The sequence below is a fragment of the Eleutherodactylus coqui genome, chromosome 2, assembly GCF_035609145.1.
Source record: "Eleutherodactylus coqui strain aEleCoq1 chromosome 2, aEleCoq1.hap1, whole genome shotgun sequence".
Classification (NCBI taxonomy): domain Eukaryota; kingdom Metazoa; phylum Chordata; class Amphibia; order Anura; family Eleutherodactylidae; genus Eleutherodactylus; species Eleutherodactylus coqui.
In genome coordinates this window covers 164,214,917-164,337,636 of record NC_089838.1, presented here as the reverse complement: position 1 = coordinate 164,337,636, position 122,720 = coordinate 164,214,917, and the positions used below count along the sequence as shown (strand labels likewise).

Below are 122,720 nucleotides of genomic sequence, written 5' to 3'. Positions count from 1 at the left end.
GACACAGTTCATGATGCGGAAATGCTATGGATTTTCCACTGAAGAAAATCCGCAGCATTTCCATTACGTGTGAGCATACCCTTAGGGTGGCTTCACACGAGCATGTTTTTGTGCGTACATAGGTGCGTACCTCTGTACGAGCAAAAACACACGTGTATGTAGCTGCGTGCATTGTTTTCAATGGAGCCGCAGCTGCTGCCAGTGGCTCATTTGAAGACAATGGTCTGATGGCACCCCTGAATGGTTTTTCATGGAAGGGCTTTACATATAAGCCCTTCCCTGAAAAACAAGAATTTTAGTGTAAAAAAAAAACCACATGTCCCCCGCGGGGATGAAGAACACATCTGTTGCATGCGGCAGATGTTTCCTTCATCCCCGCTAGTAAAAAGAATTCCCTGCTGTACCTGCCACATCTGTGACAGATGCAGCAAAGGAATTCTTCAATTCCCTACCGCAGCTGTCACACATGACAGCTGCGGTAGAGGATCCTGCTGCTGGCACCCTGTCATTGGATTTCAGCAAAGGGCTTTAAATATGCTGATTGCTGATTGCTGGGGGCGGGGGAGGAGCAGGGAGCAGAGCAGCCGCACAACAGCTAATTGCTGGGGGCGGGGGAGGAGCAGGGAGCAGAGTGGCTGCACAACAGCTGATTGCTGGGGGCGGGGGAGGAGCAGGGAGCAGAGCGGCTGCACAACAGCTGATTGCTGGGGGCGGGGGAGGAGCAGGGAGCAGAGCAGCCGCACAACAGCTAATTGCTGGGGGCGGGGGAGGAGCAGGGAGCAGAGTGGCTGCACAACAGCTGATTGCTGGGGGCGGGGGAGAAGCAGGGAGCAGAGCTGCCTGTACAACAGCTGATTGCTGGGGGCGGGGGGAGGAGCAGAGAGCAGAGCACCCGTACAACAGCTGATTGCTGGGGGCGGGGGAGGAGCAGGAAGCTATTGTACAGACAGGTGGCTCCTGCTATATTGCTGGCAGTGTGATAAAGATAGGAGGTCCGCTCCACACCAGCACCCATACAACAGCTGATTAGTGAGAGGGAGCTGCTGCTCCCCCCTGCCTCAGCAGTCAGCTGTATGCACAGACACTCTCATATCTGCCAGCTACATAGGAGAGGGAGGGGCAGAGGGAGAAAGCGCTGCCTGTATTTATTTGTGCCTAGTTATACATAACCATAATGATACATGCCATGCAGGGTTCCTGGAAAGTTGGGTGACAACTAATGGAATCATTACATTGTCACTCAGCTCTTCCAAGATCCTGAATACCAACTGCAGAGTTATGCAAGCATGCATACCACATGCATTTCCATAACTATTCAACGTGGGATTCAGGGCTCCTGGAAAGCTGGATGACAAGTAATGAGATCACCATTACATTTATACTCAGCTTTCCTAGATCCTGAATGACAGGTTGACCTAGTGGTATATATACCTCCCTCACTGCCTGGTCTGGGGAGTTCAAAATATTTTTCTTCTGTTGTTAAGGACCGCTAAGGTCACATTAACCTTTTAAGCCTTGGGTTCCAAATCAATTCGTATCCGGTGCACCACGGAGGCCAAGAACCACACAAAGAGTCGGTTTCTAGTTCTCCTCAGATACGTAGAGAGAGCCCCAGCAAGTATATAGCTCACTCTGCTTAAGGCGTACGTACTCTGAGCGTTTATTGACTTGGTATAGTTCTAATACAGGAAAGGAATACGTCATTAGTCATGGGTTAATCTTATTGGCTTAGAAAAACATCAAGAATCGTGCATTGTTCAGCAATCAGCGTAGTGAGAATATATCTGTAATCGTCCTCCCTTGTATCCACTCTGTGATTCAGGTGGCTGTAGTACAGTCAGTTCCTTTGTCCAAGTCTGCGAATGGAGGTGTGGGAGGCCTTTTTCTGATAACAACTGTGTCCAGACTTGGTTCTCATGAAAAAGAAAAGAGACACATCATTAGACATTGCACCGAATCTCATGCTCTAAAGCTATTTCTGCTTGAATTATTGATTCACTACACACAAGCTTATTTACATCTTAAAATGCTCCTATTTTGTATCTAGCGGCCATTTTGAGACAGATTCTTCCATTTTATGGACCTGTACCTTCTCAAACCCCCCTAGAAACTGTCTCAAAATAAACAATACCTTATAACTTCTACTGGGCGGGGTAAGGTTTGCTTTCCCTATCTCTAGTTTATGATCTATGCCCTACCTATCATTGTTGGTCAGCTGTCCAAGGGCTAATCCCTTCCCCGACAACTAATCCTAACTAACTAAACGCGAAGACCTGATGGACACAGAAGGGATCTACAACACACATGCTATTCTATACTAATGGCTGGGAAACTAGAGTGGTCGCCCCTGCTTCTGCTGAGACAGATCCATAAGGGGACAAATCGCTCTGTTGTATTATAGGCATATAGCCATCACCTGGGGTTTCCGCATCAACATATACGGGAGCAACAGGCACCATCTGATCTGTAAGCTTAGCACAGGAGCGTCTTATGCAGGGTACAATACAGACAGAAAGTAGCAGGAGTATGATAAGAGTAACCAGAATACCTATTCCTATCTGCATCAAGAATTGTTTCCATTGTCCGGTCCATGCAAACCACTCATCCCAGGGGTTAGTTATCCCAGAATTACGCTTCAGCTCTTCTGACAATGTGGCCAATTTCTTTATTGCAATAGTCACTTTACCTGTGGGGCCTGTATTATCTGGAATATTCGTACAGAAAGTTTCACCAATCATTTTACAAACACCACCTTTCTCGGCTAGTATCATATCCAGAGCCATTCGGTTCTGGAAAGTCATGGTGGCTGTGGGGCCTAATTGATCAGCAAGCCCTTGAAGTGCATCTCTTGTATAGTTCACGAACCTTTGTTGGTTGTAATATATATCAACATTCTTATTGATGGTTACTATTCCAAACAGGGACTCAAATCCGGCCTTAACTTGATCCCTGGCTTTAAACTCATCTGGCACCCCCCCTTGGCACTCTGATTGCATCTATATATATACATATGTGGATCAAACCTGCCACCTGGTTTCAGATTGTGACGCTCGTCTGTAGGACCTGAGAGAGAAGCAGAGACCACAGAATGCGTTATTGACAATTCCTTGGAGAGACCTATGACAAAATTAACAAGAGAATCATTTCCCAAACTTGGCTACTGTGGCATGTACCCTCCTGGGAAAGAACTAATGGAAGACACTCAATTCAAGATTTGCCCGTTTCCTTCATTGCCCATGGATCTACTTTCCCACTACTCCGTGGATGGTAGGGTGTGTGAAAAGCCTGGAATATACCCAAAGCAGACATGATGTGTTGCATTATTTCACCTGTGAAGTTTGTACCTTTGTTTGACTCAATCACTTCCGGTGCCCCATATCTGCGGATTACCTCATTCATGAGCTTCTGTACGGTTACCTGCTTATTTACTTTGGTAACAGGGTAGGTCTCCAACCTGAAAAGAAATCAACAACAAGCACATATTCATACTTCCCAACAAGTGGGAGCTGAATGTAGCCAATTTGCAATCCCTGAAATGGGTAGAGTGGTCTAGGCAAGCGTTATGTGGCAAATTTACTTCTGCCCTGTTGTTTACGGCAAAGATCATGCAAAATTGGACAAATGATGCAGCAGCTACAGAAAACCCAGGAGCCACCCATCCTTGTTCAAGCGTCGACATCATTGCTGCTTTGGGAGGTGCGTCTTTCCGTGCGTCAGCTGGGCCATCATGGGGCACAGGGACCGTGGTAGGCAAGTTCTGTTTACTGTTCGCCATACACTGTCCTGTTTCTGCTGCTCCCATATTTAGTCCATTTGTCTTTTTCTTCCTTGCTGGCTTGTGACTGTAAAGTCTTTAGCATATCAAAGTCCAAGTTTTTATCAATATCCAAAGTTTAGTCAATGTCCAAAGTTTAGTCAATGTCCAAAGTTTAGTCAAATTCTTCTTTTCTTCCACGGCTTGAGGGCCGCTGCCTTTGCTGTGTGGTCTGTGATGGCGTTGCCTCTTGCTTCTCCGGTATAGGAATTGGTGTGAGCTTTCCACTTTGTTAGGTAGAAGTAGGGTCTCTGTGAGACTCTGCACCGCTGCACCATTCTTAATTGGCTGTCCTGCTGAGGTAAAAAACTGTCTGGCCTTCCATGTTGGGCCGTAATCATGAGCTATGCCAAATGCATACCGGGAGTCAGTGTAAATGTTTGCCGTCTTACCTTCTACCACTCTACACGCCTCAGTGAGGGCCTTCAGTTAAGCTTCTTGTCCTGAAACATGCGGAGGCAGAGCTTCTGCTTTTAGGACATCTTGTTGTGTGACCACTGCATATCCAGTGTGGAGTCGTCCATCCTCACCCTGGGACCATCTATAAAAAACAACTCAAAATATGCATTGTTAAGAGGGGCTTCAGTAACCTCTTAAAACTTACATTTTTTTGTTGCATCACTGCTAAACAATCAGGCTGATATTCTATTTCAAATAGATCAGAACCTTGTTGCAAACAATTTAAAAATAGCTGACCTGCAATACCTAGATCACCTATGCCTTCTCCTCCCCCCTGTGAACCAGGATACTCAATGAAAAGAAGAGTAGCCAGGTTCAAAAGAGCACATTGTAGCCGGATCTGACAGGCCAGAGATAAGTGCTTGGGTTGCACTTGCGTGAGTATGCTCCGAATGACATGAGGGGTGAGGACCACTAAGGAATGGGGGGGGGGGGGTGTAGTCCAATACCAACTCAGAAGGTTTGTCAACCATTGGCTGTACTGTTGCCACCGCACAAACACATGAGGGAGCTCCTCGAGCCACTGGATCCAGCCTCATGGAGTAGTATCCAAGTGGCCGTGGTTGTCCTCCGTGCTTTTGTGTCAACACTGCCGTCACATGGCTAGAAAGTTCAGTACAGAAAAGGGTAAAGTGTAGTTGGGAATACCCAAGACTAGAGAGTTGCTTCAGAGGTGAGAGAGAAAAGAATAATTGAAAGACAGTCATAGAGTGGTTGCATAAGAGAGAAAACTGAGTAGAACCATGGGTGGCAATATGAAACAAGGCCCAGAAAGGTGCGGAGTTTGGCAACAGATGTAGGTACAGGAATGGCCTGGGCAGCAGCCTTTTGTTCCTCTGTCAGATGTCCAGTTCCTTGGCCTAAACAATGACCCAGGAGAACAACCTTTATTTTGCAGAACTGGAGTTTGTCCTTAGAGGCTTTACAGACATTTTCTGCAAGAAAAATTAACAGTGAAATTGTGGCCTGTTGGCAGGCTTCCAAATTATCAGCACACAGCACCTACATCACACAGCGCCGACAGCACACAGCGCCTACATGTGGTAGGCGCCTGGCTGACCCTTCAGCATCTTTTCTGGACTGGAAAAAGAGGGGTGTTTGTTGGAGCAGTTAGTTTACAAGACTCTTCTGAACTGGCACCTGAGGTCTCAACCCGTACTGATCAATCTGGTGAGAATTTGATGGATGCAGATAACGCCTGTAAGATATCAGTACCAAAAACAGATACATGAATTACATCAGGGCAGAATATTCTACAAACATCTATCCACATTGGAAATTTACAGTCTGCATATGCAGAAGGGGGGGAGAAAAACTTGTATCCCCAGTCAATATCTGCATCACACATCTTACATTCATCATAGTCTGAACACGGGTCATTAACTCTCATCCATCCATGCGGTCAAGTCTAGCTCTCTCATTCAAATGCCTATGATTCACCACACACACAATGTTTGCGCCGTTACAGAGTTCAGGAAATTGTGGATACATTGCACTAGGATGCACACCGTTCACACCAGGAGATAACGCGTATGATGCAACTGTCCTCATCTTGCAAACAAATGCATTCAATCACTACCACCTCTCCCTGGAATCAGTCAAACTTTAACTGTCTGTAATACTAGAGATGTACAACAGATTCCACAACACTAATATTTCCCATAAAAGGAACACACATTTAGCAATTATGTACATGTCCAACCAATCACAGAACTGACATTTACGCAAAGAACAGCAAAAACAGTAAGATTCACTGGATTCATTACGGGTTCTATTCTATTCAAGCAAACTTAATTACTGTCCAGGGTTCGCTCTAATCTTTGGCCTTGAGAAGCACACATTCCTTCTCTGCAAGTCTCACTAAACTCTGTTCCTCCTCACTATACCTCCCCCCCTTTCGGAGACAAGGGGGGCCACTTGCAGCTGCAGCTTTTCGCAAATCAAGCATTAACTCTCTATCTATTCCTATATATATATTATTACATATTGACCCTCTCCTTCCTTCTGTAAGCTTTTCTACTGCCGTCTGCGATCCTAGCGACCTTTCTTCTCAGCAGTATCTGACTTATGAGGAATGGACAACACGTACAGCAATGACACAATGTTAGGACATTAAGACATACAGGACAGACAGCACGGTGGTTAATTGTCACATAATTGTCTGCAGACTCTGCATGAACTTGCTTTATGTCATAGGGGGACACAGACTAGAGGATTCCCTTTCTCCTCCATTTTTTCCCCTTGCAAAGTGGAAAAGATTTTTCCAGCAACAACTACATTTATGGGAAATTTTAAGCACAGACCTACTTGGGATGGGGGTGCTAAACACAGACTGTAGAACAGATAATCGGGAGGAGGCTATTTGCAGGTGGGATGAGGGGACTTGAACGTTTCTATGCAAAATTCAGAAAAGGCACTCGTCATTGCAGTGCGCAGAATTGGTATGCCAGGTAAAAACATACATAGATGGGAGGTCAGAAGCCAGCTCATCTCTGCTGTGGAGCTAAGATGACGTCTGAGCGGTAACTGAAGGTATTGTTACAGCAGATGCTAAAATGGCCGCTTGGCCATGGCTGGCACTGAAATGGCCACCGAAGGTGTGGCCTGACTGGGCGATGGTGACGGGAGGGTCCAGGAATACTACATACTAGACACGTATCAAGATATACCGACTGGTATTGGCCCCAATAACAACACGGCCATCTAGGGGCAGGGCAAAGGGAGAAAAACATCGTCCATGACACGGCCGGGGCGGTGCCCTCAGATGGTGAAGAAGGGCTGCCTTCCTTTGTCTTCAATTCAAAGCATATGAATAATCGCCATCTTGAAATTGCAACTTTCTTACTTCAACTTTACGTCACTTACTGAAACATTTTTCTCTGCAAACTTGAGCAATCGTCTATCAACAAAAATTCCTTCATTATCAGCTAACACACTTTCCAAGCCTTCTCCGACAGCCCCCACCTTTGCAAAACAACTGTCAGCTCTCTGTGAATGTGAACTATTCCCTGCATTTAGACTCATAGATAACACATATGCTGGCACCTTCTGATAACGCCACATGTTCTGCATTTTCAACTCCTCTCTACATACTACCAACTGGACAGGATCCAAAAGACCATCATCTACAGTCTTCTTCTTAACAATTTAAACATTGTATATTACGACGGCCTAATTATAAGTATATATAACTGCCTGAGACCCTTTTCTCACTGGTATGCCTGTAGCCTTATGCTCAATCATGTAATGTAAGAACTCTAACGTCTGACGCCCTTTCACATAACTTCTTAACTTTTTGCCTGCTCTACATGACACCAAGTGGACAGGATCCAGGAGACCCTGATCAGTAGTCTTCTTCTTAAAGAACTTCAACATGTTATTACGTACAATACAACAAGACGTAGTGTTCAAAGACTTCCACGTCTAAATGCCCTGTCCTCGATGACGTAGTGTTCACAGACTTCTACGTTCGATACAGTTAAACAGCCAAAACGCCCGATACAGTTAAACAGCCAAAATGCCCGATACAGTTAAACAGCCAAAATGCCCTGTACCGTTAAACAGCCAAAATGCCCTGTACCGTTAAACAGCCAGTCCTAATGGACCCACAATGAAAACACATATATATGCATATAGTCAAATTACAGATTCTGTCCCTCGGTGTCACTTAAGAGTACCCAAGACCTGAGGTAAACTTCTTTACCGATGACAACTATGATGTCAAACATCAAACATCCGACTGACCTAGGAGTCTGTCAATCAACTGAGCCAAAACAGACCAACGGCAGACATCATATAATAAATATGACACTTACCGGGCTGTGTGTGAGGTTGATCAGTCCTCTGGTTTGGCACAGTGGATATATGTCCTCCCAGTCTGATGTCGTCGTCTGATGAGTGACACAAGAGTCAATCAGTAAATCCTGCCGACTACGCCAGTTGTTAAGGACCGCTAAGGTCACATTAACCTTTCAAGCCTTGGGTTCCAAATCAATTCGTATCCGGTACACCACGGAGGCCAAGAACCACACAAAGAGTCAGTTTCTAGTTCTCCTCAGATACGTAGAGAGAGCCCCGGCAAGTATATAGCTCACTCTGCTTAAGGCGTACGTACTCTGAGCGTTTATTGACTTGGTATAGTTCTAATACAGGAAAGGAATACGTCATTAGTCATGGGGTTAATCTTATTGGCTTAGAAAAACATCAAGAATCGTGCATTGTTCAGCAATCAGCGTAGTGAGAATATATCTGTAATCGTCCTCCCTTGTATCCACTCTGTGATTCAGGTGGCTGTAGTACAGTCAGTTCCTTTGTCCAAGTCTGCGAATGGAGCTGTGGGAGACCTTTTTCTGATAACAACTGTGTCCAGACTTGGTTCTCATGAAAAAGAAAAGAGACACATCATTAGACATTGCACCGAATCTCATGCTCTAAAGCTATTTCTGCTTGAATTATTGTTTCACTACACACAAGCTTATTTACATCTTATAATGCTCCATTTTGTATCTAGCGGCCATTTTGAGACAGATTCTTCCATTTTATGGACCTGTACCTTCTTACTATTTTCCTCCTCTAAAACCCAGGTGCGTCTTATCATCCGATGCGTCTTATAAAGCAAAAAATATGGTAGATACTCATCTCCCTTCAGCTGCCGAGGCTCAGCCACGTCTTCTCTGTGCTGTCTCCGGCCCTGTAGTGCTGTTCTTTGAGCATGCTCAAATTATGTGCCCCAGAGAAAAAAAACCCAAAACATTATACTAATCTTATGCCCTATCAGTGCAGCATCTTCTTTCCTCCATGCATTGTCACTGTCCCAGCGCATTAGGCATGATGATGTCACTACAGTGCCTCCTGCACTGGCCAGGCAACAGCACAGGGAGGAAAAAAGATGCTGCGCTGATCGGGGATAGGTGATTACAATGTTTATTTTCTTTAACTTATACTCTGTAGCTCTGGCACTGGAGAAAGGTAGATCAGGGAGCCTCTGACTCCTGGCTCTACCATAGTTATCCATTGTTTCGGTGCCCTGCAGAAGCTGATACAGTTGAAAGCTGCACTTGCCCAGGAAATCACGGCACAGAGCTAGAGGTCCGGGGCAGGTGCCTCTTATCTCCAGTGCAGGAGCGTAACTATAGGGGATGCGGTTGCACCCGGGCCCAGGAGCCTTAGGGGGCCCATAAGGCCTCTCTTCTCCATATAGGGATCCCAGTACTATAAATAAAGCATTATAGTTGGGGGCCCTGTTACAGGTTTTGCATTGGGGCCAAGAAGCTTCTGCTCCAGTGCTACCTACGCCCCTGCTCCATACACCTAATGGCATTTCTAGCTGTACATTTTTGCATATCTGTACATGCACAGAGACTAGCTAGTGACTGGCTCATGGAGAAGTCGACGGCTGCATCATTATACAAGACAGGCACTTTTATCTTTTGTGTCAACGCTGTTTCCTCATAGATTATAAGCTCTTGTGAGCAGGGCCCTTAGGCTGGGTTCACACAGGGCAGATTTGCCGCGGTTTTTCCGTTGCGGTTTTGCTGCAGAAGAACTGCTTCTGCGGCAAAACCGCTTCAAAGGTTAATTTGGGCTTGCGGATTTTCGTGCATTTTTTTCCGTAGCGCTTTTTTACTTTTTGCCGCGTATTTGGTGCAGTTTTGGCTGCGTCCATAGAGGTCTATGGACAAAAAAGCGCTGCGGAAAAGACCGAAGAATGAACATGCTGCATCTTTTAAAACCGTGCAGCAGTTGCATTTCCGCACTGCGGCTGTGCGGAAAAATTCCGGCCTGTGAGAACAGCTTTTTGGCAAATCTCATTTGTGCTGCATTGCACTGCAAATGCAGCGATTTTGCCACAGTGCGGATACGCAACGGCAATCCGCGGCAAATCTGCCCTGTGTGAACCCAGCCTTACTCCTTTTCTTCAAAATATTTTGTTTATATTGTTTGGTTATATTGTGTGTAATGTCTGATTTTGTATCTACATGTATCCTGTGATTAAAATATGTTGGCTCTATATAAAGATAATAATTTTATTATTATTTCTATTATTCATAACATCTGTATATTTTCTAGACTTCTGAACCTACATAAGACTTCAGAATATTCAAGCTGTAAATACTGATGTTTTGTAATATAGCTTAGTCAACAGGGTATTTTTTTAGCTCATCTCATACATAGTAGGTAGCCAACCTGAGTGTCAAGTGTCAGCTGGCTGAAGACGAAAAATTCTTATTTATTCTTGCACTCACTGGTTTGTTAAAATAGAACATTCAAACTGTCACCAAACTATCGCACTGACAGATGCAAGAAATACCCATTACAGCAGATCTTACAGAGTTTTAGTTGTAAATCTCTATATTCACTTAGGTTGTTTCAAATAATATCAGGCCATAAAATAAAAGTATTGCCTACTTGTGTAACACGAAACATACAATATTCTAAGATGACATGTTACCTGTTTCCATGTTAGCTTTTTTATGGTTTGTACACTGTATAATGGTGTTATTAGAGCCTGTTCATATCTTGTTTCGTACTCCATCTCAAGGGCTCTGTCGACTATGCTATTCTCTTTGGAAAAAAAGCTGAACAGAGATGGAAACCTGCTTAAATTGAGACCTTATTGGTCTCCATTTGAGCAATGAAAGCCTATGGTTCCATCCAAGTTCCCATCTGGATCCCCAATTTTTAGTGATTCATACAGTAGCAAGTGATTGAACCCAGGGAAAGAACCTGAAACAAAATGTGAGCAAGTCTTTACATTGAAATGTATTTTATGATATATACTTTCTTGTCTACTAATCTATTATAGACACATGTGAAAGAAAATACCAGAAAGGGAGAATAAAGAAAAACCACAATGGAAAAAAACACCACGTCTTGGGTTTTTCTCTATACGAGTTTGGCAAAATGTACAGGTCTTCCCATGACTATGAACAATGACATTTTTACTCATACATGATGTAATCTCTAATTATCATTGTTGTTTGCTTATCCATCCCGTTGTTGATAGCCATTTAGTCATTCATGACCCTCGGTGACCCTAAGGTCTAATGCCCAGACTGCAAAATCTGGCAGCGGAATCAGACCCTGTTCCCCCGGAATTGACTCCCGCGTACCTGTGTTCTCTACTCTGCGAATGTGCTGGCTGCCACACATGCGCAGTGCAGAGAGCGGCACCAGCAAAGATGCACATCTGCTGTGACCCTCCACGGGAAGGACGGCGAGCGAGAAATCACAGTTCATTTCCGCTCATGGGCATGGAAAAACGTTTTTCATAGCATGTCCTATGGACAGTATTTGCTGCAGAATCAGGAGGTGAATGCTCACTCTGAATCCCGTAGTGCAAATACGGACGTGGGCATTGGGCCTTAAGGCTAACTGCCTCCATGCTTTTTTGTTTTGCACTGCTTCTTTCAGTTGGTTGATATCCATGCCAGTATCAGCTTTGACAGTATCAAGCTTTGATGTGCTTCTCCATCCCATGAAAACCGAAACAACAATTGATTGATGACAAAGAATAAAGTATGTGTGTGTATATATCATCAGTCAATTAATGCTTTTTTGGGGGGGTGTGGTGAAGGTACACCATTTTGCTATTTGCCTCAGGCAGCAGAAGGGCTAAGGGCACCCATGTAGAACAGCTGGCTTTTTCTACATATTCTGCATTATTTGATGTTTCTTTTTGCATTAATACTGTTAATTAAATGTTGTATGGTCTGATTAAAATGACCAGCAACCTCTAGCCAGGGGAGCTAGTATTTATGTGCAGCAGACCTGGGCGATTGTCTGGCTGGAGAACCCCACACCCAGCCAGCTTGATTAGCACCTGTAACACTGGGCTTTACATACAGCATTATACTTTTTAATATATGAAGAATAAAGAAAGATTCTTACGGAAACTGAAGTTGTTCTACATATTTTTTCATGATGTCTATAAGAGTTGTTTGAATTCAACTTGGCCAAAGTGATAAATAAAATTACCCATAACCCCTGTAGAAATCTCTTAAATCCGGAAGTGTTCTTCTATTGTAATATGTATTTTTTTATTCCGGTCTGATACAAAGGATATGTGTAGTAGAGAATAGGAAACTATTTTAAAAGGTGGCAGTGCCATCCCCATAACTGTGCAACTTTCTCTTATGGTATATTTGCCCCTGCACTTGTTACTATACATAATAGTTGAAATTGCATGATAGATCTTGTGAACACTTGAACAATACTAACTGCTTGGTTAACTATAATAGCTAGCATATAATAGAATAATTTTAATGTTAGAAACAATGTAAATGATGCCACAAAACTTACAGTACATTCTAAGTAACGGTCCCCATTTGTTAGCATCCGTAGTAAATAACATAAAGAAATGACACTACCTTAGCTCACACTTAATCTACATAACTTGGATCTATTACAATGGGCAGTCATATGACTGAACACAAAAACGTAGGTAACACCAAGCCTGAACATCCAGCTGGGACTGAAATCAAGTTGTTTACAGATCTACAGTATGTGGCACTCGTAACCCCAGTTTAATTCATGAGATAGTGCTGTTTATATTAATGCTGCCAAGCTTAAAAGAGATTTGTTGCAGTGCCAGAGGACTTTACATAAAACCTTTCATTGCTGTAAATTGAGTAAGTGGTGAGCCAGAATGTATCACTGCCTCAGGTTTTCTGACATTTAGCTACTGTCTTGGAGAAGTTATCAAGATGCATAGAAGAAAAAAGCTTAGCTTCCTAAAGAGCATGTTTTGTTTGCTAAATGCATTGCCGATAGCTAAGACTTACATGAGAATGGTTTTGACTAGTTGTGCTGGAGGCAATGCATATTTTATATTTTAGCTGCAGTATATGACATAATACTGCTGCTTTTAAAGCACTTCACAAAGTGCATTGTGGATCAGTGTAATGATACAATCTACTCATTTTTAGACCTGACTCATGCTTTCTAAAAATGCATTGTTACTAATAATATTATCATGCTATGATATACAACAATTATGTAGAACATTAAAACCACTTGCCAGTGTAGGTTTCAATTGTGCAGCTAAAAAAGTTCTGACCCATCAAGGCATACACTCCACAAGACCTCTGAAGGTATCCTGTGGTGTTGCAATTTGGGGAAATTGGAGGCCAAATCTACACTTTGTACATGTTAAGTTTTTCAATCCATTCCTGAACAATTTTTGCAATGTGGCTGGTATATTATCCTGCTGAAACAGGTCAGTGATATTAGGGAATACAGTTGGCATGAAGGAGTGTACTTGGTCTGCAACAATGTTTAGGTATGCTATGTGTTAACGTAAGATCCAAATGAATGACAGGAAACTGTTACGTGCGCTGGGGCGCTAATGCACCGTGCCTCAACATGGATGCAGGGTGGTGTCCTAGTAAAACTTCAAACACACTCACAGTATCTGCAAAGACAAATTACACCACTCCAGGCAAAGATAGAAGGATACCTGTCCCTTCCTAGTCAGAGGAAGTGGGGAGACCCCTGCCTAAAAGTGGGGTAGGCGCCCTAATAAGGACAGCCCCAATGTCTTCATCTAGGACCTGGCTATCCCTGATTAGAAACCTGGAAAGATGCACAAAACATGTCACTGTTCACTCCTACACACAGAATAGGACGGTTCACACTTCTGGCCTCCTGCACAGACTCAATGAAATTGTCGCTGCTCACACCAACACTCCAGGTAATGCATACCACACAGAACAGTAACCCTATGCAGAACTCACATACATACAGCTAGTAAACAATAGCTAGTCCTCACATCTGGGGGAAAGAGAATCAGCCACCATGCTGACATAAAGGGAACAGTGTCAGGAATCACCCATCTGACCATACATGACATCAGATGTCTAGAGGCTGCACCTGTCAAAGTGGAAGGAAGATAGGATCTGCATAAGATGCAGACAGGGACAAACAGGTGTCCAGACCATCCTCAGGGAGGGTGAGAGAAACACTTCAGACTAACAAGCATAACACCCATTTCTGAGTGGGAATAACACAGTGTGAGTAAAATGACCAGCAGCCTCTAACCAGGGTCAAATAACAGGTCACAGCAGCACAACCTAACAGAAGCAATATTTCCCAGCAGAATATTGGCCAGAGTATTAAACTGCCTTCTCCGGCTTGCATTCTTGCCACAGTGCATCCAGGTGTGATTCATCTCTTCCCTAGGGAAGCAATACCCACCCTTCTTCCATTGCTCTGTAATGTTCACTTGCCATTGTAGGGGCTTTTGGCAATGTACTCTGACTGGTCTGTGACTGTGATGTACTCTGTGTTCTGCACTAAAATTTTCTGCAATTTATTCTAGAGTATGTAGCTCTAGTTGGAATCAGACAAGACGGACTAGCCTTCCCTCTCTTCCGTTACACTTGCCCATTTTTTCTGCTTCCAACATATCAACTTTAAGAGCCGATTATTAATTTGCTACCTAATACCGTGTTTCTCCGAAAATAAGACAGTGTCTTATATTAATTTTTGTTCAAAAAGGTTTAACTTTTTTACATGTATAGCTGTCTGGACACTATTTAAATTGACTTTTTTAATTAACTGCTAGCAGGGCTTAATTTTGGAGTAGGGCTTATATTTCAAGCATTCTCAAAAATCATTTTGCATCCTCAAAAATTCTGGAAAATCATGCTATGTCTTATTTTCAGGGTATGCCTTATTTTCAGGGAAACAGGGTATATCCCACCCGTTGACAGGTGCCATTGTTAAGCGATAACCAACGTTCTTCACTTCATTGGCTTTCATTTTTTAGAAAAAAAATCCTGACAATTTACTGAAATAGGCAAAGTTTAGTCCATTTTTTTTTTGCAGTCACGACCAACATCAATATAGAATTGTGCAATTCTGCTAGCTCATTAGTTAGTTAAACAACCGATAATCCAATTTTTATAGAGTTCCCTCCGACACCACATTAAAGGATGTTTACTGTTTATATTAACAATATATTATTAGCTTTTTTTTTACAGTAAAAGTGTTTTTTTACTTCTATTATGTGTTAAAATAATGCTTTTATTGAAAAAAAAATCATCCATTATTTTGTTAACCTGCACAATGAAATCTTACATTTAGGCTTTCTTTCCTTTCAATTATTTTCCTTTCATTTTTATCAAGAAAAATTGGAAATGAATTTGTAATCATAATTAAAATACAATGAAATGTAGGACTTGAGAGGCCATCACCACAAATAATATGCCACAGTGATAAGAGATAAGCAAGATGAAAATTAGATTGATTGGGTAATGAGATGCACAATACAAACTAATACGGCTTGGACATTTTTTGTGAGTGAACATCAGAATCAATGAGAGTTGGCATTTGGACAAGTGACCCCAAACTGCAAAGAAAAATGTGCTGTCAACAATGTATGAAATGAATCACTTAATGGTTTCTAAGGAAACTAAATGGAGCCGCAGTCACATGGGCCAGCTGCGCTTACTTGTGCTGTAGGGAGTACTACTGTATGTTGTCACATGGAATTGTGTTTCCATGCCCTGTGTCTGTCACAAGGATTATTTATACATGACTAGCTCTCCCCTCCATCCTGTGATGTGCTCCCAATTCACTGGCTGGCAGATAAAGTTGATTGATAGAAATCATTATGTAAATGTTTGTAGCGAGTTTCTCTCAATCGCAATTGTTACAAGTGTGCCAATATTAATTTAGTGTGCATTCCATAATATACTGTTACTGTATCTGCACAAATATCCATATTGCGCTTCTTCCGGTTTGATTTGCCGGACACTCCTTTTTCTTCTGCAGGTTGATTCTCCTTTCCTGCAACAAATACACTGTTGCGCACCCAAAAGAGAGTTTTATGGATATGACTGATGCAGATAGTGAGGGAGAATAAGTAAATTATACCAATTTGATCATAGAGAATCTGTTTTTCTAATGACAAAGACAAAATAGGATACTGGAGAGGATGCACTTGTGTCAATCATTTCCTAAGCCAGGGCATTGGTTGTGTCCTGTATATGTCCAATAGAGGATTACCCCCCCCCCCCCCCCCCCCATTCCTCCCCAGACAGTTATACACTGAGTGGTTTGTCACTCCCCTCCCCTGTTAATAGCCATAAAATAATCTGCCTGCTCTTTGGTGGATTCTACAACATGTCATTAAAGGAAATAGAGATGTACTCTGGACAGAATATTCCACATAGCAGCTGGTTTATTGTCAGTATGAGAATTTGTAGATTAGCCAAGCAAAGCTTAACATTCAAGGCAACCATAATTTCTAACCTAATAATCTGCTTCTTCAGCTAAAACCTTTTAGCACATTATAATAAATTAATCCCTTAAGGATTCAGCCTTTTTTTCCATCTTCGGTTTTTCCTAACCACATTTTAAAAAAATCTTTTATTTATCCATCAACATAGCTGTCTGAGGGTTTGTTTTTTGAGGGACAAGTTGTATTTTTAAATGATACTATGTAAAGTGCCATATAATGTACTAAAAACTTTAAAAAAATTCCAAGTGGAGTGAAATGGGAAAAAAAACATTTTTGGGGGCGGTGTCTTGTTTCTACATTGTACACGGTGCAGCAAAATTGATATGATAACTTTATTCTAGGGCTCAGTATGATTACTATGATACCACATTTGTATAGTTTTTATTGCTGCACTACTTTTATCTTATTCAGATATTTTTTTTTTAATAATTTTTTGCTACCATCTTTTAACAGCCAGAAATTCTTTTATTTTTCTATCTATATAGAGGTGCAAGGGCTCACTTTTTGAAGAACATCCTCTAGGTTTTGTTGGTACCATTTTGGAGTATATATTACTTTATGATCAACTTTTATTACATTTTTCTTGAAGACAGGGTGACCCAAAAAAAGGGCAATTCTGGCATTTTTTTCTGCTGACGTTCACAATGAGGGACAAATAATGTGTTACTTTGATAAATCAGACTTTTATGGACGCAGCAATGCAAAATATATTTTGTTTTTATTATAAGTATAGCAAGTGTGTTTTTTTTAACTTTTTTAATAATTAATAAAACTTTTTAAAACTAACTTTTACATTTTTTTTAGTCCCCATAGGGGACAAGAACTTGCGAAGGTTGGATTGCTCCTGCAGTATGATGTAATACCATTGCATTACATTATACTGCAATCTGACAGGCAATCTATCAAGCCCCATCACAGGCATGGCAGTCCTGCGGGCTTTTAGAAGGTCCCCAGCTTCCATAGCAACCGCATGGCACCCTGCAATATCATCATGGGGGCTATTCGGGACCCTCGAACATCGATGAGGGCATTTAAATGCCACTGTTAGAATTCACAGCTCTGATTACTAGTGCGGCTGTTGCCAGTGATTGGAGCAGTTGCAGGTGGATGTCAGCTGTAAGAAACAGCCGGTGCCCACATTGTATGAAGCAGAGTTGACCCCTGATCCTACTTCATACGAACCCTAAACCTCCAGGACGCAACTGGACACATTGGAGCGTTAAGGGGTTAAGGACAGTCAAGCATTGTGCTACATGCATGTTATAGCAATAACCCTGGAAAGCATTTTATAGCTAATTTCATTAGTGAGAATGTGAATGTGATTTTATATAATGGCTGCAACAGAATACTTGAAATTTACACCATCAGTGTTTCTTCATGATTTGTCTACAAATATCAAGCAGGTAAAACCAAAAGAGAGAGAGGTGTAACCCCACTTTGTCAGATGGATGATTTACCTGATGAAGAGTTCAGTACAAACTTGAAATGTGTTGTCTGTCTTCAACTCAAAATAAAACCCAGTTTTCAACTTGCATATCTGGGTCCCCAGTTTGCACCAATCAGAGCTCTTGGAGTGTTCCCTCGAAATATCAAGTAGCTCACATTGAACTTGTTAGTAAGCTTTTCGGGAGGTATCTTAAAAGGGTTCACCCATCAGGGCAAGCCATGCCCATATTTTCTTCTAGGGCATATGGATGTCCAGAACCCTCCAGGTGCCAGATAGGAGAGCTTCTCTATAAGAGAAGTACGGCTCCAGTGCCCTGTTGTACTGCTTCTGGCTTGGATACAAAATGTGATACAGTTGAGCATGGAGGCTCTAGTAACCTGTTGTACCGCTTCTAGCTTGGATACAAAATGTGATCTAGTTGAGCATGGAGGCTCTACTACCTTGTTGTACCGCCTCTAGCTTGGATACAAGATGTGATACAGTTGGGCATGGAGGTATACAGATTGCGTCTGGTATCCGGCCACATATTGCTTCACATGCTGTTACTGAAGCTCTAGATCATCCAAACTCATTGTTAAAGTTGGCGTTCCAGATGGTCCCACATATTAATCTGGTGACCGGGCAGCCACAGAAGTATGGCCATGTTGTGAAGGCATTCCTGTGACTCCCTTGTGTGTGCAGTTGAGTATTATCTTCCTGGAAAATATACAGGAAATGTATAACTTATACCAGCTATACATATCTAATTACATACAGGAGATATGAGGTCTCTGCAGCCCTATCTTCTGTCATGCCCTTGCATAACATCTCCCATTGATTTCAATGGAGCCGGTGGCATCATCATCCCATGTGCTAGGTGCATGCGGTGCGATGCAAGGTTTCCCCATTGAAAACAATGGGAGAAACTCTGTGATCCAGTTGACAGCTGCAGCAGACGATCGCTACTTCCCCAGAGTGATGTGAGACGTTTTTGATTCAAAAATGCCTCGCATCCGCGGTGAATTAGCATATTGGTGAGAAAGATATAGGGCCGTGATTCGGAATTTGATGTGGAAGTACCCTAAAGGAGTTATATAGAATTGCCTAGGAGCAACACCCCTTTTAGGCCACTCTCCCACATGCGCTTTTTACTGCAGCGTTTTGAATGCTGTGGTAATCGCGGTACAAGGCTCTCATTGATTTCAATGGGGCTTCGCAGACCTGTGTTCGAATGCAGCATTTTCTAACGCCACAATTTTCAAGCGCGGTCTGCTCTATTTTGCCTGTGTTTGAAAACAGCGGTAAAAATATTGCGATCAAAATCGCTGTGTTTTGCTGACACTGGGTGTGATAGTGGCCTTATACTTGTACGTGGAAAAAAGGGTTGAGCTACAATATCTGACGCAGCCCACATCAGCCTGTCCAATCAATAGCAAAGTGACAGTTTAACAGCCATTGTCGAAAAGCTAATTGAAAAATGACAACCAATATTCGTGTACCTTCACCTTTTAAAAATAGCCACCTCAAGTAAACGAAAACGGCAATATCTAAAACGGGTTTAATAAAGTCTGCCTTTACCGCTCATGTTGTATTTAGAAATGATGCATCTTTAGGTGTAATGTTGATGTAGGAGGAAGCTGTTCAGCCACTGTGCAAATAAAGCCAGGTAGATCCGGGTACATAATTGTTATTATCAACAAATTGCTTTTTGTTAAAAAGTAATTTATCTGTCAAAGCCGTAGTTCCAGCGAAACAGGCTGCATAGAAAACATTTCTGGAGAATAGGAACTTCTCCTTTCCAGTGAAGAGCACTACAAATATGCCTTTGTTTTCACTTACTAGTGAGTCATGTCATATTGACATAATACAATTATTGCAGCCTATAGTTATTATACTTTAGTACACAAACCTGTTCAGTATCATACAAGGGTAATCCAAGATACGGGATACAATGCTCTCCTTATGTCAAAATGAGAGGAATTTAACAAAGAAATGAAAATCATATGTCTGCTATGAAATCTAGAATGCTTAAAGCAATATATCCACTGAACTATCAGATTATTCTATAGCGGAATGAAAATAAGACACAATGGAGGTTATTTACTTAGACTACTCAGAAACTCAGAAAATCGCGACCATCTGAAGCATTGTATTCCAATGCAGTTATTTCGATGGCCGATATTTTGGGGCGTAAAATCGGCCTGGCCGGAAAAAAATAGCACACACGGTGTGCATTCCTATGAGAGCCTATGGGAGCTGCCAGAAAAAGGAAGGTAGGAGGGAGTTTAGCAGCGGCTCTTCTCTCCTCCTCTCTGCCCTCTGCCGACTGGTGGCAAGGGGAGGGGGCAGGATGGGGCAGGAGTTTAACACCTTCCAGCCCCCTTCTTTTGCCAATAATCGGCAAGGGGCGGAGAGGTGGCAGGAAGGGGGGAGAGTTTAGCACAGCTGACGGTATTCTGAGCTGCGGCATGTACACGCCGCAACCGACCGTCTGCATGGGCGTTTAAACAGGAGATGCAGCCATGACGTGTGCAGCCTAAAATCGCATTGCCCATGTGAAGGAGCCCTTATTGCAAGGGTTTGTGATCAACTATTTCAGCCTGGGAAAGTGCTAGTTATTTGAGCATTACTATAAAACGTATGGGTACTTTGGGGAAAATAGCCTGGGATAACCCAGGATATACATAACATGACACGCTTCTAATACAAACAGTCTGAACACGGGTCTTCCAAACTCCAATCACGTTTCAGGGAAAAATTACAAATAAAGGTCTGCCTGTCTGGCTCATTTTTTCAATCAGATCATTTGTTTTGGAGTTTTATTACCCCACCCAAACAATGAAATTAAAGATAGCTATATTTAAATAAAGCACAATCTCCCTCATCATCAACAAAAAATATATACAGACACATACAAAGAGAAAAAGAATACCCCAACTCTTCTCAACCTTCTCACCTCCTCCCCTCACCATCTCTAAATCCCATCAACTTTTCTACACTACCTCTATCCAACCAGCAATTGATATGAACTATCCATTACATATATCAGACCATCTTCCACAAATTTCCTCAAACGTAGTCAAACAGTCTCATTTTTTCGTATATTTCCCTTTCCAAAGGTATAACCTCTCTTATCTTTGTGACAAAATCTCCTAATGTTGATGAGGCAAGCTACATCCCATGGCCAGTAATCAGCTTCTGCACCTGATACAATGCTCCCTGAATTCCCCAAAGACTATGCTTATCAAGCATATTAATAATACTAAGTTTACAAATTCTGTTATTAAGACCAATATTGACAAGATATACACTCATTATAAAAAAATCAAGCATTTAGAATGAGTGGCCAGAATCAAATGAAACTTTCTATGTGTGATTGCAACATTGACAACATTGACATAAGCAAGCAATTATAATATCAGAGCAAAAGGATCATTTGTTGCAGAAAACTGAACACTTTCATTTTGCATATCCACACCACTAGCGTGGTGGTTCGCACAGTAGTATTTGCAGAGCAAGATGGAGCATTTAAAACAAAGCCATGCTTACCCTCCTCAATTGGGATAACGTATTAAAATTCCCACCAGAGGCGGCAAATACAACTATAGATGTTTATGAGCCTTTCTAACCGGAGTTGCAAATTCCACCAACATGTTCATTACATCGTGGCATTTCTCATTAAAGCATTTAGAATGGTGAAAGTGTTGGTCATCATATTTCTGTTAAACAACAGACAAGCCTCACAACGAACCAGCCTCAGCTATCACTGCTCCTCCACTTCTCTGCTTTCATAACAAGAACTGTGGTGCGGCACAACCAAAAGCCCAGGGACCAGCAAGGCACCCAGCACACTAGAGTTTAAAACATTGCCTCTGGAAATAAAACCAAGTTAGCAAGCTGCTCAAATCACGCTCTAGGTCCCACCTCCAATGCCCAGCCTGTCTGGGTCTAGTTTAATGTAAATATACCTCACTACTGACTGGTAGGCTAGTCCTTCCAGCCTAAAAATCTATGAAGCACAAGTCCAGGTAGGTGTGTGCATCTCCAGCAGACAGCCACTGTACATTTGCTCTGCCCTTTTACATCCACCCACTGCAGCAAATAATTAATTATCTAGCGGGTGAGCCTGTGACCTGCTTTCTCACGGAATGATAGGAGTCTGGGGGACATATACCTCCCATCCACTATGACCCGTGCCATTCTGTTACAGTATACTCACACCTGTCAAATTTTGCTGAAATTTCATCTACTGTCCCATTAATCTGAATGGCGTTTGCAGAATTTCAAGCGCTTTTCATTTAAAAAATGCTCTATTTAGATCAATGAAAATGATTTGTCATAATACATTTCTGCAAAAAATTTACAGTGTGTGAATGTATCCATGCAAGGCATTTACTAAATGTAATTATGCAATGCACTGAAGAGCTTGGTGTCCAAGTGAGAAAGGTCATGAGTGGTGTGCCCAGTTGACATACTCATATAGTGCTGTATAGTGCCAATTCCTGATTTCTTCTACTTTTTTATTTATCAGACTGAATTGTTTCCAATCTTCAAGCAAAAAAGAAAAATGACAGTCAGAATAAGCACAAAATCCTGTTTTTAAAACAGTCCAGGAACACAAAGTGCAAAGCACAACATATAAACAAACTTCAGCCATACAAGTGATCACGGGACGCCAACTCCCAACGTTTCAACAAGATTGCCTTTCTCAAGTGTAATGATACACAAAGTGTGCGATATACTGTATATAGCCCTCCCCCTATTTTCATTGGTTGTAAATCATTAACAATCAAGTGTCCAGGTAACCTGGTGTATACAATGTTTCAAGCAATAGTACAAATCTGGCCCATAAACATTCCACTCACTGAAAAGAATCTAAAATGTAACATTTATTAAACTTGATTAAAAAGAATTATCAGAAGCTAGTTTCAACCAAAAATCAACATTGCAACACTTTGGAAATAATGTCCCTAACTCAAATATCCATTTTAGCTCATTTTGCTTCGTTAGTCGTTCCCTGTCATCCCCGCACTGTAGGGGAGGTACCCGATCTATAGTCCTGAAATGTAACTCCCTGACATTATGCCTCATATCAGCTAAGTGTTTAGGAATAGAAAGATCCAACTTAGCAGTTCTGCTAGAGGACATATGTGCTTTCAATCATACACAACCTGCCTTTTTTGTCTCCCCCACGTAACAGAGCCCATTGTGTAATTTACATGCACGAGTTCCGTTCATATCGCTATCGGGCAGAACTTGGACATGAAACCCGCCCATGTGAATGCACCCTAAAGCAGAAATACTTTAATACAGTGTTCCCCAACTCCAGTCCTCAGGGACCGCCAACAGATCATGTTTTCAAGTGTTTCCTCAGTGTTACACAAGTGCTGTAATTATTGTCAGTGCATCAGACATTGCCACAGGTGTTATTACCATAGGTTATCCTGAAAACATGACCTGTTGGTGGTCCCTGAGGACTGGAGTTGGGGACCCCTGCTTTAATAGACCTCTTCTATGATGCAGTGAGCTTTGCACATGCTTATTAATGGACGACTGATCAACAGCTGCCTAAAAGCAATGTAGATTATTTGCGTTTGGCACGATCAATCATTCATGGCTGTGTTTCACTGTGGATCAGCCCATTTTGTGCTTTTACAACTTTTTTAAAACTTCAGTTCAGTCCAGCATGTTGATAGTCATATTGTTTGTATGAACAATTTGATTTATCATTATCTTCACTGTGACCAATCTTAATCAAATGTGCATGGTCAAATGAAGCCATATAGCCTTTTAATACCTGCTTTTACTACCTTAGTATACATGCTGCAAGTGAAGATTCATCTTTTACAATGATGTGCGCCAACTTTGTTCCAATAAACTTAAAAAAGTGTTTTAATCAAAGCAAGCAGAAAGAACCCATGTTTCCCAAATTCTACTACAAAGACAAAGTATTCCCACATTAGTTTTATAAAATAGTTACCTAGTATTTAAGCAAATAAACAACAAACTTCATTTTTTAAGACTATTTGCTATTTAATTGATACTAATGATGTTGCATTCAATGAATGTGCCTGATAATGACATGTGGGTTTCTCATAAGTCATTTCCTTCATCTGATATTTGTGATTACCATAAAAATATATGGGTCACTAGACAACAGTGCAACATATATCTTATTTATACAATGTAAAGAGCAATGGTCCTTAAGGAAAGCTTGAGGCAAACATCTGAAATGAAAGTTCAGTTACATGCCCTCTTCATCAGTAAGGACTTTTAATGCTTCTGGCCAATTGTGGCAAAGCCATGAACTTCTCTGCAGTGCTTCTTGCGTGGCTTGTAAAGACATACACAGAGTACAAAATATCTATTAGCGTTTTTACAATCCGAGTCAAATAACAGACAGAACATTTATAAATCAGTGGAGGTAAAAACGAAAAAGGATCATAATGAATCACGGTAACTCTGTCAAAGGGATCATAATAGATCTGTCATAGATCATTTAAAAATGGAAACCTTGGAGCTATGATAACACAGATTTAAAGGAGTTTTCCAATCTCGGGAAACCTACCTGAAATGTGATCTAAATCGTAAAAAAATGCATTCACATATAAGATGTTTATTTCCAAAATGCTCTGTTCTTTAGATAGTGCAGCTATTGATTCCTCTGTCCTCTGGTGGTTTACTGCTTGTAGCCAGGGAAACACACCACCCCTTCTATGGTAAGAAATAGCAGAAGAGAGGAGGACACTGGGGCTTGCACACTTCTTTCATCTAAATCTGACGGCCAGGATCTCAGGAGCGCATGCGCACTAGCTTTTCACCACCAGTTACCCTTGTACTCTGCTATTTCTTTGCATAGAAGAGGTGGTCTGTTTCCCTTTCAACATGCAGTAAACAACCAGAGGGCAGCGGAATCAATAGCTGCTATATCTGGAGAATGGAGCATTTTGGAAATAGACATCTTATGGGTGAGTGCATTGTTTTGTGATTTCAAACACATTGAAATAGGATTCCCATGATAGGAATACCCTTTTAAGCTCTCCTGACATTTATATAGGTGATAAGTGTCTGATCGCTGATTTGTCTTCATTGTAAATGGCAATCTATGGAAGACACATACAACTATATAGACATACAGCTGCAAACATTTGGACATGTTCAGCAGTACCACTTTAAATTGTTCTGTGGAACATGAGCTTTGAATTTGGGAATTTAGCCTTATTATAACCTATAAGAATTTGGTACAAATTTTCTGTATTAGGGCCTATTCATATTAACGCATTTGCGCAGCATATTACACATGTAATATGCTGCGCAATGGAACCGGTCACATGTTCTTTCCTCCGGCGCTGCAGAGAGACGGCCGTCTTCAGGTACGTCCGTCTCCTTCCTGCAGTAACGCGGGCGCCGATGCACCCGTGTGACTGAGGCCTCAGATGGGATAGTTGCAGGTTCATACTCTTCTGCATTCCAACTGGCATCACCCCAGCAAAAATTGTGCAGAACCACACAGGCTGTAATTACCGCACACTTATTGTCAGGTGTGCGCTGAGGGGTGCTCTGGAAAACTTTCCATTTGCTGGTGAGAATGCCCAATGCACACTGGACATGTATGAGTTAATTAAAGACCAGCCTTCAAGTGTCCTTGGCTCGCAGAACATGAGTGGTCAGACCAATAGAACAAGTGGGGCAGGTGGACATGAAGAGCCAGGAATAGTTCAGTGGTTCTGGCAGGGACAACTGTTCGGCAAGAAGTCACTGACCAATTCTGGAAGCCTTGAAAATGCGAACATCTGCAGTGCTTCCACAGGGCTCAATATCCACGATTATAAATGGATAGTTACTATCAGCAAGAGCTAACAGCACCACCGAGAAGTACTGATTAGAATTGTAATACTGGGACCCTGAGTTTGGCAACTTTTTAACACAGATGTGTTTGCTGTCCAGCACCCCAATGTAGTTCAGAAACTGCACTGCAGCGTGGAATCCCTTGGCGATGTCCTTCCAGTCTTCACGAGAGGACGAAAGCATCACCACAGTCACCAGATGCTGCCAAAGGGCATAACAGGTCTTCCTGATAATCCCAGAAATCATAGATTTCCAAATGAAAAAAACTTGAAAGGCAGCAAAGCAGTGGTCAGGAACCTAGATATAGAAACCAAGAGAAAGAAATGTTAACTTTGATCAAGCAGAATGCAATAAACAATACTATGGAAGACATTTCTGAAACAGAACGATTACATCATAGAACAGACCATGTACCTACCTCAGGGTGACGAGGAGTCTTTCTTCAAGAGATATACACTGATGCATGTTGGTATTGGTGTATGTAAGTCCTCCTCTAAATGTTTATCAAGCAGCTGGACCGACAAATGACAGAAGGCGCTGAATTCTCTAGATGGCACCTCAAGTCATTGTAAAGGGTATATAAGTGCCCCTTACACGCACGCTGCAACACCTCCTTCTAAGCCCATTCTCCAGCATCTCACATGATTCTCTAAATTGGCGAGATGGCAACGAAGTGAAAGGAACATCATCTTCATCAGAAGACATGTCTCCAAGCTCAGCAACTCTCTCACAAACCCAGAAAGAAGAAGAAGCGCCTGTCCGCACATGGGGTCCATTTATAGTTAGTTACAGTGGACAGGGACAATTATGACAGCTTCTGGTCTTGATTGAATGATATTTTGCATGTGCAAATATGCAGGGGATATGCGTGCAAACAACACAAAAAATACGCACAGACACATGCAAAAATGCAACACCCATTCTTAAAATACACAGCGCAAATATGCATCTATATGAGCCTCGTGTGGCGCAGAGTGTAAGCTCTCGCCTACGACCTGGAGGTTGCAAGTTTGATCCCCACATGCGTCAGGTAGCCGGCTCAAGGTTGACTCAGCCTTCCATCCTTCTGAGGTCGGTAAAATGAGAACCCAGCTTGGTGGGGGGTAATTAAGTAATAATTACCTGAAAGCGCTGCGTAATAAGTTGGCGCTATACAAATACCAAGATTTTATTTATATACGCTTACTCCCATGTGAAGCCGGCCTTACCTTGGTATCTTTTTAATGTTTACTATAGAAATAAAAAAATATATATCAAACAGTGCAATGTGTACGAAATCCTGGAATCAATTGCCATGTGTGAAAAGTGCCTTTTGGGAAACAGAATGAATGTTTCAGCAGAGACACATTGGGTACAGCAACATTATAATCAGCATGTGTTCTGTTCAGATGGCAGTTGCTGAGCAACTGTGGCATTGTCAATGCAATAGCTTTTGTACTTAACAAAAAAACATTAGCTGTACATTTGTAAAAAATACAATTATTTTTAACTTTTCTCTTGGCACAGATGGTCCCAAAAGAACATCATGCTCCGCGGTGAAGCATTTTAATTTCCTGTTTTGTTTGCTGCATCTACAAGAATCCTTCATTTGAGTGTTTTCCAACTATCCAATGAGTTTGCAATGGGCCAAAGACCCTTATACCACAGCCACTGTAATAGAGGAAATATGACACTGACATTCAAGTTTCTTGTTAGACGGTTACGACCGTTCACACTATCCATTTTTGCAGTATGTTGAAACTAAAATGAAAAATGATGTAGTTAAAATACCTGACCGTGACAGATCAGTCCGCTAATCGTAATCATTCTGATGGAACCACATGCTGCCAAAGTACATCAGTTTGCAGTAATTACTGCAATAAAAAACACTGATGTGGACAAGCTCTATGTTTAAGGGCAAAAATTAAAAGTGATGAACCATTCAGCGTTACTGACATTCGGCTTATACTAACATGTATAACAAATATTGACACGCAAGTATCTCTCCTATTCCATCGGCTGTTAGTATGAAAAAAGGTTTGGTAACGTGCTAGCCAGTAGAGTAAAGTGTGATTGTTCTCAGTAAGAGAAACCAAGTAATCTTGTAGATATGATAGCTTTTAATAGCTAACAAAAATACATGATGTTACAGCAAGCTTTTGGGATATTGCCCCCGTCCTTAGGCTTATGAATGAAACTAATTCATTAGCCTGACGAAGGGGGCGTTATCCTGAAAGCTTGCTGTAACATTATGTATTTTTGTTAGCCATTAAAAGGTATCATATCTACAAGAATACTTGGTTTCTCTTACTGAGAACAATCACAATTGGCTGTTAGGGCCCAGCACAACTGTATTACAGCTTTTTATGATCTCCTATGGTACAAAGCCGTTTTCTGCAATCTTGGCATGCTTCATCAGTATTACTGTAGTATTTTCTGAGGAAGAGTATCTCTGGAGTAAGACACTGTACAGGAGGCACTATACGCCAGCAGACATAATACAACATATTCCACCTACCATCATCCTGCATCCATGCGCACTACGCTAATAGAGGAAAGGGGGAGCACACACTCTTCTTGCACAGGGTTCCTGAGTCGTCTATGTCTGCTCTGCCACTGACCAGGTGTGAACAATCCTGTGCACAAATAGGGAATCTATCAATACAAGTGGATACGTTTTTGGCGTAACTAACAGTTTGCTGCAATTGAACTGCATCTGTGCCATTTTATAACAATGACTCCCCCGCATCATGCTACACACTTTACATTTAGGAAAACTGCCACCCATCCACCACCTTACAATGCATAGGCGGAGTGTGGATCCCTGGAGTGATGTGCTGTGCCAGAGGAAAGCCCATCCCCAGCGGTGCCAAAATCCTGGAGGTCATTATAGTCTAACCTTTATATCTATTCCAGGATAGATGAGCCCTGTTTCCAATATCCATATATTCACATATGCTGGGACTTGTAGTACTTTGGTGTTGCAGTGTGCATTTTTTTACTTCTAGACTACATTGGGGTATTTGGCACTTCTGGGGAGGTATTTTACATTGCACTTCTGGGGAGGTAATTGTGCTGCACTGTGTACTTGTTTTCCACTGCTACACAGGTACTACGTGTGCTGCATACTATTGCTTGTTCACTGGTGACACCCCAGCGTCCCCATGGATTGGCTGGTAATGTACAGAAAAATGTGAAAATCAATCTACAAGACAGTAGGAAGCTGTTTTCTAGGTGTTGGTGGGCTCTCTAATCTTCTGGGTACCTGTGCAGCTGTAAAGGTTGCACATGTGATACTAAATATCCACACCTGCCTTTCATTAACATTTTAGATTTGATGACAGATTTGACATTCAGAAAAAGTATCAATAAGTTAAAAAATGTATTAAATACTGTAAAGAAATCCAGGTGCACAGAAACCAAAACCTAGATTTGTGTGAAATGGAACCGAAGTTGTCATTTATATTTTATCTACAGTATGATGAGATATTTTTAATAAAGTCTGAGGATGGAGGAGTGCAGATGGTGAAAAGAAACAAAGAAATAGTGTCCCTTAGTATAATAAAAGTTAACTATGTGCAATCTTTTCAATCTGACCCTGCAGTATAAGGTTTTGTTTTTGCTAGAAAACAGGACAAAATAGCGCTGCAAGCAGTGCTATTTCATCATGTAAATTCCAGTAAAATTGCAAATTTCTGGGCAGAAATTGAATGGACTCCCATTGTAGTTAATGAGGGGGGGCACTCACCACCGTTCAGTTCTGTCATAAGCCAGTGTTATGTCTGTGCAGGCCATGTGAACAATGACCTACATGGACACAACCCAAATAAGGACTGGAGTGAAAGGGGAGAAAGTGCGTGCATACAAACAAGAACAGGCAACTGACGCCAAAATACTTATTACTGTACCACAACACTCAGACTGATGGAAATAAATAATAAGTTAGTATGCACAATGTATTGGTTAGTATTTTGGCCAGAACACATAAGCTCACAACCCCATATCAAGGGTCCTCATTGTCTTGTGACAAGACAACTAAAGCCCAAAAAGCAAGTCCTAAGGGCCTACAAGTGGGGCAATTGGCGTAATAGGGATGTAATCATACTGGAACCTAGGGGCCTGGCTCACCCTAGATGGTAAAGGTCAGGAACACCAGACAAGGGAAATTCAACATACACACTGAACAGGGCAGTTCACACCTAATGTCTGGTTATCTACAATAGACATTGAACAGGTCGCTGTTCACACCAACAAACAAATGAGGGAATCCCAACCAGAACCGCATGCATGCACGGAACACCAAAGCAGAACATGCATGATGCCAAGCACCAGAGTTCTGAGAGATAATGAATAATGAATAAATGACCAGCACCCTCTAGTAGGAGCAACTAGTATTTACATGTACAGACCGGTGGTGATTGGTTGGCTGTAGAGCTCCACACCATCAGCCAGACAAATCAACTACACCTGCAGCAGTGTCCTCCTGGAAACCCACAGAACCACAGGTCCCAAGAGCCCAAAATGGAGCAGAAAAATGGAATCCCCTAACACTAATGTGAACAAAACCTTACATAGAGACAGTCAAACTTAACCTCTGTGAATGATATGAGTTTTTACTATGCTACTGTGTGTATATATACAGAATTATAGGTACATATAACTAATTAGTTAAACTAATTATATTCTCCTCTGATGGGACAGATATGGACACCCATGAGAGAAATGAATAAAACTGTATCAAGTCTAGACAATGTTCAGTAAAATAGAGCTTAACGGGGTTCTTCTGGAATTCAACAAAATGGCCGCCGTACGTGCAGTCTGTGAGAAAGCCGTCCTAGGATGGGTTGAATGCATCTCCAGATTGGAGGGGTAAGGGGGCATGCCAGGGGTGTGGCTATGGGCAGAGTCTAACACCACCCTATTCATTCCTGTTAGGCTGAATGGTAAGCCTGACAGGAATGAATAGTGTGGCATTAAAGGGGTTATACAGGGATTGTTAAAGCACCCAGAATAGTGGAGTCAGAACAGCCACTTCCATCTGAGCTCTGACGAATGGTCATGTAGTATTGCGGCCCTGCCATTGTCAGTGACGTCATTGCTGAGGTATTGGCTGTTGGCTCATCATAATAACTAAGCCAGCAGGTTTCTATCATTGTAAAAACAGAGACAGAAAGAGAGGCTGGCTTAGTTATTATAATGAGCCAACAGCGAGTACCTCAGTAATGACGTCACTGACAATGGCATGGCCGCCGTACTGTGTAACTGCTCATTAGAGCTCAGCCAGAACTTGTTGTTCCAACCCCACTACTCTGGGTGAGTTTTACAAATCCCAGGATAACAACTTTAAGCTCCGACTGCCTGTGGCCACAGCCCACCCTTACCAGCTCTGTTCTAGAAATTCATTCAACTTGTCCTAGGACAGCTTGCTTGCAGTCTACATGGATGGCAACCATTTTATTGAGTAACTAGAAAACCCCCAATGAATATACTGTCAATACCTCTGTGCAGCAGTGCATTAAAGGGGTTGTCCCGCGAAATCAAGTGGGGTTATACACTTCTGTATGGCCATATTAATGCACTTTGTAATATACATCGCGCATTAAATATGAGCCATACAGAAGTTATTCACTTACCTGCTCCGTTGCTAGCGTCCTCGTCTCCATGGTTCCGTCTAAATTCGCTGGCGGCTTGCTTTTTTAGACGCGCTTGCGCAGTCCGGTCTTCTGCTCTGAGCACGAGCCGCTTCAGTGTGCTCGCCGCTACAGCTCTTCTGCGGATGCGCAGACGAGCTGTATCTTCTCGGGAGCGCGCTGGAGCGGCCATTCTGCTACCATCCTCTGTTAGAGGAAGGTGCAGAAACTTCAGCCGCCCAGCAGAGCCGCCCAGCCCAGCTGCCCAGGTAAGTGATGGGTGACGGACTGACGGGGGTGACGGACTGCCACTGTGGCCCCGGAGCCTACGGCTGTGGCCCCGGGGTCTACCGCTGTGGCCCCCGGGGCCTACCGCTGGGCCCCGGGGCCTACCGCTGTGGCCCCGGAGCCTACCGCTGGGCCCTGGAGCCTACCGCTGGGCCCCGGGGCCTACCGCTGTGGCCCCGGAGCCTACCGCTGTGGCCCCGGAGCCTACCGCTGGGCCCAGGAGCCTACCGCTGGGCCCCGGGGCCTACCGCTGTGGCCCCGGAGCCTACCGCTGGGCCCTGGAGCCTACCGCTGTGGCCCCGGGGCCTACTGCTGTGGCCCCGGGCCCTACCGCTGGGCCCCGGGGCCGACCGCTGTGGCCCCGGAGCCTACCGCTGGGCCCTGGAGCCTACCGCTGTGGCCCCGGGCCCTACCGCTGGGGAGCCGGGGCCTACCGCTGGGGAGCCAGGGCCTACCGCTGGGGAGCCGGGGCGTAGCGCGGGGGAGCCAGGGCCTAGCGCTGGGGAGCCGGGGCCTAGCGCCGGTTACCTGCTGCCTGGCGGTGGGTGACTGGTCGGCCGCGTTCAATCCCGGGGTCCGGTCGGCGGCTGCGGGGCGTCTGGTTGTCAGGGAGACACAGCTGGTAGCGTCTCGGGAGCGCGCACGTCGAGCTACAGCAAGCGACGGGAAAAGAGCCGGCGGCCATCTTGGGGAAACTTTTTATAAGTTGCTGAAACGCTGGAACTGTAAGTAGAAAAGCTAGAAAAGTCATTTACAGGGGGGCTTAGTAATGTATGCTTAATAAGGGGGACTGGGCAAAAAAAAATTTCACTGCTTCCTCGAGACAACCCCTTTAAGCCTATATCATTGCTTTAGTTTGAGGCTATGCATAAAGCCCCATTTACACTGAAAGATAACCACTCAAATATCGCTCAAATGACAGTCTGAGTGACAGTTTTGAGCGATCATCTTTGCATAGTCTAAAGTAGCTAATTAGCTACTATAGAGCTATGCAGGCGAAGCAGGACACCACCGCAATCACTCCCAGAACAATACAGCTGTTTTGAATAATCAAACAGCTGCATTGTTCTGCATGCTTACAGCTCGTGTCCCGCTGTGAACCACCAGTAGGACACTTGCTGAAAGAATCTTATCAGCGCTGCCGACTGTGATAACAGCCTGCACCGCTGATAAGAGTTCATCGCTCAGTTCTAGAAAACTAGAATTGAGCAAGGAACGAATCGTGCATGAAAACTGCACGATGTCCATGCATTTAAACGCAACGGTTATCGCTCAAAATATGGCTTTGAGCGAATTTTGAATGATAATCGTTGTGTCTAAATGGGCCTTACGGTGAACGGTTAAAACAAATAAGCCACTGAGGTTGGTAGTCCTTGTACTGAGAGTTTTTTTCCTTTCTAAGGGCTCCTACCCACTTGCATTTTTTTGATGCTGCGTTATCGCTGCGGTTTTTTTTTAACGTGAATGTCAATGAAAATTTCTAATGTTAAAAACACATCGCACAAAAATTGCAAAGCACAAGCTTACGATGCGTTTTTAACATTAGAAAGTCCCATTGACAATAGTGTTAAAAAATGCAGCGATATCGCAGCGTTAAAAAAACACAAGTGGGTAAAAGCCCTAATAAAGCCATTTTTTTGAGAATGTACCGTGACACTGGACTTTTTTTTCTTTGATGCCTGTGCTGGACCTTGCTCCTTGGGTTCGTCCGTGTGCAGGTGGAGTGTGGATCCCTGGAGGCCTCGAGCTGACCTGTAGTTTTCTTTGTTTGTATATTGCTCCTTTAGTACAAAGGGCTCCATCACTGGTGTAACTATAGGGGGTTGCGGTGCCTTAGGGGGTCCATAAGGCCCATATTCTCCATATAGGGAGCCCAGTACTATGAATAAAGCATTATAGTTGACCCCATTACAGATTTTGCATTGGGGCCCAGAAACTTCAAGTTACGCCTCTGGCTCCATGCACTGTTGTACAGGCTCCGTTAAACCTGGTGTGTACAGAGGTATTCTCCTCAAGAATTATTACCTTGCATGTAATCCTCCTATACTTTCATATGAACTCATTAGCATAGGGAGGTAATGTAGAGTACAGATACATCCTTATGTATCCCTTTTTATGTTTCAGTACAAAACAGTCATGATATTGCCATGTGCTCAGGGTACAGACATAGTGTGCCATGCCATCCTTCCTCCAATCAGCTTAAAGCAATCCTCCGTTCCTGGGACAAAATTTGTCCTGGCAATAACAGGGTGGCAATAGGACTCTACATTTAATATTTGAATTAAAATTGTGTAACTGTTAGGGACCTTTCACACGGGACAGAATTACCCCGCAACTCACAGACAAATCCACAGCTGCAGAATTTCACACCAAAATCTGTAGGTCTAACTGCAGATTTTGATACAGAATTGTAAGCAGGTTTTAAGCCATTTTCAAGTCTGCATTAAAATCTACAGGTAGCCTGCGGATTTTGGTGAAGAACATACGGCAGATTGTGTCATGCGACTTATTCCATCCCGTGTGTTAGGTTCCTTATAGTTACTAAGCACAGAAACATGCAAAGTTCTTAGCATTCATTTCGATCAAAATATGTGAGTCCATCTGCCACGTCAAACCAACCTTTATGTAGATTAGACCCTACACTGACAGATTCATCATTCTATATGGCAGGCATAGGCCTCCAAATGTATTAAGAGAGATGGAATCCAGCTCTATAATCTAATTAAAAGGCTTGAAACAGATGGGAAAATATGGTGTATTAGAGATATGGAGACAGCCACTCCTCTACAAATGCAAATGCAACAAAAAACTAATTCAGGCAGCATATCCTACAAGTATTCAAGATGCACAAGTACCTGTATACCACGCTTTAACAATACAAGCAAAAATACATGTCATCAGCACGCATACACACATATAATATCTGATCTACGATTTGTCTTGGGAGCAAATGGAGATAATAATCCTAACCTCAACCCAATGAGATATCTATGAAATAGAACTGTAAGCAGGGCCATGTCACCCATATACAGAAGATACCTAATACTTTTCAAATAATATTCAAAAGCCTTCTCTACAGGGTTAAAGTAGAAGTAAAAAGGTGATGATGCCCTTAGTAAGCCTCATGATTTATAATATGTTGGATATGCAACAAGGGTATATATTTTGCAATATGCTCATTTGAAGTCGCCCTTAGATTCAGATGTCTGTACATGCTTGACTACACTCTAATATTTAACTGAAGTACATTATATTAGCCAATGGATATTTGAAATGGTTACAAAACAATAGCATGAATGGCACAGCTGTTGCTGTCAGGGGATTACATGTGTTGGATGCTAATCTTTTGGCTATATATGACTAGCTGATATACCCGGCTTCGCCCGAGTTCATTTGGTACTGGTGTTTATCTGGTGTTCACACGGAAAAGCTTATGAAGTCGTGGTTACTTTAGAGATACTGAGGAAAAACCTATGTTCACCATTTTGCATAGTTCTCTGCGTTACCCAGGAAACACCACGTGGAGGTAACCATGCGACGTTTCCTTCATATAAAATGACATCAGGAAGTGAGAGAATTAGATTACGTACATAAAATTTGTACACTAATCCTTTTGCGCTTAGAATTGAATAATCGAGTTGGGACCCATTAACTTTTCATATTTATGACACAATCAATGCTTGTGCCAAATTTCATGTTTCTATGACATTGGGAAGTGAGAGATTTAGATTATGTACGTAAAATTTGGATGCTAATTCTTTTGCGCATAGAATTGAATAATGGAGTTGGGACCCATTAGCTTTTCCTATTTATGACATAATCAATGCTCGTGCCAAATTTCCCGTTTCTATGACACCGGAAAGTGAGAAAATTAGATTCCGTACGTAAAATTTGGACGCTAATTCTTTTGCGCATAGAATTGAATAATGGAGTTGGGACCCATTAGCTTTTATTATTTATGACATAATCAATGCTCGTGCCAAATTTCATGTTTCTATGACACCGGAAAGTGAAAAAATTACATTCCGCACGTAAAATTTGGACGGTAATTCTTTTGTGCATAGAATTGAATAATCGAGTTGGGACCCATTAGCTTTTCCTATTTATGACATAATCAATGCTCGTGCCAAATTTCCCGTTTCTATGACACCGGAAAGTGAGAAAATTAGATTCCGTACGTAAAATTTGGACGCTAATTTTTTGCGCATAGAATTGAATAATGGAGTTGGAACCCATTAGCTTTTACTATTTATGACATAATCAATGCTCGTGCCAAATTTCCTGTTTCTATGACACCGGAAAGTGAAAAAATTACATTCCGCACGTAAAATTTCGACGCCAATTCTTTTGCGCTAGAATTGAATAATGGAGTTGGGACCTATTAACTTTTCCTATTTATGACATAATCAATGCTCGTGCCAAATTTCCCGTTTCTATGACACCGGAAAGTGAGAAAATTACATTCCGCACGTAAAATTTGGACGGTAATTCTTTTGCGCATAGAATTGAATAATCGAGTTGGGACCCATTAGCTTTTCCTATTTATGACATAATCAATGCTCGTGCCAAATTTCCCATTTCTATGACACCGGAAAGTGGGAAAATTACATTCCGCACGTAAAATTTGGACGCTAAATCTTTTGCGCATAGAATTGAATAATCGAGTTGGGACCCATTAGCTTTTCCGATTTATGACATAATCAATGCTCGTGCCAAATTTCCCATTTCTATGACACCGGAAAGTGGGAAAATTACATTCCGTACGTAAAATTTGCACGCTAATTCTTTTGCGCTAGAATTGAATAATCAAGTTGGGACCTATTAACTTTTCCTATTTATGACATAATCAATGCTCGTGCCAAATTTCCCGTTTCTATGACACCGGAAAGTAAGAAAATTACATTCCGCACGTAAAATTTCGACGCCAATTCTTTTGCGCTAGAATTGAATAATCGAGCTCGGACCCATTCGTTTTTCCTATTTATGACATAATCAATGCTCGTGCCAAATTTTCCGTTTCTATGACACCGGAAAGTGAGAAAATTACATTCTGCACGTAAAATTTGGACGCTAATTCTTTTGCACATAGAATTGAATAATCGTGTTGGGACCCATTAGCTTTTCCTATTTATGACATAATCAATGCTCGTGCCAAATTTTCCGTTTCTATGACACCGGAAAGTGAGAAAATTAGATTACGTACGTAAAATTTGGACGCTAATTCTTTTGCACATAGAATTGAATAATGGAGTTGGGACCTATTAGCTTTTACTATTTATGACATAATCAATGCTCGTGCCAAATTTCCTGTTTCTATGACACCGGAAAGTGAAAAAATTACATTCCGCACGTAAAATTTGGACGCTAATTCTTTTGTGCATAGAATTGAATAATCGAGTTGGGACCCATTAGCTTTTCCTATTTATGACATAATCAATGCTTGTGTCAAATTTCCTGTTTCTATGACACCGGAAAGTGAAAAAATTACATTCCGCACGTAAAATTTCGACGCCAATTCTTTTGCGCTAGAATTGAATAATGGAGTTGGGACCTATTAACTTTTCCTATTTATGACATAATCAATGCTCGTGCGAAATTTCCCGTTTCTATGACACCGAAAAGTGAGAAAATTACATTCCGCACGTAAAATTTGGACGGTAATTCTTTTGCGCATAGAATTGAATAATCGAGTTGGGACCCATTCGCTTTTCCTATTTATGACATAATCAATGCTTGTGCCAAATTTCCCATTTCTATGACACCGGAAAGTGGGAAAATTACATTCCGTACGTAAAATTTGGACTCTAATTCTTTTGCTCTTAGAATTGAATAATCGAGTTGGGACCCATTAACTTTTCCTATTTATGACATAATCAATGCTCGTGCCAAATTTCCCGTTTCTATAACATTGGGAAGTGAGTGATTTAGATTATGTACGTCAAATTTCGACGCCAATTCTTTTGCGCTAGAATTGAATAATCGAGTTGGGACCCAATTTCTTTTCCTATTTTGGAGATAATCTATGCTTGCGCCAAATTTCATGTTTTTATGACATTGGGAAGTTGGAGAACTTTTGGCGAGTCAGTCAGTCAGTGAGTCAGTGAGTCAGTCAGTCAGTGAGTCAGTCAGTCAGTGAGTCAGTGAAGGCTTTCAGCTTTATATATATAGATAGAGCTCGACTGCACACCCATAGCTTGCTCCTCTTAGTTTACAGAAGACATTGTATACAGGACTACATTGGATTGTGCCGGCTTGCTACACTCTTCTTTTATTGATATGTGCAATAGGATGGACAAAGAACTACAAAAGATTTTGAAAGCCAAAAAACATTCATAGAACGGTAGAGTTGGAAGGGACCTCTAGGGTCATCGGGTCCGACCCCCTGCTCAGTGCAGGATCACTGAATCATCCCACACAGATATTTGTCCAATGTCGAGCCTTTGTTTGAAGACTTCTATTGAAGGAGAACTCACCACCTTCCGTGGTAACCTGTTCCACTCATTGATCACCCTCATACAGGTGGTTATTATATAAGGTTTCTTTTCTATTAAAAAGATGCAGTCTTTGGAATTTGTGAATCCAATTGCATATCAATTTAATATAATTGTGATAGTACTGATCACAACATTTTATACTTTTGCCATTTGACAGCTTGCCTCCAAATTATTGTCATAATTTAATATTTTCTTTATGAGTACTGATTTCCCAATCACATTACTGCCTGTAAGAAATAATAATTACATAACATTACTGCTAGACAATTAACATAAATATCATTGCTCCATTACATTGGGTAAAATGCAAATGATGTATGGTATATCCATTTATCAGCTCAAATTATTATGCAACTATTAAAAATACCAATCTAATTATGTTTGTTCTCTTCTTGACTGCCGCTACATAGAAAGAACTAAATGTTTCCTGAAACTGGGTTTAAGAGACCTCCATACTTTGACATGGGATGCAGGAGACTTGATCATGTTTTCTCTTCCATCCTATTATTATGCTAACACAATGTTTTTCCTGCTTCTTTGTGTGGAGGTGTGGAAAGTGAGAAGACCACACTAAACCAAATGTGAAAATCTTGGTCTCCTCGATCATAAAAGCAATTATGTTTATGTGATTCTCCCCTGCTGCCTAGTTGTCGGTGAGTATCTGAATAGTTGTTTTTTTTCTTTTTTGCCTACTTTTGCACCTGTCACTTCCTAGCAGTACACTTTGTTGGATGGATACTATAGGCTATACTACTTCAGTAGCCTTCAATGCACATTTCTCTATATTAGGGCTCTTTCACACGAGCATCGCGTTTTCATGCCAGTCGCATCGCAGTCGAAATATGTGTGAGAAGGAATAAGCCGAGATCAAGTCATGACCCACATTAGCGTTTTCTCATCCATTCAGACGGCCGGGTATGATGTATTAGTGAAAAAATACGCCACAGCCTGGAAACCCCTTGGTCGCCATTAAAGAGGTTGTCCCGCGAAAGCAAGTGGGGTTATACACTTCTGTATGGCCATATTAATGCACTTTGTAATGTACATTGTGCATTAATTATGAGCCATACAGAAGTTATTCACTTACCTGTTCCGTTGCTAGCGTCCTCGTCTCCATGGTGCCGTCTAATTTCAGCGTCTAATCGCCCGATTAGACGCGCTTGCGCAGTCCGGTCTTCTTTCTTCTGAATGGGGCCGCTCGTGCCGGAGAGCGGCTCCTCGTAGCTCCGCCCCGTCACGTGTGCCGATTCCAGCCAATCAGGAGGCTGGAATCGGCAATGGACCGCACAGAAGACCTGCGGTCCACCGAGGGTGAAGATCCCGGCGGCCATCTTAGCAAGGTAAGTACGAAGTCGCAGCAGCGCCGGGATTCGGGTAAGTACCGGACGTTTTTTTTTTTTTACCCCTGCATCGGGTTTGTCTCGCGCCGAACGGGGGGGCTATTGAAAAAAAGAAAAACCCGTTTCGGCGCAGGACAACCCCTTTAATTCTCAGAATGACTTCTAATGCCTCAATAGAGGCTCTGTAAGCTATTTGCAGTGCTGGATGCTGCTGAACTCCCTTTTTTTGCGGCTCCCATAGGATTCTATAGGAGCTGCCAGTGTATATTGGCTGAACGAATACTTTGGAGAGCAATGCTTCACATGGTCGCAATTTTCAGCCAACTTATTTACGCAACTAAACAGCCACGTAAAAAGGCTCATGGGAATAAGACCTTAGAGAGGAAATCTCCAATTTACATACATTTTCTTTCCAAGGGTCATTGCAGAAGTTAAGCTGCTGACAGTTAGTAGCTCTGCTCTGGCTAAGGGACCTTTCACACAAGACGGAATATTCCTCAGCAGTGTAAAGATATGAAAAGGAGTCCAGCAACTGGAAAAAATAGGTAATCAAAAATAGACATTTGTTTTCAAACCGTTGAAATTTTAGACCACCACACATGAAGTAATAAAATGGTTCAATTACATGTCTTGGAAAAGTTCCAAGAATGAATGAATAGCTAAGGGCTATGTGTGATTGGCTGAGCGCTCAGCCAATAGCTAAGCAGTAGCTGCTATTGGCTGAGCCCTCAGCCAATCTGCACAGCCCTTTCAGGAGGCGGGGATTTTTAAATCCCCGACTGCTGAAAGAGCTTCATAGCAGTGACGGGGAGCCAGCAGGAGGACACGGCTGAGCGCAGAAGAGGTGAGTATGATTTTTAAAAAAAATTTTTCACACTTTTGGCAGATTATCGGGGAAGGGCTTATATTTCAAGCCCTTCCCCGATAATCATTCCGCATGGCTTGCAGAAAGCAGTGCTTTCAATGGGATCGGCAGCAGTGCCGATCCCATTAAAAGCAATGGAATAAAATGCCGGGGACTTCTGCCACAGCTGTGACACCTGTCACAGCTGTGACAGCTGTGGCAGAAGTCCCCGGCATTCTCCATCTCTTTTCAATGGGGCTAGCGCTGCTGCCGCTGGCCCCATTGAAAAGACTGGCAATATGTCAGCGTGATGCCGATTTGTTTCTCGCACTGCGATGCGAGACTTTAACTTTAGAATCGCATCACAGTGGGGAAAATATCGCTAGTGGGTGGGAGCCCTAATGCCTTTCTATCTGAAACTTCCTGAAGTCCACAGCATAGTTCCTGTGTGATGATATTACATGGACTCTACCACACAAGCTCTTCATGGGGGAAAGGAGGTGGGGGGAACTTCTATCACAATTATTGCTGATAATTAGAGGATTCTGTCATACAGTTATAAATAAGGAGATACATAACTGTATAGTTATAGTCTGTAGTTTATTTAGGTAAACACAGAATACAGAAGGTAATTGTAGTGTCCTCCCAGCAGGCAGAGATGCTACTGGCTTTAGTTAGTCATATGATGGTATGCTGATGCATCATGGGTAGAGATTATTAAAATTTTTGTTCTGTGCGAACCTAACCCACTTGCCGTTTATCTCAATAAAACCAACTAAGATGGTATCCGCCACATGGCAGATAGGAGAAGGAAGAAGTAGCACATGACCTCAGGGTAGCCCATAATGCCTTGCAAATGGCTCTGCCAGACAATCAGGAGTCCGTTCAGGAATGTTTCACAGCCATTCTAAAATTCTGATTTGCACACAATCTATTCTAGCACAATTTATAGTAGACTGGCCAAGTGTCTTTTTTTTTACAAACAATTTTCTTTTTCTCTCCAAAGCAGTGTGCGATACTGGTGCAGTTAAAAACAGTGCACAGTGTTGTGTGTGTGTTGTAATCACTGCACACAATCTATTCCAGCAAAATGTACAGCGGACTGGGCAAGTAATTTTTTTCAGATATTATTTTCTCTTGAAAGTATTGTGTAGTACTGGAGCAGTTAAGGCCCATTTACACACACAGATATCTTTCAAAGATTGAAATATCAGCAATCATTTTGCAAAAAGTACTAATAGGCACTAATTGCTATCAGTACTTTATTAGCTTCATTTGCATGCAAATGAGCTTCTGGGAGCTGTTGCAGAACTCAGCAGGAAGTCTGAGCTCTGTAATTAGCTCCATTGTTCAGCCATGGGCTCCCCATGGGGAATTTAGCACCATGGACAGCAGACACAGCATGCAGTCCTGCTTATCAGCTGTTGTGCCAGCAAGGCTGAGAGCTGAGAACAGCTGTAACAATGTTATCACAGCTTGCAGTCCTCCTTATTAGCTGTTCTGCGGCCAAACTGTGAAAGATGGGCACATTTAGGCACAACAATTATCGCTTAAAAGACGGCTTTTGAGCGAATTTTGAGTGATAATTAGAGATGAGCAAACCTACTCGGCCACGCTCATTTTTCGCCCGAGCGCCGCGATTTTCGAGTACTTCCGTACTCAGGCGAAAAGATTCGGGGGGCGCCGTGGGTGAGTGGGGGGTTGCAGTGGGGAGTGGGGGGGAGAGGGAGAGAGAGAGGGCTCCCCCCTGTTCCCCGCTGCTACCCCCGCTCCGCCACGCCTTCCCCGGCCCCAGCGCCCCCCAAATCTTTTCACCCGAGTACAGAAGTACTCGAAAATCACGGTGCTCGATCGAGTACTTACTCGAAACGAGTATATTCGCTCATCTCTAGTGATAATCGTTGTGTCTAAATGGCCCTTTAGAAGCAGTGCACATAGCGGTGTATGTTTGCAAAATTAGAAATAAAAATGTCCAGTAAAAGAAAAGGTTGAAAAGGACAGGGTAAAAGAAAAAACAGCTGTTCCATGTCCTCAGTCAGTAAGGATGTTGGTGCCAGTACCAACATTGACGGCACCAGCAATATGCCCATGCCTAGTACTAGTAGTAAAAGAGAATGTGATAAAATACTGGTGGTGAAGGCACAACACTCTAAGCTAGTTGAAAACTAAAGGTGCAAGATGCAATAGTGAAAGCACTTCTTTTTTATCTAACCACAAAGAGAACCAGCGTCGGGCCCCTTTGTCAGTTTAGCTGGATTAAACGCGACAGGATCCCTGGGGGTGACACAATTCCAGAAGTCCTGTATGTGGCAGGTAGACGGGGAGGAAAGAGCATAACTGACGAAGGGGCTTGACCCCTGAATGCATATTCATTTGCTGGTTCTTTATGTTGTTAGATAAAAAATATGTCCTTTCACTATCGCATCTTGGACCTGTAGCTTTCAACTCGCTTAGAGTGTTGCTCCTTCACCACCAGTATTTTACCACATTCTCTTTCACTATTCTCACGCCCACCTTGGTGGAGTGTTATCTGGTTCTCAGCACCTCCTTCATTCAAAACACTTTTTACTCCAAAATCATTTCAGCACTCTCACTGGGGCTTGCTCCACCCTCCTTTTTATCTTTGTTACTCACAGTACTAGTAGTAGCAGCCATGTGCCTGGTAGTAGTTGAATCATCAGCAAGCCAGGGTTGTCCATCTCCTCCAGTGGGCGTGTTATTTTGGAGGGTACTACAGCCATTATTCACTGGTTGGTTTGATCTCAGTCATCTCAGGAGGAAGACTCCAACGTTAAGCCAGGAATCAGCAGATTCCTACTCTTCTACAGTTATTTGGCACACTGGTAGATGCATTAGCCTTTTCCCTCCTAGTGAGGTGCCACCTTTGCTCCTAATAGACAGTACCCTGCGTGCTAAGAATAAGGAAGATACTTAATAACAACATAGTGATGATGAGAAGTTGTATGAGGATAATCAGCTTTGGGAGTGTGTTGTGGAGGTGAGAGTGGGGGTGGTGATAACTGTGGAGGTAGTTATGAAGGTGGATATGGTAAGGAATGCCGACAAGACATCAGAAGACACTGAGAGAAGTGCTGGTGATGATGAAGACCATGATGATGCTGTGGTTTAGGGTAGGACATGGGAACCAGGTGATGAGGAGGTGATAACGTTTATGTCGTCAGAGGAGGAGGGTAATGGAGGCATTGGCAGTGATAAAGAGATGAGATGTGGGGAGGTTCAAGACTACTGGTCGGAATTGATAACTTTCCTTAGCTAAGTGATTGGGCATCCCATCCTGAAAACCCTGAAGACTGTTTACTGGGCCTATTAGCTGTTGAGCAATGGCAATACCATGTCTGATCTTTACTACTCAAAGTGATCTTTATGGCATGTAAGGCAGTGGCAATGAGGTGGATGGACAAGAGACCTCCAACTGTAAATCAATTGTGTAATATGGTTATTACAATCATACCCTATGAGAGAATTGTTTATAAAAATAGGAAATGTCCTGAAAATTTTCATAAGGTATGGGATGTATGCTGCAATTCCTCGAATACCGTTTTTATTTTAAAAAATGCTTTTCATAGATTATTATATCAAAAGCAACCCACCATTTATGATAGATATGATAGGCTATATAGCCCTTTATATTTTATATATCAATATATTTATATTTTGGTCTCTCTCTCTCTCTCTGCTTGCCAACACTCTAACCTTCTCCTTTCACTTTTTTTTTTCTTATTTGGGGAATAACAATATGCATACTTATTTTACTGCAATTTTAGAATGTAATGATACACTCTTTAACCCCTTAAGGACATGGCCTAGTTTGGGCTTAAAGGGGTTGTCCTGCGAAACAAAGTGGGGGTATACACTTCTGTATGGCCATATTAATGCACTTTGTAATGTACATTGTGCATTAATTATGAGCCATACAGAAGTTATTCACTTACCTGTTCCGTTGCTGGCGTCCCCGTCGCCATGGTGCCGTCTAATCTTCAGCGTCTAATCGCCCGATTAGACGCGCTTGCACAGTCTGGTCTTCTCCCTTCTGAATGGGGCCGCTCGTGCCAGAGAGCGGCTCCTCGTAGCTCCGCCCCGTCACGTGTACCAATTCCAGCCAATCAGGAGGCTGGAATCGGCAATGGACCGCACAGAAGACCTGCGGTAGACCGAGGGTGAAGATCCCGGCGGCCATCTTCACAAGGTAAGTCAGAAGTCGCCGGAGCGCGGGGATTCGGGTAAGTACTGGACGGTTTGGTTTTTTTATGCCTGCATCGGGTTTGTCTCGCGCCGAACGGGGGGCTATTGAAAAAAAAAAAACCCGTTTCGGCGCGGGACAACCCCTTTAAGAACGCAATGATTTTTGGCGGATTTTTATCTCCATTTTTCAAAAGCCATAACTTTTTACTTTTCCGTCGACGCGGCCGTATAAGGGCTTGTTTTTTGTGTGGTGAACTGTAGTTTTTATCGGTGCCACTTTTGGGTACATTGACTATATTGTAAAACTTTTATTATTTTTTTTATGATAGCAGGGAGAGAAAACGCATCAATTCTGCCATAGATTTTTTGTTTGTTTTTTTACAGCGTTATTCATGCAGCATAAATGACACAATCCATTTTTTCTGCGGGTCAGTAGAGTTACCACGATACCAAAATTCTTATTTTTTTTCCACTTTTCTGCAATAAAAACCCTTTTTTTGGAAATCTTTTTTTTTTCTAAATCGCTGCATTCAAAGTCCTGTCACTTTTTTATTTTTCTATGTGCGGAGGGCTTATTTTTTGCAAGACGAGCTGTAGTTTTTATTGGTGCCATTTTGGGGAATATACGGCTTTTTTGATCACTTTTATTGCATTTTTTGGGAGGCAAAATGCTAAATATCAGCATTTTGCCTCTGTTTTTTTTGCGTTTTTTTATGCTTTTTGTCACACAAAATAAAAAGCATATTCAACTTATTGTACACGTCATTATGGACGCGTCAATACCAAATATGTGCCATTTTAATTTTTTTACCTTCTTTTATGCTAATTTCAGAAAAAGCATAAAAAAGGGTTTTTTGTTACATTTTTTTTTACATTTTTCTTTTTTTTACATTTTTATTATTTGTTATTAAACTATCTATGTCCCTCTGGGGGATTTAAAGCACAGCACTGATGATCGCTGTGATAAGGCATGGCAGGAGTTCTGTCCTGCCATGCCTTATTGCTTATACAGCGATCATAGGCTCTGGCCACACAGGACGCCGCTCCCTCTGTGAACCCTTCCCATGCCGCGATTAGATCGTGGCAGGGAAGGGGTTAACAGTGGGGGGGCGCATCTCCGATGCACTTCCGCTGCTGCAGCAGGAGGCCGGCTATCTGTCATGATCTCGCGCTATCCCTATGACGTAAGGGTACGTCATTTTTCGGTAAGTACCCTGCTCCTATGACGTACCCTAACGTCATGGGGAGGGAAGGGGTAACTTTGCACTGGTATAAACATGTACAGTATTTTACTATATGATGTAGAACAGAACATTGAAACTGCATTTGTTTTTAAGTTTTAAATTATTCTTCAATAAAAGAGTATTAAATAAATTGCTGTGTGGCAATACTTTTGTACTTTCCAAGATGAGCTAAACATAACACTCTGGCGAATCTGCAAGCAGAAAGAAAGGCGAGGCCAGGGCACATATGTTGGAACTACGACTACATGAGCACATGGAGTGGCATCACTAGGCCATATAGGACAATCAAATGGCCCCACAACATGAAGACCTTGATATTGCTGCTGCTTTGAATCCGTTATCTGTCTAGTAGTCAGGCCTCATCTACAGGCAGTACTGTTGTCGTCTAGGGCTACTCCTCCTTCATCCTGTCACTTATTCATAGCAGAATCTATATCCAACAAACAACACTATGTGCCCAGTTATCCAGTTGTCGTGCAGCTGAACTCACACTTGGCCAACTGGTTAGTGATGTAGTCATTGCTGTATCAACTGGTTGAGTCCACTATCTTTAGGCAATTGATGACGTGCACTCAGCCTAGGTGGCATATATTTAGTCGCCAAGACTTCTTCAAAGAAGCCTTCCCAGTCTTGCACAATCATGGATAAGAGAGAGTGGGCCAGTTCTTGTGATTATTGGTGTGCAGCAAGGTGGGAAAACTATGGAACAGTAAGGGTCTTTCACAGCCCTCTGGGTCAATATTTTGCAGTATGATGCACCATTGCAATAAGGTCAGGAATTACTGACACCTCCACGGTTATGGCAGTCTAGTACAACATCTAATACCAGGCACCTATGCTCCTCAACGGACATCTTTCTGTCCCCAACAGGACAGAATGCAGTTTTACACTCCTCCTCCCTCCTTTCATAGGTGTAAGTTGCATTACACCTGCTGAGCTTTGTGCAAAAAAGAGGAAATCTCCCACTAGCCAACTCTTCGCAAACTCAAAGTCACATGACACATGCTCCGTGACATAGGTGATCAATCTGGTTGTAACTAGAGATGAGCGAACACCAAAATGTTCGGGTGTTCGTTATTCGGAACGAACTTCCCGCGATGTTCGAGGGTTCGTTTCGAACAACGAACCCCATTGAAGTCAATGGGCGACCAGAGCATTTTTGTATTTCGCCGATGCTCGCTAAGGTTTTCATGTGTGAAAATCTGGGCAATTCAAGAAAGTGATGGGAACGACACAGCAACGGATAGGGCAGGCGAGGGGCTACATGTTGGGCTGCATCTCAAGTTCACAGGTCCCACTATTAAGCCACAATACCGGCAAGAGTGGGCCCCCCCCCTCCCAACAACTTTTACTTCTGAAAAGCCCTCATTAGCATGGCATACCTTTGCTAAGCACCACACTACCTCCAACAAAGCACAATCACTGCCTGCATGACACTCCACTGACACTTCTCCTGGGTTACATGCTGCCCAACCGCCCCCCCTTCCCCCCACAGCGCACACCAAAGTGTCCCTGGGCAGCCTTCAGCTGCCCTCATGCCACACCACGCTCATGTCTATTTAGAAGTGCGTCTGCCATGACGAGGGACCGCAGGCACACACTGCAGAGGTTGGCACGGCTAGGCAGCGACCCTCTTTAAAAGTGGCGGAGCGATAGCCCACAATGCTGTACAGAAGCAATGAGAAATAGAATCCTGTGCCACCGCCATCAGGAGCTGCACACGTGGGCATAGCAATGGGGAACCTATGTGCCACACACTATTCATTCTGTCAAGCTGTCTGCGTGCCCCAGTCAGACCGGGCTTTTTAATTCATAGACACAGGCAGGTACAACTCCCTATTGTGAAGTCCCTGTCGACCCACAGCATGGGTGGCTCCCTGGAACCCACCGGCGGTACACAGAAATATCCCATTGCATTGCCCAACACAGCTGAGGTAGTAATGTCGTGCTTAATGCAGGTGGGCTTCGGCCCACACTGCATGCCCCAGTCTGACTGGGGTTCTTTATAAGTGTACAGATGTAGTAAAAACTCCGTGTGCACCTACAGCATGGGTGGGTGCCAGGAAGCCACCGGCGGTACACAGAAATATCCCATTGCATTGCCCAACACAGCTGAGGTAGTAATGTCGTGCTTAATGCAGGAGGGCTTCGGCCCACACTGCATGCCCCAGTCTGACTGCGGTTCTTTTCAAGTGTACAGATGTAGTAAAAACTCCGTGTGCACCTACAGCATGGGTGGCTCCCTGGAACCCACCGGCGGTACACAGAAATATCCCATTGCATTGCCCAACACAGCTGAGGTAGTAATGTCGTGCTTAATGTAGGTGGGCTTCGGCCCACACTGCATGCCCCAGTCTGACTGGGGTTCTTTATAAGTGTACAGATGTAGTAAAAACTCTGTGTGCACCTACAGCATGGGTGGGTGCCAGGAAGCCACCGGCGGTACACAGAAATATCCCATTGCATTGCCCAACACAGCTGAGGTAGTAATGTTGTGCTTAACCCTTTCCAATCCAATTTGTATATGGTTTTCCTAGGGGGCTTACTCTTTTTCTGCCGTTATACAACAGCGCTATATGCTGGCTAAAGCCAGTACTGCATGAGCTGACACGTAGGATAGGCTCCGACAGCAGAGAGGCTGGCAATATACAGTAAGAGAACCCCGACGGACGTCTACCAACAACGGAGCTGTACAGCCTTAAACCCTAATGTCTTCACAGGTCAGACAGTGGACTGGAAAGGGTTAATGCAGGTGGGTTTCGGCCCACACTGCATGCCCCAGTCAGACTGGGTTTCTTTATAAGTGGAAACAGATGCATTTATAATTCCCTGTGGACCCACACCATGGGTGGGTGCCAGGAAGCCACCGGCGGTACATAGAAATATCCCATTGCATTGCCCAACACAGCTGAGGTAGTAATGTCGCGCTTAATGCAGGTGGGCTAAAAATTCATTTGATTACACTGTAGGCGAGGGCCCACAAAAATTGCTGTATCAACAGTACTAATGTACATCAGAAAAATTGGCCATGGCCAGCCAAGAGGGCAGGTGAAACCCATTAATCGCTTTGGTTAATGTGGCTTAAGTGGTAACTAGGCCTGGAGGCAGCCCAGTGTAACGAAAAATTGGTTCAAGTTAAAGTTCCAACGCTTTTAAGCGCATTGAAACTTATAAAAATTGTTCAGAAAAATTATTTGAGTGAGCCTTGTGGCCCTAAGAAAAATTGCCCGTTCAGCGTGATTACGTGAGGTTTCAGGAGGAGGAGCAGGAGGAGGAGGAGGAATATTAGACACAGATTGATGAAGCAGAAATGTCCCCGTTTTGGATGGTGAGAGAGAACGTAGCTTCCATCCGCGGGTGCAGCCTACGTATTGCTTACGTATCGCTGCTGTCCGCTGGTGGAGAACAGAAGTCTGGGGAAATCCAGCCTTTGTTCATCTTGATGAGTGTTAGCCTGTCGGCACTGTCGGTTGACAGGCGGGTACGCTTATCTGTGATGATTCCCCCAGCCGCACTAAACACCCTCTCCGACAAGACGCTAGCCGCAGGACAAGCAAGCACCTCCAGGGCATACAGCGCTAGTTTAGGCCACGTGTCCAGCTTCGACACCCAGTAGTTGTAGGGGGCAGAGGCGTCACCAAGGATGGTCGTGCGATCGGCTACGTACTCCCTCACCATCCTTTTACAGTGCTCCCGCCGACTCAGCCGTGACTGGGGAGCGGTGACACAGTCTTGGTGGGGAGCCATAAAGCTGGCCAGGCCCTTAAAGACTGTTGCACTGCCTGGGATGTACATGCTGCTCGATCTCCGCACCTCCCCTGCTACCTTGCCCTCGGTACTGCGCCTTCTGCCACTAGCGCTGTCGGCTGGGAATTTTACCATCAGCTTGTCCGCAAGGGTCCTGTGGTATAGCAACACTCTCGAACCCCTTTCCTCTTCGGGAATCAGAGTGGGCAGGTTCTCCTTATACCGTGGATCGAGCAGTGTGTACACCCAGTAATCCGTCGTGGCCAGAATGCGTGCAACGCGAGGGTCACGAGAAAGGCATCCTAACATGAAGTCAGCCATGTGTGCCAGGGTACCTGTACGCAACACATGGCTGTCTTCACTAGGAAGATCACTTTCAGGATCCTCCTCCTCCTCCTCCTCCTCCTCCTCCTCAGGCCATACACGCTGAAAGGATGACAGGCAATCAGCCGGTGTACCGTCAGCAGCGGCCCAAGCTGTCTCTTCCCCCTCCTCCTCATCCTCCTCATGCTCCTCCTCCTCCTCCTGTACGCGCTGAGAAATAGACAGGAGGGTGCCCTGACTATCCAGCGGCATACTGTCTTCCCCCGCCCCCCGTTTCCGAGCGCAAAGCAGCTGCCTTTATGGTTTGCAGGGAATTTCTCAAGATGCATAGCAGAGGAATGGTGACGCTAATGATTGTAGCATCGCCGCTCACCACCTGGGTAGACTCCTCAAAATTACCAAGGACATGGCAGATGTCTGCCAACCAGGCCCACTCTTCTGAAAGGAATTGAGGAGGCTGACTCCCACTGCGCCGCCCATGTTGGAGTTGGTATTCGACTATAGCTCTACGCTGTTCATAGAGCCTGGCCAACATGTGGAGCGTAGAGTTCCACCGTGTGGGCACGTCGCACAGCAGTCGGTGCACTGGCAGCTTAAAGTGATGTTGCAGGGTGCGCAGGGTGGCAGCGTCCGTGTGGGACTTGCGGAAATGTGCGCAGAGCCGGCGCGCCTTTACGAGCAGGTCTGACAAGCGTGGGTAGCTTTTCAGAAAGCGCTGAACCACCAAATTAAAGACGTGGGCCAGGCATGGCACGTGCGTGAGGCTGCCGAGCTGCAGAGCCGCAACCAGGTTACGGCCGTTGTCACACACGACCATGCCTGGTTGGAGGCTCAGCGGCGCAAGCCAGCGGTCGGTCTGCTGTGTCAGACCCTGCAGCAGTTCGTGGGCCGTGTGCCTCTTATCGCCTAAGCTGAGTAGTTTCAGCACGGCCTGCTGACGCTTGCCCACCGCTGTGCTGCCACACCGCGCGACACCGACTGCTGGCGACATGCTGCTGCTAACACATCTTGATTGCAAGACAGAGGAGGAGGAGGAGGGTGCTTTAGTGGAGGAAGCATACACCTCCGCAGATACCACCACCGAGCTGGGGCCCGCAATTCTGGGGGTGGGTAGGACGTGAGCGGTCCCGGGCTCTGACTCTGTCCCAGCCTCCACTAAATTCACCCAATGTGCCGTCAGGGAGATGTAGTGGCCCTGCCCGCCTGTGCTTGTCCACGTGTCCGTAGTTAAGTGGACCGTGGCAGTAACCGCGTTGGTGAGGGCGCGTACAATGTTGCGGGAGACGTGGTCGTGCAGGGCTGGGACGGCACATCGGGAAAAGTAGTGGCGACTGGGAACTGAGTAGCGCGGGGCCGCCGCCTCCATGATACTTTTGAAGGACTCCGTTTCCACAACCCTATACGGCAGCATCTCAAGGCTGATGAATTTTGCTATGCGGACGGTTAACGTTTGAGCGTGCGGGTGCGTAGCGGCGTACTTGCGCTTGCGCTCCAACAGTTGCGCAAGCGACGGCTGGACGGTGCGCTGAACTACACTGCTGGATGGGGCCGAGGACAGCGGAGGTGAGGGTGTGGGTGCAGGCCAGGAGACGGTAGTGCCTGTGTCCTGAGAGGGGGGTTGCATCTCAGTGGCAGGTTGGGGCACAGGGGGAGAGGCAGGGGTGCAAACCGGAGGCGCTGAACGGCCTTCGTTCCACCTTGTGGGGTGCTTGGCCATCATATGTCTGCGCATGGTGGTGGTGGTGAGGCTGTTGGTGTTGGCTCCCCGGCTGAGCTTTGCGTGACAAAGGTTGCACACCACTGTTCGTCGGTCGTCAGGCGTCTCTGTGAAAAACTGCCAGACCTTAGAGCACCTCGGCCTCTGCAGGGTGGCATGGCGCGAGGGGGCGCTTTGGGAAACAGTTGGTGGATTATTCGGTCTGGCCCTGCCTCTACCCCTGGCCACCGCACTGCCTCTTGCAACCTGCCCTGCTGATGCCCTTGACTCCCCCTCTGAAGACCTGTCCTCCTGAGTAAGCGTTGCACACCAGGTGGGGTCAGTCACCTCATTGTCCTGCTGCTCTTCCTCCGAATCCTCTGTGCGCTGCTCCCTCGGACTTACTGCCCTTACTACTAGCTCACTGCAAGACAACTGTGTCTGATCGTCATCGTCCTCCTCACCCACAGAAAGTTGTTGAGACAGTTGGCGGAAGTCCCCAGCCTCTTCCCCCGGACCCCGGGAACTTTCGAATGGTTGGGCATCAGTGACGATAAACTCCTCTGGTGGGAGAGGAACCGCTGCTGCCCAATTTATGCAGGGGCCCGAGAACAGTTCCTGGGAGTGTTCCCGCTCCTGAGCAGGTGTCATTGTAGTGGAGTGAGGAGGCTGGGAGGAAGGAGGAGCAGCAGACAGAGGATTCGGATTTGCAGCAGTGGACGGCGCAGAACTGCGGGTTGACGATAGGTTGCTCGAAGCACTTTCTGCCATCCAGGACAGGACCTGCTCACACTGCTCATTTTCTAATAACCGTCTCCCGCGTGGACCCATTAATTGGGCGATGAATGTTGGGACGCCAGAAACGAGCCTCTCTCCTAATCGCGCAGCAGTCGGCTGCGACACACCTGGATCAGGAGCTCGGCCTGTGCCCACACCCTGACTTGGCCCTCCGCGTCCTCGGCCGCGTCCACGTCCTCTAGGCCTACCCCTACCCCTCAGCATGCTGTATTACCAGTGATTTGATTTCACAGGCAGCTAATAAATTGGCGCAAGACTGCAGGCCAAATATAATTTTTTCCCTTTTTTGAAAACGAAAGGCCCCACTGCCTCTAGTGAATGTATAATCTAAGTTTAATAACTGTGCTGTTTTCCTGCTAATGTGTCACAGAACGTGAGGGTAGCAGAGTTATTAACTGTGGCAGAGCAGGTATTTTTTTTCCCAATTAAGGAAAGCAAATGGCGAAGCCAGCAGTAAACCGTAGCTGGGTGCGTCTGATTTTTAAAGGTTGCACACGCAGCCGACACGTGTCCACCGCCCTTAGGACGGACAGAGGCAGGACAAATAGAAATATTTTCCGTTTTTTTGCACCAAAAGGCAGCACTGCGTATATTCAATGAACATGAGAAGTTTAATAACTGTGCTGTGTCCCTGCTAATGTGTCACAGAACGTGAGGGTAGCAGAGTTATTAACTGTGGCAGAGCAGGTATTTTTTTTCCCAATTAAGGAAAGCAAATGGCGAAGCCAGCAGTAAACCGTAGCTGGGTGCGTCTGATTTTTAAAGGTTGCACACGCAGCCGACACGTGTCCACCGCCCTTAGGACGGACAGAGGCAGGACAAATAGAAATATTTTCAGTTTTTTTGCACCAAAAGGCAGCACTGCGTATATTCAATGAACATGAGAAGTTTAATAACTGTGCTGTGTCCCTGCTAATGTGTCACAGAACGTGAGGGTAGCAGAGTTATTAACTGTGGCAGAGCAGGTATTTTTTTTCCCAATTAAGGAAAGCAAATGGCGAAGCCAGCAGTAAACCGTAGCTGGGTGCGTCTGATTTTTAAAGGTTGCACACGCAGCCGACACGTGTCCACCGCCCTTAGGACGGACAGAGGCAGGACAAATAGAAATATTTTCCGTTTTTTTGCACCAAAAGGCAGCACTGCGTATATTCAATGAACATGAGAAGTTTAATAACTGTGCTGTGTCCCTGCTAATGTGTCACAGAACGTGAGGGTAGCAGAGTTATTAACTGTGGCAGAGCAGGTATTTTTTTTCCCAATTAAGGAAAGCAAATGGCGAAGCCAGCAGTAAACCGTAGCTGGGTGCGTCTGATTTTTAAAGGTTGCACACGCAGCCGACACGTGTCCACCGCCCTTAGGACGGACAGAGGCAGGACAAATAGAAATATTTTCCGTTTTTTTGCACCAAAAGGCAGCACTGCGTATATTCAATGAACATGAGAAGTTTAATAACTGTGCTGTGTCCCTGCTAATGTGTCACAGAACGTGAGGGTAGCAGAGTTATTAACTGTGGCAGAGCAGGTATTTTTTTTCCCAATTAAGGAAAGCAAATGGCGAAGCCAGCAGTAAACCGTAGCTGGGTGCGTCTGATTTTTAAAGGTTTCACACGCAGCCGACACGTGTCCACCGCCCTTAGGACGGACAGAGGCAGGACAAATAGAAATATTTTCCGTTTTTTTCCACCAAAAGGCAGCACTGCGTATATTCAATGAATAATAACTGTGTTGTGGCCCTGCCTACACAATTCTTTCCCTGCAGTATCAATGGAGGGTGCAATGCTCTGCAGAGGCGATTTTGAGAAGTAAAAAAAAATGCAGCACAGCTAACAGCAGCCAGCACAGTACTGCACACGGTTAAATATGGCCCTAGAAAGGACCGTTGAGGTTCTTGAAGGCTACACTCACTCCTAACACTCTCCCTGCCTATGCAGCACTTCTGTCCCTAATGCCGGGTGCAACGCTCTGCAGAGGCGATTTTGAGAAAAAAAAAATTGCCACTGCTAACAGCAGCCAACACACAGCTATCAGTGGCCCTAATAAGGACCTTTGGGGGTCTTGAAGCCTACACTAACTACCAATTCTTTCCCTACAGCAGCTCCGGTACAAACAGCACTGTCCCTCATCTAAATCACACTGCATCTGAGGCGAGCCGCGGGAGGGGCCGACTTTTATATTCGGCGGACACCTGATCTTCCCAGCCACTCACTGCAGGGGGGTGGTATAGGGCTTGAACGTCACAGGGGGAAGTTGTAATGCCTTCCCTGTCTTTTTAATTGGCCAGAAAAGCGCGCTAACGTCTCAGGGAAGGAAGTGAAAGTAACCCGAACACCGCATGGTGTTCGTTACGAATAACGAACATCACGAACACCCTAATATTCGCACGAATATCAAGCTCGGAAGAACACGTTCGCTCATCTCTAGTTGTAACACATTTCTTAAACACTTATGTTAGTTTGAAGCATGCGCTGACCATGTCCAGGAGAATTTGCTTTCGCTTTAGCTATTCTTATATGTTTAAGTGTGCCTTTCTAGACTTGCAGTGACAGAATGGTCGCCCTGAACACCGCTTTATATGCAGTATTCCAATGTGCTGGAATTTCACCTTCCAAATGTTGGACCATTTGTACAAACGGCAGAAAGCAGTGAATTATTTCTCCGTGCAGCAGACGGGCAGTTTTTGGAGCCCGTATAATTTTCAGCATTGCAGCTGATCAGAGATGAGTGCTGAGGCCTTTAGAAGTGGTAACAAGATTTGTCAGTAAGGACAACAGCATAATGAACGATAGTATGCCACTGATATTCATTCTGGAGCAAACGCTCATAGCGATGATTAAACAGGGGAAGGAGGAAGGCTCACATCTGTCTTGCAGCCTTTTTACTAATGCCCCTGATTAGATCTACAATTATTGCTGTTGATTCGCTATACTAGCACCCCCCCCCCCCCCCTCCTGCTGTTGACTCACTACTATCACCAGCCCACCTTTCCGGCAGCCACCCACTACTACTTGGCTCATAGAACCACAGATCTCCTGTTCTGTGCAGTATTTAATACTGTGCCCTGCTGATGCAGCTACTTTTAGCACCACCCTTGCTACTGCTACTAGCAGTCCCACACAACCACAGATCAACCAGGTGGTCCCAGATTTCTGTCCTGTTGTCCATTAAGACTGAGCAGCAGCAACACTGGGTGGTGGCAGAAGTAGTTGCATCAGCAGCAGCAATTACTACCATGTCTACACAGCCACAGGTCAACCCAATGATCCCAAAAAGGCATACATTTTCTGGATTTACATGTATAAAAAAGCCATTTCTTTTTCACTTGAATTGATGCAAATCCTATTGCTATTCCCCAAAATAATTTTTGACAACTTATGAAAAGCCATTGCTTCCTCTTTACTTTCCAAGTGTCAAATATCTTTCTGAATCCAAAATAGATAATTTTTGGATTGCTTGGAAAAAGTTATTATCAGGAACGGCGGCTCGCGGGTCCCTTGTGCCCTCACCGCCGATCCTGTCACATGGGCGGCTGCCGTGCGGCTCAGGGGGGCCCCGGTCCTCGTCACCTCCCCTGGCCGCCAGGCTCCTCCTCGCCACTGGGTTGCTAGGGATGCGGTGGGTGTTGCCCCGCATCGCGTCCTTGGTACCATGGCTACCCGGCATGCGTCTCCTCTGACGTTGCCTTTGCCCGACCCTCTTGTACCGCGTACCGTCTCGGTGCCGACCCGGATAGTCTGACTCTCCTTGCTGTTGTTTGTTCCAGTGTCTGTCTGTTTGATAGTCCCGGTGTCCCCCTTCCCTAGTGAGTGTAAGGACCGTCGCCCAGTTGTCACCCTGGGGCATAGCCCAGGGGGGCAAGTAGGTATGGACAGGAGTTGTGGGTATTTTCAGGGACCTCCAGTTTCCCTGACCCCGATTCCTGACAGTTATTGCTTTTTCTGTTACCACTGCGTATGTATAAAAACTGGCGGGCATCTGCCATCCAAAAAGGTTAATTTTTGGACATTGTTTAGTTTTAAAAAACATAATTTTAAAGATTTGAATATAAATGTTTATTTTAATAAATTCATTTTTCCTGTTTCTGGACTCCCTTTCCTACCTGATAATTAAAAACCCACAAGGTTACTTCTATTACTTCTCTTGTTCAGATAAACTAAATGTATAGCAGTTATACAAAACTATAAAAATGTACTTAATAAACTTAAAAATGCTTTTATACAAGCCAACTATCGACTGAAAAATTGCTCAAATGAGTAATTTTAAGCCATAGCTGTCCTATGCAAATGAGGGTTCTGACAAGGTCCTGAGTGAGAAACTGCTCATTAGGCCGCCTGCAGACGGGCAGGAAATTCCGCGGCAGGATTTCCCGCGGGATTTCCCGTTAACAAACGCAATCCTATGCAGACGGCCGCGGTTTGACAGCGCAAAATCTCGCGCGGCAAACAAACTGCAGCATGTTCTATTTCTGTGCACGGCTTGCAGAGCCCCGCACAGAAACGTCACTCACCCGCCACTGGCTCCGGTCTGCACATGCGCCGGCTGCCCTGCAGCCGGCACATAAAAGATCCTGAGCTGCGGGGCGCGGGTGAGTACGCGCCGCTCTCTGCAGGCGCTCGGGCCGGGTCCCGCGGCGAGAATTCTCGCTGCCGGATCCGACCCGGCCGTCTGCAGGCGGCCTTAGAGTGGGTTCACACAAGCGGGTGCTTGCACGTACATACGCGCACAGAAAAACGCGCGCCTATTAAAACCATGTTTTTCCTGTGAAGTTTTCATATGTCCATGTTTTTTCTGCATGCCAACGCGTGCACCACAGGAAAAAGGACATGCGTGGCTGTTTGGTCGGTACTGATCTTTATATTGGCTCCTATGGGACACGCAGCATGGGAGTCCGGCCGTGTGAACTACCCAATAGACAGCAATGTATTTTTTTTTCTTCTCTGTAGTGGGAAATGAATTTAAATAAACCATTGATGAAGAAAAAAAACAAAACACTGAAACGCAAGAAAAGCAAAGTATATGCAGGCTGCAACATACATTCACACAGCCAGTTGAGGTGGAGAATAGATTTTAAAAAAAATTATCGCTAATGGTTGTGGGTAAAGGAAAAAAGGCAGGAATAGAAGAATCGTTGTGGCGGCAATAAAATCCTGTCGCTCAGAACTATCAATGCCTAACTATTGGCGCCGTGCATATTTCCTGGTATGCTGATAGAGCGCAAGGTATGGAGTGCATCTATGTGTGCTCCCCGCAGCCAAAATTCAACCTTCTTACACGCATATAACGAGTACGGACCTTCGTTCACGCGTATTTTTGCACGTACGCGCACGTGTACGTTAGTGCACGCGTATTAACGCATACGCACACGCTCATGTAAACACACCCTTAGTTGTTATTCACTTTATTTCAGCTCACTAAAACGAAACTAGTGTGAAACTTCTTGCGCAGTATAAACAGGCAGTAGTTCATTTTTGAACGACTGCTTAATTCACAGTGAATGGAGGTAGGCCGCCAGAAGGCATCTCCAGAGTGCTCTGCCACCAGTCACTGAACGACTATTGCTCTTGTGTGAAAGCGCAGGAGTGATAATCATCCTGTGTAAAAGTACCCTAAGAAATAAGCAATTGATTATTTTATCTGCTATTTAGCCCCTAAGGCCTCATGTCCACGGGGAAAATCAGATCCGCTGCAGATTCTACATGTAGAATCTGCAGCGGGTCCCTCCTGCCCCGCGGACATGAGCGCCAAAAATAGCAATTTAAAAGTATTTACCATCCGGCGCGGGCGGAGAAGATCAGCTGTTCCTCACGGCCGGATCTTCATTTTCGGCCGGCGGATGAATTCCTGACGCGGGCGGCACGTCGCCGACGTGCCGCGCGCATGCGCCGGGCACATCCGCCGAGCCGAAGCAAGGAAGATGCGGCCGTGAGGAACAGCTGACCTTCCCCGCCCGCGCCGGATGGTAAATACTTTTAATTCCTATTTTAGGTCTCCCGCGGATCCGGACGGCTTCCATAGGCTTCAATAGAAGCCCGCGGGAGCCGTCCCCGCGGGAGACCCGCATGAAAATGGAGCATGGTCCAGATTTTTTCATGCTCCATTTTTTTTTAAATGCCTTTTATTGACGATCCGCGGGTATTTATGTACCCGCGGGTGGTCAATGCATCCCTATGGGGTGCGGATCCGCATGCAGGAAATCCGCTGCGGATCCTAAATCCTATTTTCCCCGTGGACATGAGCCCTAAAGGTATTTAATGAAATGAAAAAGCTGCTGTAAAAGTTTTAATGTTAGATTCTTGTCCAAGGTCAATGGGAATCATGTAGCTATTATCTTGAAAACCAATACACATTAGTTACATGTACATCTTTGCCTCTCATTTATATTATTCTTGCTTGGAGATTTCCATTATTGCTTTTCAAAAGACACTTAATATTTTGTCTAGGTACGAGTGATGTCTGTGTGCCATCTAATGGTAATGTACAATATTGTGTGGCTGGCTTATTTTGCATTATTTATCTTAAATGATTCTTGTTTTACTTTATATTACTTGATGCATCTAGCATAGCTAGGGGTGCTGGCAAAGCATGTGTAAATGTGCTGCGTCCCAAGGGTGCAAGGTGTTTAGATGCAGGGCAAGGTCCTTGAACTGAATCTTTTACTTGCGATGAAGTAAAAACCTACAATAGTTCCAACTATGGATTTATTAATGTATTAGTAAATAGTAATAGGCCAAAGCAATAACCAAAATTCTTGAAATATTTTGTTAGTTTTATTTACAGATATATTGCCATTTTCAATTATCTTGAGGGTGAGAACAGAGCCCACCCAAATATTTGTTGACGATGTTTCTCAACCTATATTTTACACTAAATTACAAATGGATAGTGAATAGAGATGAGCGAGCACCAAAATGCTCGGGTGCTCGTTACTCGGGACGAAATTATCGCGATGCTCGAGGGTTCGTTTCGAGTAACGAACCCCATTGAAGTCAATGGGCGACCCGAGCATTTTTGTATATCGCCGATGCTCGCTAAGGTTTTCATTTGTGAAAATCTGGGCAATTCAAGAAAGTGATGGGAACGACACAGCAACGGATAGGGCAGGCGAGGGGCTACATGTTGTGCTGCATCTCAAGTTCCCAGGTCCCACTATTAAGCCACAATAGCGGCAAGAGTGGGCCCCCCCCCCTCCCAACAACTTTTACTTTTGAAAAGCCCTCATTAGCAATGCATACCTTAGCTAAGCACCACACTACCTCCAACAAAGCACAATCACTGCCTGCATGACACTCCGCTGCCACTTCTCCTGGGTTACATGCTGCCCAACACCCCCCCCCCACACGACCCAGTGTCCACAGCGCACACCAAACTGTCCCTGCCCAGCCTTCAGCTGCCCTCATGCCACGCCACCCTCATGTCTATTTATAAGTGCGTCTGCCAGAGGAAAAGCAGGCACACACTGCAGAGGGTTGGCACGGCTAGGCAGCGATCCTCTTTAAAAGGGGCGGGGCGATAGTCCACAATGCTGTACAGAAGCAATGAGAAATCCAATCCTGTGCCACCTCCATCTGGAGCTGCACACGTGGGCATAGCAATGGTGAACCTATGTGCCACACACTATTCATTCTGTCAAGGTGTCTGCATGCCCCTGTCAGACCGCGGTTTTTTATAAATAGTCACAGGCAGGTACAACTCCGCAATGGGAATTCCGTGTGCACCCACAGCATGGGTGGCTCCCTGGAACCCACCGGCTGTACATAAACGTATCCCATTGCAGTGCCCATCACAGCTGAGGTAACGTCCGATTAAATGCAGGTGGACTTCGGCCCACACTGCATGCCCCAACCTGACCGGGGTTTTTAATTCATAGACACAGGCAGGTACAACTCCCTATTGTGAAGTCCCTGTGGACCGACAGCATGGGTGGGTGCCAGGAAGCCACCGGTGGTACATAAATATATCCCATTGCATTGCCCATCACAGCTGAGGTAATGTCGTGCTTAATGCAGGTGGGCTTCGGCCCACACTGCATGCCCCAGTCAGACTGGGGTTCTTTAGAAGTGGACACATGCAGTTACAACTCCCTGTGGACCGACAACATGGGTGGGTGCCAGGAAGCCAACGGCGGTACATAAATATATCCCATTGCAGTGCCCAACACAGCTGAGGTAATGTCGTGCTTAATGCAGGTGGGCTTCGGCCCACACTGCATGCCCCAGTCAGACTGGGGTTCTTTAGAAGTGGACACATGCAGTTACAACTCCCTGTGGACCCACGGCATGGGTGGCTCCCTGGAACCCACCGGCGGTACATAAATATATCCCATTGCAGTGCCCAACACAGCTGATGTAACGTCAGCTGTAATGCAGGTGGGCTAAAAATTCATTTGATTACACTGTAGGCGAGGGCCCCCAAAAATTGGTGTACCAACAGTACTAATGTACCTGAGAAAAATTGCCCATGCCCAACCAAGAGGGCAGGTGAAATCCATTAATCGCTTTGGTTAATGTGGCTTAATTGCTAACTAGGCCTGGAGGCAGCCCAGTTAAAATAAAAATTGGTTTTTTGGATGTCATCGCGAGAGCCCAGCCTGTCACCATAGCAACAGGACGCCAGACACTGGCGTCCTGTATTGCCTGTGCCTATAATCGCTGTACAAGCAATAAGGCATGGCAGAGCAGTAGCTCTGCCATGCCTTATCACAGCGATCATAAGCATAGTGCTGCAAGTCCCTCAGAGGGACTCAAATTGTGTAAAGAAAAGAAAAGAAAAGTGTAAAAAAAAGAAAAATGTAAAAAAAAATGTAAAAACCCCCCTTTTTTTATGCTTTTTCTAATATTAGCATAAAAAAAGGGAAAAAAATTAAAACCCCACATATTGGGTATTGACGCGTCTGTAACGATGTGTACAAAAAGTTGAACATGCTTTTTATTTTGTACGACAAAAAGCGTTAAAAAAAACGCTAAAAAACAGAGGCAAAATGCTAATTTTTAGCATTTTGCCTCACAAAAAATGCAATAAAAGTGATCAAAAAAGCCGTACATTCCCCAAAATGCTACCAATAAAAACTACAGCTCATCTCGCAAAAAATAAGCCCTCATAGAGCTCCGTACATAGAAAAATAAAAAAGTTACAGGACTTTGAATGCAGCTATAGAGGAAAAAAAAAGATTTCCAAAAAAAAAGGGGGTTTTATTGCAAAAAAGTGTAAAAACCTAAAAAAAATATAAGAATTTTGGTATCGTTGTTACCGTACCGACCCGCAGAAAAAATTTAGTGTGTCATTTATGCTGCATGATTAACGCTGTAAAAAAAAGAAAAAGAAATCTATGGCAGAATTGATGCGTTTTCTCTCCCTGTTATCATAAAAAAAGAAAGAAAAAAAAATTTACGATATAGCCTATGTACCCAAAAGTGGCACCGATAAAAACTACAGATCGCCACGCAAAAAACAAGCCCTTATACGGCCGCATCCACGGAAAAATAAAAAAGTTATGGCTTTTGAAAAATGGAGATGGAAAAATACCAAAAAATCGCTTGGTCCTCAACGCCAAAATAGGCCATGTCATTAAGGGGTTAATGAAAAGGTCTCTATCAACTATTCTATTCTTTGTATGTGACCTTGTTCCAGTTTGTAATGTCACATTTGTTCAAAAAAATTCCTAAAGGGGTTTTCCAACAGCTATAAAATTGCTTCCCAACCACTCTGTCTGTCCTGGTTGCTGCTGGCCAGGACATGTGACTGTTGCAGCCAATCACTGGCTATAAAAGATCAATGCTGTGGCCAATGATCGACTACAGCAGTCACATGTCCAGATCAACAGCAACCAGGAAGGACAGAGTGGCTGCGAAGCAATTGTAAGTCATGGGAAAACAATTTTTAGGCCCCCTGTCCACGAGTGTTGTAGCATCCCGTGGCGGATCTCTGCCACGGGAGCCGCTGCCCTGGAGCAGGAGCCGGCAGACGGATCGCCACTGTCAGCCTATCTGATAGATACCGCCGGGGAAATCACGCCCGTGGACAGGGGGTGTAAATGTGACAAGGCTTATCAACTCTTAGGACCTATCTCCACTGTATAACTGTGATATAAGTGTGGTATTATTTCCTCTGCTGCTTTTGTAGTACAGTTAGGATCACTAGAGACAGAGTACAATTTCTAATGCACTGTTCAGTTCTAAGGTGCAAAGAGTTGTATATCTGGCTGGTTAAAAAGGGATGTCACTTGTTTAAGTCAATTCAAGCTGGCAAGTTCTATTCATTTATTCTTACTAGGGTGAAAAAGTAGTATGAATAGTAGTCAAAGCATACATGAATGAATTCAGAGAGTAGTTTATACAGCAGTGGCTTGTATGGGAGATGACAGAGATGTTCCCTATTTTGTATGTGTAATCTAAATTGGAGAACACTGCATGTGTAAGCAACCATCCCCCATATACAATGAGAGAGCAATGTATTGTTCATATAAACAGGTAAAACCTGGACTCTCATCAGCACATGAAACCAGCAAAGAGTCTTCAAAAGAGAAGAATACACAAAGACTGCCATTATAATAACTGAGTTAGCAGACCCCAACAAGAGAAGATTCAACAGAAACTTATCATTCTTTGCACTTTAAAAGAAAATTGGTTTGAACCAAATGTTAATTTCCTTTCTTCTTAAGACCTCTCTAAGTAAACAGGAAACTTCCAAAATAGAAGACTCAAGCCTGTTGCTAATTGTGCCATGTTGTAAAATCTTTACTGAGCATGTCTGATAATCTCCTTCCATTTTCTGATTACATCATAACCATTCCCCATGAAAATGAATTTAGGAAAAAACAAAAAAAAAGATCCAGCGCTCCAAAAGAAGGAAAAAAGGCAGGAAAAAAAGCCTTAACAATTACATCAATGAAAGGCTCCTTATCAGTTTTCTAATTCCCCATGAGAATGACCTATCAGCACACAAAATGTTGTAATGTATCTGAATGTTCCACCTTCTTTTGTTTGAATTACTATATAAATCTTTTCCCGCCAAAATAAATCAGATGTCCTATGGTACACACACTATAATGGTGTGTCTTCCATTGGCTTCTCAAAGCTCATATTAACCAAGTCTGATATGGCACCCACAGTATATCAAACAGTGCAATTATGCTAACACTTAGACTCAAGTGTATCAGCCATTTTCTAAAATTACAACTTCCAGCATGCTAAATATGGGACAACGTTAGAAACTAAAAAAGTTTAAAGGATTAGTGAATGCTTATTCATTTTTTTTATTGGAGTGTATTTAGTACAACGCAATTTTACTCAGTTTTGCCTCAGGGCTTAAACAGAAGAACGTGTTTGCAGAAGAGTTTGCACGTGTGAATATCATGCCCGCAAAATGTGATGAAGTGAAGCCATTGATTTCAATGGTTTCATTCTAACGAGCATGATTCTCCCGCGCAATTCCTACACGCGAGAAAAGATAGGCTTTGCCCTATCTTTCTGCTATTTTTCCATGCACAATAGCGCAGAGTTTGAATGATAAAAAAAATGAAGTCTTTTGACTTGATCTTTCGCAAATTCGCTTTGCAGCAGTGAGCATATTTGCGCATTTGTCCGTCTGTTTAAGCCCTTAAACTGCAATCAGGTTGGGTACATTTGATATTCAGTGCAAAAACAGCAGATCCCATCAGCCAGGAAATGATTCTCCATGGTTTAGCCTTGCAAAGTTTTTCCAGCTTTTCTCTAGTGGGATCTATTCTCATTGTCAGGACTAAATATATACAGCTACTAGGCAAAGTCAGATTACAGCCATCCGAATGTGGCCTAAAGCTCCTGGGATTTATAATTTATATATTACTGTCATCGTAATGTACAGAAAAAAAACATTTTAACCTAGGTAATATTTTGTTAATGATTTGTTTAATGATTTTTAGAACTGAGAATATTATTGTTGAATCATTGAGTATTCATGGAAATAAAACAGACATCAAAACTGAACAATTATACATTGCCAGCATCATAAAATAACCATTCTGCCCTTTGGGATGGGCATTAATTATCTTTTATGTTTCTACAGTGACTGTGAAAATCCATTAATGTATTTTAAAAAGATTTTCCTTTTGTTCCTGTTAGTGAAAGTGGAATATGATTCAATTCGAATAATTTCACTGCGCTATACATTATTTTAATTAAAAACCCTCTTCATTCAAAGTTTTCAATATTTTTAGGATTATTAAATAATTGTAAAAATGTAAAAGCCTCACACAATTAAATAATACTTCTAGGAAGGGTTTTTTCTTCTCTCTTTTTTGTTTTTCTTCCCTTCTTAAGGCAGGGCGCACACGAGCGGAATTTAATTGTACAAGCGCATAATAATACATAAAGATAATCATTTGAAATCCTCGCCATTTCCCTCATTTGCTAAGTGAATACTATATATGTTGTTTGCTCAGGTGGGCGTGTATATATGTGAACAATCTCGGACAAGGAGGTTTTTAATTAGTGTGAAGAAAAGCTATTGTCTTCTGCTGCATTAGTCATTCTGTTTTGCTGGGAAAACAACAACCTGAAGTCTGTTGATAGACTGAACGAATGCCGTTTAAACCGAATGATGAGCAAAAGAACTAATGACTGTTTTTATGCAGGCTGAAACTCAGCGATAAACGACAAGTGTACGAATATTGCACAATGGCATCGCATTTATATGTAACAAGCGATCCTTACATGTACGAGCGATACATGGGCAATCATTGCGTGTAAATGGGTCTTAAACAAAAACTCTTGGGGGGGTGGCCTAGCCTGCAGAGGGAGCGGTAGCAGGGGCACAGACCTCCTGCAGCCAGAAACTGAACTTCTGATCTACAGCCTTCCCTGGCCCTCTTTTAAACCGCTCAATATCAGCAGCTACCTCGCAGGCCAAGGAGCAGAAAGAGGGGTCTCAGGAACGAATTGCCAGCAGAGAGAAATCGGGGCCTACCTTAGAGAGTGAAGCTAGGGCCTCGATTTTGGAGCTGGAACGGATCGGAAGTGAAGCGCTGCGCCAGTTCCCGCCGCTGCCGCCGGTCACACAACCTCCAGCTGAAGCCCAGGAAGCCCACAGGAGTAAGGTCAGCTGGGGAGTGGGGAGCCGAGCATCAGGCAGAGAGAATAAGGCCTCTGTGAAGCATCCTGTGTACACTCTCCCCACCCCCCGGAGCACAGCAGAGGGGGAAGGGAGAGAAAAGTATAAACAGCCACACCCACTGAACAGAGAGCCCAGGCTAGGAACAGACAAAGACCTGTGGCCATACAAAAAGGGCATAAACAAAGGCCCATATTGTTTACAACTTCCACAGTGTCCTGACCAACGCCCTCCCCCTCCCCCCCCCCCCACAGAGCAGGGACACCTGTCCTGAAGATTACACAGAAACAAAAGGGACCCCTCCCCCACCCTTGAGTGCCCTCTGGAAATCTACCTCAAGCAAGGAGAAGAACTTAACTAACTGCAAGATTATAATGAACTTGTGCAGCACAGGCCTGGCCTGATTTTTATTTTTACTAGAGCCCCCTTAGGGGAGCTTTATCTACCACTACGCACTATACCCATCTTTCCCCCCCACCATCTCCTTCTGACTGCCGAGCTGAATGGCCGCCTGAGCCCGGAGCTCTGACTGTGAGACGTCCATTGGAACCCTAATCAGCAGCTAACAGCGGCGGATATGAGAAGGATCACTAAGGAGAAGACCAGTGAGCAGCTGAGCACCCCACGCTCACACAAGAACCAAACGGGAATGCAGCGGTACCTGAAAGACCGCGGCTCCCGCTCACCTCACATCCAAGATGGTGCCGGCCCCCGAAGCTGCTACAATCCACAGTAAGGAGGGGGAAGGGGAGTCCTCCTCGGACGAGGAGGACAGAGAAAACATCTCCAAGGGGTTTATGAAGCAACTCCTGACTAGTGCCCTTCAGCCCCTGATATCTGAGTTAACAGAAATCAAAGAGGACATTAAACAAATGGGGCGCAGGGTAGAAGACTTAGAAGCCTCTTCAGCCACCATTACCTCCCATGCCTTAGCGGTGGCACATACCCTAAAGGAGCAGCACGACCACCTAAACCGCGTTCTAATTTCACAAGAAGATTTGGAAAACCGCAGTCGACGCTGCAATGTCCGCATAAAGGGGCTTTCCGAATCCTTTGCTGCGGAGTCTCTCTTTAAAGTAGGCGCGGAAATATCTGAACTGCTGCTAGGTGCCGAAAAAGCCTCTCACATTAATATAGAGTGCATTCATAGGGCGCTCAGACCCCCTACCTCCGCAAATGAACCTCCTAGAGACATCATTTGCAGGCTGCTGTCTTTTCAGGATGCACTGGCCATACTCAAAGCGGCTAGAATTCATAAGGACTTAAGATATGATGGACACCCTCTGCAGATCTTCCAAGATCTAGCACCCTCCACCTTATACAAACGCCGACTCCTTCGGCCTCTTTTGGAGGCACTCCGCGCAAAGGACATAAGGTATTCATGGCTGTTTCCCTTCGGCCTCGGGATTTCCATCAAGGGGCGCAGGCTTAATATTAGGTCTCCGGAAGACCTAATCCACAGGACCCTCTAAGGTCTAGATACTCTCCTGTCTAGGCTTAAAACTGTTCCTTCTCTCCATACCCATATAGAGTTCTTTCGGGATGGATCCAGGCAACATGGAAGAACCCCTACGAATATCTACGTTCAACATAAAAGGCCTGAACGCCGCCTCTAAGAGGCACCACATCTCACTTCTACTAAAAAGGTATGGCACTAAAATTGCTTTCCTGCAGGAGACCCACTTTAGGGGAAACAGATGCCTTACCCTACCGGGAAAGCAATTCCCTCAGGGATTTCATAGCTCGCACCCGACGTCTTCCTCGAAGGGAGTCTCAATACTATTCCATAGATCTACCATTTTCTCCTGCGAGGCACAGTATTCTGATGAGGAAGGAAGAGTGCTATTCTTAAGGGGCTCCATCCACAATTGTAAGCTAACCCTCGCAAACATATACACACCTAACACTGGACAGGTACCTTGGCTGATTAGACAGCTGGAGACTCTAAAACAGTTTGCCACGGGCCCGATTCTCCTAGGAGGGGACTTAAACCTGACCCTCTATCCCCCCCTAGACTCCTCTACAGGGAAATCCCACATTTCGCAAGCAAAACTGAGAAGACTGAATCGGAGTCTAACAGAGATGGGTCTCATTGATGCCTGGCGGCATATGAACCCATCTGTTAAAGATTACACTTTCGTCTCGCATGTCCACTCCTCCTTTCAACGCCTCGATTACATTTTGATATCCTCCGCCCTGTTAGAGTCTGTAACAAGAGCCAACATCGACCCCATCCTGATCTCAGATCATGCCCCTCTCCACATTAACGTGCACCTCTCCCCCCCTACCCCAAGAGAGTGGAGATGGAAACTAAACCCCTCTCTCCTGGACGCCAAGGAAGATAAATTACAACTAAAAACCGCTATTGAGGAATACTTTCAGCTTAACAAAATCCAGGACATTCCCATGCCCTTAGTCTGGGAGGCCCATAAGGCCTTCTCAAGGGGGCTCTTAATCGCCCTGGGAACCAGAACAAAGAAAAAACAGCAAAAAGCTATAGATGAGAAGCTACAACAAATTGCGAAACTAGAACAGGCGGCAAAGTATTCCCAGAGTAAAGCTGCTCTCAATAAACTGATCACACTCAGAAAAGAGTTAAAACTCATCTTTGATGCTAGATATAACAAAAAACATCTCTATCTCAAATATGCAGCCTATGTCCAGGGTAATAAGGGAAGTAAGCTGACCTCCGCTCTAATCAAAAAAGCCCGTTTGAGAAACCACATTAAGGCTATCAAAACTAACTCAGGCTCTTCGGTCACGTCTTCTACGGATATTGCAGCTGAATTCCAAGCCTTTTACTCCCACCTTTACAACATCCACGAACCCCTAACCCCAGAAGAGAAACAAGACGCCCTGTCACACATAGATTCCTTTTTAGGGTCCCTAAACCTCCCTAAGTTAGAGGATGGAGCGGCTTCTACTTTGGTGAGACCGGTCACAGCTCAGGAGGTTGAGGACCTCTTAGCATCCTTCCCACCAAACAAAAGCCCAGGCCCCGATGGCTTCCCATTTTTCTACTATAAATCCCTCAAACCATCTTAATTCCTTAACTAACGGAGCTATTTAACTCCTTACTACAAGGGGCTGCCCTTCCTAAACAGGCCCAAGAAGCTCATATAACATTGATACATAAGGAAAATAAGGACCCGGAAGCATGTGGGAGCTACAGGCCCATATCCTTAATCATCTTCGATATGAAGTTATGGGCAAAACTCCTGGCTAAGAGAGTAGAAACATATATTCCCGCCCTAGTCAACCCTGAGCAGACCGGTTTCGTCAAAGGAAGAGAAGGCAAAGACAATAGCTTGAGGCTGCTTCATGCAGTAAGATATGCCCAAACACATAACATTCCCATGGCGCTAGTAGGCTCAGACGCCGAAAAAGCCTTTGACCGGGTAAACTGGCTCTATATGTATCGGGTTCTCTCTCACTTCAACTTTCCTCCCGCTTTTATAACCGCAATCTCTTCCCTATATTCAGCCCCCTATGCCAGGTTAAAAATAAATGAAATCCTATCTCCTCCCTTCAATATAAGCAACGGCACCCGACAGGGCTGCCCTCTCTCCCCTACCCTATTCATCCTAGCCCTCGAACCATTTCTGCAGAAAATTAGGGTTGACCCCATCATCCAGGGACTAAAGATTGAACAAGCAGTCATTTCAACAGCAGCTTATGCTGATAACATAGTCTTCTTAGTTACAGACCCGGAGAGAGGACTGCCCCGACTTACCAACCTCCTAGAAGAATTTGGAGTCCTATCCAATTTTAAGATAAATTATTTTAAGTCTACTGCTCTTAATATCTCGATACCCCATGCCCGATGTAATGCCCTGAAAACTAGCTCTCCTTTCACTTGGTCCAAGACGGATATGGACTTCCTGGGCATAAAACTCACAAAAAAAGCCGAGGATCTCTACTCAGCAAACTTCCTTCCATTCCTAACAGAAATAAAAAAACCTTTTGAGATCCTATGATCCACCATTTATTACATGGCTGGGCAGAAAAAACATATTAAAAGCATACATTCTCCCAATTATCTTATACAAAATTCGGCTCCTCCCTATTTTTATTCCGCCCCCCTTCTTCAAATCCCTACGGTTGGCCTTCTCTAATTACATATGGAAGGGGAAGAAACCGAGACTGGCTCACTGCCTTCTGTCAGGGGCCGGAACGAAGGAGGAGTGGACATGCCATGCCTCAGAGAATATTATCGCTGTGCCCAGATGATACACTGGATGGAGCTAGTTAAACCAACTAAAGACCCACTAATCCAAGCACTCGCAAGAGGATCATATGGCCTTACCTTACTCCAGGACCTTTGGTTCCCTAATCAGATAACACGGGTAAAGAAAAGGTCAAACCCTCTTCTCAGAGGAGCACTAGAGACCTGGAGTGAATTAAGAGGGTCTCTGGCCCCTGACCCTCCCCCCCTCACTTCAATATGCGCACTGCATAAAATACTCGACTTACGCCTGGACCCATGTACAGCGGGCACCTGGCAAATTTTCTCAGATAAAAACATCTCCAAAGTCTTCCTCCTGTCCCACAGAACCCCCTCAAACATACTGGTGGAGCTTCTCCCCAACCACTCACTCCCCCTCCTAGTGACTACCCACATAACCAAAGTACTCAAAGACTTTTTAGTTTTACACAGGTCACCGAGGCCTTTGACTGACTTTGAGACGACACTTGCGGGAAGCAGCCCAGTCAGGAGGAAGATGTCCTATATCTGTAAGCACTATATAACCCCTCCAGCGAACTTCAGGCCCGCTTTTATTACCTCTTGGGAGAGGGAACTCCGGATATCCCTCACTCAGAGCGACTCCAAACTTATACTCAAGACGGCCTTTGGCCTCTCCCCAAGTGTCGTCTCCCAAGAGTCACATTTCAAACTCTTAGTGAGATGGTATAGGACTCCCCAGTGGCTCTATGACCATAAATTGGCCTCGCAGAACTCTTGCTGGAGATGTGGTGTCGCTCCCGACTCGTATCTACACATTTGGTGGGATTGCCCACAATTAACCCCCTTCTGGAGAGACGTCGGGTGTGTACTGGAGAAACTGTCTCCGGGCCTGGTCCTTTCCCCTGAGGTGGTTCTCCTGTGGAGGCCTTCTGCCACATTCCACCCTCTGAAACAAAAACTGATAGCATACTTACTTGATGCAGCTAAATCGCTCATCCCTCGCTTGTGGCGCCAAAAGGACCCCCCATGACTGTTGATGTGGAGAGATAAGGTAGATCTCCTCTTTAATCTTGAGGAGCTGCACAGTTGGTCCCAGGGTACTCACGAAACCTTCATACAGGTATGGAGCCCATGGCGATCCATTAGAGACGAGGTGGGCTTGGACGCTGATTCCCCTTCACTGCAATCTGTGTGTGGTGATGTGTCAGCGGCTCCCTGACTGTCACCATGGAGTGGCAGTCAAAGCCGAGTACCATTCTTGAGATGTGGTGCCTCATTCCCTCTCTTACGTCTCCTCCCTCCTACGAGAGCGGAGACCCAGGATTAGCTTAAGCCAAAGTGACCTATTCCCCCAAGGAAATCCCGGTGGGGATCATCCCCTACTCCCCCCATACCCCCCCCCCCCCCCCACCTCCCCTTCCCCTTTTTCCACTCCCTTCCGTTTCCCATGTATTGTTCCCCTCCTTTCCTGTGTTGATTCATTGTTTCCCCAGTTTCAAACATACTGGGGCCGTGGGCCTGTCCTGTTGTGGAGACCTTCTCCCCGACCGGGCTTACTCTGGTCTTAATAGCCACATGGTTGCGCTGTTTTCTGCTGATGTACTTAAGTACTATATTTTAATGAGACTCTGAACGATTTTGAATGGTCTTGCATCAGACATTGTAACCAAATCTATCTTTTTTCATGTCTGTACTTGTTGAATAATCAAAACATTTTCAATAAACACTGATTATAAAAAAAAACAAAAAACTCTTGACGTGAGTTGTGAGCTCACGTATTGTGGCAAAATATTAACCAATACCTCATATTTATCGGTATTTAACAGTATGTATCAGTAATATGCAATGCGGCTTTGAATGCTGGGGGAGTCCAGGGTGTCAGTGTGGTTCACCTTTGGGGTGCAGGGCAATCCGCTGGATTGAAATATGGAGCCATTAATAGGTTGTAAGCCTGCATGGTGCACTCCATGTGGCCTGACACCCTGTATATGTGCAAAAATAGTACTAAGGAGCCGCTCCCTTCAATATCAGGAAGGTGTGTGCATGGCTGTTTATGAGTACCTGACAACCTGTGTATGCTTTATCTATGTGCAAGAACAGTGTTAAGCAGCCGCTTCCCTCGGTATAAGGAAGGTGTGTGAGTGGTTGTTCATCAGTACCTTCACCTGTGCAATTGCTCTTCTATATAGCAGTTTAGCTATCTGCATGTTGAGGGATGTGGTGTTTTTACCTGCCCCTCTGTATCAATATATCAGTAAGTATATGGATGCTTTCAGCAATTTCAATGGTTTCATTTTCAGTAGCCGAATTCTCGCATGTTAATACTACGAGCAAGAAAAGTCAAGACTTGCCCTATCTTTCGCGCACATAATTTATCTACATGCGAGAAAGGTAGGGCAGGACCTATCTTCCTGCCTTTTTTTTCAAACTCGTGTGCAATAGCGTAGAGTTTGAATAGTTGAAAAAGAACCCTGTTCATGCGCTAATACACTAAGTAGCGATGAGCATATTACCGCATGCACCCATCTGTTTAAGCTCTTATGCGCAATGGAGTCATATTGTTCTCTAAAGGTGTATACGAAAATGCTGTACATATGCAATGACATTGTGTATGTGTTGGGTTTTTACACAACATTGTTAGGAGACAATAGAAATAAAGTTTTAAAAAAAAAAGAAGAAACCAGAAAGCCCGTGCATTACAGCGTCCATGAGATAGGCTATCATGTGCAGGCAAATGCGATAACAAATGCGGTGATATGTAGCTCTGAACACTGGTAAGATGCTGTAATTTCTACACAGTATTTTACCATATGGTCATGGGAGCCCAGCCTAAGGCTACCTACACACAGCGATATATTGGCACAATATCGAACTCATCAATCTGCGTTTTACCCGTGGATGCGAAACGATTTTTAGACAAAATCGCATCACATCCCTTCTGTGAAATTCCGATTCTCTTGTGTCAGTTTCACGCGCGATAGTGCATCGGAAGTGTATCTCATTGATTTCAATAGGAAAACTTACCTCGCACTCACATGCACATCACACATGCAAGAGCCATGCAATGTATTTAAGGTCCCATTGAAATCAATAGGCGATGCATTACAGGGAACGTGAAAAAATAGGACATGCCATGATTTTTTCCCTCACTGCACACAGTGTTGGAATGGGACACCCATTGAGTATGAAATACAACTCTCAGGAATCCCTGTTGCCTCACCTTTGAGCCTCATGATGTCATTTATGGGGCTCAAAAAAGCTGACAGGTTCCATTTAAGCCCTAAACTCTATATATACTTCAATGTATGCTGTGAATGAGCCTGGGGATTGACAATACAACCTTGTATCTCTATAAAAGTAATTTAAAGAAGGTATAAAGGAAAAGAAGGGAAAGAAGTAAGAAGAAAGTTGAAGTAGGTCCCCCTGATATTAAAAATCAGCAGGTGTGAGAAAAACATCAGAATTTTCATTTAGTCTTTGTACAAAATGCAAAAATGAAAGAATCTGTTGTTAAAGAAGCAGGGAAGTGGTCCACATCTCTCAAAATATTCCAAGTTCAATAATATTCCAAGTTAAATCAATGCTCAGCTAAATTGATATTACCTAATGTTATTTGAGGGGCATTTTGTCCAAAGGGCAACATGTACACTTGAGTCCTACTTAGCATAAGTATTTTTAACCACCTCCCTACTATGTAAACAGCATGAAAGGTCTCCTCTCAACCCCCTCTCCCTATCTCCCTGTCACTTCAAATAGAAGTAGTCACAGCAGCAGAGGCAGTGTAGGTTCTACTTCTCCCCTGTGATCTGCACTCTGGTGTAATCAGCAATGACATATTTTAAATGTTTCAAACTGTGCAGCATTAACTGTAAATAATGCAAAATATCGAAAAAAGAAACAAAAGGTGTAAACTTAGTTGATACAATACAATTTATTCTTTTCTTTTAAAAATATAGAAAAAGCTACAGTAGTCATAGCATACTCACCTGATCCAGTACATCTGATCTGATATTGACTGAGGGCCCTGAACACTGGTAAGATGACTGAGGGCCCTTTTACATGGGCTGATTAATTGTTCAGATTCCCAAATCCAGCAGGAACCTGAATCATTATTGTTCAGTGTAAATAGGCAGTCGTTCATTTATGAATGATTGCCTGTTTATTGTGAATTGAGGCGGGTGGGCCATAACGATCTCCAGTTCCACCTCCGTTCACTAGCAATGCTTTTACATAGGAACGATTATCGCTGGGAAGACCCATTAGGCATCTGCACCCAACAGGTTGTCCCATGTAAAAGGGCTCTGAATTCAATGCCTTAAGTTGCAAATGTGGAAAAATCAAACATTCCCTAAATATCATATGATCATTGGTAATAGTGAAACATAAAAGAAGCCTAAATTGCTCAGTTGGGTTTAAAAACATAACATTGCTAACAATTATTCTTCATGCATCAAGACAATTCCCAGTAGCATTGTAAGAATGATTTATGGCACATAGATTGTTTCCTCTGTACACCGCAGAGACATGTTCAAGGCGTTCAGAGATAGTTACAGTGTATTAGTAGCTAATTGGCTAAGTTGAAATGCCATCACCTAGCAATGCATTATTAAAAGCAAGCAGCGCCAATGTTCATTTATAATACCGCTCCATAGTATAAAATAAACAGGACGCCTCTTTTTCATACTTGTTCAGTCTTTCGTTTTAGTAAGAGCTCCAGTATTATTGATACACTTTCCATCGAAGCTGCTGTAGAATACAGGAACCAGTTGGATTAGTCAATATTTGTGCTAACATATTTATGACTAATAATTCAATTATCATTAAGGCAATGGCACAGCATGAATGTTACCAACCATATAATTAAATAACTACAAACAATTTTAAATTAAAGAAGTTATCCATTATAATGTTTTGTGACCTCAATAACATACAGCAGTGTTTTCCAACCTCTTTCGGCTTGTATAATTTTTTTTCCCCCTCTTTCTCTTCCTCCCTCCTAGTTGGGAATAACCGATATTAGGCACTGATTGGTTGTTTGAATGTCCATGAAGTCCCATTCATGCCGTCAGACATGCGCAGCACGGATTTTTTTTTCACATTTTCTTCTCTGCACTGTCGCTAGGCAATGACGTGGAATCCGAGACCCATCCGCAATGTTAATTGCAGGTGGGCTATGGGTCAGACAGTTTACATTGACTTCAATAGAAGATGATGACGTGGAGGCCGCACAAAAATGGAGCATGCTGCGATTTTCCCTCCACTTACGGAAACCGCAATTGGTTTCCGCAAGTGTGCAGGAAAAAGCATTTTTCCATAGCATGCTATGGACGGTAATAGCTTCGGATCCACAGTGTGGACACCCGCTACGAATTCCACAGCAAAAATCTGTTCATGTGCAGACAGCCTCAATTTGCTTCTTGCTTGATCTGATTTCTTGGTTACTTATGCTGGTTTTACTCTGAGCACTCCACATTCTCCACTCCTGACCTTGACTTGCATTACTTGCTACCTCAGCAGCACCACCTATTGAATGGAAACATTCTTACAATCTGAATTTTTATGAGATAAGCAAAAAATGATTGGGAGGGGGACACCCGTCTTGACCTCCTTCAAACCCTTCATATTCCCCACTTATGGAAGAATTCCTGGCTGAGGTTCATTCCATTTTTGAGGGTGTCAAACATGGCCATAAACTTATACTCCCAAAAGATGCTTGAAAAAGGCACAATGCCGATACATGTGGCAACTTGGAATAAAGAAGTCTACCAGCTTATGGAACGCTGTGTGTAACTGATTAAGAAGTGTACCCAGTCCCATTAGAGCGCGGAGTTATTTGTACCTAATTAGAGATGAGCGAGCACCAAAATGCTCGGGTGCTCGTTACTCGGGACGAAATTATCGCGATGCTCGAGGGTTCGTTTCGAGTAACGAACCCCATTGAAGTCAATGGGCGACCCGAGCATTTTTGTATTTCGCCGATGCTCGCTAAGGTTTTCATGCGTGAAAATCTGGGCAATTCAAGAAAGTGATGGGAACGACACAGCAACGGATAGGGCAGGCGAGGGGCTACATGTTGGGCTGCATCTCAAGTTCACAGGTTCCACTATTAAGCCACAATAGCGGCAAGAGTGGGACCCCCCCCCCTCCCAAAAACTTTTACTTCTGAAAAGCCCTCATTAGCAATGCATACCTTAGCTAAGCACCACACTACCTCCAACAAAGCACAATCACTGCCTGCATGACACTCCACTGCCACTTCTCCTGGCTTACATGCTGCCCAACCGCCCCCCCTCCCCCCCACAGCGCACACCAAAGTGTCCCTGCGCAGCCTTCAGCTGCCCTCATGCCACGCCACACTCATGTCTATTTAGAAGTGCATCTGCCATGAGGAGGAACCGCAGGCACACACTGCAGAGGGTTGGCACGGCTAGGCAGCGACCCTCTTTAAAAGGGGCGGGGCGATAACCCACAATGCTGTACAGAAGCAATGAGAAATATAATCCTGTGCCACCGCCATCAGGAGCTGCACACGTGGGCATAGCAATGGGGAACCTATGTGCCACACACTATTCATTCTGTCAAGGTGTCTGCATGCCCCAGTCAGACCGCGGTTTTTAATTCATAGACACAGGCAGGTACAACTCCCTATTGTGAAGTCCCTGTGGACCGACAGCATGGGTGGCTCCCTGGAACCCAACGGCGGTACATAAAAATATCCCATTGCAGTGCCCATCACAGCTGAGGTAGTAATGTCGTGCTTAATGCAGGTGGGCTTCGGCCCACACTGCATGCCCCAGTCTGACTGGGGTTCTTTACAAGTGGAAACAGATGCATTTATAATTCCCTGTGGACCCACAGCAGGGGTGGGTGCCAGGAAGCCACCGGCGGTACATAGAAATATCCCATTGCATTGCCCAACACAGCTGAGGTAGTAATGTTGTGCTTAATACAGGTGGGCTTCGGCCCACACTGCATGCCCCAGTCAGACTGGGGTTCTTTACAAGTGGACAGATGTAGGTTAAACTCCGTGTGCACCTACAGCATGGGTGGCTCCCTGGAACCCACCGGCGATACACAAAAATATCCCATTGCATTGCCCAACACAGCGGATGTAACGTCAGCTGTAATGCAGGTGGGCTAAAAATTCATTTGATTACACTGTAGGCGAGGGCCCACAAAAATTGCTGAATCAACAGTACTAATGTACATCAAAAAAATTGGCCATGGCCAACCAAGAGGGCAGGTGAAACCCATTAATCGCTTTGGTTAATGTGGCTTAAGTGGTAACTAGGCCTGGAGGCAGCCCAGTTTAACGAAAAATTGGTTCAAGTTAAAGTTTCAACGCTTTTAAGAGCATTGAAACATATAAAAATTGTTTAGAAAAATTATATGAGTGAGCCTTGTGGCCCTAAGAAAAATTGCCCGTTCAGCGTGATTACGTGAGGTTTCAGGAGGAGGAGCAGGAGGAGGAGGAGGAATATTAGACACAGATTGATGAAGCAGAAATGTCCCCGTTTTGGATGGTGAGAGAGAACGTAGCTTCCATCCGCGGGTGCAGCCTACGTATTGCTTACGTATCGCTGCTGTCCGCTGGTGGAGAAGAGAAGTCTGGGGAAATCCAGGCTTTGTTCATCTTGATGAGTGTTAGCCTGTCGGCACTGTCGGTTGACAGGTGGGTACGCTTATCCGTGATGATTCCCCCAGCCACACTAAACACACTCTCTGACAAGACGCTAGCCGCAGGACAAGCAAGCACCTCCAGGGCATACAGCGCGAGTTCAGGCCACGTGTCCAGCTTCGACACCCAGTAGTTGTAGGGGGCAGAGGCGTCACGGAGGACGGTCGTGCGATCGGCTACGTACTCCCTCACCATCCTTTTACAGTGCTCCCGCCGACTCAGCCTTGACTGGGGAGCGGTGACACAGTCTTGCTGGGGAGCCATAAAGCTGGCAAAGGCCTTGGAGAATGTTCCCCTGCCTGCGCTGTACATGCTGCCTGATCTCTGCGCCTCCCCTGCTACCTGGCCCTCGGAACTGCGCCTTCTGCCACTAGCGCTGTCGGATGGGAAGTTTACCATCAGTTTGTCCACCAGCGCCCTGTGGTATAGCATCATTCTCGAACCCCTTTCCTCTTCGGGAATGAGAGTGCAAAGGCTCTCCTTATACCGTGGATCGAGCAGTGTGTACACCCAGTAATCCGTAGTGGCCAGAATGCGTGTAACGCGAGGGTCACGAGAAAGGCATCCTAACATGAAGTCAGCCATGTGTGCCAGGGTACCTGTACGCAACACATGGCTGAATTCACTAGGAAGATCACTTTCAGGATCCTCCTCCTCCTCAGGCCATACACGCTGAAAGGATGACAGGCAAGCAGCATGGGTACCGTCAGCAGTGGGCCAAGCTGTCTCTTCCCCCTCCTCCTCATCCTCCTCATGCTCCTCCTCCTCAACGCGCTGAGATATAGACAGGCGGGTGCTCTGACTATCCAGCGACATACTGTCTTCCCCCGGCTCTGTTTCCGAGCGCAAAGCAGCTGCCTTTATGCTTTGCAGGGAACTTCTCAAGATGCATAGCAGAGGAATGGTGACGCTAATGATTGCAGCATCGCCGCTCACCACCTGGGTAGACTCCTCAAAGTTTCCAAGGACCTGGCAGATGGCTGCCAACCAGGGCCACTCTTCTGTAAATAATTGAGGAGGCTGACTCCCACTGCGCCGCGCAAGTTGGAGTTGGTATTCCACTATAGCTCTACGCTGCTCATAGAGTCTGGCCAACATGTGGAGCGTAGAGTTCCACTGTGTGGGCACGTCGCACAGCAGTCGGTGCACTGGCAGATTAAACCTATGTTGCAGTGTCCGCAGGGTGGCAGCGTGCGTGTGGGATTTGCGGAAATGTGCGCAGAGCTGGCGCACCTTTCCGAGCAGGTATGACAAGTGGGGGTAGCTTTTCAGAAAGCGCTGAACCACCAAATTAAACACATGGGCCAGGCATGGCACGTGCGTGAGGCTGCCCAGCTGCAGAGCCGCCACCAGCTTACGGCCGTTGTCACACACGACCATGCCCGGTTGGAGGCTCAGCGGCGCAAGCCAGTGGTTGGTCTGCTCTGTCAGACCCTGCAGCAGTTCGTGGGCCGTGTGCCTCTTCTCTCCTAAGCTGAGTAGTTTCAGCACGGCCTGCTGACGCTTGCCCACCGCTGTGCTGCCACGCCGCGTGACACCGACTGCTGGCGACGTGCTGCTGACACATCTTGATTGCGAGACAGAGGTTGCGTTGGAGGAGGAGGAGGAGGAAGGTGCTTTAGTGGAGGAAGCATACACCGCCGCAGATACCACCACCGAGCTGTGGCCCGCAATTCTGGGGGTGGGTAGGACGTGAGCGGTCCCAGGCTCTGACTCTGTCCCAGCCTCCACTAAATTCACCCAATGTGCCGTCAGGGAGATATAGTGGCCCTGCCCGCCTGTGCTTGTCCACGTGTCCGTTGTTAAGTGGACCTTGGGAGTAACCGCGTTGGTGAGGGCGCGTACAATGTTGCGGGAGACGTGGTCGTGCAGGGCTGGGACGGCACATCGGGAAAAGTAGTGGCGACTGGGAACCGAGTAGCACGGGGCAGCCGCCGCCATCATGCTTTTGAAAGCCTCCGTTTCCACAAGCCTATACGGCAGCATCTCTAGGCTGATCAATTTTGCAATGTGCACGTTTAACGCTTGAGCGTGCGGGTGCGTGGCGTCGTACTTGCGCTTGCGCTCAAACTGTGGCACTAGCGACATCTGGACGCTGCGCTGAGAGACATTGCTGGATGGGGCCGAGGACAGCGGAGGTGAGGGTGTGGGTGCAGGCCAGGAGACAGTAGTGCCTGTGTCCTCAGAGGGGGGTTGGATCTCAGTGGCAGGTTGGGGCACAGGGGGAGAGGCAGTGGTGCAAACCGGAGGCGGTGAACGGGCATCGTCCCACCTTGTGGGGTGCTTGGCCATCATATGCCTGCGCATGCTGTTGGTGGTGCCTCCCCAGCTGATCTTGGCGCGACAAAGGTTGCACACCACTGTTCGTCGGTCGTCAGGCGTCTCTGTGAAAAACTGCCACACCGTAGAGCACCTTGACCTGTGCAGGGTGGCATGGCGCGAGGGGGCGCTTTGGGAAACAGTTGGTGTATTATTCGGTCTGGCCCTGCCTCTACCCCTGGCCACCGCACTGGCTCGGCCTGTGCCCACACCCTCACTTGGCCCTCCGCGTCCTCGGCCGCGTCCACATCCTCTAGGCCTACCCCTACCCCTCAGCATGCTGTATTACCAGTGATTTGATTTCCCAGGCAGGAAAGAAATTGGCGCAAGGCTGCACTCAACCGTAGCTGGTTGCGTCTGATTTTTTTACGTTCTCCACGCAGCACACACGTACCCAGAGCCCTTAGGACTGACACAGGCAGGGCAAATATACTTTCTTCCCTTTTGTTTAAAAGGATAGGCCCACTGGGTCTATTCACTGAATAATAAGTTTAATAACTGTGTTGCGGCCCTGCAAAACTGTCACAGAACTTTACTGTTGCAGAGTTACTAACTGTGGCAGAGCAGGTATTTCCCAGGCAGGAAAGAAATTGGCGCAAGGCTGCACTCAACCGTAGCTGGTTGCGTCTGATTTTTTTACGTTCTCCACGCAGCACACACGTACCCAGAGCCCTTAGGACTGACACAGGCAGGGCAAATATACTTTCTTCCCTTTTGTTTAAAAGGATAGGCCCACTGCGTCTATTCACTGAATAATAAGTTTAATAACTGTGTTGCGGCCCTGCAAAACTGTCACAGAACTTTACTGTTGCAGAGTTACTAACTGTGGCAGAGCAGGTATTTCCCAGGCAGGAAAGAAATTGGCGCAAGGCTACACTCAACCGTAGCTGGTTGCGTCTGATTTTATTACGTTCTCCACGCAGCACACACGTACCCAGAGCCCTTAGGACTGACACAGGCAGGGCAAATAGAATTTTTTCCCTGCTTTTTACAAGGAACACCCACACTGCGTCTATTCAATGAATAATGTATGTCTTCTGGCCCTGCCTACACAATTCTGTCCCTGTAGTATTAATGCCGGGTGCAATGCTCTGCACAGCCGGTTTTGAGAAAAAAAAAAAAATATGCAACACTGCTAACAGCAGCCTGGACAGTACTGCACACGGATAGATGTGGCCCTAGAAAGGACCGTTGGGGTTCTTGAAGCCTACACTAACTCCTAACACTCTCCCTGCCTAACCCCCACTTCTGTCCCTATTGCAGGGCGCAATGCTCTGCAGATCCAATTTTGGAAAAAAAAATATATATACTGTGCTAACACAGTACTGCACACTAGTAGATGTGGCCCTAAGAAGGGCCGTTGGGGTTCTTGAAGCCTACACTAACTCCTAACGCTCTCCCTACAGCAGCTCCAGCACGATAGTACTTTCCCTCAGCTAAGTCACAAGGCATGTGTGGCGAGCCACGGGAGGGGCCGACTTTTATACTCGGGTGACATCAGATCTCCCCAGCCACTCACAGCAGGGGGGTGGTATAGGGCTTGAACGTCACAGGGGGAAGTTGTAATGCCTTCCCTGTCTTTCAATTGGCCAGAAAAGCGCGCTAACGTCTCAGAGAGGAAACTGAAAGTAACCGGAACACCGCGTGGTACTCGTTACGAGTAACGAGCATCCCGAACACCCTAATATTCGCACGAATATCAAGCTCGGACGAGTACGTTCGCTCATCTCTATACCTAATATATTACTTTCAAGGGCTCCTGGTGACCCAGGGAGCCTTCCACGACTCCAGACGTCTCTCCAGTCTACTCCAGATAGTGGATGAAGGTTAATTTGATCTAAATGCCAACTTGGATGAGGGGTGTAGGTGGTATTGCCCAAAGCAGGGTTAACCCATCATGCACCAGGAGAGTTAATATTCACCCATACCATCATTACTGTTAAAAATCCGAGGCACTTTTCTTATACTCTTTTTTTCCCTATTCAATAGGTGGTGCTGCTGAGGTAGTATTTCCATCCTCTTTGATCCTCTTCTATATGCATCAAAGATAAGAGACATCATAAAACTGTTGCTTTCCTCAGCTCAGTTGACTGATTTAGTACTTGTTTCTCTGCTCAGACTGTCTTGTGTTTTTTTTAAGTCTTAAATTTCTGTGTGTGAACATTTATTTAGATCAAAAGGAGTGTCCCCCTTCCCTCTGCATCTGTATGTTATAATTATGTGCCTTCCAAACTAGTTTCATTCATTAGTCTGACGAAGGGGCGAGATAACCCCGAAAGCTTGCTGTAACATCATATATTTTTTGTTAGCTATTAAAAGCTATCATATCTACAAGATTGCTTAGTTTCTCTTACTGGGAACAATCACACTTTACTCCACTGGCTAACACCATACCAAACCATTTTTTCATATTAGATAAAGTAGAAGACTGGCTTCTAGTAAATTACTGCAGTACCCAGAAGAACTGGAATATATACGGTATTTCCCGGCGTATAAGATGACCTTTTAACCCCGAAAAATCTGCTCTGCAGTCAGGGGTCATCTTATATGCCGGGTATACATGTCCCCAAAAAAATTGATACTCACCTCCCGTGGCGCTGCTGCAGGCTGTCGCTCCCTCGTGCATGCTGGCAGAGCATTGCTTTCTCCAAGCAGGGCTTGAATGCCCCGCCTCCAGAAAGCTAATGCTCTGATTGGCTAATTTAGTCTGGCATTAGCCAATCACAGCCATTCATGACGTCATTGAACTTGAAGTAGCGTGAATAAAAACTCCTTTTATTGTATTTTTTTGCCGTGAATAAAAACTCCTTTTATTGTAATCTGTGCATGTAAAAATCACAGGTCCAGAGGACTAGTTTCAGCTCCTCATGAGCCTTGATTACCTCTTACAAATAACATTGCTAGCCTATTTAAATAGAGAAACTAATTAAAAACAACACCTGATTATTAACCCTTTGTTTCTTCTTTTAAAACACCTCTCACCCTGTTCCCTAAGGGTGCGGGCAGACGAGCGTAGGCGTATTTACGTTCGCACGAGCGCACGTATAATCGCCCGAGCGATCGTTTTTCACCGATCACGACCAGAGCTAGAAAGCGTATTTTCGTTTGTTCCTACTTTGCAAACGGTCTTTTCGGCGATCGAATATGCGTTGGCGCGTATTTCGGTCGCATATGTTCCGTTTTTTTTCGAATTGCCGTTTTTACGCGCCGTAAAATCGCCCATGTGAACGAATACATTCGAAACCATTGCCTCAGATGGTCACATATATACGTTTGGTCGCAAAAACGCGCCGTTTATGCGCTCGTCTGCCGGCACCCTAAGGGTGGAAGTCATTTTGTTTGAAAAATCACTTAATCACAATTTTATGGATACACATAATGCCCAATCTGTTAGAAAAGAGTTCTAGCCCAAAACACATGTCTATCAAGAGATTATACTAGTATAGAACATTTGTCTTTATACAACAATGGTGGATGGATTCCATATTATTCAATAGCATACTTGTTATAAACGGCAATGAATTATTATTACCTGTTATTCCAGCGAATACTTATCTTAAATAGCCAAAACATGATTTTTTGTCTGTATTCTAAAGTTAGACCCAAATACTTCATTTCAATGCAAAATTCATCAATATAAAACTCATTTGATATTATATAGTATTTACAATAAAAGGAGTTTTTATTCACGGCACTTCAAGTTCCCACCTGTTTGATTCTGCTTTACGTATAAATACCACCGGATCGAGTGGTTAATGAAGTATGTGAGTATACTCCTACATGTGAAATATATGCTGCAAGCTGTAGTGGATAAGACGAGGTGAGACTTTTTTTGCTGCATTCAAGCCCCGCTTGCAGAAAGCAATGCTCTGCCAGCGTGCACGAGGGAGCGACAGCCTGCACCAGCGCCGCCGGAGGTGAGTATTGATTTTTTTTTTAACACTGTATTCCCAGCATATAAGACGAAAAGTCGGGGGTCGTCTTAACGCCCCATCGTCTTATATGCCGGAAAATACGGTACATTTGGAGAAAATGAACTAGTGGTGGGAATTCTTAACATCTGCCACATTAACCTTTCTTGGGCACCCTAGAAATGCTTATAAAGGTTGTGTCAGCTGTATAATTTTGTATGAAGATATTAAACTTCATTAAACACTTAAACACATCTGTTTCCTGCTTATAGCAGAGGGATTGATTGGTTTGATTATCAGCAATCTCCTGAATATAAAACATTAATGTGATCTGGCGTTGTCATCACGTAGATATGAAAAGCTCGATGCACATTTTCATATGTGCCTCCAGCACTTCTTGTCCCAGTTCCTAGAGAAAAGATGATGATGACAGGGACCCAGCACTTGATCGTTAGGTAAATGTTTCAGATGCTTTGTTTTTGCCTTTTTAGCAGATGGGACTAGAGAAAGGATCAGAACAACCAACAGGCACAACGACAAAGAGACAGTAAAGGAATAAAAAGATTAAATCAGTTTAAATAAGTTATCTGGCACCTAAAATGACAGCTAATATTTAGTAATATACAGGCTGCTTTACCAAAAAAAAAAAAACTGACTAGCTCTAAATGACCCCTCACATAAACATACTAAATAGAGATGAGCGAACGCGTTCGTCCGAGCTTGATATTCGTGCGAATATTAGGGTGTTCGGGATGTTCGTTATTCGTAACGAACACCATGCGGTGTTCTGGTTAATTTAACTTTCTTCCCTGAGACGTTAGCGCTTTTTTTTGGCCAATATAAAGACAGGGAAGGCATTACAACTTCCCCCTGCAACGTTTAAGCCCTATACCACCCCCCTGCTGTGAGTGGCTGGGGAGATAAGGTGTCACCCGAGTATTGAAATCTGCCCCTCCCGCGGCTCGCTATGGATGCATTCTATATGCGCTCAATGGGGCCAGCGGCAGCAGCGCTGACCCCATTGAGAACATATAGAAGACAAATCCTTCTTCTCTGGCACAGCTGTAACAGCTGTAGCAGAGAAGAACGATGTTTGCCCATTGAATTCAATGGAGCGGCAATACAGCATGTTCCACTGAATGCAATGGGCTGCCGGCGATCGCAGGATGAATGGTCGGAAAGGGGTTAAATATATAACCCCTTTCCTGCAATTCATCCAGAAATGTGTTACACTAAAAATATATACCGGCGTATAAGGCGACGGGGCGTATAAGACGACCCCCCAACTGTCACCTTATACGCCGGTAATACAGTGGAGCAAAGAATAAAAAGCATTACTTACGTTTTTAGATGATCTGCGGCGCTCCTGCAGGCTGTCACTCCCTCCTGGTCCACGGCAGAGTATTGCTTTCTCCACGAAAGACTTTAAATCCCTGCCTCCAGAAGCACACGTGCCTTCAGCCAATCACAGCCAATGACAATGATGTCATTGAATGGCTGTGATTGGCTGTGTTTCTGGAGGCGGGGATTTCAAGGCTTGAAATCCCCGCCTCCAGAAACACAGCCAATCACAGCCATTCAATGACATCATTGTCATTGGCTGTGATTGGCTGAAGGCACGTGTCTTTCTGGAGGCAGGGATTTAAAGCCTTTCATAGAGAAAGCTTGTCTGCCGTGGATTAGGAGGGAGTGACAGCCTGCAGGAGCGCCGCAGATCATCTAAAAACGTAAGTAATGCTTTTTATTCTTTGCTCCACTGTATTACCGGCGTATAAGGTGACAGTTGGGGGGTCGTCTTATACGCCCCGTCGCCTTATACGCCGGTATATATTTTTAGTGTAACACATTTCTGGATGAATTGCAGGAAAGGGGTTATATATTTAACCCCTTTCCGACCATTCATCCTGCGATCGCCAGCAGCCCATTGCATTCAGTGGAACATGCTGTATTGCCGCTCCATTGAATTCAATGGGCAAACATCGTTCTTCTCTGCTACAGCTGTTACAGCTGTGCCAGAGGAGGACGATCTTTATGCTGACAGTGGGGGGGGGGGGGGGCACTCTTGCCGCTATTGTGGCTTAATAGTGGGACCTGTGAACTTGAGATGCAGCCCACCATGTAGCCCCTCGCCTGCCCTATCCGTCACTGTGTCATTCCCATCACTTTCCTGAATTGCCCAGATTTTCACACATGAAAACCTTAGCGAGCATCGGCGAAATACAAAAATGTTCTGGTCGCCCATTGACTTCAATGGGGTTCGTTGTTCGAAACGAACCCTCGAGCATCACGGGAAGTTCGTTCCGAATAACGAACACCCGAACATTTTGGTGTTCGCTCATCTCTAATACTAAATGCTCATTTCTTATGGTCTTACTACCATTAAACACAGACATACAAAAACATAGTCACTCTCCCAGTATAAGGTCGCTACTAGATGAGCATATTTTTGCTTGGTATTAGGCCTCATTCACACGAGTGTTGTGATTTCTTTCCGGCTGAAAATTGCATAGGTGAAGAATAGCTGCGATCGAGTCCTGTGATTAAAGGGGTTGTCCCGCGCCGAAATGTTTTTGTTTTTTTTTCAATAGCCCCCCCGTTCGGCGCGAGACAAACCCGATGCAGGGGTTTAAAAAAAAAAACGGATAGTACTTACCCGAATCCCCGCGCTGCGGTGACTTCTTACTTACCTTGCAAAGATGGCCGCCGGGATCTTCACCCTCGGTGGACCGCAGGTCTTCTGTGCGGTCCATTGCCGATTCCAGCCTCCTGATTGGCTGGAATCGGCACACGTGACGGGGCGGAGCTACGAGGAGCAGCTCTCTGGCACGAGCGGCCCCATTCAGAAGGGAGAAGACCAGACTGCGCAAGCGCGTCTAATCGGGCGATTAGACGCTGAAAATTAGACGGCACCATGGAGACGAGGACGCTAGCAACGAAACAGGTAAGTGAATAACTTCTGTATGGCTCATAATTAATGCACAATGTACATTACAAAGTGCATTAATATGGCCATACAGAAGTGTATACCCCAACTTTGTTTCGCGGGACAACCCCTTTAATTAGTGTTTCCTCATCCATTCACATGTGCGTATCGTGGTAAAAATACGCTGCAGCACGGAATTCCATCAGTTAGCAGAAATCCTCGAAATGACTTCTAATTAGAGATGAGCGAGTATACTCGGTAAGGCACATTACTCGAGTGAGTAGTGCCTTAGCCGAGTATCTCCCCGCTCGTCTCTAAAGATTCGGGGGCTGGCGGCGGGGGGCGGGGGAGAGCGGGGAGGAACGGAGGGGAGATCTCTCTTTCCCTCTCTCCCCCCCCCCCCCCCCCGCTCCCCGACGCAACTCACTTGTCACCCGCGCCGGCCCCCGAATCTTTAGAGACGAGCGGGGAGATACTCGGCTAAGGCACTACTCACTCGAGTAATGTGCCTTAGCGAGTATACTCGCTCATCTCTACTTCTAATGCTTTATTAGAGCAGCTGTCTTCATTTCCTAGCGCCAGACACAGGTAAACTCCGTCCTCTTCCCTTTTCTTTCAGCTCCCATAGGATATGGTAGCCTCCAGCGTTTTTCGGCGAAAGATAGGTCATGACCTATCTTTTGACGCTGCGAGAAAAATGGGCGACCAAAAATGATCAGTGATTTGACAGCGTGATTTTTTCAAACGAATGCATTGGAATCCAATTCTTCATATAGTAGCAATTTTTGGTTGACGTTTTAACGTGGCAAAATAGCTGCGTACAAACATTTATGTGAATGAGGCCTTATGTTCATGTTGAGGGGATCGTAATACAGAGCTAATATAAATTTGTAGGGCTAATCATAAGGCGGTATTTTTGAAGGTTGTTTTTGAAAAAACACAGCATGATCTATTTTTTTTGTATTTGCTTCTGTATTTGTATTCTTTTCTCTTGGGCACACAGACAGCAGTATTTGCTAAATTGAAAACATATGAAGGCAAATGCAGATTAACAACCGATGAAAAAACCGATGACACACAGATGTCATATCTTTTGAAAAACATACGTAACACGGATCCGCATTACAGACATATTTTATATAGTTGTCTGAAACTAGCCTTTCAGTATATGGAAACTAATGCATGTGAAAATGTTTCTTGACCGAGAAGTAATGCTAATCTATAAAAGTCATATGCAATACAGAACGTAAGATATTCACATTGGCATTATAAAACAAAATAAACCACAATTCCTCGGAGAACATAATATTAATATGTATATTAGTTTATTTTACTGTATACTGGCATTAAAGTAAACTTTAACACAAGTCATTAAAACTCTTTTTCTTATAGATATTACACAGGTAAGCAGTGACAAGTAGGGTAAGTTTGCGCAGAGGAACGGAAAGTAGGACATGTTATAATATACATATGTTCTGAAGTACTGATATTGTAAATCTCCACTCTGTTGGGTAAACCTCTCAAAACGTCACTTAGAGGCCTTAGTCAGACGGGCGTTTTTTCGCGCGATTTGCGGATCGCATGTCGGATGCGCATGCGCAAATCGCGTGACCAGGGGCGAAAAATCGCAGGAAAAATCTGCACCTAGCCGCGTTAATCATCGCAGCAAAACGCCCGTCTGACCGGAGAAAAATCGCCGTGCGCATCAAAATGCGCATGAAACTTAGACTGGCCAGCGAAAAAAATGATTTTGGTGCGCACATAAAACGCCGAACGCAGATAGGCGCGATCTGCGAATCGTCGTGTCCTATAATTTATCGCATATCCGCATAAAAAGCGGACATGTGACCGATACCATAGCGAACCATTGGTCCTATATATGCGCGAATCGCATGCGCAAATCGCGCGAAAAAACGCCCGTCTGACTAAGGCCAAACAGTGACAGGACTGAAGTAATGAAAATACGTAAGGTTGATAACAATGAATTACACATACTGTGCATTTCTGTTAGGAATCCATATCATATTAAGGTCAGCATCACACAGATGATATATTGTCAAATTTTAGGTTCTGCATTATAATCACAATTTATAGACCCAAGCAGGTGTAAAGAACCCCATGATGATCTAATTTTAATTGGACATATCTGCTATGAAGCTGAGCACTGTAGCCATAATATGGACACCAGAATGCAGTCCTTTCGTAGCCTTCTGTAACTGGTGTAAATGGGAATCTTTATTCACCTAGGGCTAATGAATATAAAATAGATTTATCATCTTCTTTCATATTGGTTGGAGGACAATGTAAAGCAAAAGTGTCATTTTTTGCCTTTTAAACAGCAATAAATCAATGTGATTATAAAATACATGGTATCTTTTCATTAGTTTATGAAAATTGATGCGCAATATTTCCTTTACACCATACTTATAACTGATCTAATTAGTGTAATTTACAATGGGGTGCATGTAGCTGCTGCGTCTTCTATAAATTTGATTTTGATTGATTAAAGTCTTGGGAATGAGAAAGATTTTTTTTTAACAGGAATTGACTTTAGAAAACCATTGCCTGAATTATATTTAACACTTCACACGCCAACATACTCTGAATATTTATTAACAAAGGAAGGGAAAGCGATCTGCCTCCTTGTTCCTACAATTCTTTTCATGTTTCATAAGGAAGATATATTTTGCATCTAATGCAGCCTGAGTTGGAGTGAATAAACTGCATATTTTCAGCATTTTTCTTTCCTCTACCTCACTTCTGTAAATGTTAAATAATAAAGATCCAGGTAGCACTCCAGGGTGAGTTCTTCTCTGTAAGGGCTTAAACACATGGGCGTGTTTTAGTCCCATTATGCGGCCATCCACTATCGGGATTCTTGGGCGTTAATACAGGTAGTACGCCCGAGAAAATATATGACTTACCCTATCTTTCTTGCATGCAGTTAATACTATGTGCGAGAATAATAGGGCAAGACCTATGTTCCCGCTTTTTAATTTAAACTCACGCTCACTAGCGCAGAGTTACAATAGTCTGGGGGGGAAAATGGTTCATGCGCTAATTACCCCATAGCAGAGAGCATAATTACGCACACGCCCATCTGTTTAAGCAATAAATGTTAATTTTCTCATGGTAACAGTAAATTCACATGGGATGGAAATGTAGAGGATTTGCACAGGAAGAATCTGCTGTACAGGACAAGGCAAGTGGATGCAATTTAACAAATCTCATCTACATGTTGGGGAAATTTTCTGCAACGAAATCGACAAGCGGTGCAGATTTTGAAATCTGCATGTTAAGTTATGGCATATTATTTTACAGGTTTGTCAGTCAATAGGGGGATTTTCCCGCAGATTGTGGGTATACTGCAGAAATTATTAATTGCAGGTCTGACCCAGATGGATCTTCCATAACAGCATTGAGTGGGTGGGCTCTTCTTGGTGTGCAGCTTGAGACTTGTGTGCTATCAATCAGCTGCTCCTTATCCTCTCACAAAGCATGAAGCATATATTTTGATGCAATGTTCGATCACTTGAAAAAATATGCAGCATGTACTACTTTGGTGTGTATTAATAGGCCATTGAAGTGAATGGGCCGGCAAATAAAAAGTGAATACACAGGAAGCCCATATATTTGTGCAGCATATCAATGTGTATTTCTTTGAGCGCGCAAATATGCAGGCGAAATGTGTGGGCATAAGCAACTTTTGGACCATAAATACTTGCACGACTGAATACGCTTACAACTGTGTGAATTAATCCTAAAGGCCCATTTACATGCAACGATTATCGCTCAAAATTCGTTGAAACGACTGCAAATGAGTGATAATTGTTGCGTGTAAATGCGGCCAACATGTACTTTCCGTCTGAACGATGATTTTTAGGTGAGCTTAAAATCCATAATTTAACCGCAGAAAGATGCTGGGCTCTGCAAGCAGCTTCTGGAGGCCTTTTTACACACAAATGAAGATGATAAAGTGTTAATGGCAATTGGTGTTCATTAACAGTTCATGCAAACTGATCACTGAAACTTTCAATCTTTCAATCGTTTGAAAGATTATTTTTGCGTGTAAATGAGCCCTTAGACAGAGAGACCGAAACATTTTCCTATTCTCCATGTCTCTAGCTATTGTGTAACTGTAGATAATTTATTTACTGCCTGGGGTTGTTTCTGAACAATTAGACTGGTGGCACCATAGCAACCTTTGGGAAGTCAAGGATTATGGTAAAATCATTGCTGCACAAGCTCAGGGGAAAATGTCAAGAAACAATTGTAAGAATTCTTGCAGTTGTCACTTGTCACCTCTCTGACAGTTTTCCTTCATAGGAATCACAGTAGCTAACAATTGTATTATGATTGTGAAACCAAAATTGCAGTTTAATCTCAGCCTTATAGTGAGTCTGGGGACAAGATATGGTGGACCATAGACTCTTGGAAGAAGAAAAAGACCCCACTTCCCTGTAGTAAACCACATTACAAAGTTGTGTATTTATATGTTCTAAAGATTTACGAAAAACGAAATATAGCAAGTTTATTTTAAAATGGCTGACTTTCCCTCATTAAGGCCAGTTTCAAATGGATCCGTATTACAGACATGTTACAGAAGCAAATACTGATCCATATTTCCCAATAAAAAATAAAAGCAATACCCACACAAATATGCAAAAAAATAGTTCATGCTACATTTTCCACAAATGGATGTAAAATATACAGCAATGTGATTAACCCTATAGATTGACATTATCTCTGTAGTATCGTCTCCTCAATACAGGCCTAAAACGAAGCAAAGGTACGTTCGTCCGAATTCACAGTGTGAGACAATTATTTGATAATCCTTTTCTTCCTTGTGGTTCAGTAAGCTGTATTTCATAATCATTCTGCTCTTCCTGTAATAGAAATTAACTTTTCATGAACTGACTTCGTGGTGATCCGGTGATAGGCATGTCTTTATACACAACAACTATTCAGAGGAGTCAAAGCTGCAGTGGGAGTATAGTGCAGAAGCCTGGACCATAGAATCATAGAATGGTAGAGTTGGAAGGGACCTCCAGGATCATCTAGCCCAACCCCCTGCTCAGTGCAGGATTCACTAAATCATCCCAGACAGATATCTGTCCAGCCTTTGTTTGAAAACTGCCATTGAAGGAGAACTCACCACCTCCCGTGGTAACCTGTTCCGCTCATTGGTCACCCTCAATGTCAGAAAATGTTTTCTAATATCTAATTTGTGTTTCCTCCCTTTCAGTTTCATCCCATTGCTTCTAGTCTTTCCTTGTGCAAATGAGAATAGGGCTGATCCCTCTGCACTGTGACAGCCCTTCAGATATTTGTAGATAGCTATTAAGTCTCCTCTCAGCCTTCTTGTTTGCAAGCTAAACATTCCCAGATCCTTTAACTATTACTCAGAGGACATGACTTGCAAACCGCTCACCATCTTGGTAACTATTCTCTGAACTTGCTCCAGTTTGACTGTCTTTTTTAAATTGGGGTGCCCATAACTAGACACAGTATTCTAGATGAGGTCTTACTAGGGAAGAGTAGAGAGGGATAATTACCTCACGTGATCTAGACTCTATGCTTCTCTTAATACATCCCAGAATTGTGTTTGCCTTTTTGGCTGCTGCATCATATTGTTGACTCATGTTCAGTCTATGATCTATTAGTATACCCAAGTCTTTTCCACATGTGCTGATGCTTAGCCCAATTTCTCCCATTCTGTATGTGCTTTTTTTCATTTTTTTTGTGCAGATATAGGATTTTGCATTTCTCCTTGTTAAATACCATTCTGTTAGTCACCACACACTGTTCAAGCTTTTCTAGATCTTCTTGAATACTCTGTCTCTCTCTTCTCTAGTGTTAGCTATCCCTCCTGGCTCTTTGTCATCAGCAAATTTAATCAGTTTCCCCTCAATTCCCTCCTACAGATCATTTAAAAAAATGTTGGACAACACTGGACCCAGGACAGAACCTTGTGGTACCCCTCTTGATACATTCTTCCAATTGGATGTGCAGCTATTTATGACCACTAGAGATGACCGAACGTGCTCGTTTAGGACAATTTCTCGATCAAGCATCGCTTTTTTCGAGTAATTGCCTACTCGGGCAAAAAGATTTGGGGGGCGCCGGGGGGCGGCGGGGTGGAGCGGGGGGTAGCAGGGGGGAGCTCTCTCTCTCTTTCCCCCCCACGACTGACCACAGCAGCCACAGTAGGTAAGTGGAGATGACTGCGGCGGGACGCTGTGACAATTTTATTATTGGCAATCATATTGTCTCGAAGGTTTGAAGTAAAACAAATGTGTGTATATAATGTCTAGTGTCAGCAGTCAGCTACCAGGCTTCATGATCATGAACAGGACCAAAATTAATGTCTCACAGATTTCTGTCTAGATTCTTATTAGAGTTTTGTGTATCACTTGCATATTTGCATATAAGTGAGAAAAACAATACTACTTTTTATATACTGTATATAGCACCAGCATATTCCACAGCACTTTACGGCTCAAAGGATATATGTACAAACTCAGATATTACAGAGTAACAAATTAATCCAGACAAGAGAAGTAAGGGCCAGGTTTACATTCTATGACAAAATAGGGATGACACAAAAGGTAAAAAGTGCTTGTTCTGTGCAGTGCCCCATAAAGCTGTATAAGTTAGTCATCCTTACATCCAGTATCTGTATATGACCAGATACAAAGTACCTGTAAGTGCCTACTGTTGAAAGAAGGGGTCACGTTCTGAGGAATAATGTAGGGGGTTATGCTTTCATCAATATCATATAGGCTTTTGAAATTATTTTAATAGAACTACAATAGTCCGTGTAAGTATGTAGGTATCGAATACCACTAAATATTCAAACTTATACCAGAGCATTGGCCTCCATAAAAGAAGGCCACATAAAAATAAATCCTTCCCTAAAAATAGGATTGCCTTACTGATGAATTGAACACAGTCAAGTAGGGAAGTGAATTATTCATTCAGTTCAAACCTTAACATAGTGACCTTTTTTATTGCAAACATTGGTTCATTTTAAGTAAAATTAAGAATTTAGAAAACTTAGAAGCTCCAACGATTAAGTTACATTTGGAAAGGATATATTTGTAAAGGAGCTATTAGTACGGCCACAAAGATATTTTTTTATTCAACAAATTAGCGTCATAATGAGGTTTGATTGGAGACGTAGTGTCTACAAGATATCCCAGAGGAGCGGGGATCCCCTTCGCCTGCACAAAGTGACGAACTGTGCTGCACTGTTTAATGCAAATGTAAACTCAAGAAAATAACTAATTCTCCTTATTCACAAGCTTAGCAGTGACTTGCCAGAGACTCTTAGTCGGCTCTCTTCATAATTGACAACAGCACCTTTCATTGTCAGAAGCTTTGAGGATTAGTTTGCTTGCAGGAAATCCATTTCAAACACGATGGAAAATATGAGGGCAAAAAGTGATTTAAAGATTATATTTTTGGTGTAGAGATTGCCATGACAATCAGGAAAAATACTTGATCCTGCTCTTTACAGTTATATTGTGGACTACAGCCTTCTATTTAGAAAATGACATTGTTTTATAAATGTAATACCTAGATATATTAGTTCGATCTCCTCTATAGCCTGCATTCTTTACTGGAAAAGCCCACCAGTAGGTCCCTTACAGAAAAGCTATATTTGGTGTTAAGCCAGAGGGACAAGCAAGAAATATACTTAATCTTCACTTGTTTTTGTAAAATAATTATTTTCTTCCAAACATTCTGTTATTTATTCAAAAACTAGCAGAATTACCTGGCGTCACCCGTCTATTTTCTGTAACTGTTTGTTGTTTATATGTGGTTAAAAGCTTCATTTACTATTGATATAAAGCCAAGATAATAACATAATAAAGTACGTTTTGTTCATGGTGAGTAAAGAAAAATTGGCTGGGTTGTTATGTGCATAAATTTGACATCTTCCCACCATCTTGGCTTTCTGATAAGATTTTAATTAAAGGGTTTACTGGACAACCTCACTTCAACAGGACCCCTATATAAAAATAATAAAGTGAACTATAGTTACCCTTTTATGGTCATCAGGAACCAGCACTGTATACCAGAGATAAGTATAGTTCACTTTATTAATACAGGGGGTCCTATTGATGTGGTGTTGTCTAATAAGTGGACGACTCCTTTAATATTTGTATTCTGATTTCTTTTCATAATATATTGAGAAGTGTACATCCTAAAGAGCTGAAAGCCAATTGAACACCTTCCAAAATGGCTGATTTAGCTATATGGCAAATTTGGTGCAGATTGATCAAGTTGTTTGGCAGTTGCATTTGTATTCAGATTTGTTTACAAACATGCTGAGAATGGTAGGTCCTAGAGAGCTGAAACCTTCAGAAGCTCCTGATTAACCTTTGTGACAAATTAGTCCTGTCACTTGGCCGTGCATAAAGAGCAGACAATGGAAATTAATTATATATATATATATATATATATATATATATATATATATATATATATATAGTGAAATTAAGTCCTGGTCTCAAGATGCTTCTATGTTTTTAATTACATTACCTAATACTGCATGTAAAGTAACACCAGTGCCAAAAATGACAAATAAAATATTTTTTATAACAACTATCTGAAGGCAAATGTCATGATGCTAAAAGGTAACCCAATGTGCATTAACAAAGAAACATGGTGTCAACATGCTGTGATGCATCAACAAAATGAAAATGGCTAAATATACCTTCAAAAACTTTTCATTCATTGATTTCTCTTTGATCTTGCTCCTGGCTGCAGCTCCCCATGGCCACTTTATTCTTGGCAGTAAGCATCATCTATCTTCCTTCAAACTTGCCATTTACCTTGGCAATTATTGCACCTTAATGATGCCACCTGACAAAGTGCTGTCCACTATGTTCCTAGCTCTGTCTCCTAGCTTCAGTAGCCCCTTTCACTACACCATCTAATAACATCTTATTGTTTTGATATGGTCTACTCCTTTGATTCCACCTGTGGTCTACCTTCTGATTTAAGCCCCGTTTTCATGTCCCAATACACAGTATAATCCATTTGTTTCTGATTGTAACAACAAAAAGATCAACATGAACAGCAGAACTAGTTGTGAATGACTTTATATTAACCCTTTCCAATCCAATTTGTATCTTGGTTTTCCTAGGGGGCTAACTCTTTTTCTGCCATTATACAACGGCGCTATATACTGGCTAAAGCCAGTACTGCATGAGGTGACACGTTGGATAGGCTCCGACAGCAGAGAGGCTGACAATATGCAGTAAGAGAACCCCAACGGATGTCTTCCAACATCTGAGCTGTACAGCCTTAAATCGTAATGTCTTTAGAGGTCAGACAGTGGATTGGAAAGGGTTAATGATAATAATTACATCTTTGTTTCTAAAGTTGATCAGTTCTGAGCAAAATCTGCACCACAAAGGTGCTTTTACACAAGATAACTTGTTGGTCATCCAAGCAATAATTGTTCCTGTGCTTTTTTTTACACAAGAACGATTATCACTAGTCACTGGTGGCTGAGCGCATTAGGTCTCATTCCGGCCCATCTACCTCCATTCGCAGTAAGCAGGCATAAGTGAACAACTTCCTGTTTGCACAGGCCGATTCAGCGTTTCTTTTTCTGCATGCAGAAACTGAGCGATGAACAAAAAGCGAAAGACTTCTAGTTTGTCATTCATTCAGTGCATGCTGGATCGCAGGAATCTGACTGATATCGGCCCATATAAAAGCACCTTTAATCAAAAAACATATTGTTTGTGCTTCCAAATATTCCTATGAATTGTTTGTGAAAAAATGCTACTGATAAAGACCTTAGTTTGTAGATGAACATTGTAAATTCACGCCTAAAGGATATAAAATTGTAAGAAAAGAAATACTTTAAATAAGATTTACACACGCCTAACGTAATTATAAATTAAGAATGAGCATATAACACAAGTAAAGCATATCACACAAAGAAGAATTCATACAAATACACTTATTTAAAGCAACTAAGTTCTTTCTATCATTAATGTATGCATAATCAGTTAATGATGTTGCAAATGTACGTTTCTTAGCGTGCCAGCTTACAAGTCTTCAGTCTACGAGCCATTGAATTTCTCAGAGGACATCTGCCATCTGTCAACTCCCAAGTAGGATTAAGGATTAGTTTGTAATGTAATGTACAGCACCTTAAATATCCTACAGCATTTTCAAAAATCATTTCAATAGAAAAACAAATGTGGATGAATATTCAATTTTAACAAAATGTTATAATTTTTAAGAAAAAATAAATCTAAAAGATAGAATCTATTAAATATTCAATTTATCTTAAGATTGAAGACATGTAAATTCTAGTTCTAATCATGTAAAAATCCCAAAAGGGAAATATAAAACAGACAAAAAGAAAATCACAGAAAGCGGCCATATACTTATAGTGGCAATTATTATCTAGTATATATTTCATCATGTAAAAGGTTTAGGAAATATAAAATAGTAGTAAGTGAGAGAACGTGAAATGTGAAAGTAAATGTAATATCGTGTTTCCCCGATATTAAGCCCTACCCATATAATAAGCCCTACGCTGATTTTCAGGGGGTTGAAATATAAGCCCTCCCCCGAAAATAAACCCTAGCTAGACTACATGTGTAAAAAAAAACAATATTTACCCAGCAGCCGGCGTTCACATCCCTCGTGCTGATCTCCATTGCTGCTGCAGGCTTCAGTGTCCTCCGCCACACAGACAGAGCAGTTCTTCCTGGTAGCGGGGCTTGAATTCCCTGCTTCCAGCAAGCTAATGCTCTGAATGGTTATCTAAGCGCCGTGTCAGCCAATGAAAGGTGGCGCTCGATTAACGAATCACAGCCATTCAATGATGTCATTCAATGACTGTCTGATGTCTTCCTACATTCTCATTGAAGCTTGTACAGCTCCAATGTCAGAAGACGTCCAACAGAGTATTCTTACCGTCTATTGCCAGCCACTCCGCTGTCCACACCTAATGTCTGGCTACCTGCACCGACACTGGACAAGAAACTGTTCACACAACATCACACATTTACAGGCATGCAGGGCAACAAACCCTAGAGTGAAGAGATACCAGCTTCCTCTTGCAGAGGGGCTGGTGTATATATATGCAGAAGACCCATGGGGATTGACAGACAGGAGAAACTCCACACCCAGCCAGTTCAATTATCCCTCACCTGTGAAGGTGTGCTCCTGTAACCCTGTAGTACAACAGCAGCACAACCTGACAGGTGCCAATACTTTTGCACTTACCATTGAATAATCGAGTTGTGACCTCTTTATTTTTACTATTTAGGACATAAGGAATGGTCATGTCAATTTTCATGTTTGTACGACATCGGGAAGTTGGATAATTAGATTAGGTACATTACAGAGGGGTGCCAATACTTTTGCACTTAGCATTGAATAATCAATAGAGATGAGCGAACGTGTTCTTCTGAGCTTGATATTCGTGCGAATATTAGGGTGTTCGGGATGTTCGTTATTCGTAACGAACACCATGCGGTGTTCTGGTTACTTTCACTTCCTTCCCTGAGACGTTAGCGCGCTTTTTTTGGCCAATTGAAAGACAGGGAAGGCATTACAACTTCCCCCTGTGACGTTCAAGCCCTATACCACCCCCCTGCTGTGAGTGGCTGGGAAGATCAGGTGTCACCCGAACATAAAAGTCGGCCCCTCCCGCGGTTCGGCTCAGATGCCTGGTGAGTTAGCTGAGGGACAGTGCTGTTTGTACCGGAGCTGCTGTAGGGAAAGAATTGGTAGTTAGTGTAGGCTTCAAGACCCCCCAAAGGTCCTTATTAGGGCCACTGATAGCTGTGTGTTGGCTGCTGTTAGCAGTGCCATTTTTTTTTTTCTCAAAATCGGCTCTGCAGAGCGTTGCACCCGGCATTAGGGACAGAAGTGCTGCATAGGCAGGGAGAGTGTTAGGAGTGAGTGTAGCCTTCAAGAACCTCAACGGTCCTTTCTAGGGCCATATTTATCCGTGTGCAGTACTGTCCAGGCTGCTGTTAGCTGTGCTGCATTTTTTTTTGCTTCTCAAAATCGCCTCTGCAGAGCATTCCACCCTCCATTGATACTGCAGGGAAAGAATTGTATAGGCAGGGCCACAACACAGTTATTATTCATAGAATATACGCAGTGCTGCCTTTTGCTTGTAAAACAAGTGAAAATAATTCTATTTGTCCTGCCTCTGTCCGTCCTAAGGGCGGTGGACACGTGTCGGCTGCGTGTGCAACCTGTAAAAATCATACGCACCCAGCTACGTTTTACTCCTGGCTTCGCCATTTGCTTTCCTTAATTGGGAAAAAAAAATACCTGCTCTGCCACAGTTAATAACTCTGCTACCCTCACGTTCTGTGACACATTAGCAGGAAAACAGCACAGTTATTAAACTTCTCATGTTCATAGAATATACGCAGTGCTGCCTTTTGGTGCAAAAAAACGGAAAATAATTCTATTTGTCCTGCCTCTGTCCGTCCTAACGCCGGTGGACACGTGTCGGCTGCGTGTGCAACCTGTAAAAATCATACGCACCCAGCTACGTTTTACTCCTGGCTTCGCCATTTGCTTTCCTTAATTGGGAAAAAAAATACCTGCTCTGCCACAGTTAATAACTCTGCTACCCTCACGTTCTGTGACACATTAGCAGGAAAACAGCACAGTTATTAAACTTCTCATGTTCATAGAATATACGCAGTGCTGCCTTTTGGTGCAAAAAAACGGAAAATAATTCTATTTGTCCTGCCTCTGTCCGTCCTAACGCCGGTGGACACGTGTCGGCTGCGTGTGCAACCTGTAAAAATCATACGCACCCAGCTACATTTTACTCCTGGCTTCGCCATTTGCTTTCCTTAATTGGGAAAAAAAATACCTGCTCTGCCACAGTTAATAACTCTGCTACCCTCACGTTCTGTGACACATTAGCAGGAAAACAGCACAGTTATTAAACTTAGATTATTCATTCACTAGAGGCAGTGGGGCCTTTCGTTTTCAAAAAAGGGAAAAAATTATATTTGGCCTGCAGTCTTGCGCCAATTTATTAGCTGCCTGTGAAATCAAATCACTGGTAATACAGCATGCTGAGGGGTAGGGGTAGGCCTAGAGGACGTGGACGCGGCCGAGGACGCGGAGGGCCAAGTCAGGGTGTGGGCACAGGCCAAGCTCCTGATCCAGGTGTGTCGCAGCCGACTGCTGCGCGATTAGGAGAGAGGCACGTTTCTGGTGTCCCCACATTCATCGCCCAATTAATGGGTCCACGCGGGAGACGGTTATTAGAAAATGAGCAGTGTGAGCAGGTCCTGTCTTGGATGGCAGAAAGTGCTTCGAGCAACCTATCGTCTACCCGCAGTTCTGCGCCGTCCACTGCTGCCAATCCGAATCCTCTGTCTGCTGCTCCTCCTTCCTCCCAGCCTCCTCACTCCACTACAATGACACATGCTCAGGAGCGGGAACACTCCCAGGAACTGTTCTTGGGCCCCTGCTTAGATTGGGCAGCAGCGGTTCCTCTCCCACCAGAGGAGTTTATCGTCACTGATGCCCAACCATTCGAAAGTTCCCGGGGTCCGGGGGAAGAGGCTGGGGACTTCCGCCAACTGTCTCAACAACTTTCTGTGGGTGAGGAGGACGATGACGATCAGACACAGTTGTCTTGCAGTGAGGTAGTAGTAAGGGCAGTAAGTCCGAGGGAGCAGCGCACAGAGGATTCGGAGGAAGAGCAGCAGGACGATGAGGTGACTGACCCCACCTGGTGTGCAACGCTTACTCAGGAGGACAGGTCTTCAGAGGGGGAGTCAAGGGCATCAGCAGGGCAGGTTGCAAGAGGCAGTGCGGTGGCCAGGGGTAGAGGCAGGGCCAGACCGAATAATCCACCAAGTGTTTCCCAAAGCGCCCCCTCGCGCCATGCCACCCTGCAGAGGCCGAGGTGCTCTAAGGTCTGGCAGTTTTTCACAGAGACGCCTGACGACCGACGAACAGTGGTGTGCAACCTTTGTCGCGCAAAGCTCAGCCGGGGAGCCAACACCAACAGCCTCACCACCACCACCATGCGCAGACATATGATGGCCAAGCACCCCGCAAGGTGGGACGAAGGCCGTTCAGCGCCTCCGGTTTGCACCCCTGCCTCTCCCCCTGTGCCCCAACCTGCCACTGAGATGCAACCCCCCTCTCAGGACACAGGCACTACCGTCTCCTGGCCTGCACCCACACCCTCACCTCCGCTGTCCTCGGCCCCATCCAGCAGTGTAGTTCAGCGCACCGTCCAGCCGTCGCTTGCGCAACTGTTGGAGCGCAAGCGCAAGTACGCCGCCACACACCCGCACGCTCAAACGTTAACCGTCCGCATAGCAAAATTCATCAGCCTTGAGATGCTGCCGTATAGGGTTGTGGAAACGGAGTCCTTCAAAAGTATCATGGAGGCGGCGGCCCCGCGCTACTCAGTTCCCAGTCGCCACTACTTTTCCCGATGTGCCGTCCCAGCCCTGCACGACCACGTCTCCCGCAACATTGTACGCGCCCTCACCAACGCGGTTACTGCTACGGTCCACTTAACAACGGACACGTGGACAAGCACAGGCGGGCAGGGCCACTACATCTCCCTGACGGCACATTGGGTGAATTTAGTGGAGGCTGGGACAGAGTCAGAGCCTGGGACCGCTCATGTCCTACCCACCCCCAGAATTGCGGGCCCCAGCTCGGTGGTGGTATCTGCGGCGGTGTATGCTTCCTCCACTAAACCACCCTCCTCCTCCTCCTCCTCCTCCTCTGTCTCGCAATCAAGATGTGTTAGCAGCAGCATGTCGCCAGCAGTCGGTGTCGCGCGGTGTGGCAGCACAGCGGTGGGCAAGCGTCAGCAGGCCGTGCTGAAACTACTCAGCTTAGGCGATAAGAGGCACACGGCCCACGAACTGCTGCAGGGTCTGACACAGCAGACCGACCACTGGCTTGCGCCGCTGAGCCTCCAACCGGGCATGGTCGTGTGTGACAACGGCCGTAACCTGGTGGCGGCTCTGCAGCTCGGCAGCCTCACGCAGGTGCCATGCCTGGCCCACGTCTTTAATTTGGTGGTTCAGCGCTTTCTGAAAAGCTACCCATGCTTGTCAGACCTGCTCGTAAAGGCACGCCGGCTCTGCGCACATTTTCGCAAGTCCCACACGGACGCTGCCACCCTGCGCACCCTGCAACATCACTTTAAGCTGCCAGTGCACCGGCTGCAGTGCGACGTGCCCACACGGTGGAACTCTACGCTCCACATGTTGGCCAGGCTCTATGAACAACGTAGAGCTATAGTCGAATACCAACTCCAACATGGGCGGCGCAGTGGGAGTCAGCCTCCTCAATTCCTTTCAGAAGAGTGGGCCTGGTTGGCAGACATCTGCCATGTCCTTGGTAATTTTGAGGAGTCTACCCAGGTGGTGAGCGGCGATGCTACAATCATTAGCGTCACCATTCCTCTGCTATGCATCTTGAGAAATTCCCTGCAAACCATAAAGGCAGCTGCTTTGCGCTCGGAAACGGGGGCGGGGGAAGACAGTATGCCGCTGGATAGTCAGGGCACCCTCCTGTCTATTTCTCAGCGCGTACAGGAGGAGGAGGAGGAGCATGAGGAGGATGAGGAAGAGACAGCTTGGGCCGCTGCTGACGGTACACCGGCTGATTGCCTGTCATCCTTTCAGCGTGTATGGCCTGAGGAGGAGGAGGAGGAGGAGGAGGATCCTGAAAGTGATCTTCCTAGTGAAGACAGCCATGTGTTGCGTACAGGTACCCTGGCACACATGGCTGACTTCATGTTAGGATGCCTTTCTCGTGACCCTCGCGTTGCACGCATTCTGGCCACGACGGATTACTGGGTGTACACACTGCTCGATCCACGGTATAAGGAGAACCTGCCCACTCTGATTCCCGAAGAGGAAAGGGGTTCGAGAGTGTTGCTATACCACAGGACCCTTGCGGACAAGCTGATGGTAAAATTCCCAGCCGACAGCGCTAGTGGCAGAAGGCGCAGTACCGAGGGCAAGGTAGCAGGGGATGTGCGTAGATCGAGCAGCATGTACATCCCAGGCAGTGCAACAGTCTTTAAGGGCCTGGCCAGCTTTATGGCTCCCCACCAAGACTGTGTCACCGCTCCCCAGTCACGGCTGAGTCGGCGGGAGCACTGTAAAAGGATGGTGAGGGAGTACGTAGCGGATCGCACGACCATCCTTGGTGACGCCTCTGCCCCCTACAACTACTGGGTGTCGAAGCTGGACACGTGGCCTGAACTAGCCCTGTATGCCCTGGAGGTGCTTGCTTGTCCTGCGGCTAGCGTCTTGTCGGAGAGGGTGTTTAGTGCGGCTGGGGGAATCATCACAGATAAGCGTAGCCGCTTGTCAACCGACAGTGCCGACAGGCTAACACTCATCAAGATGAACAAAGGCTGGATTTCCCCAGACTTCTGTTCTCCACCAGCGGACAGCAGCGATACGTAAGCAATACGTAGGCTGCACCCGCGGATGGAAGCTACGTTCTCTCTCACCATCCAAAACGGGGACATTTCTGCTTCATCAATCTGTGTCTAATATTCCTCCTCCTCCTCCTGCTCCTCCTCCTGAAACCTCACGTAATCACGCTGAACGGGCAATTTTTCTTAGGGCCACAAGGCTCACTCAAATAATTTTTCTGAACAATTTTTATAAGTTTCAATGCGCTTAAAAGCGTTGGAACTTTAACTTGAACCAATTTTTCGTTACACTGGGCTGCCTCCAGGCCTAGTTACCACTTAAGCCACATTAACCAAAGCGATTAATGGGTTTCACCTGCCCTCTTGGCTGGCCATGGCCAATTTTTGGGATGTACATTAGTACTGTTGATACAGCAATTTTTGTGGGCCCTCGCCTACAGTGTAATCAAATTAATTTTTAGCCCACCTGCATTACAGCTGACATTACCTCAGCTGTGTTGGGCAATGCAATGGGATATTTTTGTGTACCGCCGGTGGGTTCCAGGGAGCCACCCATGCTGTAGGTGCACACGGAGTTTTTAACATATCTGTACACTTGTAAAGAACCCCAGTCTGACTGGGGCATGCAGTGTGGGCCGAAGCCCACCTGTATTACACACAACATTACTACCTCAGCTGTGTTGGGCAATGCAATGGGATATTTCTATGTACCGCCGGTGGCTTCCTGGCACCCACCCAGGCAGTGGGTCCACAGGGAGTTTAACCTACATGTGTCCACTTCTAAAGAACCCCAGTCTGACTGGGGCATGCAGTGTGGGCCGAAGCCCACCTGCATTATGCACGACATTACTACCTCAGCTGTGTTGGGCAATGCAATGGGATATTTTTGTGTACCGCCGGTGGGTTCCAGGGAGCCACCCATGCTGTAGGTGCACACAGAGTTTTTAACACATCTGTACACTTGTAAAGAACCCCAGTCTGACTGGGGCATGCAGTGTGGGCCGAAGCCCACCTGCATTATGCACGACATTACTACCTCAGCTGTGTTGGGCAATGCAATGGGATATTTCTATGTACCGCCGGTGGCTTCCTGGCACCCACCCATGCTGTCGGTCCACAGGGACTTCACAATAGGGAGTTGTACCTGCCTGTGTCTATGAATTAAAAAGCCCGGTCTAACTGGGGCATGCAGACACCTTGACAGAATGAATAGTGTGTGGCACATAGGTTCCCCATTGCTATGCCTACGTGTGCAGCTCCTGATGGCGGTGGCACAGGATTCTATTTCTCATTGCTTCTGTACAGCATTGTGGGCTATCGACCCGCCCCTTTTAAAGAGGGTCGCTGCCTAGCCGTGCCAACCCTCTGCAGTGTGTGCCTGCGGTTCCTCCTCATGGCAGACGCACTTCTAAATAGACATGAGGGTGGTGTGGCATGAGGGCAGCTGAAGGCTGCGCAGGGACAGTTTGGTGTGCGCTGTGGGGGGGAGGGGGGGCGGTTGGTCAGCATGTAACCCAGGAGAAGTGGCAGCGGAGTGTCATCCAGGCAGTGATTGTGCTTTGTTGTAGCTAGTGTGGTGCTTAGCAAAGGTATGCCATGCTAATGAGGGCTTTTCAGAAGTAAAAGTTGTTGGGAGGGGGGGGGGGGGCCCACTCTTGCCGGTATTGTGGCTTAATAGTGGGACCTGTGAACTTGAGATGCAGCCCAACATGTAGCCCCTCGCCTGCCCTATCCGTTTCTGTGTCATTCCCATCACTTTCTTGAATTGCCCAGATTTTCACACATGAAAACCTTAGCGAGCATCGGCGAAATACAAAAATGCTCTGGTCGCCCATTGACTTCAATGGGGTTCGTTGTTCGAAACGAACCCTCGAGCATCGCGGGAAGTTCGTTCCGAATAACGAGCACCCGAACATTTTGGTGTTCGCTTTATCTCTAATAATCAAGTTGTGATCCCTTTACTTTTCCTATTTAGGACCTAAAGTAGGGTTGTGCCAAATTTCATGTTTGTATGACATTAGGAAGTTAGATAATTAGTGGCGAGTCAGTCAGTCAGTGAGGGCTTTCACCTTCATATATATAGATGTAGATAAATGATGTTCACATGAAGGTAGGATACAGGGGAGACTATGTGGATGGTATCTAAGCACCCAGAGAAAAAATGAAGGAAGTGATTTCCCCACTACCATGTCACGATTCCACCATCAAAACAAAGGTTTAACATTGTGCTATAGATAAATTGATACAGGTGAAACTTTATAAACCATCCCTATCTACTTAGAGAAAGAATGTAGGTAGGGATTTCTCTGTACCTTGACTACATACCAGTGTCTGAACAGAGTTACAAAGTTTTACTGAAACTGAAGAACAGATATAAGGGCTTAAACAGATGGGTGTGTTTTAGTCCTGTCATGCGGCTGTAAAAACCATGCCTGCATAAAGGGAAGAAACAAAATCATTGATTTCAATGGTTTTGTTTCCACTATCGGGATTTCCAAGCATTATTACTAGACTTGTCCTATCTTTCTTACATGTGGTGAATACTATGTGCAAGAAAGATAGGGCAGGACCTATCTTCACACTTTCTTTTCCAACTCGCATGCGCTCATATGTTTTTGCCATAAGAGTGACTTATGTCCCTATGTGCCCAGATAAAGAATGGACCAGACTAATAGCACCTAGTCTGGGCCCAGGTGTGGCAACTGTTCTAGTTCAAAATTGGTCAGTATCTTTCCTTATTCCCCTTTCCTGTTGTGCATTAACTGTTCCTCTTCTGAGTATACCTTTTTAGGAAAAAAAAACTGGAGTACCAGCTCAGGCGTGAGAGTCAGAACACTGTCTTCATTGCAAAGAGTGTCTAGAAGAGCTGGATTTAACCCTTTAGTGACATGGCCTCCTTGGACCTACAAACAACACGATATTTTGGGGATTTTCATCTCCACTTTTCAAAAGCCATAACTTTTATTTTTCCACATCGACATGTCCATATGATGGCTTGGTTTTTGCGTGGTGAGTTGTAGTTTTTATTGGTAGAATTTTTGAGGTGCATATAATGTACTGTATAACTTTTATCAAATTTTTTTGGAGGAGGGCAGGGTGAAAAAAACATAAATTCAGCTTTTTCTTCTGTTACAATTACACCAAGTGACATATTTTTAAAGTTTTTCCACTTTTGTACAATAAAAGCCCTTTTGTTTTATTTTTTATTTTTTTGCATCGCTACATTCAAAGACCCATAACTTTTATTTTTCCACCAATGAAGCTTGATGAGGGCTTGTTTTCTGCATGACAAGCTGTTGTTTTTATTGGTACCGTCTTGGGCTACATATGGCTTTTTTGATTACTTTTATTGAATTTTTTGGGAGATACAAATCAACAAAAATAGCTATTGTTGCCTATGACAATCCATGGCAAACACCATTGACTATAGTCTGGTTGCTATGGCAACCCATGTCCCTTCGTGATTTAAAATTGATTGCAGTATGTACAGGGTTTTCATCAATCCCCACTGCTGTAGCAGGAGGCCCGGCTGTCAGTCACAATCATTTCCCGCTGCAGATACAACAAGCTCAGCTGCTGAGCCTGTACTATGCATCGGACATGAAGGAGGGTTGCTCCATTAGTTTGACAAGATAGTTTGAAACGGTTTGGATTATGTAATGCGAACCTGGCCCCTTGTGGTCATGTAAGTTATTCCTGTTTGTTCCTCATTATTGGTCAGTGTGGTTAGGTGAGGGGATGTGCAGCGGGGCCTGGTATGTAAATAGTCGTGCACTGCATGCCTTTTGTAAGAAGCTCGGGAGTTGAATTGCATGTGGGAGAAGATGGTATCTAAGGCTTCCTCACACAGACCTGCAACTACTGCAAAGCTTTGGCAGTGTCACCTTGGAAAGAGAATAGAAGATATTAAATGGCCTACAGCAAGTGAATAAAAGTTAAAAGCCATCATGTATAAAGCATGGGCTTTCCATTCTTCCACATCTCTCCTACAGCCTGCAGGTAAGCTGCTCCAACCCTACGACAAATCCTATTGTGTTCAGCATCTCCTCTCACCTGAGATGTATACTGCCCACCCTCTGGTTAATGCAGACCACCCACTAGAACCCTTGATTGGGGCCTGAATTTCATCTAGGAGCACCCATTACAAAAGTATTCTACGTCCTTTCAAAGCAGCCCCTTCTCGTACAGGATGACAATGCAATCAGAGATATTTAGTTTTGGGTAATTAGTTTAATTTGTCTTAGTAGTATTTACTTGATTCATGTTAAACTGGATAATTCTTTTATAAATACCTTGTTTCCCCAAAAATCAGGCCAGCTCAGAAAATAAGCCCTAGCTACAGTTAAAAAAAAGTCAATAGTAATGCATTGAGTGCGTGAAAAAGGTCCTAAAATGTAATTGCTACATTTTTAAAGCGCTTTTCAAGGTCACCTGAGTCACTTACCCAACATGCTCGATCCAGCTATTTCCCACTGCTTTCCAGAGTCCTGACGCGGTTTCCACAGTCCTTGGTTGCGGCTTAACCAATTCATAAATCCTGCCTCGACAACACAATGGCTGTGACTGTTTCTTTGAGTGCTGTGGCTCAAATAATCAAAGCAGCGCTCAAAGAACCAATCACAGCCATCGCATCGTGGAGGCGGGATTTATGAATCCCATAACCAGGAAGGGATCCTGTGTGGGCAGACGAGGACTGCAGGAACCACGCTGGAACTCTGGAAAGAAGTGGGAAGAACCTAGACCGAGCGTGCTAGGTAAGTAAAATAGGACATTCCCCGAAAATAAGCCCTAGAGCCCCTTTTAGGGCAAACATTAATATGAAACCCTGTCTTATTTTGGGGGAAACATGGTACTGCAGCCATTTGATTCATAGTTGATGCCTGGCATTATTTATGATTGTGTCTGAGTTGCATTGGTGCATGTTGTCATATGGCGAAAGGGAGCACCTTTTACCCTGAGGAGATACTAGCCCCAAAACTGAATCGGAGTTTCCAACAATTTACTAAACAAGTTCCATAGTAAACAAAACATGGTTCAGTCTATAGATCCAAAGGGCGGACAAGTGAGGGGGCTTTATTATCTTCACTGATCCAGTGGGTACTGATCTGTTTGGGAGTCGTAGCTTGGTTTTGTCTATGCATACATTTACTGAAAGATATGTGTGACAAGTATGGTGATAAAATCCCAAATACTAAAATTGTAGAAAAGTAGGCAAAGGGCAATGCTAAACATGGACAAAATCTGGAAAAGTAGGGATATCTGTATAGCAACTAAACGCAGGATAGTGCAAACCGCCGTTTTCCCCAGAGCCATTTATGGATGTGAAAGTTGACAGAAGGAGGATTGATGCGTTTGAGCTGTGGTGCTGATGAAAGCTGCTGCGTATGCCGTGGATGGCTGGAGTAACAAACAAAGAAGTCCTAAATCGTATAAGACCCGATATATCACTGGAGGACAAGATGACCGGACTCAGACTCAGACATATTTTGGCCATGTAATGTGAGCAGAGTCGCTAGAAAAATCTATAATGCTTGGACAGATCAGTGGCAAAAGATGACCTGGCACCAAAGAACACGATGGCCGATACTGTCAGAGCTGATACTGGTATGGATATCACACAACTGAAAGAAGCAAACCGAAAAACATTGAGGGAGCTCGCCTTCAGGGTTGCAGAAGGTCGTGAATGACTAAACGGCTAACAACAACATGCCAAGCCGGAGCAGGAAAAACAACAACACGCACCTGTCATAGAGATATCATGAAATAAACCTAACTAGACATGAATGAATGTACTTAATACTATATCACAAGTTTTATGTTAGGAAATGTTCATGTTCTAAAGCTGTTACTTCTAATGTTATTTACTAGAACTCCCTATGTATTCATGAATTCCTAAGCCACGCTTTATACTGAGATAATTATATAGTTTTAACCTTTTAAGGAGTTTTCATGAGATTACAGATTTCTGAATTTGAATCCTGGGTTATTCTGGTAAATGTATTTATAACAGACGGTTTTACAGTTTATTTCTATACTAGATATAATTTATATTTGTGTAATCATCCCATTCTGGTGTCAGATCAATGTAATATCTACTTTAGAGTATTTTACTCTACCGGCTGCAGAACGTCATTACACACACCTTAGCAGTTCTAGACTTTCTTTATGAAGAGGGTGAAGAAATTTCATATAAAGAAAGCAACCCTTTACTGTTCAAAAAGAGGTTCTTTAGCAGCTGTGTTACAAGATATAATAGATTGTGTCCAATTCGGCTTCATTGACAGGTCGCTCAATATATAGGGTGGGATATCAGTCAATCAAGACAGGTGGGGAGAGGGTGACACTTCTGGCCAGCTCTTATTAAAACTATGAAATGCTTCATTGTGATGATGGAGCCTGTTGAGGTTTCATGATTAAGGCAGCATAAAACCAATGGCAGGTTCCCTTTAAAGGGGTTGTCCAAGATGAACGTTTTTTTTGCAAAAACATAATAGAGAGCTTATAATCACATCTCCCCGCAAGTCCCTCGCCAGAGCGCTCGATCTCCTTGCTGATGCATTGTTTGCAGGCTGCAGCATCCTGTTTACAGGACATCATCGTCCTAAAACTCTGGTTTTAATTTTGTTGAGTGACAGGGAATGGGTTTTAAAAGAATCTTTTACTGTTAACTACCGGTGTCAGCATGCCCTTCATTCTCTCAAGGCACTTCCGTAGGCACTGGTCCATAGCCCTAATCCTGCAATTGGATGCCTCAAGACCAGGGGCGTAACTATAGAGGATGCAGGGGATGCGGGTGCACGTGGACCCAGGAGCCTTAGGGGGCCCCTAAGGCCTCTCTTCTCCATATTGGGTGCCCAGTACTATGAATAAACCATTATAGTTGGGGCCCTGTTACAGATTTTGCATCGGGGCCCAGAAGCTTTAAGTTACGCCTCTGCTCAAGACCTCAGTATCCACTCAGCATTTTAAAAAAATAATTGCACAAAAAAATTGAAACATATGTCATTAAAATATGAGAAATATTCTGATATTTGCTTGCATGTGCCCTTAGAGAGCAGTAATTCTTTTTTGAAGGCACAAGTATTGCATTTTTCGCAAGTAAGCATCCAGGTGAATACTTTGCTTTCAAGATAATGGCTAATTAATCATTTTCATAATTATTTTACCACTATATGCAAAATAAGCAGCTTTGATTCTGGTGCTGAAAGTAAAGCACAAGATGTTATATAATGCTATATAATAATAGTAATAATAATACATTTTATGCTATACAACAATTGATAGGACAATATTTGTGTTTAATTGCAGTTATTTATTCTGCTTACTGTATAATACTTGGAGCGATTGAGAATAGATATGAAAGAAGCTCTGGTCAACAATCATAGGGTTTTATATCCAACACCGAGAATCAGGCACAGGCTTTTCGGGGAATTAAGTGTTGTTTTTTGTCAAAACATCGATGTAAGAATTGTTCTATGCATTTTCTGCTATAGTGTTTTATGTAAAGTGATAAAAGAGAAATTCATTATTTCAGTATTGATACACTGTTTGCAGCTGTGACATAACTAATGTGAATACTTCATATCCGAAAACTTGATTTCTAGCTACACTATTCAATCATTTTATTTTACGAGTCAATGCATTAAATCAGTGCAGACAGATTCACGTTTGGAAGTGGTTAATCCAATCCTCATTTTTAAAGTGTCAACTAAGAGGATTTACATTTATCTTGTTAGTAATGCTGTTCCTGATGCAGCTATATGTTGACTAACAAATGCAGTAACCATAGTGGGAAATTACTTGTACATTACCTACGAGAAAACCTGAATATATTCAGGTGAATTAATATCTTTGGTATATCACAACATATACATGTATTGTCAAGCCTAAAATAGTTTCCAGAACTTAGGTCTCCTTCACAGATGCAGAGAATAGAATCCATTGATTTCCATGGGTTTGTTCACATTTCTGTATTTTGGGAGTGCTCTACTTTGTGGTGTTTTTTAGTTGTGCAAAAAAAGCATAATTTGTTTTGCAAGAACGCAGCACTGAGGCGCAATTTTACATACACTCATGTGAAGGAGCCCTTAAAGGGGTATTCTGGAACTTTAGGTACTTTCGTGTTTTCCTGAAAATAAGACACTGTCTTAGGGTTTATTCAGACGTCCGTATATCGGCCAGGTTTTCACAGCCGGCTGATATATGCTGTCCCTCTCTGCAGGGGGGAGAGACGGGACTAGAGCAGTGCAATGAGCTCCCGCCCCTCTCCGCCCTCTCTCCGCCCCCTCTCCGGCCCTTGCCACTGTTTGCAGTGGGAGGGCAGGGCAGGGGCCGAACCAAGCTCTTTCCTCTCCCATTGCAAATAGTGGCGAGGAGTGCAGAGAGGGTGGAGAAGGGGTGGGAGCTCAGTGCCCTGTTCCTGCCCCGTCCCGCCTCCTCCCTCTGCAGAGAGAGACAGTGTATATCGGCCAGGTGTGAAAACCCGGCCGATATACGGACATCTGAATAAGCCTTATATTATTTTTGCCCCAAAAGAGGCACAGTGTCTTATTTTCGGGGGGTGTCTTAATACTAACCTAGCAGGAGCCATCCCGGTTACTCTTGCTGTTCTCCAGGTGCTCCAGCAGTCTTCCGTGCCGTCCTCAGGGCTGAAAGAGCATTCTCTTCCTGGTAACGTCGGTTGAATACCCCACCTCCAGAAAGAAATTGCTGTGATTGGCTCAGGAGCAGGGCCTCAGCCAATCACAGCCGGCACTTGATGAGCCAATCACAGCTATTCAATGCATTACATCATTGAATGGCTGAGATTGGCTCATGGTGCGCCGGCTGTGATTGGCTGTGGCCGTGGTTCTGAGCCAATCACAGCAATCTCTTGCTGGAGGTGGGGTATTCAACCCATGTTACCAGGAAGGGAATGCTCTGTCACCACTGAGAACGATATGGAAGACTGCTGGAGTGCCTGGAGAACAGTGAGAGTGACCAAGACGCCGCCTGCAAGGTGAATATTTTTTTTCATGTATTGTAGCTAGGGTTTATTTTCATGGGAGGGCTTATATTTCAAGCCCACCCCCGAAAATCAGGGTGGGGCTTATTATCAGGGTAGGTCTTATTTTGGGGAAATATAGCCTGTGACAAAAATTAATAGTGAATTAGTGTTTCAAGAAAAATAATTAATTCATTGAAAAATAAGACCATTTTTAAAAGCATTTCTGTGCTCAGCGATATTTTAATGCCCTACTTCACATTTCCATATTTTCTGCATTTGTATAACATGGACCAAGCCACAATATGCCCTAAATACAGATGAACTGCAAGTTATTTGTCCAACACACAGTAAAAAATTATACCATATTTTCAATATTAAAATCTGTCAAGAAAGCTTATCTATGCTACACAAAACAAATATCAAGCTCAAAATATGGCTTTCTAATGTACTTCTTATTCTTTGGGCTATATTTCATGCTGTATTTGGCCAAGTCGTTACCATCTAAATATAATTCTGTTACTATTTGCATTTTTTTCCTCCAGGAATGGGGCACAGCTGCATCTCAATAGCACCACTTAGTGATCATTGACACATAAGAAAAACTGTGCAGATTCACAGAAAAAGTGTCATTTCACTCCTGTGTCTCATAATTCAAAGAGTATTTTCTGCATTCTACATAAAAGGCCCACTTAGTCATACTACTCCACATAAGATATAATAAATCTAGTGCAGAACCTCCAGTGCAAAGAATAAACTTACTTTCTATTTCCTAGAATATTTCTTGCAACTTCCTAACCTCATGTGATTGCGAAAGAAAAGCAACTTGCTGCTAAATAGATGCAGCTAATAAAATGTTAACTCCCTTGCTGTTTTTCTCTTGGCCTCTCCAGTCCTTACAGATTAACAGTCTCCCTTCATTTTTCCATGTAAGTATGTATACATCAAACAGCAGAAACAATTCACATTGTAGTTTTTTTCGGTGTCATGAAACATCTCATCACTTGCTCCGTGCCCTCCAGACTGAATGGTCAGGCTGCGGCAAACTCACAACAATCAATGGTCTTCTAATTTCAAAACATTTCAGTCACTGTCAGAAAACTGTCATTTTTCTTCAGATGCTGCAGAAATTACATGCAGTGGAATGATGCTGCACACAAGAGACTAGGTCTTAATATGGGTTACATAAATGAGAGGTACAGTATAAAGAATATTAATATTCACCACAACATTTCTAGTAATCATAAGAGGAATATTCCAGCTATGGATGGAAGGAGATGCTCATTTAAAAGTAGTGGAATATCAGCACGCAGGATATACATTATCCGTCCCTCTGTAGGAAGTATATTCTTTGCTCATGCTTGAGTTTTCTCTCTTTACATGGGTACCAAATGCTGAATGAGCACCAGTATTATTGTAAAGGGAATCAGGCATCACATCCAAAGAGAAATAAATATATATACTGTATGTGCACATTACTATTTAATGTGGCTGAAAACAAACAGCAGATGTATAAATGATGTAACAGCACTCTAAAAGTGCCAAGAAATATGCCAACACTGAATATATGACTTTGAACTACATTACTGCTAAAAGTACTATATATACAATTGAGGGTCATAATTTGATCAAATTGCGAGAGCCCATCTGCGAGCAACAAGGCAACATCATCTGATGGATTAACCTCTATTTGGGCGTATGGTCTCCAAATAAACTAGGGCACGTAGAATTCAGGTTAATTAAAAAGCCTTGGACAGGCTGTGGTGGAGGGGGCTTTTTTGTGACCTTACAGCTACGCCATTGATGTCTAGCAGAAATGTTGTTCCAATTCATATATTCAGTGTTGACATATTTCTTGGCGCTTTTAGCATGCTGATACACTAGTTTCATGTTTGCTGAAAACCAGTAGTAGCCAAATTTATAACACCCAAAGGCAGGGGCTCATTGCACCAAACCTCTGAGCTGTTGCTTAATGATACAGTAGCTGAGGGCATAAGGCCACCGGTACAAGGACGCATTTGCATTACGGAATTTGGAGCGGGCGTTTGCCTCTGGATTCTGCAGCAAATACCGCCCTAAGCATGCAATGGAAAAGCAATTTTCCCTGCACGTGTGGAAATTAATTGCAATTTTTTACTTACGGAGGAAAAATTGCAGCATGATCCATTTTTATGTGGACTATGTGCGGGCCAATTTCATTGAAGTGAATGGAAGCCGTCCAACTCGCAGCCCTTCCGCAATCATCATTGCGAAAAGGTCGCTGGATCTGCGTCATCACCTAGCGACGGCGTGGCAAAACCTGTATGGTGCATGTGCGCCGGCGCACCAGCCGGACCATCCACAGTACAGATTTAAATATTCCGGACAGGTATGCAGGGTTCACCAGCCAGGCACAGGGTTAGATTCGGTTGTGGGATCCCACATGTGGAATCCAACCCGTTCGTGTGAAGGTGGCGTGAAGGAGGCATTACTGTAGGGCATAAAGGCTCACTACTTTAAAAGGGACAAAGGGAGCATTATAGTGGTGGCATAAGGGTATCTTTACATGTGGCAGATTTTGGTGAGGACCCACACCAAAATCCTCTGTATATTTTGTGCTGCAGACTTTGGTGTGGATCATCAACAAAATCTTTGTCAAAATGTTGGCACTGTTTTTGATGCAGATCCACAGCTGATTTCACTCTTTTAATTAAAGCAATGAAGTCTACTGACGATCCATGCCAAAATCTTCACCAATGGTGATGATAGAGCCTCATGTGGTGCAGAGTGTTAAGGTAGCAGAAATGCAGTTCTAAGCTCTCACTCATGACCTGAAGGTCAGGTAGCCGACTCAAGGTTGGCTCAGCCTTCCATCCTCCCAAGGTCTGTAAAATGAGTACCCAGTTTGGTGGGGGGTAATAAATAAAATTAACTGAAAGCTCTGCAGAATAGGTTGGTGCTATATAAATAACAAAATTTATGTGTGAACTTACCCTAAAGGAGGCTTACACGGGGGCTCAAAGGGAGCAATTATTGTACAGGGCATGTTGTTGCAGGAGCAAAAAGTAGGCAATCTGAACAGAGGCGTAATTTCAAGCTTCTGAGCCCCAATGCAAAACCTGTAACAGGGTCTCCAACTATAATGCTTTATTTATAGTACTGGGCTCCCTACATGGAGAAGAGAGGCCTTATGGGTCCCCTAAGGCTCTTGGGCCTGTGTGCAACCGCATTCCCTGCATCCCCTATAGTTATACCCTTGAATCTGAGAATATGTCTCTATGTCATCACTAACTATAAGGCTAAGTTCACAAATGTAGGAAAATAGCATTTTTGAAATTAATTATGTTTTCAATCAACTTGGATATTATTGCAATTTCTAAAAAGTGTGGTTCCTATATATTATGAATACAGTGTGTACCCTGTTTCTCTGAAAATAAGACCTACCCCAAAAATAAGGCCTAGCATGATTTTCATGGATTTTTGAGACTGCAAAATGATTTTTCAGGATTTTTGAGAATGCTTGAAATATAAGCCCTACTCCAATATTAAGCCCTGCTTACAGTTAATTAAAAAAGTAAATTTAAATAGTATCCAGGCAGCTATACATGTAAAAAAGTTAAATCTTTTTTGAGCAAAAATTAATATAAGACACTGTCTTATTTTCGGGGAAACAGGGTAGTTTGCATTTTTTGGTTTACGTTTTTTCCAAAGCTATTAACTTTCTATGGAGGAGAACTATTATATTCAGCATTATTCAATATTATTCAGTCACTATTAGTGGTAACAGTAGTGATCATCTGTAACAGTAATATTGCACTTTGTGCAGCAGTTTTTCTTCAGTAACACTATGGTGGTAAACTTCAGATACTATGTAGTATTAATAGTGTGATGGCCTTGTTGTACTTTTATAGTGTGTTTTGTTCAGTAACAGTATTGTAATGATGTGTAATTACTCTTTGGTGGTAATGTTTGCGCCCTGTTTAGCAGCAACAATGTTAAAAGATAGCTATTAGAGATGAGCGAGCGTACTCGTCCGAGCTTGATACTCGTTCGAGTATTAGGGTGTTCGAGATGCTCGTTACTCGAGACGAGTACCACGCGGTGTTCGAGTCACTTTCATTTTCTTCCCTGAGAAATTTGCGCGCTTTTCTGGACAATAGAAAGACAGGGAAGGCATTACAACTTCCTCCTGTGATGTTCCAGCCCTATACCACCCCCCTGCAGTGAGTGGCTGGCGAGATCAGGTGTCACCCGAGTATTAAAATCTGCCCGCCCGCGGCTCGCCACAGATGCATTCTGACAGAGATCAGGGACAGTGCTGCTGATGCCGGAGCTGCTATAGGGAGAGCGTTAGGAGTTATTTTAGGCTTCAAGAACCCCAACGGTCCTTCTTAGGCCATAGTCAGAAATCGCAGATCGCACCTATTTGCGATCTGCGATTCCTGTTCTCTTCTCTATATGCGCTCAATGGGGCCGGCGGCAGCAGCGCCGACCCCATTGAGAACATATAGAAGACAAATCATTCTTCTCTGCCACAGCTGTAACAGCTGTGGCAGAGAAGAACGATGTTTGCCCATTGAATTCAATGGAGCTGGCAATACAGCAGGTTCCACTGAAAGCAATGGGCTGCCGGCGTGCGCGGGATGAATTTTCGGGAAGGGCTTAAATATAGAAGCCCTTCCCTGCAATTCATCCAGAAATGTGTTAAAATAAAAAATATATATATACCTACCTTGTCCCGGCAGACGGAGTTCAGCGCGGCCGGCAGTGGGTGTGAAGGGGGTGTGAGTCAGCCTGAGCCAATCAGGGGGCAGGTCTGACTCACACCCCCTTCACACCCACTGTAGGCCGCGCTGAACTCCGTCTGCCAGGACAAGGTAAGTATGCATATTTTTTTTATTTTTACACATTTCTGGATTAATTGCAGGGAAGGGCTTCTATATTTAAGTCCTTCCCGACAATTCATCCCGCGCACGCCGGCAGCCCATTGCTTTCAGTGGAACCAGCTATAAGCATGTAACCCAGGAGAAGTGGCAGCGGAGTGTCATGCAGGCAGTGATTGTGCTTTGTTGGAGGTAGTGTGGTGCTTAGCTAAGGTATGCATTGCTAATGAGGGCTTTTCAGAAGTAAAAATTGTTGGGGGCGGGGGGGGCCCACTCTTGCCGCTATTGTGGCTTAATAGTGGGACCTGGGAACTTGAGATGCAGCCCAACATGTAGCCCCTCGCCTGCCCTATCCGTTGCTGTGTCGTTCCCATCACTTTCTTGAATTGCCCAGATTTTCACAAATGAAAACCTTAGCGAGCATCGGCGATATACAAAAATGCTTGGGTCGCCCATTGACTTCACTGGGGTTCGTTACTCGAAACGAACCCTCGAGCATCGCGATAATTTCGTCCCGAGTAACGAGCACCCGAGCATTTTGGTGCTCGCTCATCTCTAATAGCTATATATGTATGTAATTTTTTTGTTGGGAATGGTACACAACAGACTCTGGTTTATTGTTGCAGTTTCTTATTAGAATGGCCGACTGCAGATATGTCCACTTGCTTTCTCCAACCCTGGCATACACTCACAGTCCCGGTACCACTTGGGTCTTTGACCAGGCCAAAGTACAACAAGTCTTTATTGTAAGCTGTACTTGTTTATGGGTTGCTGCAGTACTCCATCACCAGTTTGCAGCAACTGATCCCATGTACAACAGTCTTTCTCAAACTCATCAGTATCTGTGCCTACTCTCTCGTGAACTCTCTAAGGGCTTTCGGACTCCAGGTCCCGACTGTAATCGTCATGGCAATTACAAGGATTCCACAACTCCTCAAGCCCCAGTCACTTTTTGCCTTTTCCTGAGACAACCGACTTTGTAGTTAACTAGGCCCAGACCTCTTGCCCTCACTCTCAGCAGATCTCTATACCTCTCTTGTATCTGACTCTGCACCCACATTAAGGCTACTTTCAAATTAACGTATTTTAGCTATTTTTGGTCCATGTTTTCCGGCCCCGTAATACAAAGCTAATATAAATCTATGTATCTATTTTCATGGCCATACTTTTACAGACAATTTTTTAAAAAGCAGCATGATCTATATTTTGCACTTTTACCTCTGCGTCGTTGTTTTTTCTATTGGGCAAACAAGGATCAGTATTTGCATAGTAGAAAATAAAATATAAGGAGGCAAATAGATGAAATACTAATGACATACAGTTGTAAAGCCATCTGTAACATGTCCCTAATACAGATCGATATTACAGATGTGTTATAATATGCTCATCTGAAACTTAAGGCCCTTTTACACACAATGCTTATGGTTCAAAGTTCGCTCAAAAGCCATCTTTTGAGTGATAATCATTGTGTGTAAATGTGCCCATCTTTCACTTTTCGGTCGAACGATGATTTTCAGTTCCGCATAAAATCCATCGTTTGGCAGAAGAGCTGATAAGATGAACCACACGCTGTGTTGTCCACGCGGAGCACTGATTCCCTGCTTAATCTGTTCCTCCCATCAGACCCTAGTTTATTTTATATTGTAATTAAAACAGAGAGAAATATAAAAAAATCTCTACATATCCCAGGAGATCGGCTTTTTCCCCTCTCATTGACTGTTAGAAAACTGACTATAGCAGAAGCTCCTTATTGCTCTGACTGCAATAAGGCACCAGGAATGTTAGGCCCCGCCCCTTAGTTGTCTGGAAGTCTAAAATGGCACAGGTCAGAAGTAAATCAACTTCTATGTTCTCTGATTTGTAAGACACTGTATGGGAAACTTGTAGAAAATCCAACAAGCAAATAATGTGAGAGAATTCATCTCCTATAGACTTTTATCATTTATTTCTAGATTTAGTGTCCCTTTTAATGGGTTTTTCAGGCTTTTACTATAAATGACCTATCCTCAGCTGTCAGCCCCGCGGCAGAACAAAGGAAATATATTCAGAGAACAGACCACCCGTTGTTCCCTGATTACAGCTCCCAGTGGCTCACACGCATTAATAAGCTACTAATAGGCATTAGTACCAATTAGTAATTTATGCAAAATGATAGCTGAAAAGCCATCTTTTGAGCGATCATCTTTGTGTGTAAATTGGCCTTTATAGACAAGGTACCAAACACGCAATAAATTAATGCAGCTATGTTCCATCCTGAAGATGCTGTGACATAAGGCTTATGGCATTGGGAAGTCCACCATCAAATCAGCACATTGCACCAAAACAATGGCCACGACTGATTAACACCTCCTCCTGCGCAATGGCGTTTAGGCATCCCATTCCGGGTGTCTTCAACTAACACAGTGAATGGCAACACCAATGAAACAGCAGCTTGCTGGCTCCTACTCTATATGCTAGGCAGTGCTCAATAATTCATAACAGATGGGCACCACACATATGAGGAAAAGATAGATTTGAAAAAGGATATAAACATGATCATGACACAACAACAGGAAATCACAACCATATCAACACAGGTTGTCTCAAAGTGTGCTAACCATCTAAAGCACAAACATATAGCAAGTGTGGGTTAATTGTGGTTCACACTCCTTGGGGAGGCTAACAATAGCCAGTCTTGTATTGGGCACCATCCATCCTAAGGTCAGACATCTGTGAAACTGCCTAAACAGCAATGTAATATACATATTATTAACTCATGTTTCATTTTCAAAAAATTGCTAATAAAATCATTGTGACATCATTTTCATGTGTTCCTGTTGAGTAATTCTAAGGAATCCATAACACGCTTTCCCACCCAAAATATATAATAGCTGGGGAGAGTGTGGGTGGCAGGGAAATTGGATTGGAAGGGGTTAAATTAGAATAGGAAAAACTGATACAACTTTTTGCTTTTAGAGAACAGTTTATACTATGAACGGAATGTGGCAGGAAACTCCAACAGAGAAGCTTGTATTCAAGCTAAACACCTGGGAGCTGAAATGAGTTTTGACATGTTCATTTCTACAGGGAAGTAATCAGATTGCCCTGTTAAATAATCATACATGGCCTAAAATTAGCTATCATTAATCTCATGGTTTGCAGAGATGATCAAAAATAATTTCACATAAGCAATGTGACAAATAAGCAGCACATCATGAGTAATGAGCGCTCATTGGTGCCTGAATGGACATTGTTTTCCACTATACTTTACCTTGAAAGCATTCCCTTTATCAAACATTTCATTAACACTGAAAGAAACATCTTATTAGAAACATCTGCTTGTACCTTTGAATTTAAAGTGAAAAAGGACCATATTGTTTGGTGGACAGCACTTAAATTATCCCCATACGGCTAGCAATTACAAAACTAAACAAGTAGATAGTCATGTACAGACTACATCAAAGAACAGGAGATTATGGCCATGAAGTATATCGCTTCACTGATAAATGTAAGTTTCTGCACACGGTCAGGGAAAAACACATCACCACTACGCACTAAATGGGAAACCACTGGGAAACACTGACGTGGAAAAAGACTTCAGGAGTTTAGTTAACTGTAAACGTAACTGGAGCAACCAGTGTCAGGCAGCTGCTGCCAAGGCAAATAAGATCATGAAGTGCATTAAAATAGGTCTTGGGGCACATGATGAGAACATTGTTCTTCCTCTTTACAAGTCACTGGTCAGATCACACATGGAAAATTCTATACAGTTTGGGACATCAGTACTCAAGAAGGACATATCAGAGTTGAGTGGGTACAAAAGCGGGTAACTAAAGTAATAAACGGAATGGACGAACTACAATACCCAGAGAGGTTATCAAAATTCTGGTTATTTAGTTTATTTTAAAAAAAGACAGCTGAGAGCGACCTAATAACTATGTATAAATATATCAGGGGCCGATACAAAGATCTCTCCCATCTATTTATACCCAGGACTGCGACGGTAACAAGGGGGCGCTCTCTATGTCTAGAGGAAAGAAGGTTTCTACACCAACATAGAAGGGGGTTCTTTACTGTAAGAACAGTACTCTCTGCCTGAGAAGGTGGTGATGGTGAACTCGATAAAAGAGTTTAAGAGAAGACCGGACGTCTTTCTGGAGTAATACAATATTATCTTAGAATCACTAATAACTTCAGAAGGGTCGTTGATCCAGAGATTATTCCGATTGCCAGATTGGAGTCAGGAAGAATTTTTTAAAACTTAGGCCCAATGTCCATGGGTGGATTTGATTTGTGGAACCTGCGTACGGCACCCGCACGGGAGATACGCAAATAAAGCCACCCATAGGGATGCATTAGCATCCTCAAAGCAATTAAAAGCATGCAGATGTCATTTTTTCCTGGAGTACGGGCTGCAAGCGTGGGGGAAAAAAAATTGCAGCATGCTCCATTTTCTGCGGATTTCCACACGGACGGCTTCCATTAAAGTCAATGGAAGCTGTACAATCCACGGCACACCCGCAGCTGACGGTTTGGACATGCCGCAGATCTGCGGAAAAGCGGGAGATTTTGAAAAAAACCGCACTGTGCATGCATGACGCCTTAAATGGGGAAAATTGGCTTCTACTAGAGATGAGCGAACGTACTCGTCCGAGCTTGATATTCGTGCGAATATTAGGGTGTTCGGGATGCTCGTTACTCGTAACGAGTACCACGCGATGTTCTGGTTACTTTCAGTTTCCTCTCTGAGACGTTAGCGCGCTTTTCTGGCCAATTGAAAGACAGGGAAGGCATTACAACTTCCCCCTGTGACGTTCAAGCCCTATACCACCCCCCTGCTGTGAGTGGCTGGGGAGATCTGATGTCACCCGAGTATAAAAATCGGCCCCTCCCGCGGCTCGGCTCAGATGCCTTGTGAGTTAGCTGAGGGACAGTGGTATCGTGTTGGAGCTGCTGTAGGGAGAGTGTTAGGAGTTAGTGTAGGCTTCAAGAACCCCAACGGTCCTTCTCAGGGCCACATCTAATAGTGTGCAGTACTGTGTTAGCACTGTATTTTTTTATTTTTTTTTCAAAATTGGATCTGCAGAGCATTGCGCCCTGCAATAGGGACAGAAGTGGTGGTTAGGCAGGGAGAGTGTTAGCAGTTAGTGTAGGCTTCAAGAACCCCAACGGTCCTTTCTAGGGCCACATCTATCCGTGTGCAGTACTGTCCAGGCTGCTGTTAGCAGTGTTGCATTTTTTTTTTTTTTTCTCAAAACCGGCTGTGCAGACCATTGCACCCGGCATTAATACTACAGGGATAGAATTGTGTAGGCAGGGCCAGAAGACATACATTATTCATTGAATAGACGCAGTGTGGCTTTTCCTTTGAAAAACAAGGGAAAAAATTCTATTTTGGCTGCAGGCTTGCGCCAATTTTTTTCCTGCATGGGAAATCCCTGATCTGCTGTAGCGAATAACTTTGCATCACTGCAGTTCTCTGACACATTTGCAGGGCCACAACACAGTTATTAAACTTAGTAGTATTCATTGAATACACGCAGTGTGGCTTGTCCTTTGAAAAACTAGGGAAAAAATTCTATTTTGGCTGCAGGCTTGCGCCAATTTTTTTCCTGCATGGGAAATCCCTGATCTGCTGTAGCGAATAACTTTGCATCACTGCAGTTCTCTGACACATTTGCAGGGCCACAACACAGTTATGAAACTTAGTAGTATTCATTGAATACACGCAGTGTGGCTTGTCCTTTGAAAAACTAGGGAAAAAATTCTATTTTGGCTGCAGGCTTGCGCCAATTTTTTTCCTGCATGGGAAATCCCTGATCTGCTGTAGCGAATAACTTTGCATCACTGCAGTTCTCTGACACATTTGCAGGGCCACAACACAGTTATTAAACTTAGTAGTATTCATTGAATACACGCAGTGTGGCTTGTCCTTTGAAAAACAAGGGAAAAAATTCTATTTTGGCTGCAGGCTT

The 122,720-nt window shown here is 44.2% G+C and overlaps 1 long non-coding RNA gene across 1 annotated transcript; it reads right to left on the bottom strand.

Moving 5' to 3' along the window:
• Positions 1–8,213: 8,213 nt before the first annotated feature.
• Positions 8,214–65,527, bottom strand: LOC136610689 (uncharacterized). Its single transcript, XR_010790146.1, has 3 exons — positions 65,317–65,527; positions 28,289–28,406; positions 8,214–8,650 (listed from the first exon to the last, which is right to left on the bottom strand). It is a non-coding gene; the product is annotated as an uncharacterized lncRNA (long non-coding RNA).
• Positions 65,528–122,720: the final 57,193 nt, after the last annotated feature.